This window comes from Oryctolagus cuniculus, chromosome 16, assembly GCF_051225735.1.
Source record: "Oryctolagus cuniculus isolate XC-2025 breed Fujian yellow rabbit chromosome 16, ASM5122573v1, whole genome shotgun sequence".
NCBI lineage: Eukaryota > Metazoa > Chordata > Mammalia > Lagomorpha > Leporidae > Oryctolagus > Oryctolagus cuniculus.
Window position 1 is genome coordinate 85,592,987 of NC_142882.1, and position 144,179 is coordinate 85,737,165.

General features: G+C 39.1%; 1 non-coding gene across 1 annotated transcript; it reads right to left on the minus strand.

Annotated features, from left to right (window-relative positions):
- Window positions 1-36,317: 36,317 nt before the first annotated feature.
- LOC149121855 (signal recognition particle RNA) lies at window positions 36,318-36,603 on the minus strand. The gene has a single exon (XR_016223450.1).
- Window positions 36,604-144,179: the final 107,576 nt, after the last annotated feature.

Consider the following 144,179-nt stretch of genomic DNA (forward strand, 5'->3'; position numbering starts at 1 on the left):
ACACTTCCTTTTGAAGATGTTGAAGAAAGCATAGTTTCAAAGTAAAAATAAAGGAAGACTATGTCATCAATAGTGAAATTCATCCAGGATTCCAAGAAAATGGAAGTGGGCCCTTAAGAAGGAAACAGAAGCTGAAAATTAGAATCTAAGTTGAGTGACTTCTAAAAGAGAAGACATAGAGTAAATTGAGTCAGGATATGCTAAAGTAAGCTCATATTACTCATGTAATATGGGCAGACTAAAGGTGATAAGAAAATTCTAGGAAAAAACAAGACAGAATAGGTTGAAATATTAAATATCTATAACAAACAATATTTGTGTGCTTGCTGAAGTACAAGAAAATAGAATCCATTTCAATGAGATGCAAGATGATATCAGAGCTGTGACACTGGACCCAGAGGGGAAAAGTGTGTCATCAGCTATGTAAGTGACAAAGCTAAAAGTTACAAAATGCAATAGCTGTTTTCTGGTTTTTCACCGTTGCTGAAGATGACTGTTCAACCCTTTAACAGGCAGTGATACAACTGCCAGAAAAAAGAAGGTAGGAAGAAGGAACTCAAGAGAAATTATCTCAGAGTGAAGGCAAGAGACACTACTTAAAACAACAAAAGACAGAGAAGTTTAATACATAATGGAGGCCAGCGAGGCGGCTCAATAGGCTAATCCTCTGCCTGTGGCGCCGACACACCAGGTTCTAGTCCTGGTCTAGGCGCCGGATTCTGTCCTGGTTGCTCATCTTCCTGTCCAGCTCTCTGCTGTGGCCCGGGAGTGCAGTGGAGGATGGCGCAGGTGCTTTGGATCAGCGTGGTGCGCCGGCCGCAGCGTGCCGGCTGCAGTGGCCATTGAAGGGTGAACCAACGGAAAAGGAAGACCTTTCTCTCTGTCTCTCTCACTGTCCACTCTGCCTGTCAAAAAAAAAAAAAAAAAAGCATTTACACTTTAAAAAAATACATAATGGAAGTGAGGGAAACTGAATTTGATCTAAGTTTTATCACAGCAGTGAGTCAGGAGATAATTTATGTGATAGTAATCAGATTGATGGCAAATGTGACTGGGGACTGGAATGTGAGTATGGTTTTCCATTGTTATTTCTCCAGTACTGCTTTATTTTGTGACATGTATATGCACATCATTACTTTTTTTTTTTTTTAATTTTTTTTTTTTTTTTTTTTTTTGACAGGCAGAGTGGACAGTGAGAGAGAGAGACAGAGAGAAAGGTCTTCCTTTGCCGTTGGTTCACCCTCCAATGGCCGCCGCTGCAGCCGGCGCACCGCGCTGATCCTGGCAGGAGCCAGGAGCCAGGTGCTTTTCCTGGTCTCCCATGGGGTGCAGGGCCCAAGCACTTGGGCCATCCTCCACTGCACTCCCTGGCCATAGAAGAGAGCTGGCCTGGAAGAGGGGCAACCGGGACAGAATCCGGCGCCCCAACCGGGACTAGAACCCGGTGTGCCGGAGCCGCAAGGTGGAGGATTAGCCTATTGAGCCACGGCGCCGGCTCCACATCATTACTTTTTAAACATGAAAAATAACAATATATATCAGTATATTATATACATCCATCATTTTTGAAATTTTAATTATGAGACAATACAAATAGGATTTAAATCTAGGCACTAAATTCTTCATAATATAATGTAATAACTTTCCTATGTTAATTTCACTATTTTAAAATTTAAAAAAAATTCAATCACAAACATTAGATAGCAAATTGCTGGCATAGTCTGTGTATAATCAAATTTACAAGCTCATTTCCACATTTATAAAATAGTGTTCAATTCTTTATTCCATTTTATTTGCCCTAATTTCTCAATGAGTACTAAGCAAAACAGCCAACATTATTTATACTAGATACAAATAATTCCTTAAACGTAACAGATAGATACTTCTAAAAACGTTAAATTCTTTTATATAAATTTATCACTGAATGGACATTTAGTGCAATGGTTAGGCCACCATTGGGATGCTTGCATACCCTATCAGAGTGCCTGTTTCGAATCCTTGCTACTCCATCTCTGATTCAACTTCCTGTTAATGCTTATCCTCAAGTACTTAGGTTCCTGCCACACATGTAGGAAACAGGATGAAATTCAAAGTTTCTGACTTTATGTGGCCCAGCCCTGGCTAATACAAACATCTGGGGAGTAAACCAGTAAATGGAAGAAATCTGTTTGTCTTTCTCTGTCTCTCTCTCTCTCTGACTTTCAAGTAAAATAAAAAGAAATGACACTAAAAATAAATACTAGAGCAGTTGATATTCAGTTAGAGAGGTCTTTGTTAGCTTTGTTTTGCCCAGTATTTATAATGAATCAATCAAGGAGAACTTTATTGAATGCATATTCCAACCAATACCTCACATACCAACTGTATTATAATATGTTTTCTGCATCAAAAATTATGAATAGGTTTAATATTTTCATAAATATTCATATACTTTCTAATAAGTCTCTATGATTTTGCATGGGAATTGGAAATGAAATGAAAATTAGTGTTAGAATGAGAAGCAACCATGGGGAAAATGTAGAAGCAGGGCCAGCCTCTTGAACATGCAGTAACAGAGGGCTAGCACTCAGCATGGCCTGTGCTTAGTTCAATATTCTGTTGTTGCTGTCTAATAACAATATTTTAAAGTACTAGATCTCACATTTTCATTTTGTATTGGACCCTGAAAATTATGCAGATGGGCCAGTCATAGGTTTCTGGAAGAAAGTTTGGATTATTGGTTTTATCTTCCTGAAGACTTGACTTTTCTCTAATTGCTTTGTGTGAGTTTGTGTATGTGTGTGATCTTTAGTTCCTAGATGCAGAAGACTTAAAGCAAAAACGATCTGAAAAATGACTTTCATTTGTAATCTTATATCTAAAGTAACAAATTTAGAAAAGGAAATGACACAAAGGTTTCAAATTTTTCCTAGTTTGTTTTTACTATTTTGTAGTTTGTCCTATGTTATTTTAATGAGAATTGAGCATTCTCTTTAGATCATATATAGATATGGGGTCTAATGTATACACATAAAAATATTTTTCTTTGAAGTTATAAACTGAAGCATTTTTCCAGCTGTACTAATGAGATTTTACAATAAACTTAAAAATTTCACCATAGGTTTGTTATGTGCTGCCACTGAATTTTAGATTTTAAAGGTATCAGAATTGATTTGCTGTATTTTGTCTTGATGTTCGGAAAAGAAGAATCTTAGTTCATGGGGAGCATACTTTCTCCAAACTCATTTATTCCCAGTACTTCGATCAAAGGCCAGGGGATGTGCACGGGATGGTTTTCTGTGTCCCCCAAAGGTGGACAAGTTAGAATTACCCATTTGTAGCTGTTTTTGAGGATGGCAGAAAAAAGCAATGAAGTATTTGATCATGGACTTCACTGAAAAAATTACCAGCACAGAAACTCATACTTTAAATGAATGTGATTACTAGAATTTGAGGATATACAATATTATCTAAGTTTTTCCCAGGATCAGAGCTATCTGATTGGTTAACTACTCAAATGCTTACATGGAGCCAAGTTCAACCTCTGTTAGCCTGTCACTCACGTGGAATAGCATCTATTACTCAAAGATAAGAATTTTCTTTCTTGATATTTTGGAAGAACTTTGCTTCCATGAGCGAACTTGTTAACAGATTTTCAGTTGGAGGTTAATAATGTACATTATGTATCTAAATATTTTCTTCCTGATAATGGAAAATTTGTGCCATGTCTTCCGCAAATGACTTATAAAGCAAAAGGTAATTTTTTTGCTACCTGAACAGCACTTAATTGAAAAATCAGTGCAATTAAATTACTGAAATCACTCACGACAGGACATCCATGTAAGGGTAAGGAATACAGAATAACAAGAAATAGTAGATACAAGGGACCAAAAAAATTTCCCATTAAGCATGTTCTTCAAGACACTGTTTTCTTTCTCAAATCACTTCAAATCACTTCTGGACAGAGCATGATAATTTTATAAATGAAGATAACAGATTGTATAACCAAAAATGATTTCAAAATTTCTTTAAGAAAGAAAATGGGGGCAAGTGAGAGCAAGGCTCTAACCCACTGCTTCACTGGACAAGTGCGGTAACAGCTGGGGAGAACACAGCCAGAGCTCAGTCCAGGTCTCCCACATAGGTGGCCCATCACTGCTCCCCAGTGCTCGTATTTTGCAGGAAGCTGAAATCAGGAGCTGGGGGTAGGTATTGAACCCACACTCTTTGATAGGGAACATGGACATCCTAAATAGCGATTAACCTCTAGGCCAAATCATCACCCCAATCGTGTAGTTTCTCAATATAAATTATACTCTAGCAATGTAAAGCAATCAGCATGCTTTGTGTATTAAGGTAAGTCAGTTCTGGAGAGCAGGTAATCCAGATATTTGTATGAAAAAATATATATGATAAAGCTAAGCATACATGGAGGTTGAGGGACTGGGCAAGATGATCTTGGAGTCTATTGCACTTATAACTTCTTGTGTTTTTGCTTGGTAGTACATTGGAATAACAGTTCCACAACAAAGCTTCTATGTAACCAAGGCACTTTATATACTATCATAATTCCATCTACCTCTCAACATAGGAGCATTAAGGCTGAAATTTTTCACATTTTATATTGATGTATGATTTCAATTTTTTATATTTCTAATCATGTGTTAATATTATCAGAGAATGTTTATGGGAAAGCATGTCTTAGTAATTTATTTAAAATTTGACCTGGATTTCTGATGGCTGCATTGAGGTCATTCTTGAGATATAGCTGTTACCTCTTTCCTTCCCTTTGGAAGGAGGCGATATTAATCCTGTGGTGACTGGGTACCAACATGAAGAAAGGGGGTGAGACTCATAAGGAGAGATCAGGGTACATCAAAAGAGGATGAAGCTGGTATCAGCACACACAACATCTAAGTATCTAAATAGTGCTTTGCAGTGTGCAGTCTGGTGTGTTATGGCTTCAGGGTTACCATGACTACAAAGAAACCCACTCAGTCTGAAATTTGAAAATGGAAGATGACAAACTAGGATTGAAGACAAAATAGACTCAACAAGATTGATCTTGTAGACAATCTTTTTGATAGTTTTAGTGCAAATAATAAACACATCGGTTTAGCAGCCTCCTTTTACATTAGATAATCTTGGAGTCTTTAGATCCTTGTTACATTCCTGGTACCACTATTCTCTCTACATTTCTATGATCTCAGCACTGTTTCTTTTGCACTTTCAATCTTTGTTGCGTATATTTTATGTTCAGTAAGGGTAGTGAACTTATTCGTCTTGCTCATTGATAGTTGTCTATTGTCTTGCTCAAGAATCAAAAATAATAAGCACAGTTGTCTCACTTCTCTTCTGTTTGGTAAACTTGTTATTTATTGAATGCTTATAGCATGATGCTAGGATGACAAAGATTCATAAAGCAGAGCACTGCCCCAGAACGCTGCTGGACTGGCTGTGTGTGATATTCTACGTTTAATGGCCCATCGAGGCTCTGTGCATGGGGACCATGGGAGTATAGTCAACCAAAACTCAGCCAACGTTCCAACAGATTTTATGTCCAAATTGAATCCTGATTATAAGTCAAGGATGCCTTCTGAATGGAATGAGAAAAGCATTCCAAGGCAGGGAAATAGAACAAGCAGCTTCAGAAAGCATGAGAGATCTTGATGACTGGGAAAAAATAAGTAATCGATATCTGTTATATAAAACAGTTTCTAAGTGGAGAAGTCATAATACGCGAGTGTCTGATTTTGTGTTTAACTTAATTTTTACTAAGAAAAAGGGTCATGATGTGAAAAAGAACTTACAAAATGTGTGCATGTTTGTGCTCAGAAAAAAACAACAGAATGAAAATAATGACTCAGGCATTAAAAGGTAGTTCTCAAGAAAATGTACATTATAGTATGTAAAAGGCAAGGTTTTGGATCTTCTTTTTCTGCTATATTGGGAGAAGTATAAGTTACTTTCATACATTTAAATTAATAGCACTTCTGATATACATTCTCATTTAAAGAACTTTCCCCAACGGATTGTATTGATGTACACATACTGTACTGTGTACCATGCAAGTCACTGTTAGAGACATTACTTAGGTCACTACAATAAGTACTAGGTGCTTTCTATTTTGTACATTTTAGCAAGAAGGCCTAGTTTCTGTTCTCTAAAATATATTTAACACTTTGGTCTATGTACTTTGAAAATATTGATTTAAAAGGTTTTGAAAAAATTAACATAGCCTTAATTGTATATATTTATGGGGCACTATGTGATTTATTTTCAGATTGATTTATTTGAAAGGCAGAGATTTATCTTTGATTTTTGTGTTCACTCCCCAGTGGCTGCACCAGCTGGGGCAGGGCTAGCCTAAAGCCAGAACTCCATCCCTGTCTTCAACGTGGCTGGCAGGAAACTAAATACTTGAGTTGCCATCTGCTGCTTTCCTGGCATGTTAGCTAGGAGCAGGATCAGAAATAGAGCAGCTAGGTGCAAACCTACACTCCAGTATGGGATATGGGCATCCCAAGCAGTGGCCAGTGAGGGTAAGATATCTGTCTCCTCAAATAGTTAACATTTCCTTAGGATGAAAACACTTAAAATCTTGCCTTCTAGTTTTTTATAGAGAAATATGCAAGACATTATCTATAGTCATAGGGGAAGAATGGAAGGCAAATGTAGATTTGTTAGTATTTCTCTCTCTCTCTCTCTCTTTTTTTTTTTTTTTTTACAAAAAATACTTTGTTAGTTAAAAGGTAGAGTCGCAGAGACAGGGAGGGAAAGACAGATTTTTTTTTATTCATTCGTTCACTCCCCAAATGCCTGTAACAGCAAAGTCTGAGTTAGGGTGAAACCAGGAGCCAGGAACCCCAGCCTGGTCTCTCATGAGTGACAGGGGCTCAAGCACTTGGGCTATCATCTCCTGCCTTCCTAGCTGTATTAGAAGTAGAGTAGCTGGGACTCAAACCTGTGTTCCCATATGGGGTGCTGGCATCTCAAACACTGGCTTAACTTGCTAAGCTACAATGCTGGTACCTCGTTATTAAATTTCTGATCTCTTTTGTGTTAATCTCTTTTTCTATCTTTATATCAATATTAAATTGCTTTCACTTCAAAGTAAATCGTCATAACCAAAATAAGTATTATTTTGGATGTATTTATTTGAATGAGTTACACAGGGAGAGGAAAAGAGAAAGGGGAGAGAGAGAGAGAGAGACAGAGAGAGAGAGGCAGAGAGAGAGATAGTGCTTCCATCAGCTGGTTCACTCTCCAAACGGCCACAACAGTCAGGGCTGGGCCAGTCAGCAGCCAGCAGTCAGGAACCTCTTCCAGCACTCCCATGTGGACGGCAGGGACCCAAGCATCTTCTGCTGCTTTCCCAGGCACATTAGCAGGGAGCTGGATTGGAGGTGGAGCAGCTGGGACTCTAACCAGTGCTCACATGGGATGCCTTTAACATGCCTTTTAGCCATTAATATTGTGGGCTTCAGTTATACCATGACTCATTGTACAATTACTACCCCTGCTTTCTTACATGCACATACACACAAAAGTCTATACTCTATATAAATATGTACTTTTGTGAGTAAATTGAAAATCATTTTTGTCTTAATAGGTGAACTTAGTCCTTTCACATTTATTAATATCCCTGATAGGTTTGATCTGTTTTATTTTACAGACACATTTCGTTTTTGTCTTATTACCATTTCTCTATGATAGTAACAGCTATTTATGATAGTAACAGCTATTTAGCTTTTGTTGTATTTATTATGTTATACTCACGCTCTCATAAAACCTTCAGGAACAATTTTCACACTTGAACATTCAAATGGCCCATCAGATGCCAGTGCTGTTACCTGTACAAGAATCAGCCCATTCACTTTCTTCTCTATACTCCTACGTCCTCTGATGGAAGATATTTTACTCAGTGGGATGACCTTATCCTCACTTTTCTTTTAGCATTAATTTTAATTGTGCATATCAAAATGCTAAATATCAGGCATCTTTTGTTTAGAGGAAACTTGTGCTTTCCTGAAGAAAGTCTCATTATTAGAGAATCCTTCCATTTATGTGTGCTTATACTTTTTCAAAAACTCTTATAATTAAGTAACACTTAACTAGATACTAAGTCGTTGGTTCACACTTTTGTCTATGGATTTTATTGAAAACACTACTCTATTATGGCCTTTCTTTGAATGTCACTTTAAAAAACTTGAATGTCAGTCTAATTATTTTTGCCTTGTAACTTATTTGATCTTTTGACCGAGGGACTTCAATTTTTCTTAATCTCTATCTGCAAAGTATAATAATTTTACTAGGATATTTCTAAGAGCTAGTCATTCAGGGTTAATTTTATCCTGTTTGCTTTTCAGTTTGTAGATTCAGCTCTTCATTTATTTTTAGAATGATAGCAGGGAATAAGTTTTTAAATATTGGTTATATTCTGGTTGGTGCCACGGCTCACTAGGCTAATCCTCCGCCTTGCGGCACCGGCACACCAGGTTCTAGTCCTGGTTGGGGTGCAGGATTCTGTCCCGGTTGCCCCTCTTCCAGGCCAGCTCTCTGCTGGGGCCCGGGAGTGCAGTGGAGGATGGCCCAAGTGCCTGGGCCCTGCACCCCATGGGAGACCAGGAGAAGCACCTGGCTCATGCCTTTGGATCAGCGCGGTGCGCCGGCTGAAGCGCACCAGCCATGGTGGCCATTGGAGGGTGAACCAAAGGCAAAGGAAGATCATTTTCCCTGTCTCTCTCTCTCACTGTCCACTCTGCCTGTAAAAAAAAAAAATATTGGTTATATTCCATTATTTTTCCCCAATTTTTACCCTCTGTTCCTTCTCCACTTCCATCTTTTCCCCTTAGATGCTGCATATCTCAAAGATGGCCACAGCAAATACAGAGAAGTTTACATTTCTCCTGTGTGAATTAGGCTGTGATTCTACAGGATCCCTTTTGTCAAAAAGCATTTTCACAGTAATGGCTATTGCTTCTGAATGGCAAGAGGTCTTAAATGTAAGATAGTCTTAAATGCTGCTAGCTCTACTCCTCTCTGGAGCGCTTTCTGCCCTTCACATCTTTCTTCTCTCTCACCAATACACTTACCCTCTTGTGTTATCAATTAGTGGTCTTGCACGGTGATTACTTTTCTGTTACTTTGGAAGGAGATTGGTGTCATATACAACTAATGAATAGGATATCACAATTTCATGGAGGCATCTTGTATCTGCTATCTGTGTGGTGCGGCACAGACTATGAAACCTGAGATTATTTTGTTAGTGATGCTAATCATCCACTAACCTGAAGTCTTAGGAGATCAGGACTACTCTGAGACGTGAGAGTTTTCCCTGAGTCAGCAGCACTGACCCTGAAGACGGACGTGGAGCTTACTGATTTTCTTCAGCCAGCCCACAGTTCTGAGCGTCTTATCAGCACCCGTTCACGCATTCTTTAACATAGGATTAAGGATTATGGAGTCCTGCCTAATTTATTTTTTAAAAGATACTTCAACGAGTTGCTGACTGTGCTACTGGGAGAGATGGAAATTTCCTACACACTCAACATCAGCACGCGCAGGCAATCATGTTTTAAACTGCCACTGCCTTCACGCCACTATCCATCCGTCCCAAAGGGCCTTGATCTTTGAGTATTGATTTTTCATGTAAAGTATTTATCATTATGTTAATTTTGCTACAAAAATTCTGTGTGTCATAAATAGCAAGACTAATCCTTCATGATGTTAAGCACTATCAAAACCTTTCCAGGTTGGCTAGATTATTTGGTCACTTTTTGCTGTGATGATGGGAACTCAAATACATGCTCAATGATGTAGTTTTATTAATGTTAGAAAAATGTCAAAAATTTATCATGTGGTATTTTGGATAGATAAAACATGTTTTTTATATAGTTTTTTTTTATTTAATAAATGTGAATTTACAAAGTGCAACTTGTATATTGTTGTGGCTTCCCCCCACCCCAAACCTCCCTCCCTCCCGTGGCCCTTCCCCTCTCCCACTCCCTCTCCCATCCTGAGTTTCATTTTCAATTACCTTCATATACTGAAGATCAATTTAGTATATACTAAGCAAGGAGTTCAACAGGCTGCACTCACACAACCGCACAAGGTATAGGGTATTGTTTGACTAGTAGTGTTGTTTTTAAGTTTCATAGTAAAACACACTAGGGACAGAGATCCTACGTGGGGAGCATGTACCCAGTGACTCCTATTGTTGATTAACGATTGGCACTCTTATTTATGACGTCAGCAATCACCCGAGACTCTTGCTATGAGCTGTCTAGGCCATGGAAGCCCCTTGAGTTCACCAGCTCTGAACTTGTTTAGTCAAGGCCGTATCACAGTGGAGGTTCCTTCCTCCCTTCAGAGAAAGGCGCCTCTCTCCTTGCTGGCCTGTTCCTTCTGCTGGGGTCTTGTTCACCAGGATCTTTCATTTAGATTGTTTTTTGCCACTGTGTCATGGCTTCCCATGCCTGTGAGACTCTCATGGACCTTTCAGCCAGATCCGAATGTCCCAAGGGCTGATTCTGAGGCAGGAGTGCTGCCATTCTATGAGTCTGCTGTGTGTCCTGTCTCCCCCGCAGGATCATTCTCTCCCTTTTAATTCTATCCTTCATTATTTGCTTACACTGGTCTTATTTGTGAAATCTCATCGACACATACCCTATCTTTTTGATCGGTTGTGTACCACCATTGGAGGTAAGTCTGAGTGAGCATGTGCCAACCTATATATCTCCTCCCTCTCTTATTCCCACTCCTATGTTTAACAGAGGTCACTTTTCTGTTAATTTTTAAATGCCTAAGAATGATTGTGCATTGATTACAGAGTTCAACCAGTGGTCTTATGTAGAACAAACAGAGCAACAACAGCAACAACAACAAAAATACTAAAAGGAATAAAATAGTAAGTTGTTCCTCAACAGTCTAGACAAGGGCTGATGATGTCATTGTCTCTCATAGTGTCCATTTCACTTCAATGGGTATCATTTTAGATGCTCGTTTAGTTGCCATCAATCAGGGAGAACATAAGATATTTGTCCCTTTTGGACTGGCTTATTTCACTCAGCATGATGTTTTCCAGCTTCCTCCATTTTGTTGTAAATGCCCAGATTTCACTTTTTTTTTTTTTTTTTTACTGCTGTACAGTGTTCCATAGAATACATATCCCATAGTTTCTTTATCCAGTCATCCGTTGATGGACATTTAGGTTGCTTCCATGTCTTAGCTATTGAGAATTGAGCTGCAACAAATATTGAGGTGCAAATGGCTATTATTTTCTCCCCTTTAATTCCATTTGGGTAAATTCCAAGGAGTGGGATGGCTGGGTCCTGTGGTAGTGCTATATTCAGGTTTCTGAGGACCCTCCAGACTGTCTTCCATAGCGGCTTTACCAGTTTGCATTCCCACCAACAGTGGATTAGTGTGCCTTTTTCTCCACATCCTTGCCAACATCTGTTGTTGGTTGATTTCTGTATGTAAGTCAATCTAACAGGAGTGAGGTGAGACCTCATTGAGGTTTTGATCTGCATTTCCCTGATGGCTAGGGATCCTGAGCATTTTTTCATGTGTCTGTTGGCCATTTGGATTTCTCTTTTGAAAAATGTCTGTTAAGGTCCTTGGCCCATTTTTTTATTGTTGGGTTGTTTGTTTTGATTTTGTGGTGTTTTTTGATCATTTTATAGATTCTAGTTGTTAATCCTTTATCTGTTGTGTAGCTTGCGAATAACGTCTCCCATTCTGTTGGTTGCCTCTTCACTTTCCTGACTGTTTCCTTTGCTGTAAAGAAACTCTTCAATTTGAGGTAATCCCATTTGTTTATTTTTTCTTTGATTACCCGTGCCTCTGGGGTCTTCTCCAGGAATTCTTCGCCTGTTCCAATATCTTGAAGGGTTTCCCCTATGCTCTCAATTAGTTTCATGGTGTCGTGGCACATCTCTAGTTCTTTGATCCATGTTGAGTGGATTTTTGTATAAGGTGTAAGGTAAGGCCAGTGCCACGGCTCACTAGGCTAATCCTCTGCATTGTGGCGCCAGCACACCAGGTTCTATTCCTGGTCGGGGCTCCGGATTCTGTCCCGGTTGCCCCTCTTCCAGGCCAGCTCTCTGCTGTGGCCAGGGAGTGCAGTGGAGGATGGCCCAAGTGCTTGGGCCCTGCACCCCATGGGAGACCAGGATAAGTACCTGGCTTCTTCCATCGGATAAGCACGGTGCAGGCCGCAGCGCTCCAGCCATGGCGGCCATTGGAAGGTGAACCAACGGCAAAGGAAGACCTTTCTCTCTGTCTCTCTGTCTCTCTCACTGTCCACTCTACCTGTCAAAAAAAAAAAAAAGGTGTAAGGTAGGGGTCTTGCTTCATAATTCGACATGTGGACATCCAGTTTTCCCAGCACCATTTGTTGAAGAGGCTGTCCTTGTTCCAGGGGTTGGTTTTAGGTCCTTTGTCAAATATGAGTTGGTTATAGATGTTTGGATTGCTTTCTGGTGTTTCTATTCTGTTCCATTGGTCTATCGATCTGTTTTTGTACCAGTACCAGGCTGTTTTGATTATAACTGCCCTGTAGTATGCCTTGAAGTCTGGAATTGTGATGCCTCTGGCCTTGTTTTTATTGTAAAGTATTGCTTTAGCTATGCTTGGTCTCCTGTTTCCCCATATGAATTTCAGCATCGTTTTTTCTAGGTCTTTGAAGAATGAATTTGGAATTTTGATTGGTATTGCATTGAACTTGTAAATTGCTTTTGGGAGAATGGACATTTTGATAATATTGATTCTTCCAATCCATGAGCATGGCAGGTTTTTCCATTTTTTTGTGTCGTCTTCTATTTCTTTCTTTAGTGTTTTGTAATTTTCATCATAGAGGTCTTTGACATTCTTGGTTAAATTTATTCCAAGGTACTTTATTGTTTTTGTGGCTATCATGAATGGAATTGATCTTAGAAGCTCTTCCTTGGCCCTGGCATTAGATAGATAAAATATGTATTTTAATACACTTTACTACATTATTATTTTCTAGCATATTACCAAGATATTACTGGATTTCCTGCAAATATATATATTTCTAAAATTGTGAAAGGCCCATATTTAATTATATATAATCATTCATTTTATCTTGCAAGATGGTTGGGATACATTTGAGATATCTACTGCAGGTGAAGATCAGCCATTTTCTATGTTTTTTACTCGTTCAACATACATTTTCAAGGAATATTTTTAGGTCTATGGATACAACGGAAACAAAAAGTAGGATGTTTCTGTCAAACATCAAACTTGCATCTTTATGGGTAGGGGGAGGTGATAAATCATAGATATGCATACACACAGTGCCGTAATTCAGGAAGCTGAACAGTCATGAAATAGAGAAATACATATAAGGTTACTTAAACAGTTCTTAACATAGTGTAAACTGAAAATCATTATTGGAACTCTTAAGTGTGGGGAGCAACTCGGACTAGACTAAGTTACTGGAATTAAGACTTATTCTATGCATCTGCTCTCCCACAATATGGCGCTGGGAGAGGAGAAAACAGCTTCTATGCAGCTGCCTCTTGCCAACTTAAGTGATGACCTCCAGGAGCTGATCCTGCTCCTGATTGAAGGAGAGCAGCGTACTCGGCGTGTGGGCAGCCGAGTTGGGATTGGCAGAGGAGGACTATAAAGGAGGAGAGAGACAACATGCACCAGGAACATCTAAGGGGAACATCTGAAGGAACACCTGTGCAGCCCCCGAGAGAGCCGGCCGGCGGTGTGCCGCTCCCCTGCGGAAGTGGGGAAAGTGGCCAGGGGGAACCGCCCTTCCACGGAGGTGAAAGGGACGGTAGCCAACCCGGGAAGAACCAGCAGCAAACCCGGGGAGGGCCGAGCAGATGAAAGAACAGCACAGGGTCCTGTGTCGTTCCTCCACGAAGACGGGGAGTGACATAATGGTGCCGTGACTCGGATATGAAGCCTAGGCAGGGTTTAGTGTCGTTCCTCCATGAAGAGGGGGAGCGACATTAAGTATAAATGTTCACACATAAATTGATGATAGAATAATGTATATGTATTTTCTTTTTAAGGTTTTATTGTTGATGAATAATTTTATGGTGAATTAAACTCAAAAAAAGTTCTGACAGAAGGAAATAGTTTAGACTTTTTAACTGATAAGCATATGAAGTGGATTTTCTGTTGAGTAATACTGGCATGCACTTTATAAATTTAAGTAGGGGAATGTTGATTTTTAAGAAAAGTCAACATATTTACATATGTGTATATATTCTCATACAAGAAAGCATACATATACATATATGTTGTACACAAAACAATTTATTTATTCTTGTTTCTCCAAACAAAGTGAGGGTAGAAATTATGTTACCTCATGGACACTTATTACTGTGCAATATTTTTTCTTGCTAATAAAGCAACACTTGTTCTGTAATTGTGGTTTTTGAAATATATTTCAGGTCTCTAATGATTGCATAGATTCCGTCATCCATTGGTCAGTCTTTTGCTAAACCAAAAAAAAAAAAAAAAAATGAGGTAACGCATGCTAATTTTCCCTAGGTAATACTATCTTATTGGAATGCTTAGAGAAACAGAGAAAATCAATGATATTTTAACAAGCATTTTGGGAGAGCCAGACCTTTTGCTCCTATGAAGAATATTTTTAATGCTGAAATCTCAGACCTGTGACATGTCAGTCGACAAATATTTGTTTAGATAAATCTTTGCCCTTTCCACATCCTGGTGAGCTTAGCCGTTGTAGCCATATCTTAGTTAACACCAGATATCTTCGTAATTTTTATTTTAAGAATAGTCCTCATACACACATGAGAAATAATGATTATAAATGCTTATGAAAGAAGGTTTAGATTTTCTTGACCTGAGATTGACATGCATACCTTGGTTGTGATGAAATACTTCACAGTATGAACTGGCTTTGAAAGTTGGAGCAAGTGCTATTGAATTCCATCAGCTTTCTTTTTAAAACTGGAAGCTATTATGTGCTAAAAATAGTACTATCAGGATCATTTCTTCTATGTGGGCAAAAGGTAATTAGGTTACCTGTTTACAGAATGCTGGATTGGATATATTCAATTATGACCTTATTTATGAAATTACTTAGAATTGACAGTAAATTATACTTAAACTAAAAGATTCACTAAAATTTGGAGTGTTTTTAATACTAATATTCCTATCAAAGTAAACACTATAAAGATAGACAAGAAATATATAAAAGAACTTCTTGGATATTAATTTAGGAAAAACAAAAGGGTGGTCTTTTCCCTGGTACTAACTATTTATTAGAGAAAATATCCCCTTTCCCCTGTTCTCATTACAAAAAAAAAAAAAAAAAAAACGAAAACAAAATGTTGTTTCAAAAATAAACTGATGTTTACAATTCTTATGCAAATATTTTATACTTTTGCTCTAATACCTGTATATCCATAAAAAGATGGGAATTGTATTCTAGACAATTTATTTTAATGAAACTTGATTCTTTTCCAACTTGGTCTTTTCATTACTTTGCTTAGAGATGTAGACAGACTGATCCATACAAATATTGTTGATGAATACTCTATTGCAAATATAAATTAGGGTTCATTTAGCCATATCGGGTTAAGCAATTCCAGTTGTAGATAAAGTGCAAAGGAAAGCACTGTGGTACTTTGTTTAATTCATATTACTATGTTATCTGTCCGGGCGAGGTAAGGAAGATCAGCAGAAGATCTTGTTACCAGTCCATTTTACTGTCTTTTCTGATTTGCACCTATATAAGAGACATCTTTTACTACCATCTGTATGGCTATTTTTATTTAAGTATACCTGAATATGAATCCTGTGACTGTAAATTTTACATAGGTAAATCAAGGATTTAATCTCTCTTCTGGCCTCAGATGGCGATGCAGTTGCTAATGCACCTGTCAGAAATGTGCAGTGCACTGGATCGTGGCACTCTAATTCAGATCACATCCAATCAGTCACTGTTACCAGGTGTTTTAGGTGCTATATGGATCTGGGGCTCAAGAATCATTCCTTAGTATACAGAATATATAATAGCATATTTTATGGCCACTGCACAGATCATTGCACAAAGAGGACATTAAATCGTCTGTGCCTGACTGGCAGAAGCTGTTCCTTATAAAACAACTTAAAAAAGATCTTCTCTGTGCAGAAATAATCATCAAAGATGGGATTAAATTTTCATGTATTTTAAGTAAAGAATTTCATCATATTTTATACAATTACTTGAGGCATACAAAGTAAACATTTTATTCAAGAAAATTTATGATGCCAGATGTTCTAAACAGAAAGTAACACATTTTTTAAAGGAAATAAACTAATACATAACTCAAAGTTGTTGTGATATCTTCCTATTCATAGCTTTGTTTGAAAAAAAAAAGACGATCTTAATAAAGCATCGGAGATGTTTTTCAATCATGTACAAGGTCAGAAAAAGTTGTAAAGAGATGTATTGGGTGTCTGCTCAGTTACTAAACATTTTTGGCCCCGCCTGTCCTACAATTCCAAGGCAGACATCCCTTCTATAAAATTCAGGCTGGCCTTGAATTTATAGAAAATACTGCTTATAGAACAAAGATTGAGGAAAAATTGAGAACACATTATAAATACATTCTGGTATATACACATGTATATGTATATATATGCATAAACAGACGCATCTATATATATAATAAACAATGTCTAAGAAGATAGATAGATAGATAGATAGATAGATAGATAGATAGATAGATATTGAGGGACAGGCATGTGTTGAGGCAGTTAAATCACCTCTTGGACCCATGCATCCCATATCAGAGTTGCTGGGTTCAAGTCCCATCTCTGCTTCTGACTCTGGTTCCTGTGTTGGGCACCGTGGGAGGCAGTAGTTCAGGCTCAGGTGGATGGATCATTGCCACCCATCTGGGGACCTGGGTTGAGTTCCTGGTTCCTGACGTTGGCCTGCTCTTGCCTTTGTTGTGGGCATCCTGGGAGTGAACCAGAGATGGAAGATCTCTCTTTCTCTGGGTCTTTTTGCCTTTCTCATGAGTAAATAAATATAAATTTAAATTGGAAATGATTTTCACTTTACTGTGATTATAGAAAATTTTTTCTTTTCTTTTTGTTTTTATGTATTTCTGATAGTTTTCTAGCAATGAAAATGCATTACTCATTCAGAAATGTTAGCACCACACCTGCTATCTAGAAGCTAACTGTTTGGTCCTGCAAGTGGATAAAGCAATAACTTTATCATGGAGCTTATGAATTTTAGAATTGGAAAAGCAGTAACTTTCTATTTGAAAATAAAGTAGTTCATGCTTATATAATCACAAGTTTAGGAAATTGTATGTTTGAAAAGAATTGATAGGAACAATAATAATCCTTATTTTCTCTGTTTTCTGTATGATAAATATTTTCTAAGATAGATGATGGCTTTATTATACAAAAAAGTAACTTTAAAAATTTACCTGTGGGGCTGGTGCAGTAGCACAGTGGGTTAAAGCCCCAGCCTGCAGCACTGGCATCTGATGTGGATGCGAGTTCAAGTTCTAGCTACTCCACTCTGATCCAGCTCCCTGCTAATGTGCCTAGGAAAGCAGTGCAGGATGGCCCAAGTCCTTGGGTCCCTGTACCCACGTGGGAGACCTGGAAGAAGCTCCTGGCTCCTGGTTCAGATTGGCTCAGCTCTGGCTGTTTCGGCCATTTGGCTCGTGAACCTGTGTATGGAAGACCGCTCCCTCTTCCTCTCTGCCTCTCTCTATAACTCAAAAAATAAAAATTTTAAAAATAAATTTACCTGTGATTATTTCAATTGACTAAAATTATTTAATAAATTATGATAGACTGCATTTTTATTCTAATTTTTTACCTTATAGTTTTGAGAAAATGCTTATCCTGAAATTAAAATATTTATTTTATCACTGCCATATCAACCATTTTTTCCTCACTCTCTGGTCCCAGTGATATTTGACTTGATCTTCTAAAACCATAATTCAGCTTTGTCTCTAATAAAAATTTTACCACACAAATTTGTTTCTAAATATTTTTGAATTCTTTAACTCCTGTATTTATGGCGTTTTCTTTTTCTTTCTAATTTTCCTTATGAATTTCTGCTTGAGTTGTCTCATTTAATTTATTTGTATTTTGTTATAAACTGAATCAATTTTTAGAGTTATCTTCTGATTTTCTTAGCAAATGTCTTTTGTCATGTACGGCATAGTTCCTAGTTAGCTCCTCAAAAATTTGGTTTTATATGTAATGTACCATTCTTATTTTTGTGTGAATTTTATTTACTTATTTGAAAACCAGTGAGAGATTTATTGATTGATTAGACACTAATCACTGGTGACTCACCAGTAACTGCCCCTCAATGGCCAAGGCTGGACCTTGTCAAAGCCAGGAGCTGGTAATTCATTACAGGTGTCCAACATGGGTGACAGATATGCAGTCGCCTGAGCCACCTCTGCTGTCTCCCAGGCTCGGCATTAGCAGGTGCCGCAGTCAAGAGCTGTAGCTAAGAATTGAACCAAGGTGTTCTGTGGGATACAAGGCATCCCCACTGCTAGGCTCAATGCTGTTCTGTTTTTGCTTGCTTGTACACACATATCTAATAAACAGGCTAGAGTAATACACATTTGACAGCATTTGAGTATTTTCTATTGCATGACTTCTGATAGGCTGATTCCTTCCCATTTCCTTTCTGAAGCAGGACTGCATGTTCACAAGTCCAGGTGTTCTTTGCGTTATTCTCACTGGTGCCTGTGGTCTCAGTTGGAAACTCATTTTATGTGGTTTTCTGGAAAATGTAAACCTATGGTGTCCAATATGCATGCTGCACAGTTTTTTTTCTGTTTCTTCTCCCATTTCTGATATTTTATCCAAGGATATAGAAATGTCAGGTTGCAGTAAGTAGCATCTAAAAGTAAGTAACGCAGCAAAAAGAGCTGAGAAATTGGTTTTCACCATAGTTTCAAGTGCAGCTTTGGATTCTTATTCACATAATTTCATAAATATTTGATTTGATCAATGAGAAAGACTAATGTAAGTTCTAATACCCAAATGCCACTTGAAACGTTATTAAGCTGGTAAAAAATTATTAGAGAATGCCACTTGAAAGATAGTAATGAGTATAAAATAAACAATACTCAAAATCATAGTGAAATTAGGCCATTAAAAAGCTGAAGTTGCAATGTGAATTTAATGAACTAAATTTCAAAAATGTGATAAGCCCCCTACTAGATGAGATTCACGGTGAATTTAATCTTTGACAGTGAAATGAGAAGAAAGAAGTATGGTATATTCTAGAAAGAAGAAAATAGCTAAAATTTAACATAGGTCTATGAGCTGAAGGGCAGGAGTACTGAGACAAACTTGCTGCTAGCAGGCATCTGTGGGTCTCGTAAAATCTGAGGTATGTGCCGGAGAACAATGAAAAAGCCAACAGGCCACCTTAGCCTCACACGGAACACCCAGCAGAGCCTACTGCTCCTCAATCCTAAACTAATGACCGCACAAAAAGAAGAGAATTGCCTTTTTATGGTAAACACTATAATTCACATCAGTTTTCTTCTACACACAATATCTGACATTCAGTGCAGCATTATGAAATATAAGAACATATTACCTCAAGAGAGAGATACTGGCATCAGACTCAGAAATTATAGCTGTCGAAATGATAGGGAGTGGATCCGACTGATGATAAATATGTTAAAGAATCTAGAGCAGAGGTGAGCTAAGCATAGCGATAGCTGGTGCTTCCCAGCACAGAGATAAACTTTTTCACAACAGAATTCCACATGAGACATGAGGATTTATTCTGAAACAGCAGAGGAGGAATTTAAAAAATGACATTTTAGGCAAAATCTGAGTAATTTATTTCAAGCAAACCTTCCAAATAAAAAATGTTGCTTATTCTTTAGACTGAAGAGAGCAATGATTCTTAGGGAATGATGGAGAATGCCTGGAAGAGTAAAACATTCCTTTATTTAAAAATTATTTATAAATAAATATTATGACCTTTAATAGCCCTCTTTCAGTAAGTTACAAAAGACTTAGGCAAAAAAGTCAACAAGGATATAGATTTGAAAAACACCAGTGACTGATTTGACCTAATGGATATTTATTTTAACGTAGCATGCAACAGTGGCAGAATATACATTTTTCTTAAATGTACGTGAACTATCCAATGGCATAAATCATGTGAGCCATGGAACAAGTCATAGTTTTTAAATGGTTGACACTGAACAACTACATTATAAATCAATAGTTGTGATATATCTAGAAAACTTCCATATGCTTGAAGATTTTGAAACACACCTCCAAATAGCATACATATCAAAGAAAAAATATTTTTCTACTTTTTTATTTTAAGATAATTGTATTGTGGGCTATGTAGTGACATTTAAGTGCCGGCAAACAGTCTATTCCTATCAAAACAGATTGTTCAACATTTCTGTGTTTTAATGATACTCTATGATTTGATTTGTTCATAAAATAAGTTATTCTAAACTGTTGTCTCCTCACCTTGCTGTGTAATGCTAGGAACTTAGTGCTTCAACCTCACCATGATTTGGTATTCATTTTCCAAACGTCCTCTATACCACCTACCTCTCCCAGCCACGAGTAATCAACATTATCTATTCAGATTGAATTTATTTTAGCTTCCAAAGATGAGGGAGAATGTGTGATATTTGTCTTGCTCTGTTGGCCCTTGTGGTCCAAACATTTTGCTGAAAGTAACAGGATTTCATTAATTTTGTTTGTGACTGAACTTTATTCCACTGTGTGTGTGTGTGTGGTATTTTCTTTATCCATTCATTTGGGGATTGACACGTTGGTTGAATCCTACTCTTGGCTAATATGAACAAAGTTACAGTAAACATGGTGGACCATAAAAGGATTTTACATCTTTTGAATCTGTACCCAGATATTGCTGCTTATATGGCACTGATATTTCTAGTCTGTTTTTTTTAAAGAAACCTCTATCCTGTTTTCCACAGATCCTGTATTAATTTACATTCCCACCAACAGTGTGTAAGAGTTCCCCTTTCTTTATGACCTCAATAGCATTTATTACTTTCTGTCATTTTGGTAATAGTCATTTTAGCAGAGGTGAGCTGATATTTTCTGGAGGATTTGGTTTGCATTTCTCTGATGGGTAGGACTATTAAGCATTTTCCTGTATTTTCTTGCCATTTATGTTTCTTCTTTTGAGAAATGTCCACTTAGATCCTTTGCCCATTCTTAATTTGATTGGTTGTTTTGGTGTTAAATGTTTTGAGTTCCTGATATATTCTGGATGTTAATTCTGTCAGATAAGTAGCTTGAAAATAGTTTTTCTGCTATACATCTCTTTATTATTTCCTTGGCTGTACACAGATTTCTGAGTTTTATATAATCCCATTTGCCTAGTTTTGCTTTTGTTGCCTGCATTTTTGTGAACTTTTCCAAGAAATCATTGCCTACACAATATCTTGAGGTTTTTCAATATTTTCTTCTCAAAAATTCAGTTTCTTACATAGGTCTTACATTTGGATCTTTGATCCATCCTGAGTTGATCTTTGTATATGGTTCTGAACATAGTTAAGAAAATATTTAAAATTGAATAATTATAAAATGATATTGAAATTTATGTTAGGAGCTAATCAGTGTTTAGCTCTATTAAATAAAACAAATTAAAAAGAAAAAAGATACAAATCAATAATATAAACTTATACATTAAGGACCTAGAAAAAATTAAATCCAGAGTAAGTCAAAGTTTTCCGAACAATCAAATCATTCTATGTAGTTAATTTACTCCATTAATAAAAGTAGATGAACATTGTACGGCAATTACAAAAGATACAGAAATATTATTTGAGATGCCCATTTATGGTAAAAACTCTTAATAAACCAGAAATAGGAATGATTTTTCTTAGCCTAATAAATTTATAAGTAAAAATCCAAAACTAAATAAAATACCCTATGGCTGATACAAAACTTAATGGTGCATTATAGACTGTATTCCTTCAATAATCAAAAAGAAGATAATATGTCTCAGTCTTCCCAGGACAACACAATTATTTACTGAAGGTCTAAGTGATAGATTAAAGCAAACAAAAGAAAAGAAGAAGATGCATGGAATAGAAGGAAGAAAAAAATACTTTTTAACAAATTTTACCTATTTGAGAATCAGATAGAAAAAGAGAGAGAGGTGGAATTCCCATTCAGTGGTTCACTCCCCAAATACCCACAATAGCTGGACTGGGCCAGGCTTGAAGGAAGATGGGAGCCAGGAACTCAATTCATGTGTTGCACAGGAGTGGCAGGGATCCAGCTGATGGAACCTCACTGCTGTTTCCAGGGTCTCATTCAAAGGAGGTTGGAGTCAGGAGCAGGTGCCAGGCGTCAGACACAGATGCTGTGACGTGGGATACAGGCATCTTAACCAGTGTTTTCACAGTTAAGTCACAAATTCCCTCTCCAGTACCTTTGTTTTCAGATGATGTCATTATACCTGTAGAAATTTTAAGAAATCTTAAAGACAGGAGAACAGCTATCTCTAATAAGTGAAGTTAGCAATATTGCAGGTATATAATCAATAGAAAGTTTAATTGTATATCTGCATGTTAGACATGAATAACTGGAAGCTAAGTTTAAATTCTAAGATGTTATAGCATCAAAAAGTAAAATAAATGAAAGTTTGTAATTATAGATTAAATGATCTATATATGCAATCTAGATACATAAACAGTATAATAAAGCATGGATAAAACCTTGAGCACACTTTTCACAAAGCAAGACATTTTAAGCCCAAAGTTTGCTCAATAGGTTTAGGTATTAAGGAACTCAAAATTACAAGAGATGATGGCACTGCTCAGTCGCTATCACTATGCTAATATGAAAAATACCAAATATGGGCGAGAATGTGGGCAATTTTGGTGTCTCATACAAAGCTTTTGACTGTAAAAGATATGCAAAGGCTTTGGGAAATTGCTAGGTAGTGTCTTACAGTGTTATTCATACATACTTTCTATGATTCATCAAATTTACTCCAGAGCAAGAAGACATATGTCCAAAGAAGCCTTGCACAGTAGTACTCATAGAATATTTATTTGTAACAGCCCAGATTGGAAACAGTCTAGGTATCCTACAACAGAAAAGTGGAAAAGACATGTGCTATCCATCTAATTTTAAAAATCCTTGACAATAAAAACAAACTAGTGATATATACAAATATATGGGTAAATGTAAAAATATAATTATTTGTAAATTAAAATAGAATTTAAAAATAAGTTTAAGAAATGGAAATTTAAACACCAAATAACACATACTCTATATAATTCCCTTTTAGGGAAAAAAATAATTACAATTCATTCACTCCCAGTGATTGTAGTCAGGTGAGAATGCTTTTTATAGTCAGAATGAATTCAGTGGGAAAAGTCATGAGGAAACTTTCATGAATAATGGGAATATTCTGTTTTGATAGTTATGTGAGTTGCATTGAGTGAATCCATTGTCAATGTTCATTGAAATGTACAGCAAAGAACACAACTCAGATTTTTAAAGTTAAATTCAAAAAGGAATCAGACTAAATAAAAAATAAGATATTAAGATAACTGAGTAGCATTAGCAAACAGTATGAGAAAAGAAACTTAAGGCTCTTATTTTTTGCTGCTCATGTATCAAAACCCATATCCTTGGCAATATTATATTTTCCGAAATTAAATGTGCCACTAATCTCAGATCTCAGTGTGCTTACTTTAGTAACAGAAAACTGTGGTGCATATGGGGTGATGCTTGATTCAGCTGTAACTATTCCTCTGAACTTCAAAAATAGTTGAACATGGGTAGTTACAACTTTTTTGGCCTCAACAGAAGATGACCAACGAAATAGTTCTTAATCTACTTTTTAGATAATATGTGATATACTCTTACTAGACAAATAGCTGAAGAAGTCAAATAATGAATTTGAAATTGCTTCATGTTTGAAGAGGGAAAATACAAAAATAATTTAACCTGTAATGAAGCAAGTTTGGACTTGTTATGTAGATAGCTTTGTAGACCTCAACTTTATATGTGGTGATCAGATGGTTATGGTAGTACATGGATATAAAAGCCTTATATAGAATTAGTAGTGACATCTTTTATGAAAGTGGAACAATTATTTTTCTATCTTGTACCATCAGTAGCACTGCCAAATAAACAATGATTTGTTTCTGTGCCACCCCTGTTCTCTGAACCCAACTTAATTTATTATAGGGCATTGCTACCCTGCACATCATCGGAGCTCAGCACAATTCCTGGATCAGTATATGAGTTCTGAATCTAATAAAATTAAGTTGAAAGGGAAATGAATCATTCCTAAATTCTAGAGGAAGGTTTTTTTTTTTTTTTTTTTAATGGATCAAATAGGAAAAGTCAACACGGAACAGAATTTGGAGACCATAGTGATTTTAGAAAGACTCTGGAGGAAGAGAAATTTCAATAGGGTTGAGCAGAGTTTTGACAGTTAAAACAATAATGCTTACTTTCAAGATAAAAACTTGTTTCTATACACGATGTTCATTATGCATTCTGTAGAAGAACTAAGAATAAATATTTACTTGCATATGTATAAAATGTGTAGTCAAACTGTCAAAAGCATGGCCACTTCTGGGACTGCATTGAATAAACTGTCAGGAGACCCAACTATCTTTAGGTGAATTATTAAGTTTTGGGGTACAGAGAACAGTGACAGATGGATTCCTCTCAGGGTACAGCAATGGAACAATGACGTGTAAGTGGATTTGACTAGTAACAGGCAGCTGAAAATTTATGCACACATTTCAACTATGGAGAAGCATCTCATGAGTAAAATAGATGACACTATGGTCTCTTAAGTTCCACCAAGTCTTAAGATTTTTAATTCTAAACTGGAAATAAAAGTTTTCACAGCATAGATGGCATTTTTGCAAAATTTGGTGTTAATTAGGGTGATGATATTTCATCACTGACAGTGTTGAACTTTTTGATTAACCATGAAATTAACTTTCATGAATATAAAGCAAAATAAGAATATTTTCCATGGAATTAATGCATTTTATCATTTCTGTATAAATTCTTAATAATGATAACTGCCATACATCAAATATTTACCAAATGTCATTCTATAATGTAAGAACTTTGAGGTTAAAGTCTGTATTTTTACTTCTATCTCTTCAGACAATTGGTACTTAGATTATATATTTAATCTGTTTATATATGTAATCTGTATATATACATGTGTGTATATACATAAACATGAATAAGTGTGTAAATAAATTAGTCAAACCTCGCAAGAGTCAGTATATAATACAGAAAGTGCTGCTCATTTGCATGTATTCAACAGAAGCAAAGTGTACACGTATAAATAGATTTAAATTAGCTTTTGTATTGAGTAATTCCAGTCAATAAAGGTAAATCAAATTGATTTTGAAATTAAAGATATAAATTGTTATTTTACTCATTTACTAAATAGAAAATTTAAAACCTGCACCTTTTATTGTTAAGTAAATGATGGGTGTGATAACAGAAATAATAAACTTTCCTCAAGGAGATTATAATCTTTATAAGGACACCAGATGATATGTAAATCTTGGAGATGAAAACAAATGAAAATAAAGTCAGATGTTAGAATATGCAGTGCAGAGCAGATGGAGATTTTTGTACTTTCTTTATATCTCAAATGCCACTTAATACACACATCAGAAGTCAGATGTAGCCAATATTTTATTAGAATCAAGCAAATATATGTACCTTTTATGACTACAGATAGTTTGGTGCCTAAGTGATTTAATGTCTTCTCAAACCTAGAGAGAATATATGAATAACACTTCTAGCTCTTTGCAGTTTCTTTTCTTTTTTAAAAAAATTTCTTACACTACCTTTTAAATGATTAATATAAATATGAACCAGGAATCATATAGTAAATGCCTAATAAATCTTTAAACAAGCTTAGATAATAAAAAACACCAGCAATGAAATAATAATAATAATAAAAAATAAGCCATTTCTTCATCTTTCCAAGGTACTAGAAAATTATAGTTCTCAGATTTCTGGACTACAAAAACGTAGAAGATAGACACTAAATATTGGGTCTTAGAGCATTATTGTTACGACTAGATGCTGCAAGTACTAATATATTTTTATTTATTTTTAAAAGAGATATTTATCTACTTATGTGGAAGAGTTACAGGAAGGGGAAAGGAAAAAGAGCAGAGGAGGAGGAGGGAGAGAGGCAGGAGAAGTAGAAGAGGAGGGAGGGGAGGACTTCTATCTGCCTGCAACATCAGGGAGGTGTCACCTAAAACCAGGAGCCTGGAGCTCCTTCCTGTTCTCCCATGCAGGTGGTAGGGACCTGAGCACTTCAGTCATTATCTACTGCCTTTCCAGGTTCGTTAGCAGGAACCTAGAGCAGAAGCAGAGCAGTGGGAACTCAGAGCAGCACTCCATAATGGGATGCCAGTATAGCAAGCGGCACCAGGGTGCTGGCCCTTACAGCATCTTTAAATGGTAAGAGATACATGGTACATGTAATCAATGGGGCATGTTAGATAATGCCTCGGGTAGTATTTTCTCTGCTCCAAGAGGGTGTGTTAACTAGCTAAGTGTTACTCATACCACTTCTCAAACTCATCTATTGTAGTTTCATGAAGAAACAGCTAAAACTCTTCACTCTGAAAGTCCTAGAATATCTATATTTTGTTGTCTTAAGTGCATCCATGATAGTGAATAGGTCGGCTTTTTTAACATTGATTTTTTTGTATAAAATTTTAATAGACATAAATTACATATATTTGTAGGATACTATGTATGGTTCTGATACAAATATATGCTGTATAATATCCTATCAGGTAAAATATATCTATCTCCTCTGTATTTAACATTTCTTTATGGTAGAAACATCCAAATCCTTTCTTCTAGATTTTCTTTTTCCAGAGAAATACACAGCATATTATCTATAGTCAACCTGTTAGACAGTAGAATCCAGAACTTCTTCAATCCCATCGAGGTGGCATGTACCAATGCCATCTCACTGTTCCAGGTGGTCAGTTTCAGTTCACAGTTGGTCATGGTGAAGGGACTGGGAGTCAAAGGGAGCACATAGACAAGTCTAGTACCTGCTAACGCTAACCGATGGAGTAAATAAAGGGGAGAGTGATCCAACATGGGAAGTGAGATACTCAGCAGACTCATAGAATGGCAGATGTCCTAAATAGCACTCTGGCCTCAGAATCAGCCCTAAAGGCATTCGGAGCTAGCTGAAAAGCTCATGAGAGTATTTCAGGCATGGAAAGCCAAGACACTCTGGCAAAAGATCTCTGCGAGTGAGATCCCAGTGGAAAGAACAGGTCATCAAAGAAGGAGGTACCTTTCTCTGAAGGGAGGAGAGAACCTCCACTTTGACTATGACCTTGTCTAAACAAGATAAGAGTCGGAGAACTCAGAGGGCTTCCATAGCCTTGGAAACTCATGACTGGAGCATAGGGAGATTACTGATGCCATAGACAGGAGTGTCAATTGGTAAAGTCAACAACAGGAGTCACTGTGCACTTACTCCTCATGTAGGATCTCTATCCTTAATGTGCTGTACATTGAGATTTAATGGTATAACGAGTACTCAAACAATATATTTCACTTTGTGTTTCTATGGGGGTGCAAACTGTTGAAATCTTTACTTAATGCATACTAAACTGATCCTCTGTAAAAAAAAAAAAAAAAAAAAAAAGAAATTATCAATTCCCAACTTGACTCTCACTGGGATTAAACATGACAATAGGTCTGATCTGATTTCATCATCATTTAAAAAAAATCATCTATTATTTTTCACTTTATGTTTCTGTGTGGGAGCAAACTGTTGAAATCCTTACTTGATGTATACTAAGCTGATCTTCTGTATATTAAGATAATCAAAAATGAATCTTGATGTGAATGGAAGGGGAGAGGGAGTGGGAAAGGGGAGGGTTGTGGGTGGGAGGGACGGTATGGGGGGGAAGCCATTGTAATCCATAAGTCGTACTTTGGAAATTTATATGCATTAAATAAAAGTTAAAAAAAAATAGAAAAAAAAAAAGAATCCAGAACTTCTAACACCTGTCTGGATATAACCTAATCCTGATGATTCATCCTCTACCATCTCCTCCTCCCCTCTTCCCTCCCTGGCCTCTGGGAACCACTATTACATTTTAACATAGATGAGGTCACTCCTTTTTAGATTTATATATAAGTGAGATCATGCAATACTTGTTCTTCTGTGCTTGTTGTATTTAATGTAAGGGCCTCCAGTTCCATCTGTATTGTCATGAATGACAAGATTTCATTCTTTTTATGCCTGAATAATATCCATTGTGTATGTGTACCACATTTTCTGTACTCATTGATGGATGGACATGTAGGTTATTTCCTGTCCATGGTAACTACTGCTTCAATAGCATGGGAGTGAAGATGTCTCTTTAACAGACTAATTCCATTTCTCTAGGATATATATATACCCGAATGTGGGGTTGCTGGAGCCATGTGGCAGCTCCATTCTTAGTTTTTTGAGGAAACTCCTTACTGCTTTCCTTAATGACTACTAATATACAACAGAGAAAAATGATTCCCTTTTCTCTGCATCGTTGTCAACACTTGTCTTTTTGATACTATCCAAACTAACAAGAATAAGGTGATTGCTATTGTGGTTTGATTTTCATTTCCCTGATAAACCTTGATGATGCACATTTTCCATGTATCCGTTGGTCATTAATATGCCTTCCTTTGAGAAGTGTCTTTTTAGGTTCACTGCCATTTATTTCATCATTTGGGTTGTTGCTGTTGATATGTTTATGCCCCTTAGATAGAGGGATACTAACCCCTTGTCAAATGTGGGGATTGCAAATATTTTCTACCATTCTGTAGGCTGGCTTTTCAATCCATTGATTGTTTTCTTTCCTGTGCAGAAACTCTTTAGTTGGTGAAATCCCACTTGTCTGTTTCTGCTTTTATTCCTTGCAACCTGGGGGTCTGTTAAAAAGAATTCTAACCATTGACGGGCTGGATGGTATGTAGACAGAAGATGAGAGGTGAATATGTGGACCATGGAGAATCTTAGAGGAAGGATGCCATTCTATATTATACGTGAATAGTAGATATGAAAACATTTCCTATTTGTCAAAAACCACATAATTATATAACTCTAAGAGTGAACCCTTTGCATTTTAGTTAATAATAATGTTTCAATATTGCTTCATTAATTTCCAGCAATGGAAAATATAACATTAAGACATAAATTTCATGTATTCTTTCTCTACGCCTCTTGCTCATCATCAGATTTAAATTCACCCCTATGGTAAATGGAGAAAGGGGTTTTAAAGCCTCTGACGTGAGATACACACCTGAGCTGGGGTAAGTTCCCATCCTTGAATGCATGATTTTGAATTAACAGGTATTCATGGCAGCAATGCCAACCTATGCATTTCAGTTTCCAACCTGTTCTTTATCAACAATCTGAATAGTTTGAATCAACCATTATTTAAAAAGTTTATCTTATCATTGATCACTTAATATTATTTTTCTTTGAAATGGTTTAAATCTTTTACCATCATTAAGTAAAACAAGAAGAAGGTACGGCTGCAAGTAAGTCATTTGTTATATGGTCTATCACCCTCTGAACACAAAATGAAATAATGTGCCTCAAGCAAAAGGCACTGCCCACATCACAAAATGTTTGTTTTCATCTGACCCATACAGCATTTTAACAGCTGGATTTACCCATACTGAATATCATTGTAAACCAAACCTATTTCCAAGTACATCATTTCAAGGGCTTCAGGGAGATTTTCATTGTTTAAAATAAGGTAATAATTTCAAACAGTAATCATTTCAGCATAAAGTTGCTCTGTTGAAGTTCTATTTGTGCTTTTTCCTGCTGAAAATGGTTCACTTTTACCTTTAAATTCTGGGTAATTGGGCTTCGAACATTGGTGGAACTCTATGTGAATAATCCTCTCTATATAATTTTATGTATATGTTAGTTTGGTTAACATTACAAGAAAATCTAATATAGAAAACATTCATCAGATATTTGCTACTAGTTTCAAGCAAAATATCACATTTCTTTTAACTATATCCTACATCTCTCTATTACCTCATGTGCTTTGGAGAGTGGCTAATGAGAGTGGCTGTCCATACAGAGCATCATAACTGAATATCTGTTTTCCAAATTTCCAGCAGAATCATTGATGTATAATTTGACATTTGTCTCTGCTTGACCTGGTCTGATGAAGTCTACTCTTCTGTTTGCAGTTGTTTTACTTACACCAATAGTTAAGCATAAATCCCATAATACTTTCCGTTAATTTCCTCTCCATCTACCTGCACTTAGAAAGTTATCTTGCCAGTTCTGCATAAATGAAAACTCTTCATCCATAACAAGGAAGTAAACAAATAAAATCACTGAAATTTGCCCCTGCTACCCTTCTGTGGATATTTTCCTACTTAATTCAGAGTGAGTCATCAAGTACCTTGGCATCAAAATCTCTTACATCTTTATTTCATCTTATTTGTCTTACAAAAAAACTGTCCTTACCATATTGAGTTGTCAGTTTGAAAGTCAATTGCACTCATGATACCAATACGGAATAGTTATCAATGATTAAGTAGTAGCCATGGTCTTGGTTCTGATTGATAACCAAAGAATGAGTAAGGGGGAAACAAAGGCACATTGACAACAGAGAACTTTTTCTTGGTTTGTAGGGGTGGCTTTAAAATGTTCCTGAATTACTACATTAATTAACAACTGAAAGTTGACATTGAATTTAATAACACAGAGGAGATCGATTGCTTTGTGAAGACTGGCATGCTTGTATGAAAGTTTGAGTAGAAAAGATTAAAGAGAGATAAAAGAGGCTCCACAGACAGGGTCTATCGATAACATTTTCTCTCACTGAATTTTTCTGTAAAGGACAACAGAGAAATGGGCAAAACATTGAGGCAAAAGGCTTCATTAAGAGCTGTTTTGAAATGGAGATGTTTGTGGCAACAATAAACAAGTAGAAAAAGAAAAACATAAAAGAGAGAATCAATTCCAAAGTTATGTATTTGTGTAGGCAAGAAGGATAGGCAATGAACACTCCTGGAATATTTCCACATTGCTATTGTGTATCATTAAGGTACTCATTATCTCAGACTTAAGAATTAAATATATGCTAGTAACTCTGTTTCATTGTTTCCATTTTGATTCCTATTGATTTTTTCCTGTTTCCAATATGAATTTCAGTCGATGTTAACTTATTTGGCATTGCTGACAGTCCTGTTCTTGCCCCTGATCAGAGCTCTTTAAATGTAGCCATAGTTCTTATGAATTCTCAAAGTTAGCTTCTTTGTTTTTGAGTCATTACAGTAATACTTGAATAGATAAATGACTGGGAATTATGTGACTATTAGGTTAAAGCAAAGCAATGTGGCCAGAGCTACCAGCATCTAGTATTTAAGGGAGGCTTTTCTTTTGGTTTCTCACTGCATAGCACAGATTTGTTTACAGATGGTGGCATCAGAATACATGGGATCCAGTCTCTAATATGAATTTCAGTCAATGTTAACTAATGAGGCATTGCTATATGGTAATCCTACTAGTGATTTATGGAAATTGAGGGACTTCAGAAGTTCATGGAAAATGGAATTTTAAAATGTTTAAGTGCAGAAATATTTTGAAATCTATGTGCTTTTTTCATAATATGCATTTCTATGGACTTTTTTGAAGACCCCTTCTACTTTCCAATATATTATTTTTCTCTCCTAGTATTAGCAAAAATTAGTATAATTTTAATATATAATTATATTTTTAAAATTCTTGTTTTTTTTACATAAAAAAATTAATGATAGCTGCTTGAAATTTACCACTCAAAAATGAAAATTTGTCATTTGTACTATCAGCATGGTTTTATCCCACATTTTCCATTTGGTTCACTTTATAGATGATACCAGACGGCCCAAGCCAGCTAATTAAACTCAGGTCATATAAGGTTAGGTAACTTGCTGTCACATTAGTGTTTCTACACAGCTACTGGGAAAAAGCAGAATGACAAAAAAATGTCAGGGAACATGAGGTCTTCTAAATAACCACACTGTCATTTTTCAAATTGCTGCCAAACCCCTTCTTCAGAGCAAATGCAAATGAAGACTGAGGTATTTGGTGGGGAAATAATACCTAATGTTCCATAGTAAGTTGGGAAAATAGGTTTCGTGTTCTTGCTGTTGAAGAAAGGGTGAGTGATGGGAACAGATAATATTTATTATTTGGTGTCAGTTTCTGTCTTCTCTCAACTGGGGTTATCTGGAAGACCAATGTAGCATGGGGTTTGTCCAAATTAGGCTTCTAGTGTGATGCCAGAATTTCACAGTAATTAAGATTATGAGCTTATTTAATTAAAGTAACAGGCATCACTATATTGCTATGATACAAACAAATAGCCTACTTTTACTGGTAATGACAGCCACTGCACCATGGAAAATTTAAATATTTCATAGATATAGAAATGTAATAGACCTTGAGTGCCTGGGTGGCTTACTTGCATGTTTGTTACAAAGCATTTTATAGTGATATTCCAACTTATATCTGGGGAGACAAGATTGATGTTGAGGTGGATGCTCAGAATACGTTTATTATGAGACTCAAACATGCAGAAGAGGTTAAATAAGTTGTGATTTTACAGCATTATAATTTCAGCATAAAGGTGCAAGGTGTTGGTCAGCACAAGGCTTTAAGGCATTGTGTTGGCAGAGGACACCACGCTAGTCCACTACGGAAAATGTGGTTCTGTTTCACTTCTTCACATGATTTTTCTACCAAATAAATGATGGAAATTTATGTTCTAGTGAATATGAAGCTTAAACATTGCTAGCTTTTGGTAAAGTGTCTGAAGCATCTGTAGGCCACAGTGTTATCTCTTAATCTTGGACTACAGCGCAATGGGCAGGAAGATGGGAGAGCAACAAAACTACTCCCACTGCCACCCCCTGGCTCCTTATTCACTTACTCAGCTTTGTTCTTTCCAAACGGCAGCAGTCACCACCAGATTCCGGACATAATATCTCTACCAATTCTCTCCCTCTGAGACAGTGTGAGACCAAGAGAGCAGACACATCTTATACACCCTCAGTGAACATTAGTTGGGTGAATGGATAAAGGCAGAAGGGACTACTGGGTGCCTAAAACTAATGGGGAAAAGCAGGCTGAGTAATAAAGGCCAGGACCCATTTAGAAGGATGGATTCTTTGATGATTGGTCCTATTCTTCAAGTTTCTCTCAGTTTGATAGAGAAAACTGATGTGTGTGTATGTGTATCTATCTTGGAAAGGAAAATGAATATAGTCTTGATAGGGAAAGGAGGACAGACAACATTAAAACATTAATGCAAATAAAGGAAAAGCTAATTCCATTTGAATCCATTTTCTGCACAACTGTTTAGCTTTTAGAGATGCTATTTACTATCTGTCATCTCCTTAACTCCTTATAGGTCAAGACCCTTACCTGTCCTTCTGACCTGCTGGGCACTAATGTAATTGTGGTCTTCCAGCAGTAACCCCACCACTACCTCTTCACTGTTGCTTTGGGGTCTCATCTCTTGTGTTGCTATACAGTAAAGCTTGGTGACACCCATCCTATCATCACCCCAGGATGTTCCTGTGGTAAATGGGCATGTCTTCTGGGCATTCTTGCAGACTGAACAAACTTGTCTAGTAAGTGCTTGTCACACATGTCATATTCTTCCCTTAAAAACCACTTTTGTGAGCCATTTTGACCCCTTGTGCTATGCTAGGGTAACTGGGGCATTTCAGCGTTGCTCAGCGTGGACAGTTGCTTTCCCCAGATTTATAATGTGGCAGTGGGCTAGCTGCATGTTAAATATTCAAGGAGGTGCCCCCCATATCTATGATTTCTTGTTTAACCAGTCTCAAATTCTCCCCCATCCTTGACATTAAGCATCAACAAAATACATTCCCAAGTCTGGTACACTTATTCCTGCTTATGTCTCCATGCCCACCTTGCAAAGTTGCTATTTATTTCCAAACCCTACTCATTCTTGTATTTGCAATTCCTGTTTACCTCTTCTTTCTATGTACTCTTCCCACTCAGTTACAAACTGCTATAATTGCTGGCAGAATTAAAAAGAAAACAGAAATGTAGAAAACAGCAATGTAAATACTGTATCTTAAAATGTTTAACATGTTATTATCCATCTACTTGGGAAGGGAGAGGGAGAAAGAGACAGACAGACAGACAGACATGTGTGCTTCCATCTACTGGTTCACTTTCCCAAATGCTTCCATTAGCCAGGGCTGACCCACGTAGATGTCAAGAGCTGGGAACGCCATCCAGGTCCCCTTTGTGGATGGCAGGGGCCTAAGGACTGAGCTGTCATCTGCTGCTTCCCAGGATGCATTTGCAGTAATCTGGATTGCAGGCTGAATAGGCAGCACTTGCATGGGCACTCCAACATGAGATGAAGGAGTCCCCAGTGGTAGCTTAACCTGCTCGCTCCATGCTCTATTTTTAATGCCCAGTGGATGAGTCAGATTGATTGAGACACTTTCAAACTTTGAAAGAAAAGAATAATGCATGCATTAATTTAGGAAGATGACTTGCTTAACTGGTTGTAATTACTATTTGGTTCATCTCTAAAAGGAGACTTCATTTAACAGTGAGAGCAGATAAGATTCTCTTTAAGTTTTTATTGACTTGTGTTACTCCTATGGAAGGCAGAGAACACTCCCATCTGCTGGTTCATCCTGCAGATGCCCTCAAGGGCCGATATTGGGCTAGGTTGAAACTGGGAACCAGAAACTCAAGCCAGGTCTTCCATGTGAGTGGCAGGGATCAAAATACTTAAGCCATCACCTGCTCCCTCCCAGGGTGCACATTTATAGAAGGATGGAATTTCATGTGAAGCAGTGACTTGAACCCAGACACTCTAATCTGGCATATGGATGTCTCAAGGACCGTCTTGACTATTGATCCAAATGTCTGCCCCTTGATAACAGGTTTTTAAATGTTCACTTCAACTATATTATCAAAAAATAGTCTTAACCTTCATTAGCTATAAATGAGGTATCATCTTTAGAAAGAACTAAAATGTATAGAGGTGAAATAGTGATAAACTACAGAAAGCTAATAAATGGAAATTTTCTGTTGACAATGCTACAGAAATACTGTTGAATGTTTAACAGAAATGTATGTGTAATTGTGTGTGAAATACAATAATAAAGTAGTCTTCTACCAAAGAAAGTGATGTTTTCAAGAGTTTGTTTAAAGTGTACAAAATAGGTAGCTTGCTCAAAGAGTCATCTAGGCACCGACCTCTAAATTTGCTTAGTATTGCTTTGAGTTTCAGTTGAAAACATCTTTTGAAATGAATTGGAGTATAGTTAGAAACCTGCATGATTTGGGAGCATTAAAATATAATTGTGTGTGGATCAAAACTAATGATTTGCTTTCTCATTTGGATAGAGTTTATCATAAAATTCACTTAAAGAGCAAATTTTTCATTTCAAAAATCAAAATCACTTCTTCTGGTCCTGCTTTATCTTTTTATAAGAAGCAATATTACACCAGTGTCCTAGTAATATCAAGACTGGTGGGACTGATGTTGTGGCGTACCTGGTAAAGCCACCACCTGCGACGCCAGCATCCCACGTGGGTATTGGTTTGAGACCTGGCTGCTCCACTTCCAATTCAGCTCCCTGCTCATGTGCCTGGGAAGGCAGCAGAGGATGGCCCAAATACTTGGGTCCCTGCCCCTGCATGGAGGACCTGGAAGAAGCTCCTAGCTCCTGGCTTCTTTCTGTCCAGCCCCAGCCATTGCAGCCATTTGGGGAGTGAACCAGAAGATGGAAGACCTGTGTCTTGCTCTCTGTTTCTCCTTCTTTCTCTGTGGCTCTTCTTTTCAAATAAATAAATAATTATATCTTAAAAAAAAAGATTGGCTTTGTTTAATGTTTGTGGCAGGTGCTCTCATTAACATCGTAACCTTTCTCATACATAACAAGCCTAAAGGCAGTTGCCCAAAAGACAAAATGGAGAGCATGAAAGTGACACGTAAAGTAGAATTTAGGAAATACTTAACTACATGCATGGGCATCTTATTAGCCATCCCTAAGGGATGGTGTCAATTACCCAGTGAAACTTACATACTTTCCCACTCCCCTAATTTTCCAGAATGATCTCATCAAGTATGAAAATCACAGTTTGTACATCTTTGCATAATACTTGTTTTATATTCAGAGTCTACGGTCTTATACAAACCGCTTTAAAATTCGTTGTATTAATTCTGAACAGACCAGCAATCATGTCTGTGATGTTCATGGGTAGGACATTTAGAACAAAGATAATTGATTATAACCATCATGTTAAGTGGATGACAGGGATTTAGTCATTATTGATCAGCACGGGAGTTTTGACCTGCTCCGTTTCCGACCTGGGCTGGTTCACTCCTCCTTAGGCAACCTAGTGGTGCCCCACTCCCGGGAGGTCACCATATTGATGCTGAATTTAGTGCGGACACCCAATTGGCATAGCCCATTACAGCCCAGAACACCTGGACTCAAGCGATCCTCCGGCCTCAGCCTCCCGAGTAGCTGGGACTACAGGCGCACGCCACCGCGCCTGGCGGGATGTATTCATTATTTACTTCAAGCCCCACAAAATTACTCATCACAGGATTTTCTAAGATATTGTTAGAGGTGGGAAGGTTTGGCAGTGTTGTCCAAGTTTGTAATAATAGGTTGATCTATTTTTTATTTTCAAAGATTTATTTATTTGAAAGGCTCAGCAACTGAGATAGGAAAATAAAGAGACTAAGAGTGAGCCGGGGGTGGGGAATATTTCACCTTCTGATTCACTTCCCCAAATGGCTGAATAGCCAGGACTTGGCCTGGCTGAAGCTAGGAGCCAGAAATTCCATACTGTTCACTCATGTGATTGCAGGGGCCCAAGTATTTGGGCTGTCACTCACTGCCTTCCCAGGAGCGTTATCAAGGAAATGGATAGGAGGTGGAGTAGGTGGAACTCGAATTGGCACTTGGGTATGGGCTGCTGGCACCACAACATTGGCCTGGGTTCTTTTTGGTAATGGCTTGTGAACCTGTTATTATGAAAGAATAGATCATAAACCTATTGTTATAAAATTCTGAGAAAAATGGGGCTCTGTTGTTTGTAAAAAAACAAGAGAAATAATCCGGCAGTGTCCCAGGCAGACAAGGGTTTATAGTCGTTCTAATTATTAAACATTGTGCAGCAGTTCATTAGTACTCATAGGTCTGAATTCTGCTTTCTCCACTTGCCCCCTCCTTGCTTGTAGCATCCCTGTGCTCAGGTATACTTTAGGTGTTGAGGAATACAGACACTGTAGGCTGACTGGGGTGTTCAGACCTCAGCTGTATCACTGCCTCACAGTGTCATCTTGTGCAATTTACCTACACTTGCAGTACCCATTGCCCTTATCTGTAAAATGGGTAAAATATTTCCCTAAATATTCCAGGTATTTGAGAACCCTGAATTATTAAATGTAAAATATTTAAAACACTGCCGAGCATATAATAAATGATTAGTAAGTATTAAAATAGTAAACGATTAATGAATACCAACTACTATCATTTTGAGCAGTCTTATAAGAAGTTTTCCATACGGAATTCAAGGAAGCTTAAGAAAACAGTACTGAGTCTGTTTTTCACTACTTTATTTTTGCATGATCTTAGCAAGAGGAAATAATGGGAGGTTGCATAGATACCTTGAAGAATGAAGTTTGGCGGGCTAGATATTAGGAGTCATCTTAATTTTTCTTAAGCTCACATCTCTATAAATTTTCATTTTGCTGACAATACCTGTGTAAGCCCCAGCTTTCCCCAACCCAGTAACTTGGATGCCATACTCCAGCAAGTTTACAGCTTGCAGATTGTAAAGCTACGTGAATCATTGACTGGCACAATTTGAATTTGTCCTGTTTTAGAGCCAGGAGATGATCACTTGGCCTGTTGGCGCTGGTGGACTTCTCTCTTCGAGCATAGTACTATGTTCCCCACTTTTCTGGAGCCAGATTACTCAGTGTGGTCAGGACGAAGATATGCTACAGCCTATCGGGCAATCACATGCACCACTTTGAATCAGAAATTGGTGACAAAATTCAAGCTCCATAGCAAATCCGTGCTGGTGGTAGTGCAGCTTCCAAAGGCAGACATGGCAGAGTTTACAATGTTGGCACCTGCTGTCCCTTGTCACCAGAAAGGCGCAACAGTGTTTCCGTCGGCCAGCTCACTCCTGTGTCTTTGGGCACTGTTTACAGCCAAGTCTCATTTCTGGCTACTTAGAGATACCCTAAGCTCTGCAACATCTCCTCAATATGTTATTTGCAACTGAAACCCATGATTGATGTTCTAGACTTTTATTCCATTAGCAACCTCATAAAGAAGTAAACACAAAGAAGCAAGTTGAATGTAATATTTTCCCATGGACCCATTCATGTCCATGTGTGGAGATTCTCTTCTTCCAATAGTTATTTTTTCACTTATTAAAAAAATATACAATTATCTGTGGAATTTATCATTTCTTACTGAAACCATTCACAGTCCTCCCAAAGAAGCATATGTTCATATTATAGGTTCCAACAAATACTTGTTTGCTAGAATATGTTTTATATCTCAACATACATGCATTAATAAAATCAAGCACACATGTAAACACTTTTCAGAAATTCTCTGTCAGGCATGGTTAGTTTTGACTACTCGTCGGTTGTCTCATTGATCACCTTAGCTGGAAGGGGGATTGAACAACGAAAAAAGTATTGATTTAAATGATTTTGCCATTGAATGTGGCAAGTCTAGAGCATTAAGATTTTTGCAAAATGAAATGAAAAATAAAGAAAACTGAGTAAATTCACTTAAATTTATCAAAGGAGTGTGTTTGGTCTCCAATTCCTTTCAACTTTCACACATTCAGTTCCTAGTGCATGAAATTGTTGGTTTGTGACTGCACGTCTACTGGTGTGTTCTGTTGAATTGTGCTGCCTTACGTAGCAGGTTCTATATTTAAAATTTTCTATGTTAAAATTAGGCATTTGTTATGCACCTTCCTCGCCTCAAAGAAGATTGAAGTCACACATTTATAGGTAATTTATTTTGCAGTATCTGTTCGCATTTCTCCATTGTTCCTGGAATAGATGTACTCCATATTCAGGGATGCTGTCTTCATCCTTCACTTTTGAAAAATGTCCTCTGGAAGAAATTGACTTGAGGCAGTAAATGGCTTATGAACTAAACATGAGCTACATTTGAAGTGGACCTCTGCTTTCTCGAATTCTGATTCTTTTAAATAGCCCAGGGAAATTCAATTAACTTAACCCTCCGAATCTAATTATTTTCATTGTTTCAAATTGACACCCCCTTTTATTCTTCCATTCATTAAACATTTGCTAAGTTGCTATAATTGAATGTCTTCAGGAATCCAAAGAAACATGCCACAGGAAATGCTTTGCCTTCCGTATATAAACTTTCAAGCTTATATAACACAGTATTTTTCTAATGTGTATTTGTTGGCTATTGTCTCTCTTTTAGTTCATTAACAGTGATGGGGGTAGATAACTGTAGATCAAACATGAGACCATCATATATCCCAACTTCCTTAGCCTTCAATCTGTAAAGAATTGAATTAGACAACAACTCCAGCCCAGATCATGATGTCCAAACGATAGCTTCAGCGTATTAAAGTTGGAAGTGGATACAGATGCCAAACCAATTATTTAATGTAAAAAATAAAAAAGTGGTTTTTGCAAAAGGACTTGGAGGAAAATAATAACTGTTGATGGTGGAGTAGCCTAGGACACCAGCTGCTGGCATTGTTCAACATTCTCTGTAATTCACTCTGCTATCGTGGCCCACTTACCTCCCTCTGCACTTACCATGCTACTGCCTGCTTCATTATGATTTGTATCTGCATTAGATTGATTGATTTAAGAAGCAGAGGAACAGAGAGTGTGTTCCCATCCGCTGGTTCATTACCCAGGTGCCCTTGATGGTAGGGGTTGGCCAAAGCTGAATGTAGGAGCCAGGAACGCAAACCAGGTCTGCTGTTTGGGTGGCAGGAACCCAGATACTTGCAACACCATCCCTGCCTCCCAGAGTCTGCATCAGCAGGAAGCTGGAGACTTGAGCCGGGGGCAGGTGCAAAACCTGGGAACTTCCAATGAGAGACGCGGGCATCTTAATTAGTATCTTACCCACTAAATCAAATACCCACCCTCATAACCATATTTTAAACAATCATTTTATTATATTTTTGTTCCATCTAAGTGATCTAGCTCACCATGTTTTTCACTGGAAAAAAAATACTTCTGCTATAGTAAGGTACTTCATGTAGGAGAGCAGACAAAATTGGAAGCCAGATGTCAGGAAAATATTTGCTCACAATAAGAAAGGATTCTATAAAGTGAACAAAGAAATGCTAGCATGTCAACATATTACCAAAGAGGCTGAAGAAGTTAGATACTTCTTATTCTTTGAGAGTAGATATAGTTTTTCTTAAAAATAAGAAAAAGCAGTGAAAAATTTCCTAAATTCTTAGATGAATTCTATCTGTCATTTTTGACACATTTCAGATGTTTCTCTTTTACTACCTGTTTTTCTCTTGCATTTGTAGTGCTGTGCATTGAGATATGACTGTTTTCTTTTCCAATTAGCAATATGGCAGGCATTTCTAAAATGAAGGAGAAGAAATCAAATACTATTATTTGGAAAGACATCGTGTTTCTAGGGGATAATGCATGAGTAATGCAAGTCATGAGGCTAAATGTTGGGTCCACTTCCACAAAGATCTTGATATGAGTCCTGAACAGCCTTTTTGTCTTTTGCTGATAATCTATAAATTAAAAAAAAAAAAAAGATGCAGTGTCTCTGTCCAACTCACAAGGTTGTCTGAAGGTTAAGTTGAAGTGATAACAACAGCCACAATCACAACAGAGATTTATTAACCACTTGCCATCCTGTGTTAGAGCTAAAAGCTCTGTTTGAAAGGAAAGTTCTTCCACGTTGCCCCTACACAAATGTGAATCAAATGAGCAAGGCTGGACTTATGGAAATGGGGACCAGTGTACTGATCTGGAAGAAGAACCAAGACTTTGAATTCAATTTTGTCTCTGCCATGAATCGCTGGCTAATTTTTGAAAAATATGCTGCATACCTCTGAAGTTGGCTCTGTGTATTTGTGATATAGGAACATTCATGTAGGCTGCAATTTGGCCTCATCTCTTCATGCACAGGAGATTATGAATTGATGCTAAGAGCTGTGTGGAAGCATCCAGAGGTCTTGAAAGGCTTCATGAAGTCTTGAGCAACCACACTGCTGTTATCCAAGCTAAAGCAAGAAAACTTAGAAACAACAAAATAAAGCCCTAATGGAGTGTTTGCCTTGCTTAAGATTCATCTCACATAAGTGCGGGTGTTTAATACATATTTTGAAGAGTTCCGAGTGTCCTAGTCCTTATTTTTTTTTTTTTTTCATTTCAGGATGGTGTGTTTACATTAGTTGAAAATTGATGAGTATTGAAAAGGAATTGTTAAGAGCACCACACAGGCATTTGGCACAGTGGTTACGATGCCATGTGCTATCTACACACCCCATGGTGGATGACTGGGTTCAAGTCCTAGCTCCATTTCCAATTCTTGTTTCCTGCTGATGCACACCCTGGAAGGCAGTGAGCGATGGCTCAAGTACTTGGGTTCCTGCCACTCATGTAAGAGACAGGGATTGACTTTTAGACTCCTGTCTTTGCCTTGGCACAGACTTGGCTTCTCTAGGTATTTGGCAAGTGAACCAGAAGGTGGAAGTTGGTTTCTCTCTCTCTCTCCCTCTCCCTCTCCCTCTCTCTCTCTCCCTCTCCCCCTCCCTCTCTCCCTTCCTCCCTCTCTCCCTCTCTCCCTCTTCCTCTCCTTTCTCTCTCACATGCACTCCACTCTGCCTTTTATATAAATACAAATGAAACCAATCAAAATTTTAAAAAGGAACAAGTAGAATGTTAAATGCTAAAAGTGGAAATGGTTGTATGTGGTTTTGAGATAGAACAGAATACAAAAAAGGAAATATGCCTCAAAATGGGGTAAGTGACAGTCTAAAAGTTTTTGTCTCCTTTTAAATACACACCACAAATATAAGCCACTGTTGACTAAAAGTATTCATTTTAATATTACTGACCTTTAGATACTTAAGGACATTTCAAATGACATTCAGAACAGCAAATGAGAAACTGATAGTCAACAATTTAATATATATTCAAATGAAGATTATAATAGGAAAGGAATTTATGAAAGGGCATATTTAATAGTTTGGTAATATTGGTAGATTATCAAGATAACTTCAGTTGTGCCTTTATAAAGAGACTGACAGAGTCCTTCGAGTGCTCAGATTTCAGTCTTTAAAGAAATTCCTTGTATTGCTAAGAAACTTGCCAAGGTTGAGCATTTCAGTTAGTCTGAACTGCTGATCTGATCTTAAACCACTTTATAAAAAATAATGCAAGTTCTAACTTTTCCAATCAGTATGGATGTGCCACCTACATATAACCAGGGGTCCTTTATATCTTCTTGACACCTAGGTAACTGACATGTTTTCCATTGTATTTATTGGGTGTCTTTTGTGCCTTGGTGTTGCATATTAAAAATAAAATTGCTAAGATAAAGTTCATTGAAATTGGCATATCCTGTCTGTATTACTTTATTATTATCCTTGTGTTTTCTGTCACCTTCTGATGGAAAAATAGATGACATTAAATATTAAATGGATTACTCAAGTGTGTAGATCCCAAGGCTAGCATGCTATAGAATAAAACAGTTGAATCATGGAAAGTGGAGTTACTTAAATATATGGTTACATCGCTGGATCTGACAACTGCAGAATATACTTCTGTTCAAGAACAGATGGAAGATGCACCATGATAGGCCACATTCTGGGTCAAAAAACAAACCTCAACATACAGAAAACTGTAGCGGTCATACAAAGTGTGTTTGAGATCACAGTGGAATTAAAATACAAGTGAATAACGGAAATGAAGAAGAAAAGCCTAAGTATTTGGAATTCGAGCAGCATCACTTCTGAATGGCACCTAGCTCTTAAAAAGGCCCAAATGAAAAAGGGAGAATGAATGGAAGGTGCATTTTCTGTTCATTAACATTAAGATGATAACTCTTCTCACCTTGATCTACAGAAGCAATGCAGTCCCAACGTAAATTCCAGCAAGTGTTTTTGTAAATATCAACAAACTTACTCTAGGTTTTTAGGGAGAGCCAAAGATCCAAAACAACCAACAAGAGCCTGACAGAGAAGAAGAAAGTTGAATGGAAGACTGACATCACCTGCCTCCAAGATCTATTATGAGGCTACAATGATTGGTGGTAGCAAAATAGACACATAGATGAACAGAACTGGCACTAAACATGTTAAGGTTTACTATACAGAATAGGATATAAGACAACATAATGTTGAGAAAGGATATATAGGTCAGTGGACCCAAATAGACCCACACAAATGTCGAGCCCTGCCTGGTCTTTGACAAAGAGCACAAGCACTTTCACTTTTCTTTGAGGTGTCCGTTCAAGTCTTTATGTTGAGTTGCTTTCCAGTTGCTGACTTTTCAGACCTCTGTATGTAGTCGATTATGTGACTTTTAAAAATATTCTCCCAGTGTGCAGTAGCGTCTATATATGCAGCATGGATGTTTAATTTCACAAAGTGCAATTCATCAGATTTTCTTGTATGCAATGTGCTTCTGTTAATCTAAGAAATTTTTACTTAGCCCAGTATCACAAAGATTATCTCCTGTAATCTAAATTTTCTATGTAGGGGCGGGCGCCGTGGCTCACTTAGTTAATCCTCCTCCTGCGGCGCTAGCATCCCATATGGGTGCTGGGTTCTAGTCCTGGTTGCTCCTCTTCCAGTCCAGCTCTCTGTTGTGGCCCGGGAGGGCAGTGGAGGATGGCCCAGGTGCTTGGGCCCTGCACCTGCATGGGAGACCAGGAGAAGCACCTGGCTCCTGGCTTTGGATCGCACAGCTCCGGCCGTGGCGGCCATTTGGGGAGTGAACCAATGGAAGGAAGTCCTTTTTCTCTGTCTCACTCTCTCATTGCCTGTAACTCTACCTGTCAAATAAAAATTTTTTTTCTATGTATATGTATGTTCCATATGTTAAGTTTGTGTATGATACTGGATATTTATCAAAGGTAGCAGTTATGTAGAGATATAGTATTGTCTCAGTGCCATCTGTTGAAGGGCTATTCATTCTCTCGTGGGTGTATTTTGCAAATATGCTTAAAAGGAGTTATCAGTATACATGCAAGCCTAATTCTGGATTCTCTGTTTTGTCTATCAATTTCTTTATCTGTCTTGACTCCAATTTCATACTTTCTTGATAACTTTTACTTTATACAAGTTTTGAACCTAGGTTATGTTTACACTTTTTGTGCACATTTTTTGTTAATCCAGGTCCTTTGCATTTCTGTTTTAATTTTTTTAATCTTTTTAATTTCTTTTTAAAGATTTATTTATTTGAGAAGCAGAGTTACAGAGAGGGGGAGAGAAAGGGATATAGATCTTCCATCCGCTGGTTCAGTCCTCAAATGGCAACAATGGCCGGAGCTGAGCCGATCCTAAGCCAGGAGCCAGGAGCTTCTTCCGGGTCTTCATCTGGGTGCAGGGGCCCAGGCACTTGGGCCTTCTTCCACTGCTTTCCTGGGCCTTAATCAGATAGCTGGATCAGAAGAGGAGCAGCTGGGACACGAACTGGTGCCCTATTGGGTTTCCAGAGCTGCAGGAGGAGGCTTAACCTGCTATGCCACAGCACCAGCCCTAGCTCCTTAATCTCTATGGTAAACAAAACAAAACAAAACAAAAATTTACTTACACTTGAATTAGGATTACAATACCTCTGCCATTGATTTGGATGAACTTGACATTTTGAATACATCAGTTTTTCACCCCCATGAATGAGATTTATGTTCCTTTTTATTGAGATCATGTCTAACTACTTTCAAACAATGTTTTACATTTTAAGTGTTTAAGTCTCGCATATATTTTGTCAGATCCATTCATAAGCATTTTATACTTTTGATACTGTAAATTATTTTTACTACTTCAACTGCTTTTTAAAATTTTATTTCTTGTTTACTGGAGAGGGAAGGGGAACATCCATCCTCTGGTTACCTTTGCAAATTCCTGCAACAACTGGGTTTGGGCTGGAGCCAGATCCAGGAGCTGGGAATGATATCCAGGTGTTCTGTGTGTGTGGCAGAAAGTCAATTATTGGAACCATCACCACTGCCTCCCAGGGTCTGCACTGACAGGAAGCATGAGCCAGGAATTGAATGCAAGCACTCTGATGTAAGACGCAGGCATTTTAATGAAGTTAAATTGCTATTCCTAGATATATATGGAAATTGGGTTAATTTTTGCAAATTACTTTTTTAAAAGATTTATTTATTCATTTGAGAGGTAGAGTTACAAAGAAAGAGAAGAAGAGACCAGAGAAATGTCTTGCATCTGCTGGTTCATTCCCCAGATGGCGGCAATGGCTGGAGCTGAGGCTATCCGAAGCCGGGAGCCAGGAGCTTCCTCCCCTCTGGGCCTCCCATGCTGGTGCAGAGACCCAAGCACTTGGGCCATCTTCCACTGCTTTCCTAGGCCATAAGCAGAAACCTGGATTGGAAGAGGAGCAGCCATACCATGAACTGGTTCCCATGTGGGATGCCAGTGCTGCAGGCCGAGGCTTAGCCTACTATGCCACAGCGCCTGCCCCACGATTTTGTATCTTACAACCTTCTAAACTCATTAATAATTCTGTTATTTTAGCTTCAATTAAATTTTCACGAGGCAAATGTCATGGTCTCATATCAAGTAAGTGTTATCTTTTCCTTACTAATCTGAATGCTTGCTTTTCCTTGGCTTATTGTTTTGACCAAAACCCTACTACAGCCTTCGCTATAAGCAGTGAGAGCAGATATCCTGTCCCTTAGCATACTCAGCAGTTGGTATTATGTAGGCTGTAGGTTTTACATGGATGCTCTATATAAGGTTGGTGAAATTTCCTTTAATTTCTAGTTTGCTGGCAGTTTATTCCAACAATGAATACTGATTTTAATGCCCTTTCTGCACCTAGGGAGAAAATAATGAGGGTTTTCACTTTAAATGTTAATATGACAAATCACACTGATACTTTTTGAATGCTAAACCAACAATACATTGAATAATTTGTTCTTAGCAGCAATAACAACAAGAGTTAAATAATGTAGCTTCTTCGCTGATAAAGATGATTTCTCCCTGTATAACACTGGAAGGCAGTCAGGGTTTGCTTGTTAAAAAGACCGCAAATGGCAATGCTCGCTAATAGGGTTTGTTTTATCAAAAGAATGCAGTATCACAACAGCATTACGATAAGAAAATGCACCTGGGCCCATATGTGGCTCTAATTTTTCCTGCTTTTGTAAGAACCATAGTGGAAGTCCTTTCCCTTGTGGTGATAAAACTCCCAGGCAGGCCCAGAACACAGTGGAATGCAATGTGAGATGGATCTCTGCTGGAGCGGCTTCCCCATTGGTCTCACACCAGGTATTTCTTACTCTGTAAAGGAGGCCAGTGACAAAGCTGCCACGGGCATTTCTCTGCTGCAACACACTCTTATTTCCTAGTCACCATGAGTAATATGATTTTTAATTATACATTTATTCAGTGAATTTATATTTTTAGTCTGGATACCCAAAAGCAGAACTGAATCAGGGGCTTTAGTGCAGTTACTGATCTGCAGAATTTGAGTCCAGAAAGGAGATGTGATAGAAAAGAGTGAGTGATACCATGTGTATTTCTTTTTCTTTTTTTTTTTAAGATTTATTTATTTAAGGCTAATCCTCCACCTAGCGGCACCAGCACACTGGGTTCTAGTCCCGGTTGGGGCACCGGGTTCTGTCCCGGTTGCCCCTCTTCCAGGCCAGCTCTCTGCTGTGGCCCGGGAAGGCAGTGGAGGATGGCCCAAGTGCTTGGGCCCTGCACCCCATGGGAGACCAGGAGAAGCACCTGGCTCCTGCCATCGGATCAGTGCGGTGCGCCAGCCGCGGCGGCCATTGGAGGGTGAACCAACAGCAAAAGGAAGACCTTTCTCTCTGTCTCTCTCTCACTATCCACTCTGCCTGTCAAAAAAAAAAAAAAGAGATTTATTTATTTATTTGAAAGTCAGTTACACAGAGAGAGAAGGAGAGGCAGAGGCGGGGGGGCGGGGGTCTTCCATCTGCTGGTTCATTCCCCAAGTGGCCGCAATGGCTGGAGCTGTGCCAATCCTAGGCCAGGTGCCTGGAGCCTCTTCTGGGTCTCCCATGTGGGTGCAGGGGCCTAAGGACTTGGACCATCTTCTACTGCTTTCCCAGGCCATAGCGGAGAGCTGGATCGGAAGGAGAGCAGCCAGGACTCGAACCAGCACCCATATAGGATGCTGGCACTGTAGGCGGTGGCTTTACCCACTATGCCACAGCACCAGCCCCACAGTGTGTATTTCATATCAGTTAACATTAAAGGTTCAATTCCATGAGCAGCCCTTGGGGAACTCTGCCTGATAGGAGAAAGACTGGATCATTTACATAGTCCTGCTGTCTTCCATACACAAGATTTCCACCGGGAGTCTCAGCTCTGCCAAACTTCAGGTCAGCATGGACACAGAGAGCAGCATAGTTACAGTGATGCTGGGGAAGGCACAGGAGAAGGAAAGTGTGTGAACTCGGACAGCGTCAGCGCCAGGTCTCACCAGCCCTCTGTACCCCAGCTCAGGCTATCGCAGCCCGAGGACATGGATCACAGAATGCATGACATAACTGTCCTTGTCTCTTTTCTCTGCTGGACTATGAGCCATATATTCTATGTGAGACACAGAGCTGTGTCTATTGCATTTACCATCCTGCAACGACTGACCGTTTAGCCAGGGCTTGGCACAGTATTCACTGTTCAGATAGCTCTATCAGAAAGAAGAAAGGAACTAATGCAGGGAGAAAGACAAGGCGGAAGCGAGAGAGGCAGAGTTACAAGTCTAATTTCTGTACCAGGATGTATCTGAATAGTATATGGAGCGGCACCGCTAAGTGCAAAGATTTCAGAACTGGAAATCATGATAGAAAAAGAATGTAGAATACTCTCCACTAGGCTCCCCACAAAAAAGTCGTCTACCATGTAGGTTAGACCCAAGGATGCTCTGGAGAATTACCTATTATCATTTCAATGTCTATTACCAGCATTTTTCTAAATGAAATTATCTTCATTTCTATTCATTCTTCTGGCTGTTTATAGAGCTGAGATCATTGGTGCAGAGATCAGAAGAGTTTGCGCTTTCCTTTTGTTTTTAAGAAGCCCATGGAAAGCTTTTCTGACAACTGTCAGATTTTCTATTGCTTTGTCAAGCAAATGATGGGTAGCCTCCCAGCCCTGGGGAATGCAGGTTCCAAGTCAGAAATCAACTTTTATAGCAATTCGGAGCAAGTAAGATAAACAGAGGATTCTGTATTCCTGAAGCAGTGTTTTCACGATTTTTAATTTATGGTGTTTACACGTACTTCAAGGTTTAATAGATTTGTGACTGAGAACTTCATTGAACACTGGTGTACTTTGAAATAATTTAATGAAAAGGAAACATTTTATGTGCACATTAGATCTAAGTGTTTGAAGTTAGTGGATAAATATTAGCAGTATTTTGCTTGTAATATTCATGTGGCAGATTTTGTGTTCACGTGGAGAAAAAATATTTTCAGTTTGGAAATGGCTAGAACTAAATATCAGACATGAGCAGAAAAATATTCCTTTTTGGTTGCTGATTTGTAAAGTTCTTTAAATTTGTTTTTATCTTATGAACCTTTCGTGAACAGTAAATAATCTTATGTCACCTTGATAAAGGTTACCGCAAATAGCAGTCAAAACAGGAATCTATAACAAACAATGTTGATGTGGATTTTTTCAGATAGTCCTTATTTAAGAGGAAAATATGGATTATATTACATATATAACTTAATAGCACATGAGATTACAAAGTGAGAAAAACCAAAATTACATTAAAATGCCAATTACAAATTTTAAATTTTAAAAATACGAGCAATTTTTAGCATTCATCTGCATATTGAAAACAGTGAAAGTTGAGTATTGAAACATTCTTAAGTGATAGAGCAGATGAAGGGATGAATGCAGTGTAAACAAGTACACACCAGTGTAGATAGACCCTGTTATATTCAAATATCTGTAATCATCCAGAAAATTTAGAAAGATGCTAGGACATTTTTAACTTTTTGTTTGCTTTCACTGTAAGCCTGAAAATTCTGTGGGTTCCGTTGCAAATCTCTGTTCATGAGAAATTATGGAACAATTAATAAATGCGGTTTAACTTTATGAATAACTGCTTTCCTGGGATCCAAGTGCTGATCCACTAGGGAGAAGAGAAAGAGCAGTAACAGTATTCCTCTTGGTTTTGGTTTTCCTGCACCTCTTTCTACAACTGGAAACGCTGCAGTTAGCAGATACTTTTGTATTTTTTTACTTTGAACAGCACAATGAGGAACCCTTTCTCCTCTCCCCTCTCTTTAAAATACTCACAATACATACTGCATCATAACAAGAGAAGAGTGCTGATAGCCTGCATGGTGTGGGTTTTCCTCTTCCTGTATAAGCAGAGATAGCAAAGCCTGCAGTGGTGTGGCTCTCTGCTGATAGTTCTTTCAAAAACTGCTGATTGAACAAGGCAGAAGTGAAGCATAATCAAAATTATCAGCACATTGGCCCTTTTGATAATCATAATTGCAGTGATACTTAATTGGGAATACCTCATTCTTCAGTGCAGTGATTTCTGTACCAGGCAGCACACCACTGCTTGCAGATTCTTCCAAATACTGCATAAATTCTCTGAAACTTAAAGCAACATGCCTCGGCAAGCTGTGAGGCATTGCCTAACTCCTTAGTGGTAATGCATTTTACTTTGTGACAAAATCCTCGTTTACAAAAATAAGAAGTTGCAATCGTGACCTTCAGCCCCAATGCATGTGTTCTTTGTTTTCAAAAAATGTTTATTCATTTTCATCTACTTGAAGAGAGAGAGAGAGAATATGAGAATCTGATATCTGCTGTTTCACTATCCAGTGCCAACAACAGCCAGAGCTGGGCCACGCCTAAGCCAGAACACGCACAGTTCAGATCTTCCATGTGCGTGGCAGAGCCCCCAGCACGTGAGCCATCTTCTGCTGCCTCCTAGAGCACACTTGCAGGAAACTGAATTCTAAGCAGAGTAGCTGGGACTCTAACAGACACACCAATGTCGATGGAAACATCACAGTCAGCAGCTGAAGCTGTTGTGCGACAATACCTGCCCTCGTATTCTTCATTAAAACAGGAAACTATTGTCCAGATGTGAAGATTAGGTGATAACACAAAACCTTTCAAATAGTATGTGCTATAAATAAAAATAAATATTACTTTCTGATAATAAGTAATAAATGCAGTAAAACATTAATAATAATGAAAATAAATTATAATTCCAGTTGAAATTCCACTTTAAAACCAAAAGAGTTGTTTTGCACATGATCTCCATAAAAGAATCCTATGTGTGTGATATGTACTCAATTTAAAGTAAAACTCCTCTAAGAGAGACACTTGGATAGGAAGTGAACAAATGAAATACACAGAATCTATCCGTTATAATAAATAGTTGGCTAAATTTTAAATCTGAAAAGACCAAATTTGGAGAAGAATGTGCATTAACTGAAATTCTCAGGCGTTCTTGGTAGAAGTACAGAATCACTCAGCTACTTTGTAAACCAGTCCATGTATCATGTATGTTTAAGCGTTCCCTTTTCCTGTGATGTAGTAATTGTTGGCACTCAAATGCTTGCAGAAATGTCATTTATAACATATAAAACTGACAGCAATCTGTATGTCTTCTACTGTGCAACAATAGACAAAATCCAGCAGAGGACCAGATGTTTGGTGTGCCCAACTTCATGTGTGATGCTGAAGTGAATTGTGCTAAATGAGATAACCTAAGCACAAAACAATACAAACTGAATGTTTTCAACAGCATATAATTCTATAAAATACACAAATACAGTTTCAGAAGAATATCAGTGTAGAGCAAGATGTTTGAAATGCGGCATAGGTAAGGAAGGGGCTTAACAAACTGTTTTGTGTCATTGTAGCTGTGTTTACATAACTCAGGATGTTTTCAAATCTCATCAAATTGCATTGTTAAAATTGGTTCTTTTACAGCCTGTAAATTTAGCTCAACAATCCTGATTTTAAGAAGTCTCAAGCATTAAGTCTACCCATTCTGTGAAATAATCAAGCAGCTCTAAGCAGCAGTGCAGGTTGGCTGGATACAATTGTGTAGATTTGTCCAGTAAAGAGAAAATGAGCCCACATGATTTATGCTTATGTTGCTGTTTGCAGTAGGACCATTTTGATGCTGCTTTCCTTAGCCTGAATCTCCACAGGATGAGGTGATGAGAGTCTGCAGTTGCCTGCATGCACAGTGGGGTTGCATCGCAGGAGAGGGTCCCCAATATTAGGTTTCTCTGATCTTATGGAGGAACTCCCGGTAAACGTGCACATTCTGCCATCTGGACAGAAACAGCAACGTTATCACTGAAATGTAAGCAAATCGTTCTGAGAAGGGGGAGAATGTCTCTTGAATTAAATATACCTGAGCAGATTAGCTGTGAGTGCCCATATACTACGAAATGTGGGAGGTTCAAGGAAAATTGTTTAAAAAGTCCTCCTTGATCACTTATTTCTTATTTTAGATCTTATTTTTAAATCTTATTTTCTCTCATTCTGGAATTGCATCATTGATATTCCATTACACAAGCACCCTTCCTTGCTTGGATAGTAATATTTATGAAGTAGGGACAGGTGTTTAGCCTAGCAGTGAAGCTGCTGGTATGGACTCTTGCATCCCATGTCAAAGTGCCTGGACTCGATCCCCAGCTAAACTCCTGATTCTGGCTTTGAAGGTGGCTCACATAGCCACTGACATAGTAGAACTAGACTGAGCTCCTGCCTCCTGATTTTGGCGCAGCCCAGGCCCTTGTAGACATTGCGGAATTGAATCAGTGGATGGTAGATTTGTCTGTAAGCTTCTTGCTCAGCAGGTCCATACTATATTTCTAAAAAGGGAAGGAATCAGGTTGACAAGGCACTACTAAATCCTGGAAGATTATAAAGAGCTTTTCACTCAGAGGCATTATTTCTGAATTTAATAATGTTAGTTTTCCCTGTCTCTTTAAATTACTTAGACAACTCGTTTCATTTCTGAAAAAATTTTGCTAAGTAGATAAGGTTTATTATTTAGACTACTTTATTTAAGGAATTGTTTGCCATGGTGAGATCAATGAGTGATTCAATTTTCTAGTGTTGTATTTTCAGTCTTAGTGACATGAATGGAATTCGTTGGTTTAAATGATAAGGAGAATTAATTAAATTATGTTAATCTGACAGTATAACTGCATGAAAATACTACATAGTAAATATGGTAAAATATGAATCATAGAAAGTCAAAGGATACAAATGTTCATTAATGTACCTATAAAAGTTGACTTTAAGCTACATAAAGCAAGCCTGTACATGTTCAATGAAGCATAAAAAAAAGTACAGGCAATGAGGGTTGGAGAGGGGAGACAGGAAGGGAATATCATTATGTACTTAGATTTGTATCTACAAATCATATTGAATCTGTTAAGAATTAATATTAAACAGAAATAAAAAAAGAAAAATGTATATTGAAGGAAACTTAGCAAGTTATAGCACAATGTATCTCTTTGTATTTCAAATAAAGTTGAATTTTCATAATGGAGAATCTCAGTTTCTTGTTACTCTACAGATATCTCTTAAGTTCCAAGTATGGTCACTGGTAAGAGTTCTGTGAAGACAGGCGAGAAGGAACACTTGTTAATGACAGTCAGCTAGAAGTGGCATTGGTTCCTTACTATTTGAGGAAGCAAAAATAAAAAACGTATAAATGATCATGCTAGTAATATGACCTCAAAAAGCTCAATGCAAAAGAGCTGTTACAATATTGTGCATTCTGTGACAAATGTAGGCATTTGCGTCTATTTATTGTTTATTTTACAGAATTATTTAGGCCCACTTATAACTCAGAGAAGTATTTAATTTGTTTAGGCTTGTATGATATGTAGCTCAGTATGACTAACTTGTCCACTACATCTCTCAAAAGTTTCCTGGGATCCATTTAGTTGTCATAGGAACTTTAAAATATACCTAGAATGTCTCTTCATCCTAGGATACTCTTATCATAACAATAATAGTAAAAAATTTACCTTGTTGAAATCCCATTCTATATAAGAACTTGTTCTACATTCTCTGTATTTGTCAAAAATTGTGTGTAGTAAACATTTTTAGTTTTTTACCTATCTGATTAATTCCATATAATTTTGTGTCAATAGACCTATAGTTACATGATAATAATAACAACTGAAGTTTATCAGCATTTTCTATATATCAGCTTTTATTGTAAGAATTTTAAATCTAACTACTTATTTGATCTTCTCTCTAGCTGAAGATATTACTATGTAACAGGTGTTATTATTTTTGTTCTTACTTTAGAGATGATGAAGTTAAGGTATGTGGAAGTCAATTTACCTAAAGTACAACAGTTTTCAACCTGTGCTGTGAGGGTTGAAATCATGAAATCTGTACATGCATATTCAGAAGTATTCAGTGATGAGAGAAGCTAGGATGGACATGGTGGGGAGAACAGATTATGTGTGCTTCTCATCTGATTTTACTTGTCTGTTGACTACATACAAATACCTTTTTAAGATTTATTTATCTGAAAAAGTTACAGAGAAAGAGAGGAGAGACAGAGAGAAAGAAATCTTCAATCTGTTGGTTCACTCCCTACATGACCACAATGACCAGGGCTGGCCCAGGCCAAAGCTGGAAGCCTGGAGCTTCTTTTGGCTCTGCCATGTGAGTACAGGGGCCTAAGGACTTGGGCCATCTTCTGCTATTTTCCCAGGCACATTAGTTGGGAGCTGGATAGGAATTAGAGCAGCTGGGATTCAACCTAGCACCCATATGGGATGCCAGCACCCTAGATGGTGGCTTAACCCACTGTGCAAGTAGATCTACTTTAATTAAAGTAATGAATGACAAATGTGCAAAGTATTGTGTGTACTGTTCACTGCATTAAATGTCTTGCATCATATGCAGGCCTTGTAACAATTCCAGTGTCATAAGGCATCATTCTTTACTCTGGGGGTAATGAAAAGCTCTACAAATTTTAAGGTAAGTGGATGACATAATAAAGACAAATTTCCAAATTTCCAAAATATCTCTCATACCTCCCAGTGGAGAATGGACTGGAATGACATCAGTACACATGGAACATGTGGGAGCCTTGTGTATAAATGGCCCTGGGTAGAACGTGACTGGAGAAGTGAGAGGAGAATCAAGATAATTAGGTATTGATGGGTTGTGGATGTGTGTGGTTTTGTACTTGCACATGCTGTGAGATAATGTGTCAAAAATGATGTCATAATATGGCTTACCTGCCTGTTGTTTACACGGGATATTTATTTTAATTGAGCATCTTGAAAAGATGCTAGGTGTGAAGTATTGGGTTCAACTTTGAACACACTGATTCTCAATTATCTTTGAGGTCTTCACGCAGAGACATAAGGTAGCTGTTGAGTTGGGCAACTTGGAGCTCAGGGGTATTACATTATGGGCGGTAAGCAGAGATATAATCATTTATACTATGGATATTAATGATATGACTCAGAGTGTGGAAAAGAAGAGGGCCCGGGATCAAGCTGTGAGGTACATCAGCTTCTGTGACAGCTGGCGTATTGTGACAAAAGGAAAAAAATACTTAGAAGGAGGGGCCTAACGGAATAGGAGAAAAAAAAACCATGAGTGCCCATTTTCATAAAGTCTAAGAAGGTGATTATACCCAGCAAAGAAACGGTTGAGGATAGCTGACTAGAAGCTAAAAAGAACTGTTGCTTCAGCTTGAGTAATGAGAACTGGTAGTTGGGATAATAGGCACTATTTATTTATTTATTTTGCATAAAATAGAGTAAAGGAAGAGATGGAAGGAGCATACAGTGAGTATCATTTCTAAATAGTTTTAGAAACAGGGGAGAGGCTTAGCTTCCATGGCATGCAGGATTAGGTGTGGGTTTTTTTTTTTCTTATTAGTAAAAAAAAAAGTCAAAAATTGGAAATGGCTCAAATGCCCCTGAAAAATAGAAGAGTTTAATAGAGCTCTGTTTTGAACAATTTTATGTCTTATAGTAATGAAAAAGCTAGATGATTTGAAGTTTATAGCAATTATTGCGACTGTTTTTATGTTTTTCCTGAATTTAAATTCTTAGTATTTATTCTTCAAAAATAGCTTTTGTGTTAAACAAATTTAAAATTACTTTCACAATTTTAAAAATAATTTTGAAATTCTTTAAAAGTTATAATTTCTTCTATTTCTAGATTTGCAATTGCATGTATATTGACCTTATCACTAAATCCAATGTAATTCATTCCCTTCTTTATATTTTTATCCTTCAAATACTCTAATCCTGTTTACAATCTTTTAGTGCCTAAATTCTAGTTTATTAAAACTCATTTGTAGCCAAGCTACTGATTACTTACTGTCTTTTTAATGGACTTTATTGAATTTCTTGGTTGCAGAATTTTAAATTTAATCTTTGTATAGATTTGAATGTTCTGCATGAATAATCTTGTTTGTTATCTATGTCCTTAAGCATATTAATCAGAATTACTGGAAAGTCAGATGAATATCACCTGTGAGCTTGTTCCTCTTATTTTTCTGTTTACATTTTACTCTTCCTGTTAATTTATGTTGAATTTTAATCTTTTTTGTGAAGGCTTCAATCATCTGGTGAGCAATTGTTTCATAAATGGATCTCTATAAATTCCATCAAAGTTTGAATGACAGGAGATTGAATTTCAGTTTTTAAAAGGTGGTACAAATCTGATTCACTATTGTCCCCAGTTTATGTCTCCTTAACAGCTCCCATCACAGCCTGGCATGTTAAATAGACCATCCTTTTGTGACTACCTAAACTCTGATTGTCAAGCTCATCAACTAATAATAACTAGGTTTTCAGCCCCACAATGGCAGTTTTGATTAGTTTACACACCATTGCCCTCAGGAGAAAGGTTAAATCTGGCCGAACAGTACTCTGCTTTTCTGTCTTCTCTCAGCTCTTAGTCATTCTTGCTCTTTTTTACTTAGTGTTTCAGAAACTTGATTTTTATATCTGCAGTTCTATGAGGCTGCTCAATTTTCAGAGCCACTCTGTTGAACTTCTTAGTCATCAGCAGCTCTACCTCTTTCCAAAACCTCCCTGTTTGTGAGGCTCACCTAAATAAATGGTTTTTCTTGCTGGAATCTTGGCTTTTGAAAATCCAGAAAATTCAGTAATGTTATACTTCCAAAGGTAATTTTGTCTTGTTCTCTTCTGGTGATGCACTTGTTGTAGGGAATTGTCTTCTCTCTATCAATTATTCTATCATAGATGGAAAATCTTTGTTTCAATTTGTTACATATTTATGTAGAATGCTTATTCTGGACATTTATAATTTATTCATAAAGAGAAACTTAAAATCTGAGATATAGAATTAAAGCAGAGAGAGAGAGAGAGTATGTGTATATGTGTGTGTGTGTGTGTGTTTGTGTACATTCTGGATTATCCAAAAATAGCTTGGATGACAAATTTGAACAGATATGGAAAACAAAGGGGATAAAATCTACCTTTATAAAAATATTTTATAAATATACAGCTAATATCTTACAGCTCATTTTATTCTGTTCGACTTCTTATTTTAATAAGCTAAAAGAACACAAATAAAAATAGAGTTGAGAGAGCCTTTCCATAGTTAAGGTAGAGCCAAAAAAGATTTAAATTCCATTTTGTCTCATTAAGAATCATAATTACTGATTTCTTAATGATTTGGCATACTTTTTCTTGGTATTTGAATGTATCTTACTGGCAAATAGGTGACTATACCTATGACACAATTCATATACAATAAAAACTGATAAGTTGTGCTTTGAAAGCCTCAAGCACAAGAAAGGATTCTGAGCTTCAAGCAGACCTCAAAAATAAGCCAGTCATACATGCACATGCACACAGGTGCAAAAAAGAATAAGAAAAAAAATAAGGAAAGTTCTTGTTCTATTCAGCAATTAAATATTCACGTTATAGTCATTTATAAGGAGAAGAAAAGAAAAAAGGCATAGAAAACTATTCAGTGAAGTAAATGTGGAAAAATGTCCAAAGCTTGGAAAGAATCATCCAGACACAGGAACCTCAAAGTATCCATATTACTTTGCTCATCAGAGATCTCCAAAACATATGATAGTCAAATTATCAAAAGTAGAAGACGAAGCATCCCCAAAAGAGCAAGAGCAAACAGCAAATCACATAGAAAGGAATCCTAATGAGCCTAATTGCAGACTCCTCAGAATTCTTACATCCAAGAAGAGAATGAAATGGTTATATTCAAAGTCCTGAAAGGAAAAAAAATCCAGAATACTATTCCCAGCAAAGCTATGCTTTAGCAATGAAGGAGAAAGATAGTTGAATATGAGCAAAAACTGTGGGAACAGAGCAAAATGGAGGGACATTCCATTTTCATGGATTAGAAGATGCAATGTTGTTAAAGTACCCATACCATCCAATTCCCTCTGTAGATTCAATGCATTTCCAATAAGAATACCAGTGATGTAAATAAAAGTGTCAATTGTTAAATCAACAACGGGAGTCACTGTGCACCTACTCCTCATGTAGGATCTCTGTCCTTAATGTGTTATACTATGCAAATTAATGGTAAAACTACTCAAACACTACTCTAAACTTGGTGTGTCTATGTGGGTGCAGTCTGTTGAAATCTTTACTTAGTATATACTAAGTTGATCTTCTGTATAAAAAGATAATTGAAGGGGCCGGCGCCATGGCGCCATAGTGCATTAGGTTAATCCTCCGCCTACGGCGCTAGCATACCATATGGGTGCCAGTTCTAATCCCAGTTGCTCCTCTTCTAGTCCAGCTCTCTGCTGTGGCCTGGGAAGGTAGTGGAGGATGGCCCAAGTACTTGGGCACCTGCACCCGCGTGGGAAACTAGGAGGGAGCAACTGGTCCTGGTTCTGGATTGGCACAGCACGCCGGCCATAGCAGTCATTTGGGGGGTGAACCAACGGAAGGAAGACCTTTCTCTCTGTCTGTCTTTCTCACTATCTAACTCTGCCTGTCAAATTAAAAAAAATATATAATTGAAAATGAATCTTGATGAAGAATGGGATGGGAGAAGGAGTGGGAGATGGGATGGTTGAGGGTGGGAGGGAGGTTATGGGGGGAAAAGCCGCTGTAATCCAAAAGTTGTACTTTTGAAATTTATATTTACAAAATAAAAATTTTAAAAAAAGAATACCAATGATGGGGCCAGTGCTGTGGCACAGCAGGTTAAACTGCCTTCTGCAGTGCTGGCATACCATATTGGGTACAGGGTTGAGTTCTGGCTGCTCTGCTTCCAATTCAGCTCCCTGCTGGTAGCCTGGGGAAGCAGTAGACATTGAACCAAGTCTCTGGGCCCCTGCACCAATGTGTGAGACCTGGAAGAAGTTCCTGTCTCCTGGCTTTTCCATGGTCTAGCACCAGTGATTGCAGCCATTTTGGTAGTGAACCAGCAGATGGAAGATATCTCTCTCTCTTTCTCTCTCTCTCTCTCTCTCTCTCTCTTTTGAGTCATCATGACATAATATACACAAGTACTGAAATGTCCCACTGTATTCAGGAAATATGTTCAATACTGTATATCAATTAAAAATTAAAATTTCAAAGCAATCAGATGTGATGAGAATGTTGATTTAGTTCATGCAGGAGACACATTACTAAGGTCTAACTATGTTAGGACCAGAGAGATTTTGTAGATATTTGTCAACATGTCATTGCATGGACATAATTTTTCCAATGGATTCTGTTGACAGAGATATGAATTTGCACTAGAGGCAGGAGCGACTGTTACAGTGCTCCGAGATTGGGGTGTGAGTCTGGATGATGGAAATACACAGAAAAGGAGACATTGAAGAGATTTGTGAAAGGAGGAAGTAGCAGTAGCAGGTGACCGTGAACATGTAACATTTCTAGCCTATAAAATGTGAGACATTGTAATCATCTTAGTATGAAGTGGAATTTTTTCATTTATTGAGGCTGAAAGGTTTAGTTTTCCCTCTTTCTCTGCTCTCCTTTTAGAATGAAACATGACGCTGAGAACAGATAGTGCGTTTTGAGCCCCACTGGGTAATCCTGAGCAAGTTACTTGGTTTCCGAGCTTCTGTTTCTCACAAAGTAATTTCTAAAATGAAAACTGTTTTCTCTGAGAGATGATGAGAAGATAATGGGCCATGTTTGCCTATAACAAATAAGATGATAATAAGTGATGGCTGTAACTAGGATTATTATTATTGGTTGTGCTGTAAATGTCTGCAGTTAGGATTAGAAACTAATTTAGAAAATAATGCTGAGAGTTGTCCACAGCAGGAAGAAGTCATCATGTTTGCCCTCCAGCCATCAGATTCTTTTTCCTCTAGGGTATTTTCTCAGTTACTGTCCCTTTTGGTATCTGTAGGATTCTCTCAGGTCTAAAGTGGTAAGTGCTTAGTGAATGTTAGCCAGGAAGTTACAGAAGTTGTGCTAAGCCTATTGGTAGGCCTGTGTTCTAGTTTTAACAACACTGCTCTGAATAGCTTGGGTCAGGACAAGACAATGAAGTTTGAGGTGATACCCAAGCCCTGGGAAGCGTGTTTAAGCTGTTAATTGTACGTACGTGCAAAGTCCTCATTTTTATTTAGGTTTTTGTCTGTAGTGAGACTTGAATTTTTATGATTGAAGGGTTTATGATGCAGTGATAACAATTACAGTTTGTCAAATCATATTTTGAAAAGAGTATTTTGCAGTCTATGTTCAGTTTTAATCTGTTAAAATAAAAGATAAGAAAATAACAATACTCATGATAACAATTTAATATAAAGGCCAGGATATCCATGTTTTATAGCCTAACTTTGCAGAGATAATTAACAGAAATTTAATTAGCATAATAAAATTCACTGATTTCTCCCCGAGGAAAACATAATACTAGAAGTGATAACTGAAATAATTGTGGTCAGTTGCAAAGCATTAACTTATGATCAAATATTTGGTTCCCTCTGGTTTTTTATTGCTAGATGATTCAAAACAGAACATTTAAGGTGTGTTACTGCTTTAAAGTTTCACTTGTCATTTATCTTATAGGGACAATAAACTATAGAATAAAAGCTTTATTTTCATCCTCCCTGTTTCCTGTAAACAAACATCTTTCAAGGTCAAGGTCAAGGGCATATGTTTAATGATGAAGGAGGGTTTTTGTGTTCTCTACCAGGACATCTCGGTGGTCACAGAGATGAAGTACTGCTCTGAATTTTCTGTCTTTCAAAAGCAAGTGTGCTCCCAAAATTTGGAGCAATTTATTTTCCCTAATCAAGTCAAAAAAGATTTTTAAATATGTGGTGAATCCATTGGTGGAAAATTGGTTAAATCAAGACCTATAATAAAATCTTTTTATACTTCATAATTAAATTTATTATTTGTGGTTCATAACCAGAAGGCAAAATGATTTAAATGAATTGCAGACCAGTTCTGTCTGTTGGCGTGTTTCATTCAGCTGAAGTTGCTATATGCTGCTGCCGTGACCTTTAAGTCAGATTAAACATATACACACTGATCATCTTATCAATTTTAAGTACAATTTTTCTGAAGAATGTTAGGACTATTTGAAATTTTATTGGTATCTAACTGCTTCAAGATTATGATGTTAACATATTGCTTTAATTTTGTTGACATCATTAATAATCAACACTAATATTAAGGATATGTTTGAAATATATACACGTACGCACACATACGTTTCATGCATCTCAACATTTAGAAATCTGACAAGGAGTTAGAGATGAGCCTTGGAAATGTCAGCTCTATTGTAAAATTTTTAAATAGCTGTTACTTATATGTGAAGAGATCTGGTAGAAAAGGTGGACAACATGTTAGGTCACATGGGTCATTTCAACACAGAGATTAAAATGGTAAGAAATAAAGGGAAACACTAGATTAAAAAAAAAAAAAACCTGGGGCACAGCATTGAGGCACAGCAGAATAAGCCGCTGCTTGTGACACTGGCATCCCATATTGGAGTGCCAGCTTCAGGAGGAGCTGCTCTGATTTGCATCCAGCTCCCTGCCAGTGGTCATGGCAAAGCAGCAGAAGATGGTCAAGTTCTTGAGACCCTGTCACCTGGGAGACCCAAATAGAATTACTAGCTTGGGGCTTTGGCTTGGCCTAGCCACAGATGTTAGTTCATTTTCTCTCTTTGTCTCTTTGTCTCTGTCTCCCTCTCTTTTTCTCTTAAATCTTAACATACATGTGTCTGTATGTGTGTGTGTGTGTGTGTGTTTGTGTGTGTATGTGCTTGTGTGTGTATATATAAGAATTATGTCAATGGACTCATACATAGTCTATGTCATTGAAATCTCAGGAGGAGAGGATGGAGTAAATATTTGAAGAAATAATAGATGATAATGTTGAAACACAGAATCCCGGAGAATTAAGTTCCAGTAATTCTAGACAGGATTGACAAGCTAGACGAAAAGCCTGGGCATACCTAATCATATCACCTATAAACTGATCACAACCCAAAGAAGAGATGCTCTTTAAGATAGTCACAAGGAAAAAAGTACACAAGAACTATTAGTGAAACTTCACTGGGCAGTAGAAAGGGGGTAACAGGAAAATGATAGTTTTCAAAGAAATGAAGAGTACTAGAAATAGATTAAGAGAAAATTAGAAATTTCCTTCTTTTTCTTCATTTTAGTTCACATAAAGAAATTTGACTCCACTAAGCAAAACAGCCATTTCTGTAGTTGGATTTAAAGCACAGGTAAAATTACACTGTGCAGAAAGAATAATGCTAAGTGTGAGGAAGTAATTGAGTGCACATTATAAAGTACTTGAACTTATTTAAACAAATATCGCATTTGTTTATTCAAGCAATGAAAATTTTGAAGAGTTGGGATGATTGATGAAATTATTAAAAAATTGGAATTTAGACTTCATGCCTTCTACAGTTGCTGTTTATTGTCACCATCTCAGAAAATTCTGTTAGCTGCATCTGTTCTAACTTATGTTATTGATAATTTATATAAATTATTGGATATGCTTACAGAATACCATAATTATCTAGGCCAATCATGGGTTCTTGCTATTAATGAAATATTATTAATGCATGCTAACTAACAATGCTCTTAGACAAGTTCAAAACTGAGTTTGCATTGGCCAGTTTGCTTTCAGACAATTGGATTAGATAATAAATGATAATTATGCATTTTTAAAATAGAATTTCATTTTAGTAGAATGTAGAAATTACATACTCTTTGGGTTTCAAGACACTCTTAATCATTAAAATGCACTTCCATATTGGGATATCTAGATATATAAAAGTCATCTCTAATTTTACTCTACTTTTAAAGCTACTTGAGAATAATTGGTGTGTTGCATGTCAGTTTACATATAATGAATTATATGAAAAAAGAAATCAAGAAAACAATCCATTTATGATAGCTACAAATAATTACTTAGGAATAAATTTAGCCAAAGATACAAAAGACCGGAACAGTTAGAAATATATATACATATAAATGTATATAATAAATATATAAAATAAATATATAATATATATACACACATATATGTAAAACCTGTGATGTGTGCTTGTCACAGAAGTCAAGATATTACCTACAGCCCATTTTGGAGTACGTACATTTCAAGACCTGACTCTGCTTCCAATTCCTAATTTGTGCTAATGCCAATGCTGGGAGGCAGAGGTGATGGCTCGAAGAGTTGGGTACCTGCACCCATGTAGGAGACCTGGATTGAATTCCAGATCTTTGGTTTCACCCTGGACCAGCCTTGGCTGCTTGCAGGTTTTTGGGGAGTGAACCAGTAGATAAAAGATTCTTTCTTTCTCTCTTTCTCTCTATCTATATCTCTCTGCCTATCTCTGTCTCTCTCTGCTTCAGAAATAAAATAATTTAAAAAAATAAAGCTATAAAAAAGCTGATGAAGAAGTTAAATAGAATTATGTGGAAAAGCATTTCATGCTCATAGGTTGGGAGAATAAATACTGTTAAAATGCCCTACTACCCCAAATCAAGGAGGTTCTTATTTAATTCCAATGACATTTGTCAGAAAAACAGGAACACAACCCTAAATTTATACGGAACTACAAAAGACAATCAATTTAAAAGAACAAAGCTGGAGATATTACACTGCCTAACTTCAAAATAGGCAATAAATCTATAGAAACAAAACAGCATGAGCCTGCATACTGACACATGGAGCAGTGGAATGTAATAGAAAGCCCAGAAAGAAACCCAAATAGTTACAGCCAGCTGATATTCAACAAAAGCGTCAAGAACACACACTGAATAAAGGTCAATATCTTCAATAAATGGTGTTTGAACTGCTGGATTTTCACATGCAGAAGAATGAAGTTAGATCCTTATCTCTCAGCAAGTACAAAAACCGACTAAAATGGATTGAATAATTATATACAAACATAAACTATGAAACTATTAAAAAAGGTGAAAAAATGTTTGGTATCATTGGTCTGTGCATTTCTTTTAATATAACCCTAAAGCAAAAGCAACAAAACAGGGGGCCGGCGCCGTGGCTCACTTGGTTAATCCTCCACCTGCGGCACCAGAATCCCATATAGGCTCTGGGTTTTAGTCCCAGTTGCTCCTCTTCCAGTCCAGCTCTTTGCTGTGTCCCGGGAGGGCAGTGGAGGATGGCCCAAGTGCTTGGGCTGCCTGCACCCGCGTGGGAGACCAGGAGGAAGCATTTGGCTCCTGGCTTTGGATCGGCACAGAGCTGGCCATGGCTGCCATTTAGGGGGTGAACCAATGGAAGGAATTTTTTTCTCTCTGTCTCTCACTATCTATAACTCTATCTGACAAAATTAAAAAAGCAACAAAACAAAAAGAACCAAATGGGATTTTATCATACTAAAAAGAGAAACTATCAACAGAGAAAAGAGATAACCTACAGAATTGCAGAAATTTTTGGTATAACAATGCAGTGAATATTCAAAATGTGTAAGGAACTCAATAGCAAAAAATAAAAACAAAAAAACCCCAAACATTTAAAAATGGGTGATATTTGTTCTTTTGTTGAGTACATTGGGTCTGATTTTTCTCTCCACATAAGAAAGATAAGTACATGCAAGGAAAAGCAAAAAGAGAGAACTGGAAAACACATTATCCAAATTAAGAAATTCTGGCACACATCAGAACGCCCCCAGGCACCCTTATGCTCCAGGGGGTATCAGTGAGTGTTGGCCCCAGCTACAGCACTCTGAGAGCCATCCCTGGGTATGTGTGGAAGCAGCGCACCTGACAGGGTGTTTGCTGTCCACAGAACAATATTTTAAAGCAAGGGAAAAACATTGCCATTCCAGAATTACGCATTCAGCTAAAATACCCTTCAAGATAGAGTAAAATAAGTATTTTTTTTAAAAGAGGTGATAGTGAGGCTGGCGTTGTGACACAGAGAGTGAAGCTGCCGTCTATGCTGCCAGGATCTTTATGTGAGCGCTGGTTCAAGTCCTGGCTGCTCTGCTTCCAATTCAGCTCCCTGAATATGCAGTGGAACATGGCCCAGCTACTTGGGTAGCTGCCACTCACACGGGAGACTTCCAGACTCCAGGCTTCAGCCTGGCTGTTGTGGTCTTTTGGGGAGCAGGCAGATCTCTGTCTCTCCCTGTCTGTCTGTAACTTTGCCTTTCAAATAAATAAATAAAATCTTAAAAAAAAAAAAAAAACTGACAGTATTCATCACAAGGAGACCTATCCTACAAAAAGGTGCTAAAGGAAATTCTTCAAGCTAAGGGGAAAGAGGAATGACACTAGATGGAAACCTGCACTCTCAGGGATAAAAAACAGCAGAAAGGATAAATACGTGTGTGATGATAAAGGAATACTTTTTGTTCTTAGTTTCTTGTTTACAGCAAAATTGGGGATTTGGAGAATGCAGACAGATGTAGGTGGCATCTCTGTGTATGTGTATGTGTGTGCATGTGTCTCAAAAATTAAAAATCTATAAAAGATAGTGGAGAAATGTATCTGAGTAGATATTTCTCAAAAGAAGGCATATAAATGAGAAACAAGTGTATGAAAAAAGTGCTTAACATCACTTATTATCAGGGAAATTCAAATCAAAAGTACATGAGATATCTCACATCTCTTAGAATTGCTATTAGCAAAAAGACAAAAGATAACAGTGTTAGGATGTGAAATGAAGGCAGTCCTTCCACACTGTTGATACCAGTGTAAATTAGTAAAATCATTATGAAAAACAGCATGGAAGTTCCTCAAAAAGTTAATTTTAGAACTACCACATGCTCTGACAATCCAACTATGGGGAACATATTCAAAGAAAATAAAGTCAATATATTGAAGAGACAGCTACACTTTCATTTTCACTGAAGCATTTTTCACAATAGCCAAGCAGTGGAATCAACTGAAGTGTCCATCAACAGATGAATGGGCAAAGAAAATGAGCTTTATATCTGCAACAATTCAGCCTTGAAGAACAGTGCACATTGGATCGTATTTCTCAGGTGAGGGTTATGGGGGAATGGGAAGATGTTGGTGAAAGGATGTGTAACCACAGTTAGGAGGAGGTTCTTCAAGGCCCCAGACAGAAAAATCTATGGAGAGAAAAAGTAGACAAGAGAGTGTTTGTACAAGGAAGCGGGAAAGAGAGGATAGGTTTGAGGTAGGGGCTAAATGTGGAGTGACTACTAATTACTAATAGTAAGGGATTACTTTTTTGGATGAGAAATATCCTAATCTTGTTTTAGTGATACAGTGTTTGAGCATACCAAGAACCATTAGATTCTACACTTTACGTGGGGGATTGGAACTAGGAGTTTGTGACAACTGTTGAGGTACCACGTGGGACCCTCCCACCACCCCATCCCGTATTGAAATGCCTGGGTTCCAGGGCCATCTCCACTTCAGATGCAGCTTCCCATTAGTGCACACCCTGTGAAGCAGCGAGTGTTGGCCGAAGTTCCTGGGTCCTGGTCTCTCAAGTAGGAGAAGCAGATTGAGTCCCAGGCTCCTGAAGTCAGCTTGGCCCACCCCTGGTGTTGCTGGCATTGGGACCGAGCCAGAGTTGCAGATCTCTCTATGTCCATCTCTGTCTTCCACCTTTCAAATAACATCAGTAAAAAGTTATCCATTTTAAAGGTGTTTTAAAACTGTGTATTTTATTTCAATCAACTCTTTTTTAAAAAAGGAATAAGGCATGCACTGGTTTAAAACATTATTTAGAAAGTGCTGTGAAGAAATCATGTATTTTAATATTTAAATTTTCAAAAAAACTTGAAATATTCCAATGAGAAATAAAAATTCTAATAGCACTCTAATTAAACATAAATATCACCTGCTCTTTTTCTTGAAGTTTTAGAGAACATTTATCATATAAAGGTGTGGAAAGTTCAGTTTCTATTTTTAATTTTTTAAACTCTACACTCTTAGAAATTATGCATGGAAAGAAGCTATTATTTTTAGCAACTGACTTACCTTCAAAGAGCTGAGCCCAGTTTTCACAGTTAAAGTTCACCCTTTATACTGGTAAAAGGTGTTTGGTGTGTATGTTTTCTTACTTCTGATTTTTATGTTGAAAATTGCATCTTACTGCCGGCACATAGTTCTCCATTCAGTATTTCAAGTAGATAAGATCTTTTACATTAACGCTTGGTGAGAGTAAAAATATGTATCTGGGTGTGTGTTCAACACATTTTAATTTATACTAGCCTTTCTCCAGAAGATTCAGAAGGAGATAAATTAGTCGACTTCTATTTTTCACAACTTAGCAGGCAAGCATTGCAGAGTTATCTATTTGTAACATACCTTTTTTCATGCAAGAGGAAGTAGGATTTTTATTTTTCAGGTCTCTGTTGATATCTACTTTAACCATAAAGCAATGAGAGGTTACCAATTAGTGAATGAATGGCTTGAGCTTATGCAAAAACATGGCTAGAAATTAAAGTCTTTGTTATGTAAACCTTTATTTGTATCATACTCACTCACTCTGAACCCCATTCTGGCTATGCAGTCTAGGACTTTTACTTTGAAGCAACCTTCTGTTTCTTAATGGATCTCTATGCTATTGAATGATTGTATCTTTTTAGTTGAGGCAATAAAAAGCCCTTTGAAAAAATACAAACCGTATCTTTATAATGAATGCAATGCATTTTAAATGATTGCATTATGATTCATAAAATGTGTTTTTCCTACATACAGAAGCATTTTGTCCAATTAGACACAATTAAAATGCATGGACTTCATAAACAATGAAAAATAGAGCAAATTAACATTCTAAATGAGAAGTATTTCTTAATAAAAATATTTCCCTATTTTTGTTACATTTATGAATTTTCATACTTAAAGTCATTTTAATATTTCTTCACTGTCTCCTCAAGCACTTCTTTTTTCCTACAACAAGCTTAGCTATATTTCTTTCACATACATGTATATGTATATAGGTATATACACAGTTTTGTTAAGGAAGTGCATGATTCAGTAAGCATGACCACGCAGGAGTATCTTTATCACCCAGTGCCCAGTGTTGGGTAGGAAGATAGAAATTAGCCTATGTGTGTGAAAGGGCCCTGAGGGAAATAAAGCAACTATGGAAGTGTATACCCCTACACAGCGTGCCTTGGAAGCAGCCCAGTTTTTTACACTACAGAGTCCTGTCCATACCCCCAAAACTTCATCGTTGGTCACAGTTTTCCTGTTTGCCCAGTGCCAAGAAGGCTACCCTGTCCATCAGATAGGAATGCATTTCAAATGCTGCATTTCATTTGGCAGGAAATCCTATACTTAGATGATTTTCACATGCTCCATATTGGTAATAGTCACAAATTTTTAGAGGCAATGCTAAGAATTAATACAATGAAAAGCAGTGTACTCATTCCTAGTCTGTTAGTGAAAATGCAAATTGGTTCAACTACTCTGGAAAACAATTTGACAGGATCTTACAAGGCTCAAGTTGTGCATTTCCTATGACTCTAGAAAGCAGCTGCCAGATAAATGACTTAAATTGTCACCCACGAACCCTGCAGAATATCTAAGAATGACCATATTACGCTTGTATTAGATATCAATAATATGAATCACTAATGTCCAGTAACAAAATAACAAGTAACTAAATTGAAGTCTACTCATACAATGAAATACTGCACTATAAAGCTATGAATAAATAGGAAGAGTGGAAAAGTTCAGGACGTTTCTGATAACTGGCTTCAGTCTGCACTGTGTAATAGAAACTTAGTTAAGTGGTAAGGAGGAGAAATGTTGGATAGTGGGTGTATTTAAGGATTTAAGCAATTGCCATGCGTTTCTAAGTCTGGTAACCATAACCCTGTATGATCATGTTTCAAATTCACTAAAAGAGTAGATTTTAAGTGTTCTCACTAAAAAAGTATATGAATATGTTAATGAGTTTGATTTAGTCATTGTATAATGCATACATATGAGGAAGATTCAAAAGGTTCATGGAAAAATGGAGGAAAATGATGTTTATATCAGTATAAAAATTTTTGAAATCCATGTATAGTTTTTCTTAACATAATTTCATATACTTTTTAAAGTATTCTATAGAAAATGTTATGGAAATGATGAAATAGAATACCCAAAACTCAGCTAGGTTAGAGAGTGTGTTTCTCTAAAAGTAAATGCAAAGCTTCATTTCCTTTATTTTTTACCATGTTTTATCTTTCAGATGATTGTGTTCTCATTTTTTTCTTATATTGTAAATCTCTCATGCCTACTGTCTTCTCATTCTGAATAAGATCTTTATTTTTCATAACAGAAATTTGTTTTCTTCCAGATTTTAATCACAGAAGTAATGAAACTTTGTAATTATAACACTCATAAATGAGTTGATTATACTGAAAGAAAAAGAAACATTTACCAAGAACACAAACACCAAAGTTTTTGTATCTCCCACTAAATACAAGGGTACTTCAAGAAGTTCATGGAAGATATATATTATTACAAAAACTATGAATGGATTCAAAATCTTGTTTTACCAAAATAAACTTTGTGAGAGTTTTGAGTAAAGTGGTGTCTAAATTTTTATTTGTATTAAAGAAGCTTACAAAAAATGAAGCTACCAAGGGATAAATTCTCCTTCTCTCCCTCTCTACCCCATCTCTGTCTCTGTCTGTCTCTGACACACACATACACACATACTCACGATGTTAAGCTTCAGAAATATGTTTCTGATGTAAATCACAGGATTAGGCAAAACAAAATTATATCAAAAAATGACAGCATCATTAAAAATCAAGCAGAAAGGGAAAGAACAGGGCCAGTGCTGTGGTGCAGTAAGTTAATCCTCCACCTGAAGCGCCGGAATCCCGTATGGCACTGGTTCTAGTCCGGGCTGCCCCTCTTACGATCCAGCTCTCTGCTGTGGAGGGCAGTAGAAGATGGCCCAAGTCCTTGGGCCCCTGCACTCACGTGAGAGACTGGGAGGAAGCACCTGGCTTCTGGCTTCGGATCGGCACAGCTCTGGCTGTTGCCGCCATCTGGGAGAGAACCAGTGGAGGGAAGACCTCTCTCTCTCTCTCTCCCTCTCTCTGTAACTCCACCTCTCAGATAAATAAATAAACTTGTAAAAAAAAAAAAAAAAGGAAGGGAAACAAAGCAGAAGGCAAAATAGGAAGTATAGTCCCAAACTGTATTATTACTATATATTAGATATGTTTGATGGTTTTTTTAAATTGGTAGCATTTTGTCTTTTTTTTTTACCTGTAACACATGGGCACTGCTATTATTTTTGAAGAACTGTTGTGACAGGGATTCAGGCAAGAGCCTTAGTCATAGCAGATGCTTTTAGTACACCCTGGGTGACTATGGTTATTATTTGTGAGACACCTTTTGAAAAAAAATTATAAAGTAACCTGTGATTCTTTGGCACTAAGCAAATGCTAAGACAGAAATGACAATTATCATATATCATCAAATGCCTCTGAGATCGCACAACACTCCTAGCTTCGGAAAACAATCCCCATTTTCCTCCAGCCCCTTAGTTTGGAATTCAGTATGACACTTGACAATCAAAAAGGCTAACTCTATAGAAACGGTAAGTAATGAACTACACTGAAAAATCAGTGTCAGTGTTTCTTCTGCAGGAAAGGTGGCGTGAGAGAGAGAAAGCAGCTGTGAGGTGGTCCTCAGGAGGGAGAAAAGTGCAGTAGTGGAGTGTTACCTGAGTGTGCAGTGACTGCATACTTGGTAGGAGCAGTCAGAGAGAGGCTGAATGCAGGGACGTTGTACACCCAACCATGGGAGTCATCTCTGCGTAGAGGACCTGGAAGCCTCATGGAGGTACACTGGAGACAAGGAGTGAGAGTTCTCTTCTTCTTGGTGGTAGCTCACTGAGGTTTGCCGCTGTTCCCAGTGACTGACAGTAGGAGGAGTGCAATAAAGTAAATCAATCCTGAAGAGCTCATCCAGAACGTGTGGACAGCGTTAGCAGATTAGGAAGTTGTATTACCAGGGCAATCACTTGTCCATGGGAGTAGTGCTGGTTCCGCACAACTCACCATATATAGTGGTCATTATCCATATAGTTTCCTGGGTAGCTTAATGTGAGTTTTAGAAGCCTGTAAGCAGAATCATGAAATATGAGCATAAAGAGCACGTTTGAAGTACAATAAAATTGCCTAATTGAATGAAAAATATTATCTATGGTTTTTACTTTCAGATTCATTCATCTAGAGGCAAATACTCTTGAAAATAAGATTATTGTTTTCAATTTATTGGGTACATCTGCTTAAGACATAAGAGTAACTACGCTCAGGGCACCCATGTTGTGACACAGGGGTAAAGCTGCCACCTGAGACACCGGTGTCCCAGATGGGTGTTGGTTCATGTCCCAGTTGCTCCATTCGTGACCTAGCTCCCTGATAATGAGCCTGGGAAAGGAACGGAAGATGGCTCAAGTGTTTGGGCCCTTGCCACCCACACGGGGGATCTGGAAGAAGTACTCTGGCCCAGCCCTGGCTGTTGTGGCCTTTGGGGGAGTGAACCAGCGGATGGAAGATCTCTCTCTGTGTGTCTCTCCCTCTCTCTCTGTAACTCTACCTTTCAAATAAATCTTAAATTTTTTAAATAAGTCAATATCCTCCATCTGTTTAGTATCCCAGTTCACTAAATGGGACCTGGCATTCTTTTTTTTTTTTTTTTTTTTTTTTTTTTTTTTGTCCTTTGAAAATCACTGCCTAGTAGTGATACCTAGTGACTTCATAAAAGCTGAAATCCAATAGTGTGGGAAACAATGTTGCAAAGGTGGAAAATATTCTTAGAATATAAAATACAAAAGCATCCATATAAATCTGAAGTATTTTTCTGGAGCATTTTGCCTTTTTATTCAAAGATAAAATATAGCAGAATATTTCAATCTAGTACATAAAAGGGGAAGTTAGGAGTCCAAGCATGAAAGTCTGTTGGAAAGTCAGCAAATGTTTTTGCTAGACGACCATTGGCTATGGCTGTGCATAGATTATTTCCTCTGAAATTAAATTCCCTTTCCTTTTTTGCACCTAGAACTGACAAAAATGTTCAAGAGTATGTGATGAAAAGTGTTGAATTCACACAAGAAGTTCGTTATACCTCAGCTTCATATTTTGAATCCTCTTAAGAGTATTAGTTACGTATAAGCAACTTTCAGAAAAGATCTTTTATAAAGCAAAGTATCTTTCAGCTTTCAAAGTCAGTCCTTATATAACTTACAAAGGAAAGATTATATAATTAAAATTTTGATAAATGGAAATCTATCCTTGCTTTCATGAGAAATTCTTGCTATTTTTTTTATTATTTTTTTTTTTTTATTTTTTTGACAGGCAGAGTGGACAGTGAGAGAGAGAGACAGAGAGAAAGGTCTTCCTTTGCCGTTGGTTCACCTTCCAATGGCCGCGGGGCTGGCCTGGAAGAGGGGCAACCAGGACAGAATCCGGCGCCCCGACTGGGACTAGAACCCGGTGTGCTGGCGCCGCTAGGCGGAGGATTAGCCTAGTGAGCCACGGCGCCGGCAAATTCTTGCTATTTTCCTTCCTCTTATTTTAGAAGTAGTTTCAAAATTATTAGCTAGCAGGGCATTTGATCTAAGCCTGATTGCTGGTCTTATTTATTTTTTTTTAGTACATTGGATAAATCATTTGATAATCTCACCCTTTTGTCTTTCAGATTGTCCTTGGGTAAGATCAAGTTCTAATAAAAATCAGTGAGCTCTATGTATTGTCATGTTGGTTGCAGAGTTATGCAGAAGTAGCTTGAGGGCTGCCTTGAGTTGGTGGTGAAAAGCCCCAGGGCATGATGGTCCTCCTGTAGACTCTGACCCAGCATCCACTTCACGCCTTTGCATATTGCGTATTTTGCATGCACGTCACATTTTTATTCCCTGTTCACAGTTCTGTGTGAGTCCCATGTCTAGATGTATATTCCAGTTTTGCGTATATGGTTGACTATTTAGTCTCCTCACTTTGATGTGTCACGATAACTCTCAAACTCAGCTATCCAAAAGTGAACTCTGATATTCCTCCCTCAAACCTGCTCCATCTTAATAATTTTAATAAGATTCCTAAATTTAGTATTTTTAGTTTTTCAAGCCATGTGTTTCAGAGTGAGTCTTGACCCTTCCATGCATAATCTATCTTGAGAAACCTTGGGGTTTGCTTTATAAATAGATGCGTAATTGAACTTTTCCCCACTTCTGTCCAGTAACCTCATACTAATCCCCATGCACAAAGTGTGGATTGCTTTGGCTGGCATTTGCTGTCTCTTTATATAAATCGACTGTCAGTTCAACAGTTAGGTTGATCCTGTGTCTAAGTCAGATAATGTAAAAGTTGGTTCCATACCCTGTGCAAACAGGCCCTACATAACCTCTCCCTTTTTGACATTTCTATCTTCAGTTCCACTACTCTTCTCCTGGATTACTCTGTTCCGGACACACTGACCTTGTGGTTTCTGGAGGCCTCTCTCTCTCTCTCTCTCTCTCATACTTGAAACAGATTTACTATGTTCTCCCCTACCACCGTTAGACCCGATTTCCACTTGGTTAACTCCCTTCATCTCCTTCACAACTTTGCTCAGCATGGCTACCTCTCCATTTCCCATGAGGTAACACTGTGTTCTCAATGGCAACCTTCCAAATGCCACTTCCCTACACATTTGTGTTCCACTCCCCTTAATTTACATATTCTCCACCCTCTGTCATACTAAACGACTAACTTGTTCACCTAGTTTTTCATATAAGTCTTGTAAGGATAGATATTTTAATTTTCATGCTATACCCCAAGTATGTGGATAATTTGTGACTCATAAATACATGTTGAATACACGAATCAGTGAAGAAACGGAGAGAGAGGGAAATGCTCAACTAAAGGCTGAACATTTTTATCCTCTATCACCAAGTGTTATTAATGAAAGCGGCAGTGTGTGTTGCGTTATCTAAAAGATTACTGATCAGTCTTCATCAGGAGAATGAAGCTTTCATTGCTGTTAGGAATAAGACTTAGAAGGCAAATAATTGAACGTTTTTTTAGTATGGTCAAGTAGTTTCACCAGACTAGAGTTCTCAAAGATAACAAGTACAAACTCTGAAAAATAAAAATAAAACTTCACTAGAGGTAAATGGGGACCGTGGGGAGTGCACACCAGCAAATCAGCACTGGAAAAGAGCCAAAGTGTGGAAGGAAGGATGGCCTTACCTGAGTTCCCTCTTACCATTGTTTTACCCTGAGGGTAGACCTCAGTGTGCCCCAGGCTTGTGCTTGAAAAACCAAGGCCTTTCTTGGTATTGAGAACATTCGAAATTCTGTCTAGTGATTTTGAAACACCCCATGCACCCATCTGTACAGTAGAACATCAGAGTTATTCATCTAATTGCAGCCTTGTACCCTTGACGAAGCTCTTGAAACAGTGTAATGTACCCCATAAATATATGCTACTGTCATGTCTGCCAAAAACAAAAATTAAATAAAAGATACGTTAGAGCCTTAACCATTAAAAAGAATTAAAAGGAAGCAAACAATAACAAAAATGGCAGCAACTACAGAAGCTGGGGAATGAGAGGAAGATTCCTAGGAATTTCTCCCAAGAGTCTGACCATCCTGATTCAGGGACGAATGACTGGGTGAGAAGACAATCAGCTTGCGAATCTAAAACTCACCCATGTGAAATTGGGCCCACCAGACACTGAAGGCAGAGTTTGATTTCATAGGGATTAATTGCCTGTGCAAACTAAAATAGACAATTTTTAGAGTAATATCAGAGAATCTAGACTTTATACAGTACATTGTTTAAAATGCCCAATAGGGCTTGGCGCTGTGGTGTAGCAGGTGCTGGCATCCCATATGGGCGCCAGTTCATGTCCCGGCTGCTCCTCTTCTGATCCAACTCTCTACTGGACTGGGAAAGCAGAAGATGGCCCAAACGCTTGTGCCCCTGAACCTGTTTGGGAGACCAGAAAGAAGCTCCTGGCTCCTGGCTTCAGATCATGAGGCCATTTGGGGATTGAAGCAGCAGATGGAAGACCTTTCTCTTTGTCTCTCCCTCTGTCTGTCTGTAATTCTACTTCTCAAATAAATAAATAGAAATAAATAAATATGAAAAATAAAAATAAGAATATATTTAAAATTTATTTGCCTTGCTAAAAAGAAAAAAAACCACCTTTTTAGTAGATAATTAATGAAGCTTACTCTAAGATGATAAAATGTCAGAATTATGGGAAAGTAATATCATGACTGCTAGTGTTTGAATGTGTTTTGGCTCCTGACCTCATGCAGGAGTTCCCTAAAGATTTAGTGCTACTTAAAGGGTGGAAACTGGATCCAGTTATGGCCCACAGCTGTGGGGTCCTTGAGAAGCTGGATGGTCCTTGAGAAGCTGGATGGAATGAGGCCATGGGAGTGGAGCGCCTGTGACTGAGAAGCATGTGGACAGAGAGGGACACCTGTGCACCTGGACTCTTTCTGTGTGATGCCACCTTAGGATGCTTCAACAGGCAGGCCACCTTGCTTCTTCCAGTCTCCCATGTCTGCACACTGATGTCGGCCCATCTAGCGTACTCATCCCTTCTCTGTGGAGCAGGTTTTATTGGAAAAGGGTTTGTGGTTTTGCTGGAACGCAGGTTATCATTTGGCTTGTTGCTTTGGCTTTGGCTCTAAGTGAACCAAGCAGTGTAGTCTCTGGGTGATTTCTTTTGTCTTAATCTTTGTCAGCTGGGTCTGTAAGTGACAGAGTGGCCTAGTCTGCTGCAGTTCGTAGGAACAGAAGTGTGGGTTTGAGGTGAACAAGGGTTTCCTTGGGTGTGAATCTGTAACCCAGAGCGAGTTCGCTGTCAGTATCTTGGGTGAATGTGCTAGCCAGGGCCTTGTTGTTGGTGTGAGGGAGACACCTTGTCCTACTAGCATGCCTTAGTGACGCTGTGGCCTGTGGTACCAGCTACTGTGGCTCCAGCAATCTGTGATACAAATGGGCTCTTCCTCAGGTCCTGCTAGGAGAGTCCAGCTGGCGCTATGGCTAATAAGACCGACAACCCCAGTCCTGGGGCTAGAGGAGGCGGAGTGAGCCTGCTCCAGTCCCTCAGGGTGACTGCAAAGTCTACAAGAGATGATACTGTGGAAGGTGTGAGTCCAGAGGGCTGGAAGGCAGGTAGGTTCTTTCCCATGTCCACTGGGTAGATTCCAGTGGCCCTGAGAAAGTTACAATGAATTGTTACAGTCCTGGTATTGTAGGGTATAGTGGACTCATCACCCAGATGTCCCAGGGTGGGAGTGGATTTTTTATGGGTTGCTTCTGGTGTTAGTCCCCAGCAGCGTAGGCAGATGCCCCTGGCTTGCGTCAAGCACCTGAGTGTAGCTCTGGGGCTAAAGCCCAAACCCCCAGAGCTGCAGGAGGCAGGGCATCTGCGCTTGGCCCCACATGTTGCCCTGACTCTGACTGTGGTGCTGGTAGGAGCAGAACAGAGGCACACGGAGGCTTGTCACTGCCAAGTCTGGCGCTCTGTGGGGGGAGAGGAGGGCAGGAGAGCCATGTGGTTTCCCAGGTGCAAGCCCAGTGGTTGCTCAGCTCTGTAGGGTGAAGTTCAGGTCCATGGGTAAGTGGGCAACTCCCTCTCAGGTGAGGCCCACGATGATTTCTCCCTACCTGGAGGTGAAGAGATGGTGGCTCGCAGCTGGCAGCTGGCTGCAGCAGTGTCTCTGTATTCTCTCTTCTTGTCACACGAAGTCTTTTGTTTTGCTTTTTTCTAACTTTTTCATGGAAAATTCCCATCAGTCAGACCCCTAGAAACATCATATCCTCATTATATCCCAGAGCGGCTCTGCCCTGTTCAGCGTCCTGGATCCTCAGCCCCGTGGCTTTTTCACACTGCACAGGTGTATGTCTGATGTTGAGACAGGATCTGCAGACTTGGCAGCATCCTAGGAAGTTTGCACGTCAACACAAACTCCTTGTGGCCAGAACTGAATTGCTGATCTCCCAACTGCTCCACCTGTAACTTCTTCCATTTCAAATGACGGCAGCAGCTACTCTGCTTTCTCGGATCTCTTGTGCAGTTTCTGTCGCTAGATTTTCTGTGTGCTTGTCACTTTGGTTGCTACTGCGCTGATCCAAACAGCTTCTTCTCTGACCTGCAATACTGATTCCTTTCCTGCCTTCCTCCTCCTTACCTCTCCATCCTATTTTGAATTTGGTGAGCAAATGCCTTTCCATTTATTCCTCTTTCTAAAACTTCCAAACGTACTCCAGTGATGTAGAGTGACAGCCCAAATCCTTGCAGTAGCCTTTAACGGCTCACATCAAACACAGGCTTTCACTCTTTCCATCCGTTCACACCAGGAATCCTTTCAGCTGAAGGCTTTGCTTTGCTTTTTCCTCTGTTTTTGGAGAGTTCTTCACTCGGAGATTCACACTCTGATGCTGCTGCTTAGGTTGAATGGAGTTTGCTCAGAGGGTGCCTTTTAATATCTCTTCTTAGTATGCTTTGTCAGTGATTGTGTGTTTACCATGTACAGTGTACGTGGTGTCTCTGCCTACCTACAGAGAAGTCTTTCAAAGACAGAAATTTGTTGTAATAGATTTGTTTATGAGACACTTTCATTCCTGAAATGGACACCCAATGCACATTTGAAAAAAACCATGAAGTGATAGAATTTCTTATCTCTTCCCTCATTCATTTTATTTTTTCATACTTTTACTTTCCAAGTGTTTCTATGTTTGCTTTCCTTAAAATCACAGTTTTAATTTTCCTTTATGTCTTTTGTGGACTTATATTTTACTATTTCATATTAATATTTACTAATCTTGCCATTATGTCTCGGTCTCATTTGGATTTTAAAAATTGATTTCACGAAAATGAATCTTGATGTGAATGGAAGGGGAGAGGGAGTGGGAAAGGGGAGGGTTGTGGGTGGGAGGGATGGTATGGGGGGGAAGCCATTGTAATCCATAAGTCGTACTTTGGAAATTTATATGCATTAAATAAAAGTTTAAAAAAAAATTGATTTCATCTATCTTGTGTTTTTATTTTTGCTTGTTCTCTGCTGCTGATTTTTGGCTGCTGATCTGAGGAGTAATGCTTCCTCCTATCCTAAGAATGCCATCCCCCCTTTCCTTCAATAGTTCAACAGAGGTCTCTACATATCCAGTATGGATTTTCCTTTACCTTATGTGGAAGTATTCTTTTAAGTTTTGTTAGAGCAATGTTCCTCAAAATAGAGGATAGTTCCCTGTGTCCACGTTTGCCTGCAGACATGAACTCGGGTATTCTTCGGGTCTGCCATCTGTCTACTTGAATCCTGATAGAACTCCTCATTTGGTTTGTTCAGCTGGATGACAGTCCAGTGTGCCCACATCATAGACCTTGTCTCAGTAACTGGTAAGCTTTCAGATACTGTTGGTGACTTGAATTACAACATCATCTCCACACGTAAGTCAGAGCAAATAAAAACAGCCATAGAACACGGAAGGTACTTGTTGCTTAACTAGATATTTTGTATACCTCTACTAAGCAACAGCCATATGAAGAAGGATTTTATTCATGTAAATTAAAATGAAGAAGCTGAGGCATTTATAATCACTTTACCAAATAAACAGCCATTTGAAAACTAATAATTAAAATCCAGGTCTTCATAACTTCGAACTAAACCGATGTTCTTAAATGATGAGCTTTTCACTTACATTGCTCAAATACATTACGTGCTGTTTCCTGAATGCCCAACTACAAGTTTTCCCCATCCGTCAGCTCCCTCTGGTAATACTTCTTAGGATTTCAATAGTCAAGATTCAAAAATGGGTTATTACTAGCCCCCAAAATATCTGTTGCCCAGTAATTTTCTAGGAATGGTAACCTGAAGAAATGAAGGAAGGATGTTGCTAATGAGAGGGATGTAATGTTATGTACAACACAGTGGGAACTCACGCTGCACACAGCTCAGCAAGAAGGAAGTGAGGCAAATTTGCTGCTTCGCATAAATGTAAATTTTCACCATGAAAAGGGCTCTCCTTTCAGTCAGTTTAATGGTTGACATTGAAACTAAGAAATCTTTCTGATACTCATATACTATTTCCTTAAATTTTAGTTTATAAATCTATTTAAAGTTAAGAACAGGTTAAGATGATATTAACAAGTATGCATTCTTAAGATATCAAGTTAATCATCAGAAGTCATCGTGATATGCAACTTCTTTTTGGAAATATGAAAAATCTTGCATAGAGTACTCAGCTTTATTTTTAGTAGGTAGGAATATCTGTAAAGTAATAAATGAACCATATCTATGTATAATTCTTAAGAATATTTATCAGAAGATATGTTTAGAAAAAGAAATTGAAAGTTAAAATTAAATACTGTCTTTGCTGTATACCAGTTAATGTATATAAAATGGTTAAACTTTATCTTTCAAACATTTTTATTAAAAAATATACACATTATATTAAAATGTAATTTACAATTACCACTTCATGTTGGAAAGGAAAAATACAGAAGAAAATCTCTTTGAGTTTCAAAGGCAGCAAGTAATTATTTTAGATGTCCTGAAATAGCGTCTAAAATAGGTCTTAAAAAACACCTGGATTTAATCTTTGCATTTTGATGACACACTAGGAAAATCATATTTTATGATGTGCCATGGTGTTGAGAACTTGTATTTGAATTTTATTTCAGGTTTTATTTTTAAGCACAGCTATCTCCTCTATGCCTCCAGGCTTTGTTCTTTCTCTAAACAGAAGAGAAAAAGGGAATAAGAATTTAACTGGATAATTGAAACAGAAATCTTTCCATTTGAAGAGTGTAGCGTTTCTCTGGATGGCACATCAGTATACACAGCGGGTCTTTCCATATTCACAAATATAGTGTCTTGCTAACGTGTGTGTATAGTTTGTTATAAACCTCATTTTAGGGAAAGTCACGTTTGGTGTTTCGGGTGGTGTTTTCAGACAACCAGCTCTTGCCTGTCAGTGGCCATACTCTTGAAGCATAAAACATGAGGGCAGTCCAGTACGGGGCACACAGGTTGAACTCCTGGCGTTGTAACTGTGCTTTGCTGACCTGTTTTTCCAGAGCCATATTTTTGCTGTCCCAAAAGAATCAGTTCCACTTAGTGAGCGTTTTGCCTTCTAGGTAAAAGCAGAGCCAGCACTCACATAAATGACACTTTTCTGGTTATTGTAAATACTAAAACAGGGATCAAAGCCCAAAATATATCTCTTGCCTGTGAGTGATATTTATAATGTGTTGGCAGAGTACAAAGCCTTTCATGATTGTTTTCTGAAGACCTACTCCTTGTTTATAATTTATTTTTGATGGATTTCTAGCTTCAAACAGTTTGAGATTTATCTCATTGTGATTTCATAGATGTTTTTACAGGAATGGTCTATATGTGCTCTTCTAAAGTAGAAGTGGGTAGATCTTAGGATTTTTGTAATAGCATCATTCAACTAGTGTCATCAAGGCAAAGTGGGATTGCATTTGCCTTTAAATACAGAAACAAATATTTTTTAAAAATGAAAAAGTGCAATAAACCTCTCCACTGATGTCTGGACAAGTGACTTTGGGCCATGAGGTGAAAACATGGGTCTGCTGGCACCTGACAGTCTCTGTAAATGTTTCCATAGGGACCAGAGTGGTTTCTAGCTTGGAGGAATGGTGCGATGAGAATTAAATAAATCTAAAATCTTGGAATACAGTGGTTAGGTATCTCTCTTGTTTTTCTCTGACACTAATTTAGTCTAATTAATTCAACATGTTTAATTTTCCTAAGGTAGAACCAACCCATAATTTTTGCCAAATTTTTCTCTTGATTTAACCAAAACTGCCTAATGAGTTTTTTAAAAATACACTATTTTTAAACTTAAATAACTTAAGTTATTTAGGAGTACTGCATTGTCATCATGATATTTTTTTTTATTATTTTTTGACAGGCAGAGTGGACAGTGAGAGAGAGAGACAGAGAGAAAGGTCTTCCTTTGCCGTTGGTTTACCTTCCAATGGCCGCTGCGGCCAGCGCGCTGCAGCCGGCACACTGCGCTGATCCGATGGCAGGAGCCAGGTACTTATCCTGGTCTCCCATGGGATGCAGGGCCCAAGTACTTGGACCATCCTCCACTGCACTCCCTGGCCACAGCAGAGAGCTGGCCTGGAAGAGGGGCAACCGGGACAGAATCCGGTGCCCCGACCAGGACTAGGACCCTGTGTGCCGGCGCCGCAAGGCGGAGGATTAGCCTAGTGAGCCGCAGTGCTGGCCAACATTCAGTAACTTTTTAAACAGAGCCACCAACAGCATTTCCTAAGAATGTGTAAGTTAATTGAAATAATCAGGTTGCCTGATGTTGGTTATACTAGGGTAAATAAGTAGAAAAATGAGGATTGCAAAATTTCTACTAAGCAGTAATAAAAAGATTTGTTTTAGGATTGTATATGATAGTTTTCCTAGAAATTAAATTATAGCTAATTACCCCCCCAATAACTCCAGGTACCTATTTTAATGAAGTTAATATCAAACTATCAAGAATTTCTACAAGTACACATTTTCTGTTTATTTGTGTAATACATCATATTAATACATAATACTTGCAAGTGCAGACAGTCCTATATAAAATAATTCAATTATTGCTACTTATTGGAAGTCTAATCCATATTTTTGCAACAGGGTGCAATAGTTATTTTAAAAATATTCACTAGTTTTACTTGTACTTCTTCCTTGGGTAGATTTCGAGAGTTTTAGAGAAGAAGTTGAGCAGTTCAGGAAGTGGTGAAGATTGGGAGCCCTGGCTCGCTTTCCATTCCCACACAAGCTCTGGAAAAGCGTCCAGGGTGTCAGGAGCCCAAGAAAGACTGGGGAGTCCCGGAGTAGATGAGCAGGTATTTCCTCTCACAGGCAGTGAATAAGGATTGGCAAAGCCAAACACACAAAAACAAGCAAGTAAACAGGCAGAAACGGGCATCTTTTTGTCTCTAGGGCCTCTGATATTTCTAACATCTCAGTAGGAAGAGCACAAAAGAATTTGAGCTTAGAGTGGCATAGGGAGGTAGAGAGAAAGAGGAGTGAGGGACTAGGGAGTAACAGGAAAGGACCTGAAGGGAGGGGGAGTGGGGAGAGTGGGCAGGAAGGGAGTGGGGAGAGTGGGCAGGAAGGGAGGGGGAGTGGGGAGAGTGGGCAGGGAGGGAGTGTGGGGGCAGAAGGGAGAGCAAGAGAGGGAGATGAACACTTTGACTAAGGAGGGGCTCTGATGCAAGAAGGGAGACACTGTGGAAGTCTCAACAGCTGCTGGGCCCTGATACTTGTGCCCATTATCTTTTGTGTCTTTGATTTAAGTTTAAAAATGTATTTACTTATTTGAAAAACAGTGACTGAGAGAGCGGTAGTGTCACAGAAAGAGATATTGCCACCTGTTGATTCACTCTCTGAATGCCCATAAGAGCCAGACTTAGATTAAGCCAGGAGCCAGGGAGGACCTCCAGGTCTCCCATATGGGTGATGGGATCCAAGTACTTGGACTGTCATTGGCTATCTCCAAGGTACATGAGCAGGAAGCTGGATTGAAACTGCAAAGTTATCCAGGACTCAAACCAAGAACTCCAATATGGGATGTGAGTATGGCAAGCAGTGGCTTAACCCACTGTACCACAACTCCCACCCTTATTTTAATCTTAAAAAATAGATAAAACCTAAAGGTAAACTGTCAAGTCCTTTAGTTGACCATTGTTTGGTCTTTGCTACTTCAATGGGCTAATGACTAAGATTTTTTAAAAAATAAGAAAATTATATTTTGCATACTTGTTTATTAAGATCACCTGTAGTTAGGGATATCATATATCACCTTGCATTCTTCACTGAGAATTGCGCTCTTGAGTTCTTAGAAGATGCGTATGTTAGAGAGGATGCGCACTGCTCTTGATTGGCTCAGCGAGAGAGAGATGAGAGAAGAGGAAGCAGAGGGTTTATGAAAAACACAGACCAGGTTGAAAGAGTTCTTTGTATCCTTCTAACAGGTCAGATTCAAGACTCAGAAAGTTTCCTGCTTTTGTGATTGGCCTTGAAACTGTGCCATGGTCACTGCTTGTCAGTGGGCCTTAGGACTGAGGACATTTTGCATGATTTAAGTGAGAAGCAAAAATGAAGCAGTAAAAGATGCATGTTTTGTCACCACCAAAAGGGTTGCATATTCCACGCCAGTGATGGCAAATTCTGAGCACGGCTATGCCACCCATACTCCCCAAAATCTTAACTCTGGAGTAGCATCATGTCCTTTCTGAAACTTAAATCTATAAAATTCTCCCCAGACTAAGTTTTATTATTATCCAAAAGGACCATTTGATATACCTGGAAAACTGCTGTGAGACGGCCATTATGTGTCTCTCTACTGAGGGAAATGACCCTGTTCCTATCCTCCTCCAAGGAGAAAGGAACAGTGACCATGAACCTGAATTGACTGCCAAAGGAAGTTACAGAAAAGGCAGGATTATTGGAATTCAATTACAACCAAATAGACCTAAGATTGAAAGTCAAATGACAAAAATCTTGAAAATGGAAGTACAAGTCAATGATGCCTTAAGTTGAAATTTTTTTTAAGGTCAAATATGCCATGTTGTGTCCTTACTTAGAAAAGTCACTAGGCATGGAAACATGTAGTCACTGATACTAGGAAGTATGTTAATGTGTCAAAATAGTCCCATTTGCTCATTCTATGAAAGTCGGACAACAGGAAAAGAACTTAAAAACTCTTATCTGCATCCACGAATGTATATTTTTATACAAGAATCTAGAATCAGATATTTTAACTTTCATAGGTGGAGGCTTGAGAAGCTTAGAAATTAGAAAAAATGATTTTTGAATGCAGAATAATAGAGTTGAAAGAGGTAATTAGAGAAACAATACTGAGAGCTGAGATCTCATCAAGAAATTTGGTCAAATGTTTTTAAGATGACAGGGATGAGAACACTCAAGTTATAAATCATTTGGACTAAGAACTGGAGATCTGAGATGCTGCTGACAAGTATCTCTCAAAAAAAGATCCATAATTTTACCAACAATTTGACAACCATGATTTGGTATTATTCATATGAAAACAATTGAAGTAACAATTGGCTGTCAAATATCACAAATATGCAGAAAAGCACATCAAAACCAAAACTCTAAGGCTTAAAAAAATGAAGTTTCCTTTTTCTTAAATGTCTCAACATAGGCCATTTTGAAAAGAATATTAATGACTTAAAAATATTTAGATATCAGTTTATATTAGCTTTCTTACATGTTGAATAGTTTGCCCAAAAAAGAAACATTTGAAGGTAGCAGAATTTATTTTCTATTTGTTTTTCTCAATAAGCAAAACAGTAATATGAGTGTTGAGTGTCCAATAAAAATACTTTGTATGATTCCCTCTGTTTTTCATGTTGAACGTCCATTGAATTCAAGCACTCTTCCACGTTATAGCAGTGTGTAATTGTCAACCATAATTTCTGGAACTCACTTGGGGCAATAATAAATTATGTTAGGGGATTATTACTGAATGTAAATACTTTACAAATTCCTAGAATATTAGCAATGTTTAGTTTAAACGTGACATCTTAACCACTAGGATGAATGCCAACCTCACCTACTAATTTTAAATCAAACTGAATGATGTGAAGCACACACATACGATGATGTATGTGTTCCTTATCCTTTAGGGAAATGCACACACTAAAGGAAAGAAAAAGCATAAAGAAATGCATGGGTAGATGAATGATTTTAGGCCCTTCAGTCAGAGAAGGACCAACAAATACATAAAATAGAGAGGGATAATAGAGGCCTTCACATTTTGAAACTATATATATATATGTACACATACACACACACACACATATATATATATACACACACACATTTCTGGAATATTCTAGGTTGAAATTTTAAAAGAAAAAATTACCAAATTCTCCTTTCCTAAGACTTTAAAAAAAATTACCACTTTCTTCCTTGCCTAGTGATCCAATTTAAAGCTGGAATGTCCAGTTAAGACAGACTTGCACACATACTTACACACTCATACACACACACGCACACTCACATTCACACTCACACACACACTCACACTCTCACACACACACACTCATACACTCACTCTCAGCCATACCCCTCTTTCTTGTCATATTTTCTCTATAGCTCTTAATCTCATTTTAATAGGTTAGAAACTCTACTTGTTTGTTGCGCTTTTCTTCAATTTACCATCAATGGACTATGAGCTCCTGTTGGACAATTTAAAAATATATGGATTTTGTCCGTGGTTCTATCTAAACCGTTGGTGTCACAGCGGAATTAAGGAGCAGCCTGAGTGGGCCACTCACTGGAAAGACATCCACGTGATTAGAGCTTTGGAGCTTTGAGCCAGACCAACATCTGTGGAAGGGGAGTGTATCTGGAGCTGAAGTTCAGTAAGATAGTCAACTACTCCACCGCTCCTAATTAAACCACAATGAAAATACACGAGGCAGAAGCTTGGTGGAGGTCCTGTTGGGTAAAGACACTCAGCTGCCAGGAATGTCGCGTATCTCTGCAGATGAGCCATAGAAACTATTATGCATAGTCTTATATAGCAGATCATATGGTCTGGTTACATCTTTAGCTGCACAAGTATAGCGGGATGACTTGGTATCAGAAGACTTTTTGTGTATGTAAACTAAAGTCATTTAATTACCTGACTTGTGATTTCCTGGTGATTCATGCTCTTTGATTTTCTGTGACCATATTTGTAACTATTTGTATAATTTTTATCTTTCCCAAATTACATGTTCTGATAAATACCATGTCTATTATGTGTAACATTGAAACCACATCATCTGTAACACAGCTTACTCCATATTGACTATTCAATAACTATATTTAAATAAACTAGTAAGTTAGGTGAGTGCACATCACATATTTATACAGGGTTCCAGTGTGAAATTTTTTAAGGACATATTTATTCAAAAGGCAGAGTGACAGAGTGAGGGAGGGAGAGACAGAGACAGCAATTTTCCATCCATGGTACATGTGTCAAATGCTTGCAACAGTGAGAGGAAGGCCAAAATAAAGCCAGGAGTTAGGAACTCCAACCAGGTCTCCCATGTAGGGAGCTCCTTTAAGACACATTAGCAGAGAGTTGTATTGGAAACACACAAGGATAAATAGTGGGGACTCTAATCAAAGCCCTGGTGTGGAATGTGGATACCCCAAATTGTGACTTACCCCAAAAACCACATTGCCTGGCCCTGGATTTTTCATAATGCAGAATGAACCCTGTAAACTTCAAATAACATCTTATTTTAAAATTCATCTTACTTTTTAAAAATTCATCTTGTTTTAAAATTGTTTATTATTTACAAATGTCCTCGATAATTTGGAGGACTTGCTGCACACAAAATGTACAACTAAGCAACTATTTTGACAGCAGTCATCCTTGTTTTTATTGCAAATGGTGTCTGGGCTAAACTGATATTCTAATAAGTTCTAGTAAGTAAACTTCCTAAGAGGTGTTTAAGATAACCATAACACAAACCTGGGGTCCTAGTGGAAAGTTAAATGCTCAGCAAAGATTTTCATTAAATATTTTAATGTTTATAGCCATCAGTCAAAGCTCAAACCAACCCCCTCCGCTCCCCAAATTCGGTAAAACTGAAGTTAGATGACATATCTTGCAACAGCCAGAGTTAATATTCAGGTACCAGCCGGCACCACGGCTCAATAGGCTAATCCTCCGCCTGTGGCGCCAGCACATCGGGTTCTAGTCCTGGTTGGGGCACAGGGTTCTGTCCCAGTTGCTCCTCTTCCAGTCCAGCTCTCTGCTGTGGCCCGGGAGTGCAGTGGAGGATGGCACAAGCCCTTGGGTCCTGCACCCGCATGGGAGACCAGGAGAAGCACCTGGCTCCTGGCTTCGGATCAGCATGGTGTGCCAGCCGCAGCGTGCTGGCCGCAGCGGCCATTGGAGGGTGAACCAATGGAAAATGAAGACCTTTCTCTCTGTCTCTCCCTCACTGTCTAACTCTGCCTGTCAAAAAAAAAAAAAAAAAAATCAGTACTTGGTACTGTCTCCTCCTTTGAAAGTATCCGGTTTTCTGAGATAAAATCAACTGAAATGCAACTGTCATCCCAACAGCATCTTAATTAATGGATCAAGAAGCATCAGCTTCTGTCTTGAAAATTCTAGATGTGAAACATTTGGGGAATTTCACACGTTGCACTCAGATGTTCCTTGTCCCTAACAACGTTCTCAATGAAGGAAGACAATGGAAATGAATAATATATTATTCTGACAGAGATTACAACTAATTGGAAAAAATGGTTCCTATCCTAAGTATTCTGGACACTTTAAAAGAAGATACCTAGAGAGAACATCAGTGAAAGTAGAATCCAAGGTATTTTATTTACCCTAAATCATAGTTAATATATCACACAAAACACATTGCTGTGCATAAAGAGCATTTTAGGGGCCGGCGCTGTGGCTCAGTGTGTTAATGCCCTGTCCTAAAACAATGGCATCCCATATGTGCACCAGTTCGAGACCCAGCTGCTGCACTTCTGATCCAGTTCTCAGCTGTGGCCTGAGAAAGCAGCAGAAGATGGCCCAAGTCCTTGGCCCCTACACCCACATGGGGAGACCCAGAGGAATCTCCTGGCTCCTGGCTTTGGATTGGCACAGCTCCAGCTGCTGCAGCCATATGGGGAGTGAATCATCAGATGGAAGACCTCTCTCTCTTTTTCTCTCAGTATAACTCTTTCAAATAAATAAATATTTTTTAAAAGAGAGCACTTTAAAGCTTATTTTATCTATGGCAGAATTACATGGAGTGTGGGATTTTCTATAAATGCTTCATCTCTCTTCCTTTTTGTTAGTATTTTACATAATAGAATACTTATCATAACTAAGGAATCAACTTTATTCCCACACTATTAATTAAAATATAGAAAATATTTGGATTGCATGAGTTTTTCCATCGATTTCCCTTTTCTTCTCCAGGATCCGATTTTGGATATCTACATTGCGTGCAGCTGTCATGTCCCAGCTGACTCCAATCTTCATTTGTCTCATTAATTTGATCCTTTTGAGGAGAACTGTTTTGTAGAATGCCCCCCAATTTGTGTGTGGCCTTTGTTTTTGCACAGTGAGACTGAGACTATGCATTAATGAGAAGCATGTCCAAGTGGCAATATGCCTTTCTCAGTATTTCCTTCAAGGGGTACCAGGACATCAGTTTTCATCTTATTTATTCCCTGCTCTGTCTCCAAAGCTCTTTTGTTACAGAAAGGGACCTCGATCTTAGAGGAAGGTTTGTTCATTGCTTCTGGGTGTCATAACAGTGTGGTAGATAGAAACCAAGCCTTGAGAAGAAATGTAGCTCATTGCTGCTGTGGTGCCACGAGTTCACACCTTTCTTAGTGGATTGCCGTATGTATTTACCCATGTATAGAGACGTATATTCATGGATGCATATGTTTTGTTTCTCTGGATGTATATTTTGACATATGTGCATGCATCTGTACAAATGCCTCAACCTGAAATTTGAGGGCCCCAGTGTTCATTCTAGGCTTCTCCCTTGCCCTTGATTATAACTTCTCTTGTCTATCATGAGAAAAATCTGTCCTTCTCCATATTATTTACTTATTATTCCCCTCTGTGATCCAAGTAAAAAAGCACAAAATTCCTAAACTGATTAAAAAAAATTTTACTGCTAGAGCCCAGTGATTTTATGCAGTTTTTTTTGTGTTTAGATTTGTTTTTATATTTTCAAAAGTATTATTTTACCAAGAAACAAAGGTCGGCTTCTTTTTTTTAGTCTCTCTCTTTTTTTTTATTTAGTAAATATAAATTTCCAAAGTACAGTTTATGGATTACAATGGCTCCCCCCACCCCGTAATTTCACTCCCACTCGCACCCCTCCCATCTCCCACTTCCTCTCCCATTCCATTCACATCAAGATTCATTTTCAATTATCTTTATATATAGAAGATCGATTTAGAATATATTAAGTAAAGATTTCATCAGTTTGCACCCACACAGAAGCACAAAGTGTAAAATACTGTTTCAGTACTAGTTATAGCATTACTTCACATTGGACAACACATTAAGGGCAGATTCCACATGAGAAGTAAGTACAAAGTGACTACTGTTGTTGACTTAACAAAGTGACACTCTTGTTTATGGCGTCAGTAATCTCCCTAGGCTATGGAAGCCTTTTGAGTTCGCCAACTTCGATCTTATTCCGACAGGGTCGTAGTCAAAGTGGAAGTTCTCTCCTCCCTTCAGAGAAAGATACCTCCTTCTATGATGGCCCTATTCTTTCCACTGGGATCTCACTCGCAGAGATCTTTCATTTAGGTCTTCTTCTTCTTCTTCTTTTTTTTTTTTTTTTCCCAGAGTGTCTTGGCTTCCCATGCCTGAAATACTCTCATGGGCTCTTCAGCCAGATCCAAATGCCTTAAGGGCTGATTCTGGGGCCAGAGTGCTATTTAGGACATCTGCCATTCTATGAGTCTGCTGTGTATCCCGCTTCCCATGATGGATCATTCTCTCCATTTTTGATTCTATCAGTAAGTATTGGCAGACACTAGTCTTGTTTGTGTGATCCCTTTGACTCTTAGACCTATCAGTGTGATCAATTGTGAACTGAAATTGATCACTTGGACTAGTGAGATGGCATTGGTACATGCCACCTTGATGGGACTGTATTGGAATCCCCTGGCACGTTTCTAACTCCACCATTTGGGGCAAGTCCGATTGAGCATGTCCGAAATTGTACATCTCTTCCCTCTCTTATTCCCACTCTTATATTTAACAGGGATCACTTTTAAGTTAAAATTTAAACACCTAAGAATAATTGTGTGTTAATTACAGAGTTCAACCAATAGTGCTAGAATAAAACAAAAAAAATACTAAAATGGATAAAGTATTACATTATACATCAACAGTCAAGACAAGAGCTGATCAAGTCAATGTTTCTCATAGTGTCCATTTCACTTCAACAGGATTCCCCTTTGGTGCTCTGTTAGTTGGTGCTGATCTGGGAGAACATATGATATTTGTCCCTTTGGGACAGGCTTATTACACTCAGCATAATGTTTTCCAGATTCCTCCATCTTGTTGCAAATGACCGAATTTCATTGTTTTTGACTGCTGTATAGTATTCTATAGAGTACATATCCCATAATTTCTTTATCCAGTCTACCGTTGATGGGCATTTAGGTTGGTTCCAGGTCTTAGCGATTGTGAATTGAGCTGCAATAAACATAAATGTGCAGACAGCTTTTTTGTTTGCCAATTTCATTTCCTTTGGGTAAATTCCAAGGAGTGGTATGGCTGGGTTGTATGGTAGGGTTATATTCAGGTTTCTGAGGAATCTCCAGACTGACTTCCATAGTGGCTTTACCAGTTTGCATTCCCACCAACAGTGGGTTAGTGTCCCTTTTTCCCCACATCCTTTCCAGCATCTGTTGTTGGTAGATTTCTTTATGTGAGCCATTCTAACCGGGGTGAGGTGACACCTCATTTGGTTTTGATTTGCATTTCCCTGATTGCTAGTGATCTTGAACATTTTTTCATGTGCCTGTTGGCCATTTGGGTTTCCTCTTTTGAAAAATGTCTATTGAGGTCCTTGGCCCATCTCTTAAGTGGGTTGTTGGTTTTGTTTTTGTGGAGTTTCTTGATCTCTTTGTAGATTCTGGTTATTAACCCTTTATCTGTTGCGTAGTTTGCAAATATTTTTTCCCATTCTGTTGGTTGCCTCTTCACTTTCCTGACTGTTTCTTTTGCAGTACAGAAACTTCTCAATTTGATGCAATCCCAATAGTTAATTTTGGCTTTGACTGCCTGTGTCTCCGGGATCTTTTCTATGAAGTCTTTGCCGGTACCTGTATCTTGCAGGTTTTCTCCAATGCTCTCTAATAATTTGATAGTGTCAGGTTGTAGATTTAAGTCTTTAATCCATGTTGAGTGAATATTTGTGTAAGGTGAAAGGTAGGGGTCTTGCTTCATGATTCTGCATGTGGAAATCCAATTTTCCCAGCACCATTTATTGAATAGACTTTCCTTACTCCAGGAATTGGTTTTAGATCCTTGATCAAATATAAGTTGGCTGTAGATGTTTGGATTGATTTCTGGTGTTTCTATTCTGATCCATTGGTCTATCCATCTGTTTCTGTGCCAGCACCATGCTGTTTTGATAACAACTTCCCTGTAGTATGTCCTGAAATCTGGTATTGTGATGCCTCTGGCTTTGTTTTTGTTGTACAAGATTGCTTTAGCTATTCCAGGTCTCTTTTGCCTCTATATGAATTTCAGCATCATTTTTTCTAGATCTGAGAAGAATGTCTTCAGTATTTTCATTGATATTGCATTGGTTTTCGGTATCTTGATTGGGATTGCATTGAATCTATAAATTGCTTTTGGGAGAATGGACATTTTGATGATATTGATTCTTGCAATCCATGAGCATGGAAGATTTTTCCATTTTATCGTATCCTCTTCTATTTCTTTCTTTAAGGTTTTGTATTTTTCATCGTAGAGATCTTTAACATCCTTGGTTAAGTTTATTCCAAGGTATTTGATTCTTTTTGTGGCTATTGTGAATGGGATTGATCTTAGAAGTTCTTCCTCATCTGTGGCATTGCCTGTGTATACAAAGGCTGTTGATTTTTGTGCACTGATTTTATATCCTGCTACTTTACCAAACTCTTCTATGAGTTCCAATAGTCTCTTAGTAGAGTTCTTTGGATCCCCTAAGTAAAGAATCATATCATCTGCAAAGAGGGATACTTTGAGTTCTTCCTTCCCAATTTGTATCCCTTTAATTTCTTTTTCTTGCCTTATGGCTCTGGCTAAAACTTTCAGAACTATATTGAATAGCAGTGGTGAGAGTGGACATCCCTGTCTGGTACAGATCTCAATGGAAATGCTTCCAACTTTTCCCCATTCAATAGGATGCTGGCAGTGGGTTTTTCATAGATTGCTTTGATTGTATTGAGGAATGTTCCTTCCAAACCCAGTTTGCTTATAGTTTTCATCTTGAAAGGGTGTTGTATTTTATCAAATGCTTTCTCGGCGTCTATTGAGATAATCATATGGTTTTTCTTCTGCAGTCTGTTAATGTGGTCTATCACGTTGATTGTTTTGTGAACATTGAACCATCCCTGCATAGCAGGGATAAATCCCACTTGGTCTGGGTAGATGATCTTTCTGATTTGTTGTTGCATTCTATTGGCCAGAATCTTATTGAGGATTTTTGTGTCTGTGTTCATCAGGGATATTGGTCTGTAATTCTCTTTCAGTGCTGCATCTTTTTCCGGCTTAGGAATTAAGGTGATGCTGGCTTCATAGAAAGAATTTGGGAGGATTCCCTCTTTTTTGATTGTTCTGAATAGTTTGAGAAGAATTAGAGTTAGTTCTTCTTTAAATGTCTGGTAGAATTCAGCAGTGAATCCATCTGGTCCTGGGCTTTTCTTTAGAAAAGACCCAAATCAATAAAATCAGAGATGAAAAAGGAAACGTAACAACAGACACCACAGAAATAAAAAGAATCATCAGAAATTACTACAAGGACTTGTATGCCAGCAAACAGGGAAACCTATCAGAAACGGATAGATTCCTGGACACATGCAACCTACCTAAATTGAACCAGGAAGACACAGAAAACCTAAACAGACCCATAACTGAAACAGAAATTGAAACAGTAACAAAGGCCCTCCCAACAAAGAAAAGGTTGACTCCTTTATTTGCCACCCCCTTCAGTTTAGTTTTCAGAATGAATGTGTTATGGCAAGACTCCAGTCCATCTTTTCCCCACAGTGTATTTGATATTTTAATAAACACTGGACAAATAATTCTTTTGTTATGGCATATTATTATGTTATTTTGACAAATACGCCATTGTAGCCAAAGCACAGGTTTTTACAAAACCACATATTCACTCGCAAGTCCCTATAGTACCTTTATGCACACCCCAACTCTATGTAATCATGATTTGTATTTTTTTTAACTCCCTAATTTTCCTTTCCCAGGGTGTCATATAAGAGAATTACACAGAGTCACTCTTCAGATATTCTTTCACTGCATGGCAGATTCATTTTGCTTGCCCAGGTGACATTCCCTGGCTTGGATAGGCCATGTCTTGTTTGAGTTGTTCCCACTTTGGGGAAATTAGGAACAAAGCTGTTGTTCAATTTGGTCATATTTGAATCCACACTTTGCTAGGGATTGATTTGTGTTATGATGGTAAAATTGTACCCTAAAAGTATTCATTAAATGATAAAATTTATAATGAGTTCCTTTCATTGGTTTTATTAGAATATTATTGTGAATAGACTTCAGAGCAGCTCTGATCAGAGTTTAGCAACAGATTTTCTGTGTTATTTCATGTCTTTTGTTAAAAGATAATGGAAGAACCACTTAAGGGTTGATCCTGTGTAGTAGAAAATATTTAATTTTTCTTGCAGAAAAACAGCATTTTATGAAGCATGACTGAAATTAATGTTTATAACGATTTTATTATCTATAACAGTAATAATTAGTTTTTGTTATGTGGTTTCTGTCTAAATTCTTTTTAAACTTCTGAACTTGGTTTGAAAGTGTTCAGATTCCTTGGGTGTACTTGGAACTGAATATCCAAATAGTTAAATTACTTTGTAAGAACTATTCTATTCCAATTCGCCTAACCTATTTTTGGAGCAGAAAAGATAAGCTTTGTCTGCAAAAATTTAGCTACTATCTATCCTTTTCCCTCTAACACTGAATTTCAAAAAATAAAAAGGATTTCCAAAAGCTGGTTACTATTTTACAATGGAGGTGTGTAATAACTTTTAAAAATTACACTGATTGAATGGTTAGAAGACCAAGAACTAAAGAAAGATAATTTTAATAATCCTTTCTTTATCTAGACATGCTGGCATTTTTCATTCCATAAATGAATTTTTAATTCATCACTACTATAATGAATAAAACTAATTCCTTTGTTAGAGTTAAATTTTCTCAACTTCAGTTAAACTTCAGCATGACTTTTGTAAATAAGGCTACATCTAGAAAAGATCAATCAATCATATATTCTCCATAACCTTTGTAGTATTTCATATTGCTGCCATCATTTTTATATGTATAACTCATTTTACTAAATTATGTGGTTTTTCTTTTATTGCTCATCAGCTGTCATGAGTTTTGTTTGCAGCTCATGTTATTTAAAATATAGTAATCATTGGGTCAACTTTTTTAAATGTAAACTTCAAGTAATGTTCTGAGTGTATATTGAATGATGACTCATAGATACTTTTAGTTCTTTACAAAGTGAAATAGAACCACCTTATCTCACGGAGACGTTGTGAGTGTTGTGTAACTTCGAATCCACGTGGTTTTTAAAGTTGGGCATTTTTTCTTCAAAGGTCCGTTAGCATCAGATTGTCTGAGTGTGGAGGGTAATGTTGCAGAAGTTTCGTCAGTGCCCTAAATATGTATAATATCATCATCTAAGACCTTACAGTTAATCTAGCTTGTTAATTAAGGTTTAGAATGCAGCGGCCTGTGTTTGGTGTGGTGGTTAAAACGTCTGCATCCCATATCAGGGTGTCTGTGCTGAAACCCTGACTCCATTCCGACTGCAGCTTCCTGCCAGTGTCACCCTGTGGGGCAGTAGGTAATGGCTCAAGCGCTTGGGTCCTTGTACCCAGTATAGGTACCCTGGATTGTGTTCCTGGCTCTTGGCTTCAGTATGGACCAGCCCTGCTTGTTTTGGATCTTTGGGAAGTGGGCTAGTAAGTGATAGATCTTTGTCAGGATTATAATGTTTCTCAAGAGTCATCCAACCAGCACCATGTCCAGTTCCTGCCTGCAAAGCAGTAGCTTATCAGCCAGCCAGTTTTTAATTTTCCCTCAACAGAAAGAATATTTGACTCACTTATCAGTTGTTTTGTGAACATAGTTTCATTTCAGGATATTGTTTTGTTAATCCATAAATTAGACCCACTAAAGTGCTGTTGAGGTGTAAACCTATGTTTTATTTTCTCAAAATGTTAGTTTGCTTCAAGAATGTCATGCTTGTGTCCTGTAGGTATAAATACATGGCTTTACCAAGTAGAGCAGTGTTCAAAATTGAGGCTGACTTAGTCATTTTGCTCTATTTGAAAATGGTTTGCTTATAAGATTGAAAATGATAATTTAGATGTCATCTTTGAGGCTCGACTGTGAGTTTATCATACTGTTTAAGCCGAGAGCATCCTCAGTGCAGTTGTGGAGTTCTATTTTAGCCTAATTATTATGTTTGTGTGTTGTTTCCAGTTTTCCTTTTCTTTCTGTTCTTCCTCCTCCCTTTTAATGACAGCAGTGGCCTACATGCTTTTAATTGCAGGTCAAGTCTAGCTGATGGCTTAATTGAATACTTGATTATTAATTGCCCCCTCTTTTCTACTGAAGAGGACTCTAGAAAATTCTTAATTAACAAGGATCATAATTTGTGTGACTCATCATACTTTACGAGATAATGTATCAACATGTAATCATGCATCACGTTAGCAGTAATAATATAAATAATAATAAAGACAAGTTAAATATCCAAATTTATGATGCATTCTAAAAGAATTTTCACATTCTTTCATTTCACCTTCTTGATAACCAAGTAAGATTTGTTAGGGAAAAGTCTTAATGTAGTCTTTGATAGCTTTTTAAATTGAGATGCAGAGTAGTCATTTGACTTAATTAAAATCTCCCATGTAGAAAATAACAGTCTAATCTTGAAAAGGGATCTTGCTGGTAGTTAATTTCATTTTACTTTATGCACTATATAACTGTTGTTTTGTCTGAGAATTCACCCATCTACAGTTATTCTTCTAGGGATGATATTTGCACTGTTTTTTTAACTGACTGCTATTGTGACTTCAACTTTTCACTTCCCATTAGAAATTCTACATCATTATTGGCGACAATCTCAATGGCCACTGTCACTCTGCCCATAGTTGAACACGACTGAAAATAAAAGATTAAGCATCCTGCCCAGTATCAGTGACAGCATATTTTACTGGGAAATGATCACTTCTGCGTACATGGTTGTTTTGGGATGTGAAAAGTAGGAATTTGATCCACTTACTTTTCACATTGTGAAGATTGACTACAATGACATGGCTTTAAAATTATTTTGGATTACTAAACCTAGTCTAATAATGTGCATTATTTATAATCAGCATCTAATTTAATTTAACATTGTGCCTCTAAACATTTTCTTTTTCTTTCTTTTTTAATTTATGTATTTGAAAGGCAGAGTTATAGAGAGGCAGAGAGAGAGAGAGAGAGAGAGGGAGAGGGAGAGAGAAGTGTCCTCCATCTGCTGGTTCACTCCCCAGATGGCCATGATTTCTGGAGCTGTGCCAATCCGAAGCCAGGAGCTTGTCCCCGGTTTCCCACAAGGGTGCAAGGGCCCAAGGAGTTGGGCCATCTTTCATTGCTTTCCCAGGCCATAGCAGAGAGCAGGATCGGAAGTGGAGCAGCCGAGTTTCGATCTGGTGCCCATGTGGGATGCTGGCACTGCAGGCGGCGGCTTTACCCACTAAGCCACAGCACCGGCCCCTACATTTTCAATCTGAGATTCCACACTTCAAAGTTTCCTGTCCTTCATTTGCCTGCTGCTTCTCTTATAGAGTCGTTGCCATAACTTTTGTTTTGATATACACTATCAGTCTCATAGTTGGATGTTGACACAGTGGATTATAACTCCCTTTGACTTAGAGCCCCTCCAGTAAGTGATTTCAGTATCCCAGTTTTGATGTTCTGGTGATGGAAGAAGTAATTAGGTTTCATGGAATGATCTACCAATGATTGATTGGGAGTTGGTGGTCATACTGATTGACAGATGTTTAGATTTCTCTCACCTTCACAATGTGCTAGAGCAAAAAGTGATGGAAAGAAAAGAGCGGAGCCATATCTGCTTATGAAATGATCAGCAGAGCCTTGATGATGATTCTTTGTCTAAATTTCAAACCTAGGGGGAGTTCTCACATTGACAAAGGAAAGACGGGTATTTCGATAAGCAAAATGACAGAAGCCGAGATTGCTCTGTCAACAGTAGGTAATGGATTGCATCTTGGCTACTCTGAAATCTTTGTAAGTTTTCAGTGCATCTCTCCTTTTAGTGAAAAGATTTATGAGTGCTGCTTTCACTTGTTATATAACAAAACAGGAAAAAATACTGACTTACAGAATCCAAAGGGAAATTTTCTTGGCAGTCAGGCAAGAACTAAGAAAGTCCCAGCTTGGGATAAGACATTTTATTTGTTAAAGAATTATATATTGACTAATTTGAGAGGCTGAGAGAGAGAGACAGACAGAGACGGATAGAGAGATCCTCCTTCCACTGGTTTACTACACACATGCTTTCAGGGCTAGGCCAGGCCAACACCAGGATCATGGAACTCCATCTTCCATTTGAGAGGTGGGAGCTCAAGCATCGGGGACATCATCCACTCCCTCACAAAGTGCTGGAATGAAGCAGAGAAGCCAGGATGACAAAAACTTGTTCTCAAAAGGAATGCAAATGACCCAAGCAGCAGCTTCACCCACTGCACCTCTGACCTGACCCGTGGGAGACTGCTTTAAATATCTTCTGTTTAGGATAGTGTTCCCAAGTAATCTATTCAAATTTTTGCAGAAAACATAAACTGATATGATTTTATCATTTTGCCTGATTTCTACTTAATTCCTAATTTGTCTTATATAACCCTTAGGATCAACAACTGTGTGTGTGTGTGTGTGTGTGTTGCGTTATAAGCTTAGACTTTGTCCTAATATTGGGTAAATAGTGAACACTTCAGTAAACATTTGCTGACTGTCTAGCCCAAGACAGTTCCCTAGGACAGCAGAATCAGATGGCGATTCTTTAAGCTTCAGGTCCCTTTCTAATAACAGTCTCCCCTGTGAATATGTGAGACAGACATGAAAAGAAACAGAGACTCATTGTTGTCTTCAGAATTTTCAGTCGGTGGATGTATTCACATCTTTTAAAAAAGATTTGTTTGTTTATTTTTTTGAAAAACGGAGTTTACAGAGAGAGAGAGAGAGGTAGAGACAGAGAGATCTTCCATCCACTGGTTCATCCCAAAATAACCACAATGGTCAGAGCTGGTCCAGTCAAAGCCAGGAATTTCTTCTGGGTCTCCTACATGGGGGCAGGGGCCCAAGGACTTCAGCCATTTTCCACTACTTTCCCAAGCACACTAGCAAGGAGCTGGATCAGAATTGGAGCAGCTGGGACCCAAACCAATGCCACAAGGGATGTCAGTATCACAGGCAGTGGCTTCAGCCTCTGGAATTCTTATCTTGATTGTACAGATAAGATGTTCTGAATCAGCTAGGTTTCCTATCACACATCTCACAGTAAATAAGTCAAGTCCCTCCTTCCCCTAGTCTTCACCCCTGGAACAACCCAGTGAGTGCCAATTAATTGTCTTACCCAAGTATCAGGACCCTGTAGTGAATAATGGAACTGGGGAGTGATCTGTTTGGTTCTTGTAAGTAGAAAGAAGGTGAGCATCTGCTTCCTGAAAGAATCGTCCCTCAATCAATCCTTTGGTATGCAAATGAACCCCTGTGAGTCAGGTAGCCTATTGGTCTGTGCTGTGAGAGCTGTCTCCCAGCTCTGAGGTCTCCTTCCTTCCCTTAGATGATGGGCTCCTCTAGGGTTCAGGCTCCTTGGGTACTCAACCTAGCACAATATTCCCGGGATTTAACCGTGTACTCCTTTAGAGAAGAGAGGAATCCTCTGATCCTTTCTGGTAGGAGTACTTAGCTGGACGAATGCTCGTAGATTCAATCCTCCCAGGGTGTCAAGAGCCTTAGGAAACTTGAGCGTATAGGGACACTGAGGAATCCAGGAGAGCTTTACTTTCCCTTCAGAGTGGAAAGCCTTGAGAAGGATTGAATTACCAGGAAAGAAAGGAGGAAGAAAGGAAAGGGGAAAAGGAGGAGGGAAGGGAGGAGGGAATTGCTTTGTTCATCTTAAAGGTGAGGAGTTTGACGATTTAATTATCCTGGTATGGAGATGATGAGGAAGCCCAGGGGGTTCAGATGCCCAGGATGCAGTGATTTGAGGGTCACAGGTCTGCCATGGATTGCAGCCATGGAGGGACACAAGCTGTAGTCAGACAGACACTACAGGAGGCATTATGTTGACATAACCTTTCTAATTCTAGAGATTCTACTTAAAATACTTCGCACTGAGTTGATGACAAATTACTTATTGGTCGTATTCCTGAAACAGTTGATTATTAATGATGATATCTCCATGTATACTTGGAATTAATTATGTTTTAAGCTTACATTAATTTTAGGGAAAATTCAGCCCTTCTTTTTCAGATATTTTATATAAAATAGCATGTGCCATTATCTGCAAGAATAAGAACTGGAGAAATCACTGAGACTTACTATTAAGGTTACTTGAGAACAATATCCTGTCTAATTTTTCCTTTAAAAGAGAAATTTATAAATTTATACTGGAACAGATTTTCAAACGAGGTGATTCAAACCTTGATTCCAACCTTTCCACTTTATGAACAAAGTTCACTTTTATATTTTCAAGGATTAAAACTGTAAAATGAGTGAGTTTGAATTGTTTTGTAGTATTTAAATATAAAACCTTAAGACTTATGAGTGCATTTTATTCTTTTAAAAATTATTTTCTTGATAAGTTTTCTAGAAATAAGTGGGACAGACAAATGACTAAACTCCAAATTGTAGACTGATATTTAAGTGGGAAGAGTACATGCACTTGAAGTGAAATTAAAGCCAATCGGCCGGCGCCGCGGCTCACTAGGCTAATCCTCCGCCTAGCGGCGCCGGCACACCAGGTTCTAGTCCCGGTCGGGGTGCCGGATTCTGTCCCGGTTGCCCCTCTTCCAGGCCAGCCCTCTGCTGTGGCCAGGGAGTGCAGTGGAGGATGGCCCAGGTGCTTGGGCCCTGCACCCCATGGGAGACCAGGAAAAGCACCTGGCTCCTGGCTCCTGCCATCGGATCAGCGCGGTGCGCCGGCCGCGGCGGCCATTGGAGGGTGAACCAATGGCAAAGGAAGACCTTTCTCTCTGTCTCTCTCTCTCACTGTCCACTCTGCCTGTCAAAAAAAAAAAAAAAAAAAAAAAAAAAAAAAAGAAATTAAAGCCAATCAAATGATGGGTAGTTACTTGAAAGTTAATTTTATAGAAATACATGTATCAACATACATTCTAAGATTTTCATGCATATATTAGCAAATAACTAGACAATGAAAATATAATATTTGGACCATAATTGTGAAATGACAAATGTTTCTGGTAAAAAATCAGTATTAATAGGTTAAAAGTCCCAAATAAAAATAAATTTTTATCACTAATCTTTGAATTGTTATTAAAGCCACAATGAAACATGATTTTACATCCATTCCAGTAAAACAAATTGAATTCTGATCAGTAATATCTGTAAAGTCACAGTGTGTCTCAGGGCTGGGTTAGAAATGCTCTGTGTGAAGCTTCTGGAGGCTTCCCTAACACCGTTGCGATGAGGCTGAGGGCAGAACAGAGCACCTGATGGAAGAGCGAACTTGGGACCCCTTGAATTTTTGTCCTACCAGATTACATGGATCTTATTATCAGCTCCTTAATACCTCTGGAAACTATGACAACAGAAAATCCTTTACAAGTACAGTTTCCCTAGAATAGAACTACATTCAACTCACTTTAACAAAGGTTGACATAAGCCTTCAACGAAGTATCTGTGGGGAACAGAATTTGGATAATTAGTATTAATTAGTTTGAGGAATATCTTGGACTTTCACAGTTTCACACTAAAAAATTATAAAGCTATGCTTACACAAATTCAAAGTGATTAGCCAGTAGATGAATATGAATCAAATCATCAGAGAAACATAATCTGGCCTCTCTACAGGCTCCAGTGTTCAAGAAAAACAAACACAAATATAAAAAAAGAAAAACCTAATCCCTGTTCCATTAAATATAGTCTGTCAACAGAAGACAAACTGACCCCAAAATCAAATGCAATGCGCAATACATAACCTCATATCCTCACTTATTTCCTCATTGTAAAGGTCAGATTGGGTCATTGTCATTATTCCTTGTACATTCCCTTAACTTCCTTGTCCCTCTTGACTTTGAAACTCTAGCCATTTTTGTTCTGCTTTGTTGGGTTTTAATGCTAATTGTCACTTATTCCAAAGGTGCTTCCATGAATCTGAATGGGACTGGAGGAAAATAGGAAAGTGAGGTTACAGCATCTAGGAGACTATTAATTCTGCCTGCATCTTACAGCATTTCCGTTGTCAGCCATTCCTCTTTTACAGAACTAACTCTGACTTTCTCTTCTCATCCCTCAGCACCTCTCCCAGCCTCATTCTACACGATCATTTTGCTTAATTTTTCACAAAGGATAGATAAATGAATGGAAGAGAATGTCCACATTCTTCCACACTGAATCTACCCACATATAAATATCTCCTCTCCCTCTACATTTGCTGTGGTTGCTAAGAATGCAGATTTCTTATTTTAGCTAGATCAAACTCTTCCCATTTGTGAACCAGACTTCCTCCACTTTGCCTACTAATTTAAGGATATTATTCCAGAATCCTGCCTTCTAATGTCTGCATAATTAATTTGGGCTAAGTCATTTATATCCATTTCCCATGGATCCCTTTTTTCTTTTCTCTTGAAAAACCGCTTCAATCATTCTGCATCCCCTTCAGCAGTTACTCCATTTTTTTGCTCTTCTTTAGAACAAAATCCTCATATTAACTGCATAGCTTCACTATGTTAAACTTTATCCTCACCCATCCTCCTAAACCAGCTTTAATAAATCATTCTTTCACTTGCATCAAAACATACAATCTCTCAATGTTACGCTCAACAAAGACTTCCAAAGGCTAAATCTACCATTGGGTTCTCGTTTCTTATCCTTAAGTGTCATCAGCCTTCAGAACAGTAGATTCCTCCCTTGATCTAAAACGTTTAATCCACTTGAATCCCCAGGCATTACCTTTGGCACTGTAACTTCTGGCTGCCTTCTCTTTAATTGAGTGTCCTAGGATTCTGTTGTTCAACACCTTCATCTCCATCATCCAGACTCTGGCTTTACATGTAGTTTATACAGCAGCCTGAAGACTCACGTGGAAGAACCTCCTTGGAAACTCCATTTGGAGGTTTAGCAGGCATCTCTAGCACATGCCCAAGGCTGGACTCCATGTCTCCCTCCTACAGTTTGCTCCCCTGTGATAGTTCCTACTGGCACAGGTCAACTGCACCTGTGAGTTCCTAAGGTCCACAAGTTCAGAATCCTCCTTGTTGATTGTATACCACATGTGCCATCGAATTCATCAGAAAATAAAGTTTTTGCTTTCAAAATAAATCTATCCAGAACTTAAGATTTTTCTCATCACCTGGCTAGTGCAGCTCCCTGAATACTTCTGATTATTGCCGTACTTCTTGAGTAGCTCCTCTGTTTTTGTCAGTTTTTTTCCACCTAGTGTCAACCAAACAGTAGCCATGGTGAACCTGTAAAATATGAATGAGGTCATCCCTGACTTCTGTGTAAAGCCCTCTCTTTGTCCCCATCTCCCTCATCGTGAAGTCCCATATCCTATGACTCTCACAGCGCTGGAGTTGCTTCTCCAATCTAATCACGCACTGTCTTCACCTGTCCCGTCCATGCCAGCACTTCTCCCTTACTGGCTGCTGTGTGCGACTGGAGACCGACACCCACATCTGGCTCTGGCCCAGCTGTTCTCCCAGTCAGGGCATGATTCTCCCATTCACTTTCTTCCAGTCTTTCAGCAATGTCACCTCTTCAGTGAGTGAATTTATAGATATTCTACAAAAATTCACGGTGCCCTTATCCTAATGCTCCTTATCTTTTGTACTTTTTTCTCTGTGTAGCAATGATTGTCTTCCGAAATGCTGTACGCCTTAGGTACTTGGCCTCGGCAGGAAGTGTTTGCCTTATAAGTATGTTATTTTTTAATTTGTTGTTTGCTGTGTGTCCACATATAGGTCAGTACTGTCCTGTTGTAGGTTCTTGATATTTATCATTTAAATAAACAAATATTCTGATATTTTACAACATTTTCTTATGTTTGATTTTTTTTTTTGAAGTTACTTAAAGATGTACTTTTCTTATTTATTTATTTTTTTGACAGGCAGAGTGGACAGTGAGAGAGAGAGACAGAGAGAAAGGTCTTCCTTTGCCACTGGTTCACCCTCCAATGGCCGCCACGGCCGGCGCGCTGTGGCCGGCGCACCGCGCTGATCCGATGGCAGGAGCCAGGAGCCAGGTGCTTTTTCCTGGTCTCCCATGGGGTGCAGGGCCCAAGCACTTGGGCCATCCTCCACTGCACTCCCTGGCCACAGCAGAGAGCTGGCCTGGAAGAGGGGCAACTGGGACAGAATCCGGCGCCCCGACCGGGACTAGAACCCAGTGTGCCAGCGCCGCAAGGCGCAGGATTAGCCTATTGAGCCGCGGTGCCGGCGTACTTTTCTTTAATGGAGTAACTTTTTCAACTGCTATAAGCCTGAATTTCACTTGTTACTTGATAAAAATATTTCCATAACTCTATGAATAGTTACGTAATATGCTGAATAATATACTGGGTGGGGCAGAGGAGGGGTGACCCACAGCATCCAGCATAGGGAGTGAAAGAGAATTGTTGTCTTCCCAGGGGCACATCTCATCTCAGTTTGCTGCTACTTTTAGGATGAGTAGATCACCAAGACTGGTTTCCAAATGGTTCAAGTTAATGCTGAATATTTCACTGGTTATGCACCAAAGTGGTTGCTGTTTCAACTGTTTTTTTTTTTTTTTTCTGTCATACCTCCTTGTTAAAAAAGAAATTTCTGGAGTTGCATCTTTTTTTTTTATTTTAATTTATTTGAGAAGTAGATTTATGGATAGAGAGAGGACAGAGAAAGAGGTCTTCCTTCCTCTGGGTTCATGCCCCCAAAAGCCAACGTAGCCAGAACTGTGCCGATCCGAAGTCAGGTGCCAGGAACTTCTTTCGGGTCTCACAGGTAGGTGCAGGAGCCCAAGCACTTGGGCCATCCTCCACTGCTTTCCCAGGCTACCAGCAGAGCAGCCAGGACTTGAACCCATGACCATATGGGATTCCAGCACTGTAGGTGGAGTCTAATATGCCACAGCACTTGTCCCTAGAGTTGGATCTTGGGTGAAAATATATATAACATTGTTCTTTCATCCTAATCCTGCCTATTTTTCTACAATTTGAAACTCCATCTGTGTTTGCATCTTTTTTCCGCTGTGGTTGAACATGTTTACCTGAGATCCCTATCACTCTAATAGCAATTCTCAATAGGAATGAAGGAAATTTTGCCTTGAAGGGGCAGACATTTTTGACAGTCATGGTGGTGTGAGCTGCTGTTGTTCAGTGGAGTGGGGTGAGGGATGCTGTTCAAATATCTTAGTGCCTGAGTGGCCCCTCCACATGCAGGAATTTCTGATGTAAATATCAGTTGTGCCAAGGATGGAAAGATGCTGTACAGCAAGCATTAAAAACAAGAACAGTTTAGAGAGCATTTGTTTTTAAAATACATGGCAGTGAACAATTAAAGAGGGGCTGCAGAGTATCTCTTGGTCATTGCTACGATGCCGCAGTTCAGAGTTTAGGAAGAACAGCACAGATGGTAATGAGAAGTCTGGGGAAATCATGTGGTTGTTAGAAGGAACCTTGTTTTGGTTCAGTCATTCCTATGACTTGCTAGATAGTAAGGGATTTAAGGAAATGAATTAGGATTGTTGAAAATATGTTCACTTGACGACAAAGATCTTCAGTTGCCCCTGGTACTGATTTTAAGCTTTTTAGACCTAAGCAGCTAATGTCCCAGGATTCTGTTAACGATCCTGAATATCCAGGTAACTGATCTATAATTTTCTCACCTATAAACAATCTGCTGCAACATTCTTCTTAGGTAATTTTGAAGAGATTTTCCAGTGTCTGTACTTTAGATTTAACATTGAATTCACCCCTTCATGAAATGGATTTAAAAATATTTTATTCATTCCCCTTCCAATCGCTTTTCATATCCTTTTTCCTCGCAGCAACTTAATCATATTTTTTTTGAAGTTTTCAGGGAACTCAGGTAAAGAGAACAGAATGAATCACAATTACTGCCAACATTCTCATTTTCTCTGCTGAAGGCTGGCAAAACGTGGGCCATCATTTATGACTTCTATGTGCTCACTTCCTGTTGGCTCCCATCCCGCTACACATAAACACAATCCTGAATTGATTGTGTTCTTCATTCACTTGTTTAATCTTTGAGGTTGAATCAGATTATTATCTAAGCAATATCTTCCATAGCACTGTTAGTTTTAGATATTGCAGCAAAAGGAAACATGCATATGTAATCTGCTGGGACTTTCGTTTTTTATCTATTTAACCTTATTACAGTATTCACACTTTTGTAATTTCTACAATTCGAAGCCTTATAGTAATATTTTATATCACATTTATGTGCCTAATAGTGCTTTTATATGCCTTCCACAAATTATTCCATTTGTTATGAGGTAGACATAAGTGGTCGCTTATCCTCAAAGTACATATGAAAAACTGAGAGATAGTTTTAATCTGCCCAATAGTACCCAGAGAGTTGATGGCTGAACTGCATTTTTTTTTTTTTTTTGACAGGCAGAGTGGACAGTGAGAGAGAGAGACAGAGAGAAAGGTCTTCCTTTGCTGTTGGTTCACCCTCCAATGGCCGCCACGGCCAGCGCGCTGTGGCCGGCGCACCGCGCTGATCCGATGGCAGGAGCCAGGAGCCAGGTGCTTTTTCCTGGTCTCCCATGGGGTGCAGGGCCCAAGCACCTGGGCCATCCTCCACTGCACTCCCTGGCCACAGCAGAGAGCTGGCCTGGAAGAGGGGGAACCGGGACAGAATCCGGCACCCGACCAGGACTAGAACCCCGTGTGCCGGCGCCGCTAGGCGGAGGATTAGCCTAGTGAGCCGCGGCGCTGGCCTGAACTGCATTTTAAACCTTGATCTCTTAGCACACAAAATAAACCCCGTGTAAATACACATATATTATTTTCTCCCGGCACTCTAAAATTTAGAAAATAGGTTTCAATGCTCACAGAAAATACATTCATAAAAACTCCAAATGTCTTGCTCTGCTCGCAATAAAAAATTGTTAGGTGGATACCACCACGTGGATAGTTTTGTCTAATTTTCCACGGTTATGTGAATATACTTCTGTAAGAAAGAAGTCTTTAGTTCCGCTAGGAAATATAGCACTAGATGAGAGACATTTCTGAAAATATCTAATTATAAGTATTGTTTTATCTGTTCCTTCCTGTGGGTTGAGAACCCAAGTGACTAATTAAAAATGTTATTTTTTCCACACATTGTTGTAGTTAAGGGAGTTGGTACAAAGCACCCTTTGTTCTCTCTTTAAGTTCAAAACTTATTGAAAGAGAAGTCAAAAATATGGTCTAAAATTTAGATGTTCTTCTGAAAGTTAAGTTATAGATGCCATTTTTTGCAAGCAAGATTGTGAATGTTTCTCTTCTCCTAAAAACTTCCAGTCCATCTGACAGTCAAACATTATGATCTTTGACTAGCGTGAATGTTCACAATTTCTGTATCTTGAAATTAACCTATGAAATCCCTGCATGACTCAACATTAGCAAACATAGCTTGCTAAATCCCTCTGCACTCCCACTAACTTTATGTGATGGACCATAATTGTATTTGCCTTTGGAAGACACAACAGTGATAAAAATTTACCCAGTAAATAAAATAAAAACAGTAACTTGGAGAAACTATGCTTTGTAGATTTTAAGGGGCGATTTAATAAACCCATCTTGTGTACCCACTGCTGTGCAAGATGATCTCTTCCCATGCAGGGAGAAGGCTGAGATAAACAGCTGAGTAGGTTCTTCCATCATTTGACAGTGTAAGAGGTAGTGATAGAGTTCAACTCCCAAAAATATGATGAAGTCAAAATGAAAATGCAACAGGTGCTAGAGAAAGGAGATGCTAAATTTGTCTGAAAACTCAGTGCAAAGTTTGCACGTGAATGAACTTTGGTTGAGCCAGTTCCTGCTCAGAAGTGGAGAGAGGGCCCAGTGGCAGGCCAGGAACAGAGGGAAGCTATGTGCTGTTTCCACAGTTGCCCAGTGCAGCGTCTGTGTGAGAAACACTGACTCCTCCATGGCTGAGGGGAAGCCGCTCCCCTTCCTGATGAGTTCCAGGCCATTTCTTCTTATAGCCTCACCTGTGCTCCTAAACATCTCCATGCAGTTTTGGGTCTTGGAGATCTAGCATTACCCTACTCTCTGCTTGCTTTTATTATTATTTTTTAAGAAATAGTATCATTCCTTGGAAATATCAGATGAGTTGACAACAAATCAAAATATTGAAAAAATACTATTTCAATGAATACTTTATGCTGTGTCAGAAAAAAGGCATTTCATAAAACATTGCATTTACTCTTTGCAACATTCTACAAACTTGGCATTCATGTGCTATCCACCTATAAAAAATATACCACTTGCAAATCAAAATTAAAACCAATTATTTTGCAAGATAACTCATAAATTGTAGAGCGCAATCTAAAACCCTAGATGTCATTTAATCTTCCAGTGGGGGGATGGAGAACAAACTTTCATTAAAGCAGAACTCCAACAATGGCATTTGGCCAATACATTTATCCCTCCTTAATCTCCTGCTGTTATTAACGCTATAAAATTTAAATAGAGTTTAAAGTTATTTTAGTTTCAATATTTGAATTCTTCTGCATTTGTTGCAAAAATACATGATTGTAAGCCAATGGAAATTTACATTTATTCTGAAAATGACAAAATCATCTTCACCCTTGAACTTGAAATTGGAATACTGAAATGAACATTTTGCTTTTGAAATGGCTTAATGTGGCCAGGCAATATTTTCACACCTAATGCCAAAAACAGTACATATTTTATAACAGAAAGATCAGTACCATTTTAAGTCCAGAAATATCAACACATATAAATTATTCCTAACCTTTTTCTATAAATGCTACTAAAACATTAAACATAAGTACAAAGAAATTACATTTAAAGTATGTTATAATTATCACTACATTTTTATTTTAAACCTACCTTTCTTTTTTATTTGTTAAAGCTTTATTAATTTATTTGAGAGGCACAGTTAAAGAGAGAAAGAAAGATCTTCCATCCACTGGTTAATTCCCCAAATGAATGCACAGACTGGACCTGGACCAGACTAAAGCCAGGAGAATGGAACTCTGTCCAGGGCTCTCACATGAATACCTGGGCCATCTTCCTCTGCTTTCCCTGATACATTATCTGGGAGATTTATTGGAAGTGGGGCAGCTGAGACTTGACCTGGTAGCCATATGGGATGCTAGTATCACAAGTGGCAATTTAATTCACCATGCCACAGTGCCAGACCCTATCTTTCTCTTTTTTTTTTTTTTTCATTTTCGATTCTCTTTATATACAGAAGATCAGTTTACCATACATTAAGTAAAGATTTCAACAGTTTGCTCCCACACAAACATAAAGTGAACAATAATAGATGATTTTTTAAATGATGATGAAATCAGATCAGACCTATTGTCATGTTTAATCCCAGTGAGAGTCAAGTTGGGAATTGATAATTTCTTCTTCTTTTTTTTTTTTTCAGAAGATCAGTTTAGTATACATTAAGTAAAGATTTCAACAGTTTGCACCCCCATAGAAACACAAAGCGAAATATACTGTTTGAGTACTCGTTATAGCATTAAGTCTCAATGTACAGCACATTAAGGACAGAGATCCTACATGAGGAGTAAGTGCACAGTGACTCCTGTTGTTGACTTTACAAATTGACACTCCTGTTTATGGCATCAGTAATCTCCCTATGCACCAGTCATGAGTTTCCAAGGCTATGGAAGCCTTTTGAGTTCACCAACTCTTATCTTGTTTAGACAAGGTCATAGTCAAAGTGGAGGTTCTCTCCTCCCTTCAGAGAAAGGTACCTCCTTCTTTGAAGACCTGTTCTTTCCACTGGGATCTCACTCACAGAGATCTTTCATTTAGGGTTTTTTTTTTTTTTTTTTTTTTTCAGAGTGTCTTGGCTTTCCATGCCTGAAATACTCTCATGGGCTTTTCAGCCAGATCGGAATGGCTTTAGGGCTGATTCTGAGGCCAGAGTGCTGTTTAGGACATCCACCATTCTATGAGTCTGCTGAGTATCTCGCTTCCCATGTTGGATCACTCTCTCCCTTTTTTATTCTATCAGTTAGTATTAGCAGGTACTAGACTTGTTTATGTGCTTCCTTTGACTCTTAGTCCTTTCATTATGATCAATTTTGAACTGAAATTGATCACTTGGACTGGTGAGATGGCATTGGTACATGCCACCTTGATGGGATTAAATTGGAGTCCCGTGGTATGTTTCTAACTCTACCATTTGGGGCAAGTCAGCTTGAACATGTCCCAAATTGTACATCTCTTCCCTCGCTTATTCCTACTCTTATGTTTAACAGGGATCACATTTCAGTTAAATTTCAACACTTAAGAATAACTGTGTATTAATTACAGAATTAAACCAGTCATATTAAGTAGAACAGACAAAAAAACTACTAAGAGGGATAATGTATTAAGTTGTTCATTAACAGTCAGGGCTATGCTGATCAAGTCACCGTTTCTCATAGTGTCCATTTCACCTCAACAGGTTTCCTTTTTGGTGTTCAGTCAGTTGTCACCGATCAGGGAGAACATATGGTATTTGTCCCTTTGGGACTGGCTTATTTCACTCAGCATGATGTGTTCCAGATTTCTCAATTTTGTTGCAAATGACTGGATTTCATTTTTTCTTACTGCGGTATAGTATTCTAGAGAGTACATATCCCATAATTTCTTTATCCAGTCTACCGTTGATGGGCATTTAGGTTGGTTCCAGGTCTTAGCTATTGTGAATTGAGCTGCAATAAACATTAGGGTGCAGACCGCTTTTTTGTTTGCCAATTTAAATTCCTTTGGGTAAATTCCAAGGAGTGGGATGGCTGGGTCAAACAGTAGGGCTATCTTCAGGTTTCTGAGGAATCTCCAGACTGACTTCCATAGTGGCTTGACCAGTTTGCATTCCCACCAACAGTGGGTTAGTGTCCCTTTTTCCCCACATCCTCGCCAGCATCTGTTGTTGGTAGATTTGTGCATGTGAGCCATTCTAACCGGGGTGAGGTGAAACCTCATTTGGTTTTGATTTGCATTTCCCTGATTGCTAGTGACCTTGAACATTTTTTCATGTGCCTGTTGGCCATTTGGATTTCCTCTTTTGAAAAATGTCTATTGAGGTCCTTGGCCCATCTCTTAAGTGGGTTGTTGGTTTTGTTTTTGTGGAGTTTCTTGAGCTCTTTGTAGATTCTGGTTATTAACCCTTTATCTGTTGCATAGTTTGCAAATATTTTTTCCCATACTTTCGGTTGTCTCTTCACTCTCCTGACTGTTTCTTTTGCAGTACAGAAACTTCTCAATTTGATGCAATCCCAATAGTTGATTTTGGCTTTGACTGCCTGTGCTTCCGGGGTCTTTTCCAGAAATTCTTTGCCTGTGCCAATATCTTGAAGGGTTTCTCCAATGTTCTCTAATAACTTGATGGTGTCAGGTCATAGATTTAGGTCTTTAATCCATGTTGAGTGGATTTTTGTGTAAGGTGTAAGGTAGGGGTCTTGCTTCATGATTCTGCATGTGGAAATCCAGTTTTCCCAGCACCATTTATTGAATAGACTGTCCTTGCCCCAGGAATTAGTTTTAGATCCTTGATCAAATATAAGTTGGCTATAGATGTTTGGGTTGATTTCTGGTGTTTCAATTCTGTTCCATTGGTCTATCCATCTGTTTCTGTACCAGTACCATGCCCTGTAGTATGTCCTGAAATCTTGTATTGTGATGCCTCCGGCTTTGTTTTTGTTGTATAAGATTGCTTTAGCTATTCGAGGTCTCTTATGCCTCCATATAAATTTCAACACCATTTTTTCCAGATCTGAGAAGAAGGTCTTCGGTATCTTGATTGGTATTGCATTGAATCTATAAATTGCTTTTTGGATAATGGACATTTTGATGATATTGATTCTTGCAATCCATGAGCATAAAAGATTTTTCCATTTTTTGGTATCCTCTCCTATCCTCTCTTTAAGGTTTTGTAATTTTCATCGTAGAGATCTTTAACATCCTTGGTTAAATTTATTCCAAGGTATTTGATTGTTTTTGTAGCTATTGTGAATGGGATTGATCTTAGAAGTTCTTCCTCAGCCATGGCATTGTCTGTGTATACAAAGGCTGTTGATTTTTGTGCATTGATTTTATATCCTGCTACTTTGCCAAAATCTTCTATGAGTTCCAATAGTCTCTTAGCAGAGTTCTTTGTGTCCCCTAAATAAAGAATCATGTCATCTGCAAAGAGGGATAGTTTGAGTTCTTCCTTCCCAATTTGTATCCCTTTAATTTCTTTTTCTTGCCTAATAGCTCTGGCTAGAACATCCAGAACTATATTGAATAGCAGTGGTGAGAGTGGACATCCCTGTCTGGTACCAGATCTCAGTGGAAATGTTTCCAACTTTTCCCCATTCAATAGGATGTTGGCTGTGGGTTTTTCATAGATTGCTTTGATTGTATTGAGGAATGTTCCTTCCAAACCCAGTTTGCTTAGAGTTTTCATCATGAAAGGGTGTTGTATTTTATCAAATGCTTTCTCGGCATCTATTGAGACAATCATATGGTTTTTCTTCTGCAGTCTGTTAATGTGGTGTATCACATTGATTGCCTTGCGCACATTAAACCATCCCTGCATACCAGGGATAAATCCCACTTGGTCTGGGTGGATGATCTTTCTGATGTGTTGTTGCATTCTATTGGCGAGAATTTTATTGAGGATTTTTGCATCTATGTTCATCAGGGATATTGGTCTGTAATTCTCTTTCAGTGCTGCATCTTTTTCCGGCTTAGGAATTAAGGTGATGCTGGCTTCATAGAAAGAATTTGGGAGGATTCCCTCTTTTTTGATTGTTCTGAATAGTTTGAGAAGAACTAGAGTTAGTTCTTCTTTAAATGTCTGGTAGAATTCAGCAGTGAATCCATCTGGTCCTGGGCTTTTCTTTGTTGGGAGGACCTTTATTACTGTTTGAATTTCTGTCTCAGTTATGGGTCTGTTTAGGTTTTCAATGTCTTCCTGGTTCAATTTAGGTAGGTTGCATGTGTCCAGGAATCTATCCATTTCTGATAGGTTTCCCTGTTTGCTGGCATACAAGTCCTTGTAGTAATTTCTGATGATTCTTTTTATTTCTGTGGTGTCTGTTGTTACATTTCCTTTTTCATCTCTGATTTTATTGATTTGGGTCTTTTCTCTTCTTTTTTTAGTTAGTTGGGCCAATGGGGTGTCAATTTTGTTTATTTTTTCAAAAAACCAGCTCCTTGTTTGGCTGATTTTTTGTAATGTTTTTCTTGATTCAATCCTGTGGATTTCTTCTCTGATTTTAATTATTTCTCTTCCTACTAGATTTGGGTCTGGTTTGCTGTAGGTTTTCTAGATCCTTGAGGTGAATTGAAAGCTCATCTATTTGGTGCCGTTCCAATTTCTTGATGTAGGCACCTATTGATATAAACTTTCCTCTTAACACTGCTTTTGCTGCGTCCCATAAGTTTTGGTATGTCGTGCTGTTATCCTCATTTACTTCCAGAAAATTTTTGATTTCTCATTTAATTTCTTCTATGACCCATTGTTCATTCAGGAGCATGTTGTTCAATCTCCATGTGTTTGCATATGCTCTAGGGATTCCTGAGTTGCTAATTTCCAACTTCATTCCTTATGGTCTGAGAAACTGCATGGTATGATTCTAATTCTTTTGAATTTGCTGAGACTTGCTTTATGGCCTAGTATGTGGTCAATCCTAGAGAAGGTTCCATGTACTGCTGAGAAGAATGTAAAATCTTTAGCTGAGGATTGAAAGTTCTGTATATATCTGTTAGATCCATTTGGGCTATACTGTCGTTTAAATCTACTGTATCCTTGTTGATCTTCTGTCCTATTGATCTGTCTATTTCTGAGAGTGGAGTATTGAAGTCCCCCAGTACTATTGTATTGGGGTCTAAGTCTCCCTTTAAGTCCATTAACAAATCTTTTAGATAAACTGGTGCCCTGTAGTTAGGTGCATATACATTGATAATTGTTATATCTTCCTGTTGAATTGATCCCTTAATCATTATGTAGTGCCCCTCTTTGTCTCTCTTAACAGTTTTTGTGGTAAAGTTTATGTTGTCTGATATTAAGATGGCTACGCCCGCTCTTTTTTCATTTCTGTTGGCATGGTATATCTTTTTCCAGCCTTTCACTTTCAGTCTGTATGGATCTTTGTTGGAAAGATGTGTTTCTTGTAAGCAGCAAATAGATGGGTTTTGTTCCTTAACCCAATCAGCCAATCTGTGTCTTAACTGGACAGTTCAGGCCATTAACGTTCAATGTGACTAATGAAAAGTGGTAACTTTGCCCTGCCATTTGCCAAAGATAAGTTCTAATATATGCTTTGAATTCCCTGTGATCTTTTGCTGTGAGGTTTCCTTCCTTTATCTCCTTTCATATTGATGACCGTGTTTCTGTGTTTCTGTGTGTAACACATCTTTAAGCATCTGTTGCAGGGCTGGACGAGTGGCGACAAATTCTTTCAATTTCTGTTTGCTATGAAAAGTCTTTATTTCACCTTCATTCACAAATGATAGCTTTGCAGGATATAATATTCTGGGCTGGCAGTTTTTCTCTCTTAGTACCTGGGCTATATCTCGCCATTCCCTCCTAGCTTGTAGAGTTTCTGATGAGAAGTCAGCTGTGAGTCTGATTGGAGATCCTCTGAGAGTAATCTGACGTTTCTCTCTTGCACATTTTAGGATCTTTTCTTTATGTTTCACTGTGGAGAGTTTAATTACAACGTGTCGTGGTGAGGATCTCTTTTGGTCGTGTTTATTAGGGGTTCTGTGAGCTTCCTGTACTAGGATTTCTCTGTCCTTCTCCAAACCTGGGAAATTTTCTGCTAATATCTCACTAAAAAGGCCTTCTAATCCTTTCTGCCTCTCCTTGCCTTCAGGAACTCCTAGAACTCGAGTGTTGGGTTTTTTAATAGTATCCTGAAGATTCCCGACAGTATGTTTTAGATTTCTAATTTCCTCTTCTTTTCTTTGGTCTGACTGTATCCTTTCCTGTTCTCTGTATTCTAAGTCCGATATCCTCTCTTCTGCTTCACCCATTCTGTTTGTAAGGCTCTCTATTGTGTTTTTCATTTGATCTATTGAATTCTTCACTTCAGTCACTATCACAGTTTCCTGTTGTACTAGTTGTTTCGTCTCATTTTGATTCCTCCTTAATATTTCATTTTCACGAGAGAGATTTTCTATCTTGTCCATTAAGGATTTCTGTAGTTCAAGAATTTGTTTTTGAGAACTTCTTAATGTTCTTATCAATTTTTTGAGATCTGCTTCTTGCATTTCTTCTATGTCATCATCTTCATAATCTTGAATTGGGGTGTCTTTTTCATTTGAGGGCTTCATGGTGACTTCCTTGTTTTTATTACCTCGGTTTTTGCGTTTGTTATTGGGAGTATTGGAGATATTTGGTTTCTTCACTGTGGTGCTTTTTCTTGTTATACTATGACTCTAGATTAAGTGGACTATCTGTTTTTGATGGAGCCTTAGGGCTTGAGATGGGTGTGGCCTGAGAGCTCTGTTTGGTGTGCCAAAGGTGACACTCCCAGGTTAGGCGTGGTAAATCTCTCTCTCTCTCTCTTTCTGTTTTTGATTCAAAAGGGAAGTAATTCCGCACAGCTGAACGAAGTTGGAGGTAGTTAGCAGGCAAATGATATACCCACAGGAGCCAGAGATCGGAAGCTCTTTCCCAAGGACCACACAGGGAATCTGTTCTGCCCTCAGAGTGGGCTCAAGTTCTCCTTCAGTCTCCCACTGGGTTGCCAAAGTTACGGAATTGTAGCGTCTCTGGAGAGTACTCACGTGAATTCTGTGAGTTCTCTCCCCCACCGTCTCTTTTTTCACAGTCTCAGTTCAGTAGCACCACAAATTTACTAGGTCCTAATCTCCTGTTAATTCGCCCCGCCCAGAGTCAGGTTTTTCTGCTAGGCTCAGGCCGGTGCAGACCTGAGGTCGCTCTGCTTATGACGTATGTCCAAGATGGCGCCTGCTCTTTGTCTTGCTCGCCCTTGAGAGGTGAGCGGAGAGAGAGAAACCCGTGTCCATACCAGTCACCTTTTTTTTTCTCTCTCTCTCTCTCTTCCAGTTAGCCTGGTGAACTTTTCCCCCCCGGGGGTCATTCCCTCTAGTCTCCTCTTTCCGCTTGCCTGCCTGTGTCTCGGGCTATTGAGGTTCGGCTTACCTCGCGTTCCAGCGCTGGTGTGTTGAGTCTGCCACTTGTGTCCTGAACTGTGGGCTCCCACGCTCTCCACGCAGGTCCGCTGTGAATCACGCATTCCAGAGTTTCTTCTGCTGTTTCCTCCCCTACTCTTCCTTGAACCTGCAGTATCTCCACTTTTATTAAACTATCTCTCCCCGGACTATCAGTGTGCTCCCTTCCTATTCTGCCATCTTGCCTCCTCCCCTCTTTCTCTTTTCTAACCATCAAAATCCTATGCTCATTATGGATTTTGATGTGGAAGAGAGAAAGTAAAATATTTTATAGTATTAGATTAACTTAAGAGGAATGTGACATTTTCTTATCATTCATCATGCCTTTATTATTTAATGGGTTTACATAGGTATTTTCTATAAAGTACTTCAAATTAATTTTGGAAGTAAATACTTTGTAAATTAATAAATTAACAATGGTATGAAAATGAAGTAGACCCAGTGCTAATTGAAAGTTAAGGTTGCTTTGTCTGAGGTGAGTGAGAGCTTAGAGAGAAAGACACAGATCAAGATTCTTTAGCCTGGGACAGGGGTTTGGCAAAGTGCTTGAGATGTCCACATCCCATATCAGAGTGTCTGGATCTGATTTCCAGCCCTAGCTCCTGACATCAGCTTCTTGCTGATGCTGACCCAGGGAGGCGGGGCAGATATTGGCTCAAACAACTGGGTCGCAGGCACACAGAGGGGCAACCTGTATTGAATTCCCAGCTCCCAGCTTCAGTCCTGGCTCAGCCCTGGGTACAGTAGGCATTTGCAGAGTAAACCAGCGGATGTGAGTATTTTTTCTGTCTGTCTCACTCTCTCTCAAATAAATAAATTTAAAACAAAACCACTTAGTCAAAAATAATAACCTGACTCCTTGCAGAGTTGGGGGCTGAAGTAGATAAAGAGAGACAGTCTTGAAGATGGAGTTAACATCAAGCACCCCATGAACTGTTCAATAAAGCCATTGGTTCTATATCACTGGTGTTAAAAAATAGGATCCAGGCATGGGATCTCAAGGTATAAACTAGAGATTTAAGAAAACTTGGAGAGATTGCAATACAGAAGGCAGAAGACAAATCCTAGGCAGATTCTGAGTGGCTAGTGTAGATAAATACCTGTTTATGTAGTACGTCAATTTGTGTAGAGGATAATCCAGTGGTTCCTATGATTCATACGATTTATTAGTCAAAATTTAGAGTGTAGAGGTGTTGTGGGGAAAAAAATCCTTCATCAGGACTCCAAGTACCCTTTCAATCTAGTTAACACTAGATTGTTAATTTTTAGAAATGAAAATACTTATTGCCAAAAGTGAAACATTTTAAAATTTCAATAGTGTAAAATCGGTGTTTACTCATTTACTAAATATTGATTATATACCTACTGTTTGCTAGGAACTGTTAAAAGTCTGGTTTCACAGACTGCAGACCCTAATGTTAATTCTCAAGGCTGTTCCAAGTCCTTGGGCTTAAGATCAATGAGAAACGTCGTTTTTGTAATGAGATGGGCCTGGACCACTGTCTAATTCAGCAGATGTCAAAGAAGAAGGGGTGGGGAGAGAATGCTGAGTTTGGGGGAGGAAGAGGTTTTTCTGGAGATAATTATGTTTTATTTGTAGAGAAATGCAAACATTTTGCCAGGAATTAAGTGAGGCAAAGTTAAGTTGTAATTATGAATCCTAAATCCTCAAGGGTATGGAACCATCTGGCTGAAAGAATGCCACATCTCAGCAGTGTTGCTAATGACTTGTTGCTGACAAGACCCAGACAAGATCCATGGTCAAAGACCCCTGGCTATAAGGTGACATGCACTTTATCTGTTCTTCAGTGAGAGCATTAGGAGGAAGAAACAGAAGAGGAAATGCGCTTCCTTAAGAAAAGTGCTATCTAAGCTGTGATAGAGCCCCCAAACAGAAAGCTACTAACAACTTGGCGCCCAGTGGAAATGTCCTGTGGTCACTCTGTGATTGCCTTGGCTCTGCTTGCCTGGAATCTTCCTTTCGATAAGAAGAGAAGCTCCGGCCAAAGACTTAAATTATTTTTTTAAAAAAGATTTTATTTATTCATTTGAGAGAGAGTTGCAGACAGTGAGAGGGAGAGACAGAGAGAGAGGTCTTCCATGCACTGGTTCACTCCGCAGGTGGCAGCAATGGCCAGAGCTGCGCTGATCTGAAGCCAGGAGCCAGGTGCTTCTTCCTGGTCTCCCAAGTGGGTGCAGGAGCCCAAGCGTTTGGGCCATCTTCTACTGCTTTCTCAGGCTCAGCAGAGAGCTGGATCAGAAGAGGAGCAGCCAGGACTAGAACCGGCACGCATATGGGATGCTGGCGCCGCAAAGATTAACCTACTGTGCCATGGCATCAGCCCCTGGCCAAAGATTTAAATCCTTAGACTTGATCACATGATCACACTAGGAAAGCATGTTTTGATTTACAGATTTTTACCAGTTCTGGAAGGTTCTGGGTTACATAGTTTTGGTTATACAGAGCTGTAGCATTTGATAGATACCTTTGCAGGCATACACAATATAAATTAAAAGTCATAAATGCTCATTGTAATATAAATATTAATAATCAAAAGCAGATCTTTGGAGACCAAACTATTTTTTTAAGATTTTATTTATTTATTTGACAGATAGAGTTACAGTGAGAGGGAGAGACAGAGAGAAAGGTCTTCCTTCCGTTGTTTCACTCCCCAAATGGCCGCTACAGCCAGTGCTGTGCTGTTCCGAAGCCAGGAGCCAGGTGCTTCTTCCAGGTCTCCCATGCAGATGCAGGGGCCCCAGGACTTGGGCCATCCTCCACTGCCCTCCTGGGCCACCGCAGAGCTGGACTGGAAGAGGAGCAACCCGGACTGAAACCCAGTACCCATAAGGGATGCCAGTGCTACAGGTGGAGGATTAACGAAGTGAGCCACAGCTCCAGCCCTGAGACCAAACTTAAAAATTAATTATTTACTTGTTTATTTATTTGAGAGGCAGAGAATGAAAGTGATAGAGACAGAAAGAACTCCCATCTGCTTGTTCACTTCAGGAATACCTGCAACAGCTGGGTCTGGGGCTGGTCAAAGCCAGGAGCTGGGAATTCATTCTGGATTACCACGTGAGGAACAAGGACTCAATCACTTGGGCCATTGCCTGCTATTTTCCAGGGTACACATTAGTGGGAAGCTGGAATCAGTGGTGGAGCCAGGTCTGGAGTCCAGGCACTCCAATACGGCATACAGACATCCCAAGAGACAAAATTTCAATATATTATTATGTAGCAATTTAAAAAATGTATGTACTTTTGGTAAGAAAATATAATTATAACATGTTGTTAGTGAAATACATATATTTTTAAGAATATATAAATATTGGCCGGTGTTGCAGCTCAATAGGCTAATCTTCCGCCTAGCGGCGCCGGCACACCAGGTTCTAGTCCCGGTCGGGGCGCCGGATTCTGTCCCGGTTGCCCCTCTTCCAGGCCAGCTCTCTGCTGTGGCCCGGGAGTGCAGTGGAGGATGGCCCAAGTAATTGGGCCCTGCACCTGCATGGGAGACCAGGAGAAGCACCTGGCTCCTGCCTTCGGATTAGCGCAATGCGCCGGCCGCAGCGCACCAGCTGTGGCGGGCATTGGAAGGTGAACCAACGGCAAAAGGAAGACCTTTCTCTCTGTCTCTCTCTCTCATTATCCACTCTGCCTGTCAAAAAAAAAGTATATATAAATATATAAATATTGTATATATGTAATATATATACACAAATATAAATGTGCACAGTATGCACACATGCAAACATTTGTACTGATAAACTTCAAAATTGAAAATGATTACTTCTGGATGTGTAGAGGAGTTATAAACATTTGGTTTCATAATATATCTCTATATTATATTTTTAATTTACCTGCTGTCGACTGGTATTGCTTATCTCATAATATGAATTCTAGTTCTTAGAATAGGCACAATAAAATAAACAGAAATCTGTCTTGACAAGCCTCTCTTTCTTTCTCTGAGTATAGAATATGCCTTGGAAGCAAAATGATTTGTATTTAGCATTTTGAATGTTAAATTCAGTCACCAATAATAGACCTACCTTGAAGACAGCTTGCATATAGCAATATATGGTGGGACAACAAAGACTGGAATTCAGAGTTAATGCCTTTCATCATCAAAGGGATATGGCAATGTATAATTCTCATAAACCTTCGTATTATCTTTATCAGCGTTTCTCAAACTGTGATGCCTAAGCCAGTAGCAGTGTCTTCTGGGAAAGTGTTAGAAAGAAAAACATTCTGAGATCCAACTCAGAGCCTACTGAATGAGCAATGCTATGTTTTTAAAACAGATTTATTTATTTATTATTTGTTTTGAAAGGCAGAGCAATAGAATTAGAGATGCAGAGACATAGAGAAAGAGATCTTTCCATCTACTGATTCACTCTCCAAATGTCCACAACAGCCAGGTCTGGGCTAGGCAAAAAGCCCAGAGCCAGCAACCCAAAGCCAGTCTCCCACTTGGGCTACAGTGGCCCAAGCATATTGGCCATCTTCTGCTGCCTTCATAGGTACAGTAGCTGGAAGGTTGATCAGAAGCTGGGCAGCCAGGATTTGAATCGGCACTCTAATATGGGATGCTGGTATTGAAGCAATCTGCGTTTTAACAACATCTGTGAGAAATTCTAAAATCAGTTAAAATTTGAGAACCATAGCACAGCAATACACAAATGGAGTTTCAGCAACTCTTGGCTCTCTGAATTCAGAGGGTTCCTACAGTTGATAACTTAATTTAGATGCCACCTTCAGAGCTGTGCTCTATTTTTTTTTTTTGTTCTTTGTTCGAAACCATCCTCCCATTAAATAAGATAGATTGACAGGCATTTCAACTGTTGTGCATTATTTGGTTAGAGAGATTGCATATTTTTAAAATGTTTCATTTTTAAGATATTACTCTTTTCTCATTGTAGTAGATGAGTAAGAACATTTGACTAGTAAGAAATATTGATATGCATAAGATGGAAATACAAGAGTCCAAAAGAAGCATCAAATGATAAGTAGATACTCAGAGAGGACATTTCAAGATAAATAATACAAATCACATTTATAAATGCAGAATTCTTGCACTGTGATAAGGCCATCCTATGCTGAACTGTCAATGGTTTGTGAATTAATAGCAGGAGAAAGGCCAAGGGTTCTGTTCAGACCATTCTAGTTAAGCTCACCTGCAATCCTTTTGGGAAATTGACAGTAAAAAGTAATGAATAAATAAATAAAATTTAAATACTGAGTTAAGCTAATCAGGTCAGCAGAAAAGTCAGAATCTAAAGCAAATTCAGCATGTGGCAAAATGATGTGTGTAAGAGAAAGCAAGTGGTCAGGATCTCTGTCATTTGGAAGATCACGTATCCCATTATAAAGTGGATGCATTTATTATCACCAACAGATCAACTGATAATAAGATAATAAGTTCTCCCTGATGTGCTGAGTTTGTTTTTTTTTTTTTTTTTTTTTTTGACTTTTGAGTCAGTTCCTGGAGGATTTCCCTCCTTTGATTCACATTACCAAGAAGAAGACAATTTATATTCATAATCTCTTGGCAAAAACTCCCATATGTCACACCATTCATTTTTTATACATTTAAAATTGTTTGCTTACCATGCAAAGCATGCACATTTTGATAAAGTATTGTTCAACACTTCAACATATATTTACAACAGTAACTGAGGAAGGCAGGCACCCAGCCTTTCCACTTGCTGTCTATTCTGTGAGTTTGGGGCTTACCCTGTGGGGAGCAACTCGGACTAGACTAAGTTACTGGAATTAAGACTTATTCTATGCATCTGCTCTCCCACAATATGGCGCTGGGAGAGGAGGAAACAGCTTCTACACAGCTGCCTCTCACCAACTTGACAAGCTGCAGGAGCTGCTCCTGATTGGAGGAGAGCAGCGTACTCGGCGTGTGGGTAGCAGAGTTGGGATTGGCAGAGGACTATAAAGGAGGAGAGAGACAACATGCACCAGGAACATCTAAGAGGAACATCTATCTGAAGGAACACCTGTGCAGCCCCCGAGAGAGCCGGCCGGCGGTGTGCCGCTCCCCCGCGGAAGTGGGGAAGGTGGCTAGGGGGAACCGCCCTTCCACGGAGGTGGAAGGGTCGGTAGCCAACCCGGGAAGAACCAGCAGCAAACCCGGGGAGGGCCGAGCAGACGAAAGAACAGCGCAGGGTCCTGTGTCGTTCCTCCGCGAAGAGGGGGAGCGACATAATGGTGCCGTGACTCGGATATGAAGCCTAGGCAGGGTTTAGTGTCGTTCCTCCACGAAGACGGGGAGCGACATAATGGTGCCGTGACTCGGATATGAAGCCTAGGCAGGGCTTAGTGTCGTTCCTCCGTGAAGAGGGGGAGCGACATTACCCCTTCTGCCTGTGTATGCTATATGATGCATTCCTGTGAACCATGGCCATCCCGCTGTGCTCTGGAGCACTAGTCACCACTGCTTCTAGCTGTGTTTGGTACCTCTTACCCAACCTGCCCCTACCGCGGCCTCCGGTTATCCTATTCTAAGTTCAGATCCGCTCTTTTTATGTAACAGCTACATTGTTAAAGTAAGCTTCAAGCTTTAGCAGTCACCCCGACTGTGTTCTATGTTCTACAGAAAACTGAGGCTGTGTTGCAGCTCAGCTGGTAAAGCATCCTGTTAAGGAAACCATCACTGTGATTCAATCTCCATGTTAGCTCTTGCTTTCCAGACCTTTATTCCCCTTAGAAAGATAACTCACTCAGTGTAGACTTTTATTTCTTACAAAACAAGATGGGGAAGAGAATGAAATAGATTTGCTTACAAAAGACAAAGAACATCTTTTGCTGAACTTGAGTCGTGACAGTGGAGCAGGCAAGTCATCAAGAAGATTCAGATGGGTTTCAGCCTCTCGCAGTCAGTTTTGCGTGGTGCTCCCTCCTTCCCTCTTCTCAACCTTGTCTTGCAACTACTCCCTCTGCACCGCCCATAAAGCACCTCCCTTCTCTAAACTCTGGCATTGCCTTTCTGTTTGATAATCACTGGCATGCATATTAAATTTGATAACATCTGATGCTCATTGTAATTGCTTTTAGCATCATCATAGGGAACTCAAGAATAAATAATCTTAATATGCACGTAAATGCCTCCTCAGTACAGAAACAAATATAAAAATACGCCCTGTTGTCATTGTCATTACTCAGCTATTAGCAGGCTTTTATTTTATACTTCTCTTTTACTTGTCTAAATAGGGAAGAAGTTGATGCATATGATTCAGGTAGTGAAAAGGAAGCTATGGTTTTTTGCTGGAGAAGTTAGAAATCAGCAGCATTTAATCACAGTGGTTTTGTTTTTAAAGAATAAGGGACATCTATCTGCACTGTTTTTTATTTAATATCCCTGGACCCCATCCATTAGCAAATCCAGTTGAATCCTGGTTATAAATCCATTCAGTAGTAATTGACCACCTCTGTCACTTCTGCCAGACGCATCATACTATGAGGACAGTTGTACTCTGATTTTATCAGATCTTCAGTAATCCATTTGCCCTTAACCTAATCTCCATTGAACAGCAACAAGGATCCTTTTGAATTCACTTCTCCGCTGCCCTCCCTTCCCCTCCCTTCCCCTCCTCTCCCCACCTCTCCTCTCCCCTCCTCTCCTCTCCCTCCTCTCCCTCCATGTAAAGGGACAGCTGTAAACATGGTCTTTGAGACCTGTGTGTGTTTCTCATCATGGCTTCAACTGTTCCTCCCTCTACCTCACTCCTTTGTCCATGGTGCTTCTTGTCAGGGACACATCATGACTTCCTAAGAACAGGGACATCTGTCTTCATGGCTGCCTTCCTTTAGACGGCCAGTAGCCAAGAACTCAGTCCAAATCTCCCACGTGGGTAGCAGGGACCCAACTACTTGAGCCATCAGCTGCTGCTACCTCCCAGGGTGTGCATTAGCAGGATGCCAGAGGCAGGTGCAGAACCCTGGAGCACTGATACGGAACATGGGTGTCTGAACCTGCACTTTAAATGCTAAGCCAAACAGCTGACACCAGGATACATTCTTTCTCCATAAAATTCAAAGGGAATGTCCCCTGTCTTTCATTTTTTGGAAAAGTTTGAGAAGCTTTGCTATTCATTCTTATTTAAATGTTTAGTAGAGCTCACCAATGAAGTTATGTGTGTCTCAGCATTTGTTGGGAGATGTTTCATCATCAGTCCTTTGCTTCACTTGTTAGATATACTCACATTGTCTGTTTCTTTTTGAATTGGTTTTATAGTTCACGCGTTGTGGGGAGCAACTCGGACTAGACTAAGTTACTGGAATTAAGACTTATTCTATGCATCTGCTCTCCCACAATATGGCACTGGGAGAGGAGTAAACAACTTTTACACAGCTGCCTCCAGTTCAACCAGTAACCTGCAGGAGCTGATCCTGCTCCTGATTGGAGGAGAGCAGCGTACTAGGCGTGTGGGTAGCAGAGTTGGGATTGGTGGAAGAGGACTATAAAGGAGGAGAGAGACAACATGCACCATGAACATCCAGATAACATCTGAGCAGCCCCCGAGAGAGCTGGGCGGCGGTGTGCTGCTCCCCTGCGGAAGTGGGGAAAGTGGCAGGGGGAGCCGCCCTTCCACAGAGGTGGAGGGACGGCAGCCAACCCGGGAAGGACCAGCAGCAAACCCGGGAAGGGCCGAGCAGACAAAAGAACAGTACAGGGTCCTGTGTCGTTCCTCCGTGGAGAGGGGGAGCGACAACGCCTTACTGTGCAATTTGTTCAGTTCACACAAGTTTGTTATGTGGTTTTCCCTTCCTTTCGTGGTATTCCTCTTTGTTTCTGTAATGTCAGATTGTAGTAATTTGGATCTTAGCTTTTTCCTTTTCTTTGCTTGGCAAGTCTAGCTAAAGGTTTGTCAGTTCTTTTCAATAACTCAAACTTTGGTTTTGTTAATTTATTATTACTTTTCTATTGCTGCTATAATAATTCTATTACCTTCTCACGTCTGCTAGCTTAAGGTTTAGGATTGGTTTTCTCTGCCCCTACCCTGCCCCATGTCTTAAGGTAGACATGGAGAATATTGCTTTGACATCTCATTTATAACACATACATGTTTATATAGACATAAGCCTACAGATAAAGATAAATGTAACCTTTTAGAGAAGGAAAGGTGATGTCACAAACCAATGTAGGTTCTGGGCACTGTGACTGGGTAATTCACCTTAATGTTAAGGATTAGTGATTCTTGGGGCTGGCGCCGTGGCTCCCTTGGCTAATCCTCCACCTGCAGCACTGGCATCCCATATGGGCGCTGGGTTCTAGTCCGGGTTGCTCCTCTTCCAGTCCAGCTCTGCTGTGACCCATGAAGGCACTTGGACACCTGCACCTGCATGGGAGACCAGGAGGAAGCACCTTGTGGGGAGCAACCCGGACTGGACTGAGTTACTGGAATTAAGACTTATTCTATGCATCTGCTCTCCCACAATATGGCGCTGGGAGAGGAGGCAACAGCTTCTACCCAGCTGCCTCTCACCAACTTGACAAGCTGCAGGACCTGCTCCTGATTGGAGGAGAGCAGCGTACTCGGCGTGTGGGCAGCCGAGTTAGGATTGGTGGAGGAGGACTATAAAGGAGGAGAGAGAGACCATGCACCAGGAACATCTAAGGGGAACATCTATCTGAAGGAACACCTGTGCAGCCCCCGAGAGAGCTGGCCGGCGGTGTGCCGCTCCCCCGCGGAAGTGGGGAATGTGGCAGGGGGAACCGCCCTTCCACGGAGGTGGAAGGAACCATAGCCAACCCCGGGAAGAACCAGCAGCAAACCCGGGGAGGGCCGAGCAGACGAAAGAACAGCGCAGGGTCCTGTGTCGTTCCTCCACGAAGAGGGGGAGCGACAGCACCTGGCTCCTGGCTTCGGATCGGTACAGCGGCTATTTGGGGGTGAACCAACGGAAGGAAACCTTTCTTTCTGTCTCTCTCACTGTCTAACTCTGTCCAAAAAAAAAAAAAAAAAAAATTAGTGATTCTGTTAACTTGAACGTGTTATTTGGCTTCTGTGGTTTCAGTTTCCCTTACCTATAAAATAGGGATTGTAATTTGTGTCTTGCAATTTTGTGTAAAAATGAGGACGTATGTAAATTTCTTAGTACATTACTTTCAATAAATTTTATAAAGTATTTCTGTCAGCAAATGTACTTTGTTATAGGGACAAAAACAAGGATATACATACAGAAAACTTCTGAATCAGATATATGTGTTTAAGAGACAGACATGTAAGAGCAGAGATTAGCATCCACTGCACTCTGATAATGCAGGCAGATAGTCATATTCCCAAAGGAGAACTGAATGAATATGTTGTGTGTGGTAATTCAAGCAGTAAAGTATTCTGGAAGCCATATATACTAATATTGTCATTAATGAATGATGAAAGTCATGCCAGATTTGTTTTATAGAAGGGGTATGCTAAGATTAAAAAAAAAAAAAAAGCATGTAGAGACTGGCATTGTGGCATAGCAAGTTCAAGTACTGCCTGTAACGTGAACATCCCATATGGGCACTCGTTTGAGTCCCGGCTGCTCTTTGGGCTCCAATTCCCAAGTACTTGGGACCCTGCTACCCATATGGGAGACCTAAATGAAGTTCTAGGCTCTTGGTTTTGGCCTGGCCAAGTCCCAGCCATTGGGAGCATTTGGGGAGTGAACCAGAGGGGGAAAGATCTCTCTCTCTCTCTCTCTCTCTCTCTCTCTCTCTCTCTCCCCCCGCCCCGTAACTCTGCCATATAAATAAATAAATCCTCAAAAATATACTCACATAAAGTCAAAGAGCTTGTCTGCCTCCACGCACATTTCCAGGAGCAATTCTTTTGGTATTTGATTTATTTGTTCTCTTTGATAAACATCATTTATCTTTGATAAGTAAACTATGAAAGAATTGTGTGCTTTTTCGTCTTGTTTTGTGCCAAAATATCAAAAACAACAACAGAAATCAGAAGACATTAACAAACTTTAAGTAGCTGAGTACTTCAACTGTGTAGGTGGTGCCCAGTATTTTGAAATAAGTACAAAACACATTTTTGAAAGTGGTAGAAATAAGTGCTTTTATTGCCCACAGGAGAAAAATAAGTACAGAAAAAAATAAGTTTCTCATGATCTCAAACTTTAAAAGGTGATCTGTTAGAGAAAGGCTTGTTTAAACAAGCCTTGGTTGAAAGTAAGGAAAGAGAAGAACATTTCTTTAAATATCACAAATTTTAATTTAATGAGGACAACTGTCAAATATAACAAAAAGAGTACTAATTGTTATGACTTCGTGGACTGGCTGAGAATTTGCTGGCAGCAACAAAGGGTTATATTCTAAGACATTTAGTTTTTTAAATATTAAAAGTTACTGAAATTATTAGGGGCCAAAATTTTTGATGGGTTATTTTAATGGAATGTTTATTTAAAAAAAACCGCAAAATTACTAGTGGTTATGGACTGCAGAATGCATAAAATTAAGTGGTGTTAATTAATTAAATATCAAGCAAGTTAGACCTCAAACTGTAGTGTTTAACCTGTTGCATTCTCTTTCTCAGCTGTATTCTGAAATGAAGGCTTCAATTACTGTCAAATGAATATACTTATACAATTAAATTGGGTTTCATTGAATTAATTTTATAGTCTAGTAGAGAGTTGTTGGCTTCTTCAATGAAAATAATTTGTTAAGATGGGAATTAGAGAGCTTTCATGTAATTCAAATGGAAAATACGGCTTAGAATCTCAGTAGTGTGTCCTGCCCTAAGTTACATTGTGGGAATGAACTTATAAATATGGAAGCAACTTATAACTATGGAAGCAACAAAGCAGAAAAGTTATACAATTGAGCACCACTTAGTACTCTAAGTGTACAAATGTTTTTCACCAAAATTTCAGATTATTTTTTGTTTTAAATTTCTATTACTTATTTATTTGAGAGGTAGAGAGACATACAGAGAGATACACACATAGAAATCCCCTGTCTGCTGATCCATTCTACATATGCCTGCAAAAGCCAGGGCTGTGCAGATAGAAGCTGGGCCAAGTCAAACCAGGACCTAGAAACTCAATCCTGGTCTTCCACATCGGGGTGGCATGGACCCAACCAATTTTCCTGTCACCTGCTGCCTACCAAGTTGGCAGAAGCTGAAATTGGATGCTGGAACTTGAACCTAGGGACTCTGCTATGGGCTATGCAGGCATTTCAAGCAGTATGTTTCCCGCTAGACCAAATGGATGCCCCCCTTTTCTTTTCAAAATGTAGAATTGCTTTATAGTAGAGAAATGCACTGGAGGTAATACTTTATCTCATCCTTCTAATGCTTATTTTTATGACATTTAATATCAAGATAAGCATAATCTATGACTTTGAGTATGTTACTTTTTTGTATTTCTTATAAAATATATATGCACTTATATGTGTGTATGTTTATATATGTGTGTGTATGTGTGTGTGCGTATAGGTATATGATTCCCCACATAGCTATGTTGAGGTAAAACAGCAGAACTTGGGTATATTTGTCATAAAGTTTGGTGATGCTTTGTAACAATACTCTGCTTCTCGTTCCCACTTTCACTCCTTGGGGACTGAATGGGGCTGTGGTTACTTCATTATTTCCTACTGGTATTTTGCGAATGACAAAGGAAAATAATTGTTTGGACTATTTCTTTTTTAAAAATACTTGTATGAAATTTCAAAACTATTGTTTCATTAGGCAGTTGAAAGAGCATTATTGTAATTTCTGTTTGATAAACTTACAAATCCTCTTTAGATGTAGGACTGGATTTACCCTTTAAACATGTTATAATCACAGATGAAATCCTGAAGGAAGGAGACTATTAAAAGAATAAAAATCTGTCATCCATAATGCTGCTACTGTTACTTGTAATATGAGATGTGGTTTGCTCAAAGATAATGGAAATACTTCAAACTCCAATCTCTGGATTGTAGGCTACATACCTTTTATATCGACACATATAACTCTGGAACCAAGTACAAATTTAAAATGTTTTAATTTCAGTAAATAATTAATTACTGAACCCATCTCTCTAGCAATGTTATCTCCAGTGAATGTAAAAAATAAATTTTCCAAAATGGCCAAAATAATTCACTCCTCTCTCTTGATTTTAGATATCTAAGCCTAACCCTAACCCTAACACCTTACCCTGTTGGCTCATGGTTTATCTGTGTGACTCAACCAGGGCAAACGTGGCATACTCAGGGAAGGAAAGGGTTCTTGGGCATGGAGGCATACCCCGTCTTGCTGCTCCTGGGGCGTTACGCAATGCCCTAGCATGTGAATGAGTCACTGTGCTTCTGCATGGAGGAAGCCCTAGCCGACTCACCCTCACCCAGACATCAGTCAGCTGCCAGACTTGCCTTGGAGGCATCACGTGTTTGAGACTGTCTTGTCTGTGCCAAGCTGCCTTCTAACCAGTGATCCCCTGAACTGGGTGAATTGGAACTTCAGCCACAGGTGTTGAGGTGGTTAGAAAATCAACAAAAATTAATGGAAATATTTGGCAACTCAATCAACTCGATCTTCTAAGGAGATGCGTGCCAGTGGCCTGGAAGTGACTGAGAATATAAGTGCACAGCAACATAATTTTCAACCTTTGGAGGACTTGAGATTTTTTTTTTCTTTTTCACATTGCTCCTGGACAAATATGAATAATAATAATGTTTTGTGGATTGAAATCTATTCAACTTACCTCATATATAAGATATTTAACTGGCTATTTGAGGTAGACTGCTGATTTTTGCTAGTATCTAACCTGTCTCCTAGGTTGCTACAGGTCATCCTAAACAATGCAGCTTGTTTTAATGCATATATGAAATGGAATACCTTTGGGTCAGTCTTCTACATGCAGCTCTAGTATCTTGAAAAGAGAAGGCAACATAGAATTTTATTCGTTAAAGTAAACACATCTTCAGAGGACATTAGTATAGTCTCTTGACACTAGAGTTATTTCAGTGTTTTTTTTTTTTTTTTTAGAATGCTGTGTCAAGTCATTGTCTTAATTTTCCTATCAATCACATTTATAGAAGTTGGCTAGGACTTGTCATTTCAACCAACAACCCCAGTAAAGTAAGTGAATTATTAGTGATGGCTGGGCAAAGATATTTCATCATCAGATCAAGAAAACAATCAGAAGTGGCATTTCACAGATACAAGTCCGAGGATAAGCTACAAGACAATTGAAGACAAATTTATGTGTAGTAAAAAAGAGAGATTGTTTTCAAAAGTAACTGGATTTAAAATTAGAAGATGCAAATTGCAACCTTTGAGGAAATATTAACTCTCCCCTGTTTCCAGTTTTGTTGACTGTGAACAGCTACTGGTTTCTTAGAAGTTAACAAGTGACAGACCGTGAAGCTCTTAACTTTACCCCGGCCCTAATACCTGAAGCCAACTGTGAAAATGGCAACACCAATCAATAGTCAGGCTCAGGATCTAGCTCAGAAGCCTGTTTGTCTTCAAAGTGGTACTGACAATGGCTAGTACCTGGAATGTATTTGTATTAATTATACAGTTGGTCGCTCGTATCACTGGATTCTGCATCCCTGGGTTCAACCAACTACAGGGAAAATTATTCAGGGAAAACAGTGTGTCTGTACTGAGCATTTCAAGACTTTCTTACCGTCAACCCATCAAGAATACAACCCGACAGCTGTGTAGAGAGCACTATGTTGCACTAGGTGTTGCGAGTCCTCTCCAGATGACGTGAAGTACTCTGGGAGATGTGCACAGTTTATATGCAGTGCTGAGCCCATTTCAAACCAGGGACTTGCGCATCTCTAGATGGTGGTATCTATAGGCAGTCCCAGAGTCGATCTCTCAGCTCCACGTACCCTGTAAGACCTAAAAAAGGAGGCTCTCAGAGTGAATTGTTGTTTTTCCTCCTTCTTCCTCCTCTTTGTATTCCTCTACTTCCCTGTTCTCTTTCTTCTTCCCTGCCTACCTTCTTCTCTCTGATTTCTCATGTTCTGCCTCCATTGTCACCACAATTTATACACATTAGTTCAATAAAAACTCAACCCTTTCTAGTCATAACTTCCATGGAGTCTTCTGAACCAAGTAATCTAAAGAAGGTAGACTTGGTTTACAAATCTCTACTAAAATGTTACTGCTTTGAAGTATATTCAAAGGGCCTTTGACCCTCTTTTTAAATGTGGGCAAATAACTTATCTGCAGTTGAATTGTTAAAGGGTTTGGGAAGGAGGAATAGCACCTTCTAATCTCAAGAAAGGAAACAAGAAAATGTACTTAAAACAAATTTCCAAGGGAAATCTCTAGTCCTAGGATGGCTTTTATATATATATATATATATATATACACACACACACCAAAGTAGATCATAATTTTAGTGAGAATATTTGGAGGTTGAAAAGATTTTCACACCAGCGATCCCCATTATCTGATACCAGAGTTCTAGATCATAGTCCTGTTGGTGGCAAAATACCTTAGCAGTTTGATCAGCTCTGAGGTTTCAAGACCCAGAAAAGAAGCTGCTGGATATCACAAGATTTTGGGGGGAGAGAAACATAAGGTCTTCTAGCATCAGTAAGAACTGCTTTTGAATAAAAAAGAAACCTTCTACACTGTAAAAAGCATAGCAGTTTAATTATGGATGGTATATGATACTTGATGAGAGTAATTCGTTAAGCTATTGGTTTATGTATTTACTCTAGCATACTAGCATAATTTTTATCATTATTCTAGAGTGGTTTCTGTCTCTCTGTATATAATGTTTACAATAAGAGCCTCAGCAAGTCCATCAGGAGGTGTCCAGAAGGTGATGTTGTCACAGGAGCTGACAGTTCTGTGCATGTTCCCAGTGGGACATGGGGGGAGTTACAGTGATGGTGATGATCCTACCCCGTGTAGACCTAGGCTAATATGTGTGTTTCTGTGCTGCTTTCTAACAAAAAAATTAACAAACTAAAAAAATTAAAAAGGAAAAAGCCTACAGAATAACAGTGTGTTCATCTTTGAAGCTCTTAAGGCAAAAAAAGTCAAAAAGTTCAAGAAATTGTAAAAATGTTACTGTAAGCGAATGTTAATTTATTATTAAAGAAAGCAGATTTATAAAGTAAGCTTAGTGCAGCTACATGGACAGTGTTTGTAAAGTCTGCAGGGGTGTGCAAGTCAATGAATCACTGCTCACCCAATGCAAATTCTCTTTATTCATGGTGAGTGCCCCATCCGAGTGCATGATTTTTCATCTTATACACCACATTTTCCATTTGTTTAGATATACAAATACTTACCACCGTGTTACAGTTTCCTACAGTATTCACTGTGGTAACACGCTGTACAGATGCATAACCTGGGAGCGACAGGCCGTGTAAGCTAGGTGTGTTGGAGACTCTCTCATCTGGGTTTGTGGAAGTGCCTTCTGTGATGGTCACACAGTTCTGAAATTGCCTTGGATCCATTCCTGAGAATGGATCTAAGGGACTTACGCATCCACGGATTTGGTATCTGCAGATTTCTTAGTATTGCTGTATCTGTGTAAAGAGCATAGAATGCACACTTGATCCTGGAGACAGTGAGTTTGACTCACCGTTTTTTAAAGAACCATTTTACTGTGGGCTCCTCTGGTTCAATATTTATTGAGTGCCTGCTCTCCGAAGTGTCTCTGTATGACATTTCATTCTTAGACTATTTTCCCTTCAGAAACACTTGGTCAGAGTTCAAACTCATTTTGCCAAGTTTCTGAGTCATGTTTGCCCTCTCAGAGTAGCATTTTAGGAGAATGACTTCTGTGTTCCATTCAATGACATACTTTAAAGAGTCTGAATATAATTCCAGGGCCATCAGACATCTTAGATTTCTTAGAAAAGATGTTGTAATGAAAATGCCATCATTGAGTTGATCCAGGGACAAGACTTAAACACTTCAAAGATTTTTGAAAAGGAAGTTCATTTTAAGCACTACATTAGAATGTTTGTTTTATATAATAATATGGTACAATAGATATAAAATTCTTATACTGCTTAGTAAATTCTTTTTTTAAAGATTTATTTATTTACTTGAAAGAGTTACACAGAGAAGGAGAGACAGAGAGAGAGAGAGAGAGAGCGCGCGCGAGAGCGAGAGAGAGGTCTTCCATCCACTGGTTCAATTCCCTATTGGCCACAACAGCTGGAGCTGTGCCGACCTGAAGCCAGGAGCTTCTCCAGGTCTCCCACTTGGGTGCAGGGACCCAAGGTCTTGGGCCATCTTCTACTGCTTTCCCAAGCCATAGCAGAGAGCTGAATTGGAAGTGGAGCAGCCAGGTCTCGAACCGGTGCCCATATTGGATGCCGGCACTGAAGGCGGCAGCTTTACCCACTATGCCACAGCACCAGCCCCTGTAAATTCTTGATGCCACAAAGTTCTCTCTTCTTTCCAACTCTGTAAAGACCTGTAAGTCAGTTTTCTGCAGTATTACAATTATAAAATACTATTATATCTTTGGAGAACCACATAATATGATTCAGTATAGTTCTAGTCTCCTCTGCCAGAAATTCTTATTTGTTAACTCATTTGTCCAATTTGTTTCAAAGATAGACTATTCAGCACCTCTATGGAGATCTGATATTGAGATGCAGAAATGAGGTACTTGACTTGTGTATTTGCTTGTCGCCTAACTATTGCCACAATGCATTAAATTCTTGAGGACTTTATCAAAGATAAAAAAATATATGTTTTGGATATAAACTCAGTAGTGGGGTTGTGAATAAATAAAGAAAATATAGCATAAATACACAATGGGATATTATTCAGCCTTAAAAGAGAATGAAATCTTGTCATTTGCAGCAAAATGGATGGAATTGGAGGTGTTATTTTAGGTGAAATAAGCCAGACACAGAAAGACAAATACCACACATTCTCCCTCATGTGTGGAAGCTAAAAAAACAACAAAAGGCCAGCGCCGCAGCTCACTCGGCTAATCCTCCACCTGCGGCGCCAGCACCGGAGGTTCTAGTCCCAGTTGGGGCGCTGGATTCTGTCACAGTTGCTCCTCTTCCAATCCAGCTCTCTGCTGTGGCCCGGGAGTGCAGTGGAGGATGGCTCAAGTGCTTGGGCCCTGCACCCGCATGGGAGACCAGGAGGAAGCACCTGGCTCCTGGCTTCGTATCGGTGCAGCGCACCGGCCGTAACAGCCATTTGGGGGGGGGGTGAACGGATGGAAAGGAAGACCTTTCTCTCTGTCTCTCTCTCTCACTGTCTAACTCTGCCTGTCAAAAACAACAACAACAACAACAACAAAAAAACACCTCAATTTGAGCAGAACGTAGAGTAGTGATTACTAGAGACTAGGAGGGGAAGGAGAGGATGGTGAAACGTTGGAGAGCAGCTACCAGGTCAGTCAGGTTGAGGGAATGAGCTAGATTGTCACAGCCTGGTGGGTGGCTATAGTTCATGTTAATCTGGGATATATTTTCTCTGCAAAGAGAAGAGAGGAGCTCCAAGAGTAAAGCAATAACAAAGAGGGGAGATGTTTATTATCCTGATTTGATCAGCACACATTGTGTACATGCATTGAAGTATCACACTCCACTCCATGAATATGTATAATTATTAATCACAACACAGTTTTATTGTTTTGAAAAGTCAATTACAATTAAAATTCCAATGTAAGACATATGGAACTCGCTAATCAATATTTTACTCTGCTCTAAATATGAAGTTGTATACAGAGGATTCCAGTTGGTTTCCACCTGCAGTACCAAACACTATCAAAACTGCAGTCTGCTCGTGCTAGGATCTTTATCCACCCCTGCTTCATTTCTCAGGGAATCTGTCTTATGTGTTAAACTCCGGTTTAAATACCTTGTGATTTCCCTTAATCCCTACCCTGCCACTTACTTCTTTGCTTAGACATTTTTATGAAATAGATGAATATATTAGATCCCATATACCATTGTCTGTTAGAAAAAGGAAGTAAAAACAAACAAACAAAAAAGGTTTGAATGAGGAACCAGGCAAAGGATCCATTCCAGTTCACGTATCGTGCACCATAATACACAACAGTACATTTTCTCACTGTGTATATAATTGAAGGGTTTGTAATCTTCCAAAAACTGAAATGATAATTTGCTTAGCCTTGCTTTTTGTATTTTTGCTGAATTTGAAGGATAGTGTAACTAGTAAAGATGACAGTGCTGGTAGGAAATCTGAAACATAGGCATTTGATAAATGTTTGCTAAGAAAATGAAATGTTCAGTATGAAAAAGAAGCACAAATACAACATTCTGCAGTTTAAAAGAAGTCTTCCAAATACACGAAGTTGATATATAAGATGAAATATGTTCTCTTTATGTTAATAAAAAGGATTAAAAAGAGGTTTTCAACATTTAAAACAACTCTTTTCTTCAAAAGAGAGTTGATGGAAAGGATTTAGACCTTATGTAAAAACAAGGTTTTTTGGTAATGAAAAGACATAAATGCTGGCTTTTACTAGTTCTTCATCCTTAAAAGAGACAACCATACTGAAGAAATTGGGACTTGGATTGCAAACTTGAAAAGCTTTCTAGCTCTTAAGAGACCAATTCACAGAAGGCCTTGAGAACAAAGAAAGTGAATTTCAAGTGCACCCAAAGCACATTTCACGTAGGATTTCATTTTTCAAATTCTTTCCTCTTTTTCCTGTCATGGGGGCACAGAAATTTACTTTCACTTTGGAGCTCTCTGATAACAGTGGCTGATAAAGTTTTCTCCCACGAAGCAATTCAAGGAAAAATTTCTTGCCTAGAACAGAAGCTTCACGCTGTTTTCCAGGTCTTCTTAATGGCAAATGGACACTCCTGAGTTGGGATGAAGACTCTCAGGGTTGTATATCCGGAATACTTCTCTCTCCCCTCTCAGTGACAGTAGTATCACATATCCATGCCAATGATTATTGTCTGCTGCTTAATCCAATCTGTTTCTTCCCAGTTGGCCCAAGGCAGTTTGCATGACATGATAACTTGTCAGTGTTGGAATTCAGCACAGTGTGCCTTTCATTCAGCAAATATTTTGAGGCAATACAAAGAAGCAAATGAGTGACAGGAGATAGGTAGTTTGAAACTGCAGAGTTGTCCATGTGTGGGGAGCAACTGAGACTAGACTAAGTTACTGGAATTAAGACTTGTTCTATGCATCTGCTCTCCCACAATATGGCGCTGAGAGGGAGCAAACAACTTCCATGCAGCTGCCTCACCAATTTGACTGATAAGTGGCAGGAGCTGATCCTGCTCCTGATTGGAGGAGAGCAGCATGCTCGGTGTGTGGGTAGCAGAGTTGGGATTGGTGGAAGAGGACTATAAAGGAAGAGAGACACTATGTACCGGGAAACATCTGAGGAACATCTGAGTAGCCCCTGAGAGAGCCGGCCAGCGGTGTGCCACTCCTCCGCGGAAGCAGGGAAAGCGGCAGGGGTGGCGCCCCTCCGCAGAGGTGGGGGGTCCAGCAGCTAACCCGGGAAGGGCCAGGCAAGAACAGCACAGGGTCTAGTGTCATTCCTCCGTGAATGGGGGAGCGACATCCATGGTTCTGGCAGATCATTGAATGTGACCACAAAATTAAAAAATGATCCTTTAAACGATATTTCAGCAAGGTGTAGTGGCATGGATTTCAGAACCTGACCTTGTCCATTGCTGTGTTTTGTGTGTGTGTGTGTGTGTGTGTAATGTGGAGCTTAAAATAATTTTACTCCTAATTTCACCTTTGTTGTTCCCCTGTAACTTCTAATGAATGGCCAAATTTTGGCACACCCCTCTTCATGGAAACATATCGCATGTCCCCCAAAGAATTAAAAAGGGAAAAAGCTGTGTTGTTAGCATTAAATTCTTCCATGGGCAGAGATCGGGGAACACGGCCTTTATCTTGGCATGCTTTTCTGGAGGCCTACTTTTATCAGTCTGTCAGTGGAATACTTTCTTAACTTGCATTCCTGATATCATTAGAAAAATAGCAACAAAAATTATTAATGCTAAATACACTCAGGACATGATTGCAGGCACTCATGCAGTCCCGAAACAACACTCCAAGAAAGGTACCTGTTTTACAGATGGAAAAACTAAGCCTTAAGGGACTTGGAAAATTTACCCAAAGGTCCAGAGCTGGTGGCCATCCAGGTTGGAATTCAGACCTGGGCTGTGTGTGTGTGTTCGTGAGTCTGTCACTCTGGGGAGAGAATCAGGTGCTCTACCTTTTGGCCTGGAAACTTCCGGTGTACATTCCATCTGTTAGGGTACCGTCACTCTCCTTTAGATACTCCTTGCTACAATTCTCTTTCTTCTTTTACTACTCCAATTATGAACATCTCTACTCACTGCTGTTAGACAGTGAGAGAGAGAGAGGCAGAGAGAGAGGTCTTCCTTCCGTTGGTTCACCCCCCAAATGGCCGCCCTGGCCAACGCGCTGCGCTGATCCGAAGCCAGGAGCCAGGTGCTTCCTCCTGGTCTCCCATGGGGTGCAGGGCCCAAGGACCTGGGCCATCCTCCACTGCACTCCCGGGCCACAGCAGAGCTGGCCTGGAAGAGGGGCAACCGGGGCAGAAAGTCCAAATTCTTTACCTTAATTTCTAGGTCTTTAGTTAATTGTGAGTATAGTAGCATTCCAAACTTAGGAACTGTGATAAGTTCCTAGCTGCTTTCTGAACATCGAAGAATAAGGTGTCAGCATCGGTGTGGGACACGTTTCTCAGGACATGGAGGTTTACCCAAGTGCCTGATGCTTATGGAAGACAGTTACTTCCTGCCACGATCAGAAGTGTACAGCCAGCACAGCTCACACACACAGCACACGGCTCAGAGCCAGGGCTGGGGACCTTCCTCTTCCACGGCCACTTGGCTATATATAACATCATTGTGGACTGTGCAAAATTATCACCTTGAAACTTAGCCTGCTCAGACTTGTGGAATTTCTGAGTCTTGCCTGTGGTTGCCCTGGAGGGGCCTGACCAAATCATTTTGCTGGCTTTATGTGGCCTGTGAATCAGATGTCCCCCTCCCCTGGTACAGAAAGTTAGGATGGTTTAGAGAGTAATTTCTGTACCACCATCATCGCTGGCCTGGCAAACATTTCATTCTATATTCAAAAACCGGAATTCAGAGGCCAGCATTTTGCTGAGGTTAAGGAAAATATGGTTCTACTGTTACATAGGTGGGTGATCCAACAGTTTGCTGGCGTGGATAGTACTATAGTTTCTCCACAAGAAAGCCAGCTGCTAAAAATGGGTCAAAGATATTAATTCACTGGTCAGTCCCAGTAAAGCAATCCAGTGGGGCTGTTCTATCTATTGAGGAGAAATGCCTTTTTTAAAATATATATATCTAGAGCTGTTAGAAGCCTTAAGGACAGGCCAAGTCCTCAAAACGTGATGATTAAATTCTTCTTTGACAACAAGAAACAAATAAGGGAATGTAAAATCGTCAAGGGATAATTGAGGAAAGAGAAAAAGGAACTGACCGTTTTTGTGACATATTTGAGAAGGGAGAGAGTGAACTTCCTCAAGGCAGCAGGGCAGCCCAGAAAGTTCACCGGAGAAACAGGAATGTGTGTGCAACTGTGGATTTGAGACCGTGTGTTTCTGTGTTAATGCACTGTGAAATGTGACCCTTCTCTACTGTCTTACTGTGCCTTTAAGAAAACATACACAAACATCCCTGTACCAGGTGCAGACATGTCCTCTGAAAATGAATGATGGGCTGGACGTGTCAGAAACAGACTGAATACGTGTGACTGCAGTTGGAGATCCCCAGTTGCTCTCTGGATGACCTGAGGCTACTTCTTTGATGCCCGTAAACAGATGTTGTCCCTGGAAGGCAAGCAGGAAATAGTAAGGTGGTCAGTGAATTCAGAAATAGGGCAACAAAATCCCTTGAGATTTTTTTTCTCAGATGCATACATGAGACATCTATTCTTAGGTCCAGATCATTTCCATAATTTCAAAATCCTGCTTACCTGGGCCAGAGAAGTACCAGATACATGATACCATACCCTGGAAATGGCTTGTGCCAGTGTAGTGAGCTGAGATGTTTGTGTTGTGTTTGAAATGCAGTTTGCAGACGTGTTGATGTAACAGTCCTTTTCCAGACTCAAAGCAGACCTCGCTTTCCCCAGGGAACATTTGCTAATTGATAACTTTTTTGTGAGCCTTTTGGTGCATTTATTTTCTGTTGCTGTGAAGCAAGTCAGCAGAAATGTAATAGCTAAAGGGAGCTCACATTTATTGTCACACCTTCTGTGGACCAGGATTTCTGGTAGGCTTTACTCCGGTCTTCAGCTGAGGGTCTCAGATGATGCTGGCAGGACGTCGGCAGAGGCATTAAGCTCACCTGGGGCTTGGAAGCCGCCGAGATTTTGTCGTGGTTGGCGGAATTCAGCGCCTTGAGATGGAAGTGCTGTAGCTCTCACCTCTAAAGGCAGTGTCCTTGGCTTTTTTTTTTTTTTTTTTTTTTTTTTTATAAATAGTCCATATCATGACAGGTCCCTCTTCGAGGCCAGCAGGTGAGTTTCTTGCTCCAGACTTCCAGAATGTATTGCAATCCTAGAAGTGACCGCTTATCAAACCTTTGCCATGTTCTGATGGTCAGAAGCATATTGCAGCTTCTGCCTGTACTAGCAGTGGGGCGTGAAGTGACATGGAGGTGTGGTTATCAGGACATAGGAACTATTAGGGGTCACCTAGGGCTGAAGGCCATACTCCACCTCATTAACTGAATCCCTTGATAGTACATGGGACAACTAGGTACTGGGGGTTATGTCTTCCTCCTTCAGCCCAGTGCCATTAAGTTTTTACTTCTGCAGCATGCTCCCTCTGGTATTCAGTAGGTTTTTGTAAATAAGTGACATAATGAATATGTGAATGAAATAATGCATCCATGGATGATTTATACTTAGAACCCCTGTGTAAAAATGTACCTGGTGCAGATGTAGAGTCTTCCATGCGTTAATGAAATTGACTTGAGCACAGTTTTGAGATTTGAGGGAGATTTGATGACTCTGCAGGGTTGGTGGTGCTGTGGGAATGATGAGTTGCTAGGCATGCTAGCACCTGTAGAAGCAGGAACACACACTGAATGTCACGGTGAGCATCATAGTTAATTAAGCTCGTGCATGTCTTCTTTAGAAGTCTCCTTTTAAAATTTGTAATTATAAGTTAGATTCTGAAAAGACAGGACAGAAAATTAAAACTGTTTTGGAGATTCCTTTCCATGCAAGTTAGTAATATTTCCACATCCATTGGTATTCTTACAACCTGTATGTTTAATAGATGTCATGAACCCTGAACAGTTAATTTTTTACTTGTTTAATTCTAAATTTCATTGATGTGAATCACTCGATTTTTCTGTATCTTATTTACAAAATATTTTTTTAAATTTTTTTTGAAAGGCAGAGTTAGACAGTGAGAGAGAGACAGAGAGAAAGGTCTTCCCTCTGTTGGTTCACCCTCCAAATGGCCGGTATGGCCGGCATGGCTGGCGCGCTGTGCCGATACGAAGCCAGGAACGGGTGCTTCCTCCTGGTCTCCCATGCAGGTGCAGGGCCCAAACACTTGGGCCATCCTCCACTGCCTTCCCAGGCCACAGCAGAGAGCTAGACTGGAAGAGGGGCAACTGGAAAAGAATTCAGCACCCCAACCAGGACTAGAACCTGGGGTGCTGGCGCTGCAGGCAGAGGATTAGCCTAGTGAGCTGAGGCACCGGCCTACAAAATGTTTTGATCAACGTAAATTATGCATGGCATCTTCAAGCTTAGTTCACATGCTGGTAGATTTAAGCCTTTATCTTTCCTATGACAGCCTATGTCTGTTTTCTTTCTTTTTTTAAAAAAGACAGGATTTTGTTCTTTTTTATTATTATTATTTTTACTTGAAAGTCAGAGTTAGCAAGGCAGAGGCAGAGAGAGAGAGGGAGAGAAAGAAGTCTTTATTCAGCCAAATGACTGGAGCTGAGCTGATCTGAAGCCAGGAGCCAGGTCTCCCATGGGGGAACAGGGGCCCAAGGACTTGGGCCATATTCTACTGCTTTCCCAGGCCAAAGCAGAGAGCTGGATCAGAAGTGGAGCAGCTGGGGCTTGTACTGGTGCCCTTATGGGAGGCCAGTGCTGCAGGTGTATCTTTACCATACTATGCCACAGCCTCGGTTCCGCCTGTGTATATTTTCAATGTTTGCTTCTTTGAATTCCTTCCTACTCTTTTCTTTGTCAATCACACTCTTGTTGGGAATCCCCACCATTACTTTTAACTTATTTTGGAAGAAATTTTTTCTCATGTCTCTGGATACTCAGTATCTCAAACCAAGCAAAACTACCTGTGTGCAGGTCTGTTGAGGAAACAGAACTGCCTGGCCTTCCTCAATTATATTCCACCACACAGGATACCTGGTAGACAACGTTGCTTAATCCCCATCACTCTTCTCTGTGGGGAGCAACTTGGACTAGACTAAGTTACTGGAATTAAGACTTATTCTATGCATCTGCTCTCCCACAATATGGCGCTGGGAGAGGAGTAAACAACTTTTACACAGCTGCCTCCAGTTCGACCAATAACCTGCAGGAGCTGATCCTGCTCCTGATTGGAGGAGAGCAGCGTACTCGGTGTGTGGGTAGCAGAGTTGGGATTGGTGGAAGAGGACTATAAAGGAGGAGAGAGACAACATGCACCAGGAACATCAGGATAACATCTGAGCAGCCCCCAAGAGAGCCAGCCGGTGGTGTGCCACTCCCCCGCGGAAGTGGGGAAAGTGGCAGGGGGTACTGCCCCTCCACGGAGGTGGAAGGTCGGCAGCCAACCTGGGAAGAACCAGCAGCAAACCTGGGAAGGGCCGAGCAGACAAAAGAACAGCGCAGGGTCTAGTGTCGTTCCTCCACGAAGAGGGGGAGCAACATAATGGTGCCGTGACTCGGATAGGAAGCCTAGGAGGGAAGAAGCGGGAAGAAGCGGGAAAATACCAGAGAGAGAGACTAGGGAAGAGCCTAGGGAAAAGCCGGACAGAAAAAGTGCCAGAAGAAGTTAGGATTGAAAGTGAAAGTGAAAGCTGGAAGAAACAGACTCGGATACGGACTATGGCGGGGAAGTTAGGAGAAATCTATGGTTGAAAGCGGAAGTGAAATCTAGAAGAAACTTAGACTCGGATACGGACTGTGGGGAGAAGCCAGGAGAAATGAGAGGGGAATATTGTTGGAAGAAAAGTTAGGAAACATACCGGGTAGAGAAAAATATGGTAGGGAGGATGAAGCCGCGGGGGCAGGCCGAAGCAGAGACGTAAGCTAGGTTGGGATTTGTCATGCCAACCCGGGAAGGACCAGCAGCAAACCCGGGAAGGGCCGAGCAAACGAAAGAACAACACAGGGTCTAGTGTCGTTCCTCCGTGAAGAGGGGGAGCGACACTTCTCCTGGTTTTTGATCTTCCTTGTCCTTATCTTATTTTCATCCTGCTTGATTTTGTGAAAAATCTCATCAGTATGAAAGTTCAAACTCATTATGCACTATCTAGAACAAAACAGCAGCCAAAATCAGTCTTGGGCTTTTGCATTTACTGTCTCCACTCTGTGGGAGGAATTGCTTGTTGGAGTCTCCTAACCTGCCACTCCCACCACCCACTCCACAATTCAAAACCAATGCCACAATATTTGTTCCATGTTAGCCTCAGTAAGGATAACACATGTATAAAAATTAATTAAAAATTGATTTTATTTTATTATTCAATCAAGAGCCTGTTTGCAGCTAAGTTAAAAATGGGTTGTATTTCATCATCATTTAAAAAAAATCATCTATTATTTTTCACTTTATGTTTCTGTGTGGGAGCAAACTGTTGAAATACTTACTTAAGGTATACTAAGCTGATCTTCTGTATATTAAGATAATCGAAAATGAATCTTGATGTGAATGGAAGGGGAGAGGGAGTGGGAAAGGGGAGGGTTGTGGGTGGGAGGGACGGTATGGGGGGGGAAGCCATTGTAACACATGAGTCGTACTTTGGAAATTTATATTCATTAAATAAAAGATTAAAAAAAAAAAGAAAGTGAAATTACAACTTAAAGAATGAAAGAGAATATTTATAAATTATAAATTTACAATCCAGAGTGTGTAAATAAGTTATAACTCAACAGAGAAACAAATAAAAAATGGATGAATAATTGAAAAAAAAAATGGGTTGTAAATTTGTCTTCCTTGTTAAAGCATTTCAGAAATTGGAATTATCCCTGTGCTGAGCTGTCATTTCCTTCTAGGTGAGTCATGGGAGCACTGTAGCTCTGATCAGCTTCCACTTATTGGAATGTGGACTGACCCAGTCCTCTGCTCACCTTGATTTTGCTTACCTACAAGTGGATGTTGCTATGAAATTCAGTCTCTAAGAATCTTATTTGATTAATAAGTGTCCATAGATCTCTCTGTGGGCTTGATTTTCTCAGCATATTCGAAATGATTTGGCTTTTTTTTTTTTTTTTTTTTTGGACAGGCAGAGTGGACAGTGAGAGAGAGAGACAGAGAGAAAGGTCTTCCTTTGCCGTTGGTTCACCCTCCAATGGCCGCCGCGCTGCAACCAGCGCACCGTGCTGATCCGATGGCAGGAGCCAGGTACTTATCCTGGTCTCCCATGGGGTGCAGGGCCCAAGCACTTGTGCCATCCTCCACTGCACTCCCTGGCCACAGCAGAGAGCTGGCCTGGAAGAGGGGCAACCGGGACAGAATCCGGCGCCCCGACCGGGACTAGAACCCGGTGTGCCGGCACCGCAAGGCAGAGGATTAGCCTAGTGAGCCGCGGCGCCGGCTATGATTTGGCTTTTAATAAGCAAAAGCAATAGATTTAGATCATTGAACCAAACTTACATGTTGTGGATCTTGAATTAAACTTCTAAAATAAAAATGTGTAGTAACATTTAAGATCAAAATAGATGGCTCTCAATAAAAGTTGCACGGAAATTTTTCATAAATTCAATGAGAATTAATCAAAAAACAGATCCTTAGCTACTGACAGAAATACGAGTATTGTGTGCATGTTCCTCAATTAATCGCAAGTAGTTGTGCTTTTTGCTTTGATACCAAGTGGTCTTTTCACTTTGAGAATTCAGAGAGGCCGGCGCCGTGGCTCACTAGGCTAATCCTCCACCTTGCGGCGCTGGCACACCGGGTTCTAGTCCCGGTCGGGGCGCCGGATTCTGTCCTGGTTGCCCCTCTTCCAGGCCAGCTCTCTGCTGTGGCCTGGGAGTGCAGTGGAGGATGGCCCAGGTGCTTGGATCCTGCACCCCGTGGGAGACCAGGAGAAGCACCTGGCTCCTGCCATCGGATCAGCGCGGTGCACCGGCCGCAGTGCGCCAGCCGCTGCGGCCATTGGAGGGTGAACCAGCGGCAAAGGAAGACCTTTCTGTCTCTCTCTCTCTCACTGTCCACTCTGCCTGTCAAAAAAAAAAAAAAAGAATTCAGAGATATGCACAGGTGCCTGCAGACCCCACCCCAACACACACATTTGAAGGAAGCTCTGGTTCAGTACAAAGAAATTGGTGCTGAGATTTCCATTGCATAAGGGACAAAAATATGACTCATTGAATGAGTGGGCTGGAGAAGCATGGACAGAGAGCTTTGAAAACAATACTTCCAAATTGGACACTTCCATCAAAGAGACATTTTTAGGGAAGACAGCAGAGACCACTCCTCAAATAGAAACATTCAAGGATGATGGGAATATGACAACCAACTCTTGTTTGGCATTCAACTAATTGCTTGGCCTTTTCTGTTACTTGACAAGCAACTAAATCATTTTGTTTGTGTTCTACTATTCTGTTCTCTTGGGGTTATGTGCAGAAAGGGTTTCAAGCTGTTACTTAACTCTTGGCTAAAGACAGATTTAGGTTTGTACCTTTGCAATGTATGGTGTAATTCTCAGTATTTTCCATAATTTTATTCCTTCCTTTCATTTTTCCACTAAGTACCTAGAACTCAAATGCCTAACTTTGCACTAAACTGCAAACAGTCTCGTTCCCCAGTCTTTGCATTGTCAGATACACAAATCCCTGTAGTTTCCACACCCATCTGAAAATAGATATATTTTCCTCAAGAATATTTTTGTGCTCAAATTTTTACCACCATAAAACAAAATAAATTAAACTCATTCTACTACCTAACAAACACC